This window comes from Humulus lupulus, chromosome 1 (genome assembly GCF_963169125.1).
Source record: "Humulus lupulus chromosome 1, drHumLupu1.1, whole genome shotgun sequence".
Taxonomy (NCBI): domain Eukaryota; kingdom Viridiplantae; phylum Streptophyta; class Magnoliopsida; order Rosales; family Cannabaceae; genus Humulus; species Humulus lupulus.
In genome coordinates, this window is record NC_084793.1 from 161990558 (window position 1) to 162134736 (window position 144179).

Below are 144179 nucleotides of genomic sequence, written 5' to 3' on the forward strand. Positions count from 1 at the left end.
ATGTGCGAGCAAATTTATGGTGGTAGAAAAGGAAGAACCCCGTGTTGTTCTGATTGAGGTTGGATTTGAGATCGAACAGATAGTTGATCTCATGCGGGGTAGGCACAGGCCATTTTTTGTGGTTGTATAAGATATAGAGTGTTGAAAGTACTCTATATCCATTGGATGTTATTTGGAAAGGGGCGACCTCGAAATAATTGGCCACCCCTCAGAAAAAGTCGTGCAAGGGCAAGATTGCCCTTGCTTCTATGTGATATCTCGACCAGGTGCTGTAGGCGCCTCCAGGCACGTTTGCCCTCTAGTCAGGTGTAGATTTATATAAAGTAATCCCAGGAAGACCGTACTTCTTGGGATATTTTTCCACCATCTTGGTCGATATGACGCTAGGAGGAGCAATGTACCAGTCTACCTTTGCTCGAGGGCCATCACGGGGACGAGCTTTGGACTGAATATCTGGTGGTGAAAAGTTAAAGGTTGAGGATTGCTTGAAGGACCCTCGGCGTTGGTTGCAGGCTGGTTGGAAGGTGAATCTGTGGTTATCTTTTTTCTACGAGCAATGTATTTGACACGACCCGTGTTTGATTGGTTCTGCGGTGGATTGTGAGAAGGACTAGTCGTAGGGTTTGGGTGTGAAGACGAAGGATCAGGAAAGGGCAAAGAAGGCGGTTCTTGATCCTCAAATAACAAAGCGAGAAGATCGTCGTCTATTGATCTCTCACCCCCCTAGGGATCATGCATGAATATCTGAGAAGAGCAAAGGGGAAGTGAGAATCTACGACCAATAGACAGAAGAAAGAGAAAAGCAAGGATAACATTTCTCGTGTATAAAAGTTGAGCTTTTATATGACCAGCAGCATCTTGATAAAAACACAATAAACATGTGAGCAGATTGGAAAAGCATATCAAAAAGTGAATGTGAAAAGCTTTTCGGAAAAAAAATTCAACTCTGAAAACAGGCGGGAAAAACTCAGTTTTTTCGAAATACTCATGTTGACCCTTGTTTTGGTCAACTGACACGGAATCAAAACGCTTGATGTGGATAGATGTGTTGGAATGAATATAATGACAAAAACAGTAAAGAACACACGAAATTATAGTGGTTCGGCCCCAGGAAATGGTAATGACCTACGTCCACTTAAGCTATTATTGATATGAGACCTCAAATGAGTGATCAAAGAACTAGGGTTCTCTAAGTTTCACAAACCTGAAAGAGGTAAACAATACAATCGTAATATAATAGCTCTAATTCTCTCGTAAGTGTATAACTTCAATTAACAAAAAGCCAAAAGTCCCTTCTTTGAGCTATCTTTCTCTATTTATAGGCTCAAGGAGGATTACATGAATTTGTTACAGATATTCTCTCCTAATTAATCGGATAATCAGGAATCATTGGAGATAATCTCGGAATTGATTATGATTTCCACAAGATCATCTTGAAATATGCGGAGTGTACGACCATGCTGGTCGTAAGGAAAACTCAACTGCCACGCCAAGAGGATCTTACTAGTCGATGGTCGAATAGAACTCTGCCAGGTGTCAGCCACGTGTTTAAAAATGCTTGCCACGTCACCCGTGCCTGTTTTTTGGATAACAACTCAAAATCGAATTTTCACTTCGATTTTGGGCCTGAAATCGGTGTACCTATACCCCACATTGATTTTTAAGCATTGTCTAGTATTTTATATTGCCTAAAATCCCTATTATAGCATACTTATTCTATGTATGTTTGGCTAAACCCAGTTACCCAAGAAATTTCTCAAGAACAGTAGAAACCCAGTTACGGAAACTCGTGAATCAAGACCAGAATACACGAAAATTTCTAAAAAAATAAGAGGATGGATTCAAAAGCTTACTTGGAGTATGAATTGTAGGAGAAATCACGAAAGTTTGGCTCGGAGTTGCTCGAAGACATCTCGAATCGCACTAAAGTATCTAGGTTTTCTTGAAGAATTTTATGAGTTCTTGAAGAGAGAGAGAGAAGGTTCGGGTAAAAAAAATGAAAAAGGTGAATGGGCTTATATTTATACTGCTCGAGCAGTAATAGAAGGTAATGATGGGAGTAGGGTTTCAATGCGTGGGGAATCGCAATAACCGTCAAAACATTTCTGGGAAACTGTAAAGGTCATGATCACTTGCCTTTTCGACAAAGTAAGTACTGACAGATGTGACAGGTCAGAGGGATTGCTGGTCGAGTAAGTTTATTAAATGTTGACCGCATTAAAATAAACTTGGGGAGCAAGTGTTTACCCTGAAAAATACTTATTTGCTGACGTGGCACAATCGGTGTGCACATGGATAGCACATGATTGATTAGTGATGGCACTCTGGTTGACTAATGACCAGAATAGAAATTGCTCGATGGATTCAAGAAAGATGCTAAATAGTACGACAGAAGATGTGCTGACATATGCGACCAGGTCTGATCGTAGTAATGAACCAGAGTTCAAATACAGTTATAAGCCAGATATTACTAAGATATTTGTCCCTATTTATATGTAAAGATTATGATTTCTGTTATTATTAAAATGCATTTGTAACAAAGTTTAAACATGGCCCATCGGCCCATATGTGAATCTTTGAACCTATAAATAAGATTCATTGGACTCATTTGAGGAGAGGGAATAATTTGTATTCAGAGAGAATTAGTGTTTTTTATACACAACTTTTGTATCCTTTTTTGGAGCTTGTGAAACTCAGTGAACCCTAGTTTGCTGATCGCAGGTTTCAAAGTACATCAATAAAAACACTAAGTGGTCATAGATCATTACCAATATCTAGGGCCGAACCACTATAAATCTATGTGTTGTTTAGTTCTTGCATTCAGCTTATAAATCTTTATCGTTTTGGTGACTCCGTGTCATTGGCTAAATTATCAGTCAACAAATTCCTTAACACAAAAACACCATTATAAACAACCCTTAAGAATCTATCATCATGAATACAAACATCCATCCATCCATTCAAACATATATCACATATAATATAAAAATGCAAATAGTCCCACACAACAATTAATAATATGCAGAGATTAATGACCCGCTCTGGTACTAATTGTTGGAAAAATAATAAGAGTGCACAGCGAAATGGGCGTGGTGGGCCCAATGTATAAAACACAAAATTTTCCATCTCTCATATAAACAGTTTATATGTTCAAGAAAACATCCAGACAGAAACATTAATATACAATATTATTAATCATGCAACATGTATATAAATATACACATATTTATATATATCATATACATATATACACAAATATTCAAGAACAAAAGTATTTACCTCTTGAAGCCTATCAATTGTCCTTGAGTCTTTTCGTATATATATATATATATATCGATCTTCCTATCCAACACTTTGAGTACTCAAACCACGATCTTCTGGAGTGTTATCTACACCTCAAGTTGTGTGTGGGCACATAAAGAACATGAGTTTATAATTTAGGAATCACAAGTATATCTCAACACATGAGAACTTAGATTATGAATTGAGAAGGGTTAGAATAAAAGAAGAAAAAGATGGCAATTTCTTGTTTGTCAAAAAATCTGAAACTTTTTTGAATTCTCATTGACTTGTATGTTTTCTTCTTGTTATTCTATAACATATATATAGAGATTATGTATATTACCTTATTATTCCTAATGATAATAATAATAATAATATAATATCATAATGATGATAGGAATTGATTTAGGTAAATATCTAACCTACCAAATTTGAAAATATCTATTTTTAAATTATTAATTAATTAAATAAATAAAATAAAAACAACACTGATACATTATTCGTGTACTGTTACATGCATGGCACAGTCCTTGAACTGTGTCATGCGTGAATACAATATTCCCTTTTCAGGGATATTACATTTTTCTTTTATTTATTTATTTAATTAAAATCAATCATTCCACAAAATATGATATTATTTTTTAAGGAAAATATCACAACCATATTTCAAAATTCAAAATTCAAATTGATGATTATCATTATCATCATCTATTTAAAATTCAATAAATCAAAAACTATTTTGACTTACCAATTTTTTTCTCCCACTCAAATAAAATAATTAATTTCAAAATTTAATTAATTAATTTATATATATTTCGAAATTATATATATTTAAATTAATAAACATATTTTTAAAAATTTAATAATTAATTCAAAATTAATTATTCAACCTCAATTATCATATAATTGTATATTTAACGTGAAGAATAACATTCTTCTCAAATTTCCAAATTATAGTTTTACCATTATATCAACTCTTACCTTAATATGATATTGATAGAGCCACCATGGGGGACCTACGGACCTATAATATCAAGCTCTAATAAATATTATATTATTAATTAAAGCTCTTTAATTAAATAATCATATTTATTAATCTCATGATTACTCAACTATAAATATGAGATTGAACTCTTGATAATTATAGACATATATTTACAGAGTACTTTATTACAGAATAAAGTGTCCATTGATATAATCATTACATACAACGTTAAACCTCTATTTATGGTTCATAATTAAAAGAGAATAAAATTACTGTTTTACCCTTTTAACTATATCTTGTTCCAAGAGTACCATTGACTTTACAAGTGAATTGTGCACAACAAGTTTGCGACGTGAGCGCTCATAACCTTTTCAATTCCAAAATTCAACCCAATAGGGAGCCATTATTCAATCTATAAGAAGGTATAAATTCCATATATGTTAAACTATGTCCCCAGCCAAATATATCATTAAGTCCCCAAAAAAATTGTTCTTAGCCTGATCATTCTGACAAACCTTTACGCATGAATCAAAGGATTAGATGACATATATAGGAGTTTATAGTAACCTCAGAATTAAGATCATCGTGTATATGATCATCGTTTGATATGTTTGATTAATACTATGAAACAATGTTTAAACAACTATTAAGAAATCACATTTGGTCCAGTTCTATATATCACTATACATAAAGTACCTTCACTAAAGTGTCCTACTACACTAGTGACCCGAATCTTGGTCACTTGTATTCATAATACTAGTGAACCGTACTAGCAGTAATTAATCTAAAGATTCCATAACTTTATTTTACTGCGAATGTTTTAAGTTTATTATCTTAATCTCGACCCTCTCGTACCAATATGAGATTATGACCACATAGATAAACTTTGGAATTTTCTGATATTTACTTAATATTATCAACATAATATCAGATTTAGTCTATATATAATAATTCAATTCAATTATTTATTTCATTTAAAATATTTGTCAAATACAATTAATTTAAGGTCATTATTCCCAACACTCTATACCCCTACGCTTAAGACCAGCGTAGTTCCTCTATCTATTCTGGAAGCGAGCATCCGAGCTCTAATCTTATCAATAACCCCATTGATCTTTTAAATCATTTTAGGACCCAGATAATCTCTCTCACCCATTTTATCCCAATATAGGATGATATACACTTCCTACTCTGCAACATTCCATATTGAGCCATTCCAATCATCACTGTTTCTTTTACATACAACTCTACATGTTGATCCACAACCATTAAGACTGAATCACACTGACCCTCTATCCTGAGAAGTTCAACTATGAAGTGCATAATAATGTCCTCCTTTTTCACTCAGGCATACCCAAAGGCCATAATAGCCCTGCTAACTTCTGGTGCTCAACTTTCACCTATTGATTTTCTAGGCACTTAGCCACCTAGTCAATCACATCTTTCGTCCTCCCAAGCCACCGATACAAGGTCTTTAAATCCTATTACACCCTTGTAGTGATTGGATGCAATGAAATGGTATGACATTCACCCAGTATTTCCTGTCCAATACTCACATCTATCGGAACACAGATTCGACCTTCATATCTCAATAAACACCTCTCTAAAACTGTATAGTCCTTAGCCACTCCAGCTAGAAAGTTCACTTCCTATTTCCTCAACTAAGGATCACTTAACTAACTTTCTCTCATCCCCTCCAAACAACACACTAGGATAACATTGGCTAACTGAACTATCTCCAACTTAATTCATGCTAAGATCATCTCATCTACTAATTCTCTGGATATCTATTTTAACCAATTAACCGTCCCGGACCTCTTCGGCTTAGAGCATCTACCACTACCTTGGCTTTCCCAAATGATAGAAAATTCACAGTCATAATCCTTCACCAATTCTAACTAAACCCTCTATCTCACATTCAGATTCCTCTGAGCAAGGATATACTTTAAGCTTTCATAACCCGTGTAATCTCACGCTTCCCCTCCATGCAAATACCATTACTGCTAGCCCCCAAAGTCAAATACAAGGTATTGCTGGTCATATTCTTTCAACTATCATGACGCATAGGTAGTCACCCCTCTTGTAACGCCCTGGATAACCAAGACCGTTACACTGTGTGTTTAAAGTAGTGCAAGACTTGCTAATCAAGTCATTTAAACAAAGTGTGAATTCAATGTCATCAACAGATTAGGAATCAAAGATTTTGGTCACAAACAGGCTATTTTCATTAAAAATGATAGTTTAATACGTGGAAACTCAAAACAGGATTTAGACGTCTTAGTTACAACAAATTCCAAGAGTTACAAATAATTCAAGCCACTCTAATGGCAAAATATACATTTTAGGTTTCCGTCCCTGTACAATTCCTCGATCGTGGCGGCCGAGCAGCTGACAATGTACACCTCGCCCCCAGAGCTCTCCAACTCATGGTTGATTCAACCTACCCTTGCCTTTACTTGCACCACGTAGCACCCGTGAGCCGAGGCCCAGCAAGAAAGCATGATAACATAGCAAGATCAACATCATTTATCAAATATTTCGCAATGCGCAACCAGGAGTTCAACATTTCATAACATTTATCCATTCGGTGATATCACACAACAGACTAACAGTTTGTCATCCAGACAGCCAACAAATCACGTTCATAACACAATATTCACGATCATAATCAAATGATACTCAGGGTCAGCGCCCTTAGTCGCACCCTCTATTTAATACACTGTCTTCGGTTCTCTTGGGCCGCCCCCAGTGTAATACTCACTGACTCCAGCCAGCTTAACCGAACTCAGTGATAGATAAGCTGCCTCAGCTACCAGTGGCCGAGCCGCGCCCTGTGCGCAAATATTGATTCCGACACTCTTAGGCCGGTTATCGCATGTCCCACGGCATAATAATACCATCTCATGACATGATATACAAGTGTAGGGAGCTCTTAGTCCCATCGTGTCCACATGGTTAATCACATTCACATAACAATGCATACAAACATAGGGAACACTTAGTCCCAGCCTAGCCACATAATCAGGTGCAGCTTTCTTACCTTTGGCTTTCAAACGAGCTAGTTATAAGCGATGCTCCTTGAGCGCGATCCGATCCCCGAGCCCTAGCTTAGCACCTAGTCACAACCAAGATAAAGGATACCATTAACAATCTTAAATGAGCTTCTAAACCAAGTTCTAGTCCTCGGAACATTGAACTTCACCAAATATGGTAAAAGACTCAACCCCGAGCACCCTAGGTTAAATTCCCAAGCCTAAATTCTCAAAATCCCAAAATCCCTTAAGCGCCGCGGCATGGGCCATCCATGCCGCGGCATGGCCCCTGACAGAACCCTCCATGGGCACAAAAACAGGTAAGGGCCGCAGCATTGCTTGGACCATGCCGCGACCCGCCCTCCTTCCTCAGCATGCAACAACCTCGAAGGGCCGCGGCTCACCAAGAACCATGCCGCGGCCCGACCCTTCGAACCCAGAAAAATCCACCATTTTCAATCTCTAAACCTCATCTTAAGCCATCTCAAAGCCCCCAACTCAAAACCAATTAATAACAACATCATTAGAATAATTTAAACAACGCAATCCAACCAGAAATCCAGCCTAACACTCACCAAAATCCCAATTCCAATTTATGAGATTTCAAACCCACAAACTCAAAACCAGCCATGGTATTTCTAGAATTCAACCATCAAACTTTAAATTGAAACTTACCTTAGCTGTAGTATCACCTCTCCACAAGTTTCCCTGACCTAGCTTCAAAGTTCCAGCCTCAAATTCCACCCTAAATGCCAAAACCACAAATATTCAAAACTCAGCCATTTTTCTTAAAGTTCCTAACCACAGAACAAAAATCAATGCTTACCTTGGCTCTAATTCAGTCCTTGATTAGTTCTTGAGCTAATCCTCTAGCTTATCCCCTTCAATTCCCAGAGATTAGCTGGTTTCCCTTTACAAAATCAGAGTTTTTCTTCTTTAAGAGGGAGAGGAAAGAGAGAGAAGGGAGAGAAGGCTGAAAGGTCAGTTTACATTTTCTATCTAGTATTTTCTAAGTCTTTCCAAGTATATCCTTAGGTTGTTAGACTAATCCCAAAGCTTGGGGTACCGAAAACGTCCCCGAGGGCAAAATAGTAAAATTCCCCAGTACTCCCGCCTAAACATTCTAACCTCAAATATATCTCCATATATTTATTTTCATCACCCGATATTCCAAATCACTACACGATACCTAAAGTACCCCTGACTTGCCCAAAGTCAAGCATTAAGCCCCGTTGTGACTTTCCTGCTATCTAGCTCCCTAGGATCGCCCCAAGTCACCGGCTGCATATTTATCCACATACTAATGTGGTTCTCACATATTTCACATATATATATATATATACCTATCCACATAATAATGTGGTCTCAACAATTTATCACACACAATTACGTTTATGCCCTAACGGGCCAAAATTATGATTAAGCCCTTACCAGTCGAACAGGGCCCGCATGCTCACCCAATACTCATAAACATGCATTCTCACACTATTGATTCACATAACCTCCAATTTTGCCCTCCCGACACACTAATCAAGGTCCTTAAACCTTATTAGTAATTTTGGGTCGTTACACCTCTAGTTTGCATAAGGACACAACCTAACCCCTATCTTGACACATCACAATAAACCACAAACTAAGCTTAATTTGATGGGAGATCCAACACCAGAGCAATAATCAATCATCGCTTCCACTCTTAGAAGTTGTTCTCGTATCTATCCAACCATAAAAACTTCAAATTCTTGCGAGTCAACTCTGTCAATCATGTAGCAATTCTTAAGAACCATTCTGTTGGGGCTATTCTGTACAATACCTCGAATATCGATTCTATCCTGGCGTCAGTCCCATAGCTGACTCATTCTCCCAACGCGATAGCAATCCTAGTATATTCTTAGAAAACCCATATGAAGTCTCACTAGCCAATCCAGTCCTCTCTGATCTATTTGATACAATCTTGGTGGTATCCACCACAATAGCTAGGAATCCCGTGAACACTAACGGATCCTTTCTTTCGAATTCAAAGGTCACCACATTTCCTTACAGTCTATGATTGCCCCACAGTAGGCTGGTCAGTCCATGCCCCGCATCATGTCAAGATCTTCCATGACCAGCCCAACCAAATCCACTGATAACCCTCTACTAGTAATAATCCAATTCATCTCTTGGAAACTACAAATTTCCAATGGGCAACGGGGTCCCAAACCCCCATAATGTGATAATCACATAATCTGCACAATCTATCTATGCCTCTACTAGATATAATGAAATACATAATACCAAAACCAACCAGTATAGTATAAGAAGAATCACACTAGAAGGCTAACCTGTTACCACTGAGGGACTAGTTTCACCCTCTGGTCGCGTCAGGGAGAACACTCGAGCTGGAGTCATGTTGTCAGCGCTCTTTGATTCTTCCTTCTTCAGTCTTGGGCAATTCTTCCTGCGATGCCCAACCACCCCACATAACAAGCATGCCCTCGCTCGACATTCTCCGAGATGACGCCTCTTGCACCGAGCGCACTCTGGATAAATCTTCCACTGCTTGCCCCCGTCCTGACGGTTACTCTGAGCACCATGGCACCCCTTCTCTGGTTCAGGGGTGCTAAATAATTTTGTAATTTTTCTTTTCTGATTACTGGGGCCTTAACCCCAATCTGACCAAATAATCGGATGTGCCCCTGTTTGAGCCTCGCGCCCCACGACACTCTCCCTCCATATCTCATTTCCTGTGCCCTCTACAGTAAGGGCCATCCCTACCACCTAAGCATAGGTAGAGATCTCATGCCTGGGGCGATTCTAACACCCTGAGCTATTCCAAAATTTAGTCCTCGAACAAATCACTCTTTCCGAGCTACATCTATCGACACCAAGTCAAAAGCGAATTGGGCCAACCCATCAAATTTATGGACATCTCTGTCACTGTCAGGTTGCCTTGAACCAGGTTCACGAATTCATTCGTCTTCACAGTCCTAATTGCATCATTGTAATATCTCTCATTGAACAATTATTTGAATTCTACCCAGCCCATCGTAAACATTCTGGGTTTGGGATACCACTCCCCACTAAGTCCGAGCATCATACCGTAACATGTACGTGGCACAGATCACTCTGTCGTTGCCTAACACTCCCATATAATCGAGGATGGAGCTAATCATGCTCATCCATTGTTCCCCCCTGAATGGATTCAGGCCTCCCTTAAAAGCTGGATGGTAATGTTTCTGGATCTCTCATACAGTAGTTCCCTTCTGTTCTCAACCCCAGGTTGAGCCAATGCCGGTGCCACCTCGGGCAGTACTAATGAAGCAGCATTCCCTAGCAAAACCTACTGCCTCAACCATCTAATCTCTTCCCCTTGCCTCTGCAATACTACTTGCATATATGAAAATACTTCTTGCCAATTCCAAGGGGTAGGGTGAGGGTTCTGGCCCTAATTATCATTCCCTGCCTCTATATAAATGCCGCTTGGTCCCACTGACTGCCTTGGGTACATAAATTTTGAGTTTGTCTGCAGTCAATGACTTAACCTATCAAACATGATAATCATATCCAGGAGCCACTCCATAAGCAAAACCAAATAGCACAACATTCACATACAATAATAATGTTATAGCACATGCACATACTACTCATGCATCAATATATAAGCCCTGCTCTTAACAATATAATTACCATGCTCTCTATTCTAGCATGCAGATAAGGCACATATATGTCAATTAAGCAGTTAAACACATAACCACATCAATGATTAACAAACCCTGAGTCGAGCTTAACTTTAGCGGCAGGTGTACATGCCCAGCCAGTCTTTAGGAACTCTTAAACCTAGACTGCCCTGATACCAAGTTGTAACACCCTACTAATTAGGACTGTTACACTTTGCACTTTAAATGGTGCTTAACTCGCTAAACGAGTAATTTGGATTGAAATCATGTAATTAAAACTAACCCAAAGATTAGGTATTAAAAATTTTGGTCAACAACTACCATTTCGTTAAAAGGTTTAGATTCATACAAGGGATATCAAAAGGGTTTATAAACTGACACATGAATAACATAAACACCAAAAGTCAGCCTAGGCAGCAAAATTCTGGGTTCAACCTGAGTTCCAGCTAGTGGTCTCAACTGTGGCAGTCGAGCATGCCACATATGTACACTCCTCCCCTAAAGCTCTCCAACTCAGAGCTGGTCCAGCGATTCCTTGCCCTTACCTGCACTAAACACATGCTTCACAATTATCCAATACATTTAAATTTTAAACATGTTCCATAGTTTACGAAGATGTTCATATAATCAATTAGACGAATTAGGAAGACAGTCCTGCCGAACAACCCTACTGAGCTAAATGCGCACACGAGCATTCCGCTCACGGTTCATGCCAAAAAAGTGGGGACTATACCCTCCAAAGCAAACTCACCTTCATGGCCTACAATCCACACGCTTTGCCGGTCAGCCCCATGCTCAATGCGATGGCTGTCTGATCCCACGTTCAACATGTTGGTCAGAAATCAGTTATATCATACATTCACTGATAGCTCAAGGCTAATGAGCATATCGAATTTAACGTAAACAAGCGACCATAGAGCCAAACCGAGGCCCCCTTGCCTTATTCCCTTCTTAGCTAGCTTTAGAGTTAGTCAAGCGTACCTCGCGCTTTATATTTCAGGTGATCGTGGGGTCGTACAAGTGTATATCACGCTCCTGGGTTGGCCTACCCACAATGACCTGCATTCAACACACTATTTTCATCCTCAACTTATAAACCGAGCTTCATATTCCACATAAGCGACTATAAAGTCACACAGGAGTCCATTGTCCTAGGACATGGGATTATAGAGTCACCCCAGGGCCTATTACCCTATCCACTGTATAACCAGCCTTAGAGTTGGCCCAACGTACCTGGCGCTTTGATTTCCAAACGACCATAGGGTCGGTCAAGTGTATATCATGCTCTTGGTTAGGCCTAACCATATCGACTTGCGCTCAGTGTGCTATTGCTGCCATTGACTTATAAGTCAATCCTTTCAACCAGCACTCAGCGCGCCATTACCGTCCTTGACTTATAAGTCAAGCATTTCAACTAGCACTCAACGTGCTATTGGCGTCCTTGACATATAAGTCAAGCTTTTAACCAGCACTCAGAGCGATATTGCCCTCCTTGACTTATAAGTCAAGCCTTTTAACGAGCGCTCAGCGCGCTATTGCTGAGCGCTGGTTAAAAGACTTGCTTATTAGCACTGATTTTTCTTGTGAATGCAAGGGAAATGCTTATTAGCGATGTTATATGTGTATGTAGGTCAGGAAATGCTTATTAGCACTGTTAATACTGGTAAATGTTAAATAAATGCTTATTAGCATCGCTATTTGTCTATAAATGCTAGAAAATGCTTATTAGAATTTTTATTTGGTTATGAATATCAGGAAGTGCTTATTAGCACCATGTTTGAGTATGAATATGAACGGACATGCTTATTAGCATCATTCTTGAGTGAGAATGCTTGTTTTATTTGGTCTTGGACCGTAGGGCAGCAAGAGGTATAGTTATTACTACCAACTGGTTGAATTGATTACTGCAACAAGGTACAAGCTTGGAAGTATGCTTCTAGGGCAGTCAGATCTGCAAGCCAGCCAAGGAATTCAGGCCAAGAATGATAATCAGGGTCAGATCCCTTTGCCAGCTCCTGAGAACTGGCAACAAGTGTTTGCTGATATGAAAGCCAGATTACAGAGGCAGGAAGAAGAGAACGACCTCTTGAGACAGCAACATGTTCCTACAGGGGACATTAAGCCAGAGGTGCCACCTGTGTTGGTGCCGATAGTAGCACAGCCATCAAAGGCTGGGAACATCTCTGTGAAAGGTTCAGGAAGCAGCACCCTCAAGTATTTAAGGGCAGCACAGATCCGGCTAAGGCCGAGCAGTAGATGAGCATGACTATCGCTATCCTGGATTTCATGAGGGTAGTTGGTAATGAAAGGGTGGCCTATACCACATACATGTTTCAGGAAGATGCCTGAATTTGGTGGGAAGTGATATCCCAGACTAGGAACATCCATACCCTAGATTGGGAAGAGTTCAAAACTCTGTTCAATGAGAAGTATTATAATGATGCAGTTAGGGCTGCAAAGGCAGAAGAGTTCAGTAAGGTGTTACAGGGAAACATGTCAGTGTCAGAGTAAGCACTAAGATTTGACAGACTAGCCAAGTTTGCTACAAAATTGGTACCCACTGATGGGACAAGGAAGGAAAGGTCCCTTTAGGGGATACAACCTATGATAGACCGAGATGTTCGCATTACCACTGTGCCTAGAGTGACAACATATGCATAGATAGTAGAGAAAGCCCTTACTGCAGAGGGTGCAGAGAACAAGACCTGGTGCGAGAACGCGGCCAAGAGGGACACCAGGAGGATGGGGCCTCCATTTATGGGTTCAGGTAGGGGTGGAGGCCCCAGTGATCAGAAAAGGAAGGCTCTAGATGCCTTTTCAACTCCAGGCCCTGATAGGAGACCACGTGGTATATAGATAGGCCGCCAGGGCGACAGTGAGGGCAAGAGGACTTACCCAGAGTGTGCCAGGTGTAGGAGGCATCAAGTGGGAGAGTGGTGGGCAAAGGCTTGGTTCTTGTGTGGGATCGTGGGACACTCAAAGAAGGATTGCCTTAGAGCAAGAAAGGAAGAACCAAGGAAGGTGGGCAGCTCGACTCTAGCTCGAGTGTTTACACTAACACAGGCAGAGGCTAGTCCCTCAGTAGTGACAAGTCAGCTTTCTAGTGCTGGAACCTCTTATATCGTTTTGATTAATTCTAGTGCTACACCCTCTTTTGTTTCTAGTAGGATAATTGATAGAGTGTGTAGGCCATGTGATTATTATGTTGTGGGATTCGGGACCTTATTTCCCACCGGGGAGTTAGTAGTTTCTAGGAGATGGGTCAGATCATTACCAGTGACAGTGGATGATAGAGAGTTGTTAGTTGACTGGATAGAGTTGGTTATGACCGACTTTGACATGATTTTGGGCACGGGCTGGTTAGTAAAGTATAGGGCAACCAAAGACTGCAAGAAAAAGATGGTAACCTTTGAGCCTGAGGGTGAGGACCCCTTTGTATTTGTTGGCACTATGCATGGACCCCATGTACCAATGATATCAACATTGAAGACTAGAGGCCTACTACAAGGTGGTTGCATAGGATTCCTAGCCAGTGTGGTAGATACCACTCAGGTCGTGCCAGTGGGACCAGAAGAGACTAGATTGGTCTGTGAGTTCCTGAATGTATTTCCAGAGGATTTACCTGTGTTGCCGCCACACAGAGAGATAGAGTTTGTGATTGAACTGTCACAAGGGACAGAGCCATTGTTTAGGGCACCATACAGAATGGCCCCAACAGAGTTGAAAGAATTGAAGGTACAGTTGCAGGAGTTGTTAGACTTGGGTTTTATCAAACCCAGTTTCTTGCCATGGGGCATACCAGTTCTATTTGTAAAGAAGAAGGAAGGTTCTCTGAGAATGTGTATTAATTACAAGGAAGTAAGCAAGTTAACAATTAAGAATAAGTATCCTCTGCCAAGGATATATGACCTGTTTGATCAGTTGCAAGGTAAGACGATATTCTCAAAGATAGATCTTCGATCTGGATATCACCAGCTGAGGATCAAGGAGAGAGATATATCGTAGACTGCTTTTCGTACTAGATACGAGCATTATGAGTTTCTAGTCATGCCATTTGGTTTGACTAATGCCCCAGCCGCTTTTATGGATCTGATGAACAAGGTGTTCAAAGATTATCTGGATCAATTTGTGATCATCTTCATCGATGACATTCTGGTTTATTCTCAATCAAAGGCAGGTTTGTTCTACAGAGGTTGAGGGAACACAAACTGTATGTGAAGTTCAAGAAATGTGAGTTATGGTTATCGCATGTGACTTTGCTTAGTCACATTGTTAGTAAAGATGGGATCAAGGTAGACCCAGCTAAGATTGAGGAAGTCAGAGATTGGCCAAGGCCAAGGAATGCCTCAGAGATTAGGAGTTTCCTTGGATTGACTGGTTATTACAGGCATTTTGTGGATGTGTTCTTAAGGATTTCTACCCCACTGGCGGAATTGACATGCAAGAACCAGAAGTTTGCATGGTTAGATAGGTGTGAGAACAACTTCCAGGAGTTGAAGCAGCGGTTGATTACAGCTCCAGTACTGAGCCTTCTGATAGATCAGGAGAAGTTTGTAGTGTACTGTGATGCCTCGAGACAGGGTTTGGGTTGTATTCTTATGCAGGCAGGGAAGGCAATTGCCTGTGCATCACATCGGTTGAAGTAATATGAGCAGAGGTATCCCACTCAAGATCTAGAGTTGGTAGCAATGGTCTTTGCATTAAAGGTATGAAGACATTACCTTTATGGGGGAGAAGTGTGAGATATACACTGACCATAAGAGCTTGAAGTATTTCTACACACAGATGGATTTGAACACGAGACAGAGGCATTATCTGGAGTTGGTGAAGGATTATGACTATGAAATCTTGTATCGGCCAGGAAAAGCCAACATGATGGCAGATTCCTTAAATCGAAAAGGTCTGAAGTAATTATAGAGTGCGAGACAAATATCCAAGGAATTGGCAGAGGATATGACCAGAGTTGGAATAGAGTTTGTGGTTGGTCAATTATCTAACATAACACTACAGTCTACTCTTTTGGAGAGGATAAAGGAAAGTTAATTGAGTGATCCACAACTGATGAGGATTAGAGGGGACGTCCTAGCTGGAGTGGCTAGGGAATACACAATGTCAGATATTGGCTTGCTGTGATACAAGGGTCAGATCTGTATTCCGATTGACACTGTTATCAGACGGGAGATTTTGGATGAGTCTCATACTGCCCCTTACTCTTTGTATCCAGGCACCACGAATATGTATCAAGATCTGTGGATTTTATATTGGTAGCCTAAGATGAAGAGGGATGTAACCGAGTATGTGGCTAAGTGCCTGACATGTCAGCAGGTCAAGGCTGAGCATCAGAGACCAACATGGCTATTACAGCCTCTGAATATCCCAGAGTGGAAATGGGTGTCAAGGATTGAAGTGTGATTTTAATGAGTCTTTAAGCTAGGTTTTGTTGGGTTATACTGCTGAGTGCATGTTAGGATGTTTGTGATAGTTAAATTGTGTTATTGGGATAGTTTTGGGTTCAATTGAGTGAGGTTTGGCTGCTGGAAATGATGAATTTTCTGGGTTTGAAGGGGTCGGGCCGCGACCCTGTTCTTGGTGTGCCGTGGCCCTCTAGAACAAGTGGGAGCTGAAGAGAAGGGCGGGCCGCGGCATGGGGAGTGCTCAGCCGCGACCCGTGTCTACTATTTAGGGAGGCTGGGCCTCTGGTTGGAGGCGGGCCACGACTCTTAGGGGCATTTTTGGCTTTGAGGAGGTTTTAGGTGTGAGAACCTAACCTAGGGTTCTCATGATCGATTCCACTACCGTGTTTGGTGGAATTCGATCTTCCGAAGGCTAGAACTTGGACCGAAAACCTTTATTCATTTATTATTGATGGAATCCCTTATCTTGGTTGTGACTAGGTGTATGCTAGGGCTCGGAAAAGGGATCGTGCTCAAGGGTCATTTCTCGTAATCAGAACGCTTGGAATTAAAGGTAAGAAAACTGCACCCGGTTGTGTGACTATGATGGGACTAAGGGTTCCCAATACTTGTATGCTTTATTGTACGATGGTATTATGCGATGTGAATATGAAATAAACGGCCTAAGAGTGTCAGAATTAATATTGGCGCACAGGACGCGGCTCAGCCACTAGTAGCTGAGGACAGCTTAATATTTACTAAGCTCGGTTTAAGCGGACCAGAGTCAGTGGGGTAAACAGAGGGTGCAACCTAAGGGCGTCGACCCTGGCTATTGTATGACTTGGTTATTAATGTTGATTGATGAATTTGGTATGCTGAATGTCTGATTATGTGGATGCTATGGATTGCTGAGTATATGGTTATGCTTTATGAGTTATCTGATTATTGTCATTGATCATACTGTGATATTATGGTTTTCCTGTTGGGCCTTGACTCACGGGTGCTACGTGGTGCAGGTAAAGGCAAGGGCAAGCTTGATCAGCTCTGATTTGGAGAACTCTAGAGGCGGAATGTACATAGTCAGCTGCTCGGCGCCACAGTCGAGGGAGGGACAGGAACAGGAGAACCTTAAATGTCTGTTTTGCCCTTATATACCTTGCAATTTTGTAAACTGTCCTTTAAACTCTATTTCTTTTGGGATCCCATGTACGAAATGTTTATTTAAATGAAATGTATTTTTTATGACTAGAATCTTTTAACCCTATTTCAGTTATGGTTTTAGTGACACGTTTCTAACTAAATGACTTGATTAGCAAGTCTTGCACCTTTATAAACACACAATGTAACAGTCTTGGCTACCCAGGGCGTTACATCCACATTATAATGTCGTCTCAACAATTTACCACAAATAATCACATTTTTGCCCTCAACGGGCCAAAATTACAAATATGCCCTTATAATCTAAATAGGGCCCACATGCATATTAATACTCATAAACATGCATTTCACATATCCATATAATCATATAAGCATGCTTTTCACATAATCATGCATTTAATCTTTTAAATCACACATAAACTAATTATGCCCTCCCAGCATGCTAATCAACGCCCTTAAACCTTAATAGTGATTTTGGGTCGTTACATTTGTTGTCTAATTTTCCTAAAGTGTCCATAATTTATGTTTGTTTTATGAGAACTTGGTGGAAATGACCTATTTTTATGATGCATTTTGCATTATGACCTACTTAACATCGCTTTTAGTTAAATGACCTCTTTTATTAATGAAACTTTGTTATTACCCTTTTTGCCTTTAGAATAATATAATATTAAATTATAACAAAAAAAACCCTAAAACTATCTTCTTCTTTCTCACTTATCTCACCCACCCATCCACAGCCACCCTCCCCTATCCCGCCGCCGCCACCACCACCACATGGGATAGTCGCCGGGGACCACTGCCCTTCACAGCTGCCACCACACCTCTCCACAAATCTGGCCAACAAGGTTAGTTTATATGAGTTTTTATTAAAAATAAGATTTGATTTTGTTTTTGTAGATTAAAAGTGTAAAATGATTTCTTTAGTAGATTGAAAGTATTAGTAAGGAATTGAGTTTATTTCAGGAGTTTTATGGAGCTTATAAAGCTTGCAAATCTGAAAATTTTAATGGAAGTTTAAGCCATTTTTGGGGATAGAGAAACCCATAATTTTTCGACAACCTGTCTAATTTTTTGACAGGTTGTCTGATATTTTAGACCACATGTCGAATTTTCAGATAACATGTCATTTATTTCAATTTGTCAAAAAAATGAAAATCAAGTTGAAAATCTAGAAATTTGACAACCTGTCTAAAAATTAGACAATTTGTCTGATAATTCGACAACCCGCCTAAAATTCGATAGGTGGTTGAAAATATACGACGATCTGTCTAAAAATTAGACTACTTGTCTAAATTTGACAGATGGTCTAAAATTTAGACAGGTGGTCGAAAAAATATGACCATTGGTTTGAAATTTAGACAACTAGTCTAAAATATCAGACTCATTGTCAAAAAATTAGACAAGCTGTCAAAAAATTATGGGTTTCTCTATCTCGAAAATGACTAAAACTATTATTAAAATTTTCAGATTTTCAAGCTTTAACCTCCATAAAACTCTAGAAATAAACCTAAATCCTTACTTATACGTTCAATATACTAAAACAATCATTTTACATTTTAAATATACAAAAACAATATCAAAAATATCATTTTTCATAAAATATATAAACCAACATTTTGAATGGGTGGCGCCCAGATTTGTGGAGAGACAGTGGCAGCCGATGATGAGCAGTGTTCGCCGACGGTGGCGGCGGCAATGGGCAGTGGTCGCTGGTGGTGGTGGTGGCGGCGGCGGGATGAGAGTGGGTGATTGTGGGTGGATGGGTGAGAGAAAGAAGATGATAACTATTAGAATTTTTGTTTTAATTTATTATTATTTTATTTTAAGGGTAAAATGGGTAATACAAAAAATTTATTAATAAAAGATGTCATTTAGCTAAAAATTATTAAAACTAGACCAAAATACAAATTGGACTATAAAAAGATGCTATTTTGCCAATGACCCTTGTTTTATACATATATTAGTTGCGACTTTGGATGAAAACCTTATATACCTACAATGCTTTTCATTTCTTTTCTTCTCCTTGTTACACTATTATTATAATTTTTAATGAAATATTCCTTACTAAAAAATACTCAGCCCCTTCCACCTATTTTATATTTTCGATTTCGAACGGAAAATATAAATAAGGATATATATTTTTTTGGATCCTGGGTTTTGTCTTGTTACCTGTTTGGACCTTTTATTTTGACAAATTATTTTTTGGACCCTATGTTTTGTAAAATGGTTAAAATAGAACCTTAAACTCAATTTTGATGAAGAAAAAATTGAATATAATAATATAATTTTTAAGCAAAATGATTTTATTTTTGTTCTAAAATGTTAGTTTAGTAAATTATTTATGATTTTAATTGAGAAATCATTAACTAAAATCAGATTTATGGTACTATTTTAAACATTTTACAAAACATAAAGTCTAAAAATTAATTTGTAAGCCTACTTACAAACAAATAATGGGAAAAAAGAGAGGGCAAAAAGTTATTAACCCTCTAAATAATTATAAATAAAAAAAAAAGAAAACTAAAACAGTTTCCCGATCAAAACACAAGCTTCGGTCTCTCAAACACAAAGCCCCAAGCGCCAATTCGTGCGATTGAAAGATTGCCCACGGAACTCTTACTCCTGAAATCTGAATCGGAATGAATTAGCAGTGAGTTTTGAGTGATTCTCGAAGAAGCCATGTGGTTTTTTTCTGGGAGATCCAGGAATCGTTTCTCCTTAGACAACTTAAGGTGAATATGTTAATATTTTGCACATTTCAAATTCGATTTTTTTTTTCGTGACACTTTACGAAGCCAATTTCATTACTCAGTTCTATTAATGTCTTTGAATTTGATCTTCAAATATTTGTTGGAGTTAAGAGAAAAAGAATTTTCAATTATTCTATTTATTTTTGGATTAAGGGTATACTTCTAATTAGCTTGATTCTGACTTAGTTGATATACATTTGGATTTTAAGTAAAGGGTGTGAGATTCTGTTTAGTTGGTGGAAGAAAAGTAGTTAGAAATGTCAGTTTGAATTTGGTTACATATCACATAAAATTGGTAAGAACTTCACTTGTGATCTATACATCAATATGTTTGGAAAATTCTCTGTACGACCGTTCAAAATAGTTCTTTTTTATAATTTCAGCAAGCTCTAATGCTCTTAGGATACTGCACTGAAGTTATTACTGTTCCATAGGATTGGAGAATTCTGGTTTGAAGCGTGTGGTAGCTTGCAATTTGCCCTAGACTAAACTAGTTGAGACTTACAAGTTGTGGGCGAGTTCTTTAAATGGTTTAACTTTTCGGCTAACTTTTCAATTATATTGAGGGTGAACCTAAAGGGGAAGCTGAGGTTAAAAAAAATGCATCTGCGGATTTATTAATTCCTAGGCTTAGTAAAATAGAGAAAGGGGTTGTGAAACAAGTGGAGAGGTGGTTGGAAGTTTAGAGCATGCTTTTCCTAAATTCTTTGGCGAGATACATTTATAGGGAAAAATATAAAAGCAATGAACTGTAATCTTATTGAGGAGGACAAGCTGTTTTCTGAAATAACAAAAACAACAAGAAATTAGACAGGGGAAGCTGTCAATTTGTTTATTTTGTATTCTTTCCAAGCGAGGCTGCCCACACAATAACCATGTTACACAATTCCCTAACATCGTTGCCTTATCATTGTGGCCATTTAGGGACCTGAATGCAACCTAGTCTGACTGTTGTATTACAAAACTTTGTTTAGTTTTGAATTAGACTTCGCCAGAATTTAAAGATACAGTGCATGAGAAACAAATGATGAATGATCTAGGACACATTTCTTTTGAATTAGAGGATCAATAACAGGGAGATAAAGACATAAATGGTTTCCATCTTTTAAACTTGTCTTAGAGTAGGACTTGTCATCAATGTGGACTTTTTGTTTTTCACATGTGCAAGGTATGCGAACTAGTTAACTTTATTTTCAGAATGATAGCATTTCTGAAATATATCTGGTTTTTGTAAATAGACTTATTTTATTTGAAAGGTTTTATAATGCCATCCTTGGAGATGTGCAATATTAAGCATTTAAACAAAAAAGAAAAAATTCCTCGTGAAGTTTATGCCGGTGCCCCCTTCTTTTTTGTTTTTGTTTTTGTTTTGTTAGGTTTCTAACGTAGTTTTGGAAGTTCAATTCCCTTCATGGTCATTTGCTCTTGTGGTGCTTTGAAATGGACAGATTTTTGTGGATGTGTATAGTGTGTAATATTGATAATTATATATACATATATTTTATATTTAAGTTGTAGTTCTAATGGCAGTTCCGGATATAGGTCTTTAACTGATCAGCTGGTGAAGGTTCAAATTGTTAACGAGGTTAACAAGGTAAAAGAACAAAATATACTTTCCCTCTATCTAATGTGCTTGTTCTCTTTGTTTCTCTTAATGCATCAATTGTTCTTGTATTGTGTGTTTTTGTGAAGGATTTTGTCATTGAAGCAATTAGATCAATTGCCGAGTTGATAACATATGGTGACCAGCATGATGATGGCACCTTTTTCGAGTGAGATAATGAGACTTTGAATTGCTTGTTTCTTGTTGAACATGCTTCACTATGAGCATTTTCATGTAGTCCTTGATGTTTCCAGGCTTTTCATGGAGAAACAAGTTATGGGGGAATTTGTACGTATATTGAAGATTAGTAGGACAATGGCTGTTTCACTCCAGTTGTTGCAGACTGTGAGCATTTTGATTCAGAACCTAGAAAATGAACATGCTCTATGTAAGTTGGTTTTTGAATAAAGATCCTAAAGCTGTAATGTATTTGATTTATATATTTATTTAGCATAATGCGAACTTGATCTTGATGGTCTCCTCCATCTTAATACTTTGCAGATTATTTGTTCAGCAATGAATATATGAACTACTTAATAACATATTCATTCGACTTTCGAAACCATGACCTATTATCTTACTACATATCATTCCTAAGGTTTGTTGCTAGCTACTTTAGTTGGTTCTGTTGTTACCTTCTACAAATATACTTCTGAATGTATTTTATTAACCATGGTGTAAATTTCATTTCTGTGGTCTGTGAAGAGCAATAAGTCGAAAGCTAGACAAGAATACAATTTCGCTGCTTGTAAAGACTGAAAATGTAAGTTTTCTGAGATCTCGGCTTCTTTTCTTCCTACATAATTACAAATATAAGAATTCTTATATGGAGTTGCTTTGAAAGGATTTGCTTGCATCTGAAAAAGTTGTTTTCAATTAAGGAGGATGTAAATTGGAACTGTCGCAGGTGCAAGGTTGTAGGGTGAATGGTTACCCAAATGTTTTATTTTTTTTGAAAAAGAGACAAAAGTCACAGACTCACATGTCCATGAGTAACCTCCTCCAGTAATAATACAAGTTGTGGTGCTTTGTTTCAAAAAATAAAATAAAAAGAGTAACCTCCTCCAATGTTTTTGAGTGGCAGTCTGGCAGATTACTCCAATTTTTTTTTTCTTGACATTTAAATTTCCGACCTTATTAAAATGGTGCAGCCGTACCCTCAGACTTCCTCACTGCCTGTGTCAATGGAACTTGTAGGACACATAACTGATGGTCAACATGTTTACCATTGTAGCAACCTCCATAGGAAAAACTTTCTTTCTCATTGATGCATGCTTCTTCTCCACACCTTGGTAGGTTTGGGTCAGAGGCATTCTAGCAACAAAGGGTCATTGGGTTTTTTGAATTTTTAATGTTAAGAAATGTAAGTTGGGACATTGAGAAGAAGCAGCGGGTGTTTCTCAAGTGCATTATAGTTTTTCCAGAAAGTCAGGAGGCAAATTATGGCCTACTTCTTGTGTTAGTCTCTCTACAAAGAGACTCATAATGTTATGATAAGGTTGTGCAAAGAACAGTAGCCAAACATAGAGAAAAAATGGAAGAAATAGAGAGTTGTATTGATAATCCAAGAATTTGAGAGCCTGTCTCCTACACAAAGCAATACAAATAATTGCGGCCAAAACTTCCCGGCTATATACTACTTTCCCTACCCTCTTAACAGAAAACGTCCATAATCTCATGCTGGAAGATTACCAGAATATTCTTTAAGTGAGCCAATCATTGTTCCCACCTTAGCCACATATTGTGGTGATTCATACTGTGTTGACGTGACAGTTAGCTCCTTTTTATACTTCCTCCTAGCATAAGTAAAGAGTATCTGTGGCCTATCAGGTTTCTAGAGTCGATTGTTACCTTTGAGTGCTAGTCCATTCAATTGTTTGAAACTATTGAGTTTTGTTCCATGTTATGGAGGGCGATTCTCTAGGTGCCTGCCTTTTGTTCTTTGATGACAGGGTGACATTCTTTGCCTTTATTGTTGGTTATCATTCAAAGTGAACCTTACTTAGATAGTGTATTGTAGTAGCGCTATTTAGGTTCTTGAAATGAGTTTGATAACCCTTTTCATTTTTTATTAATATAATATGAATACCAAATAGGTACTTAGGCCTTGAATAACCGGTGGAAATTATACTATATTAGAATAAGAACAGGAAAGTACAAATTTAAGAAGCAAATTGTTGTGTAAAATCGATACGCAAGTGCACGTAATCGTAACAAGTAATAATGAGTAAGTAAGATCGTTCCCACGAGGACTGTATACTAAGTACCAAAACTTAGTTCCTATTTCTATTTGGCTTACGATAAATAAGTCTCAAGAATTAACTAAAATTGTAAAACAAAATTCTAAAATTAACTTCAATAACTGAAAATAAATAACGTTAAGGAAATTCAATAGATTAAAAACTAGGGCAATTAATTTCATCAACCATCCTCTTTAATTCTCCTTAACACAAATCGTACTATTCAATTTCTCTCTTGTGATAGTAGGTCAACAATAATAACTTATATTCATACTAGGATATATAAGTCTCAATCTTATGCAAATTTTCTACATTTCTGTGATAAATAAACATAAGATAGGCATTAAGATTAACAACCCTAAAATTACACAGATCACACAGGTACTCTCGTCCTAATATGAAATCTATGTTTATTCAATTACAGCATATTCAATTCTCACTTCTCAGATTTCGAATCACAATCATATATTTCATGTTAATGGTGATCAATCATTCACAAGCATTAGGTTCGAATTGAATAAATCCCAAGATAAAATTGAAATCATAAAACTTGCATTAATTTAAAATAAAGGTTCAGGAGAATCCATTAACACCCTAGAAAACTAGTTTAGTTCATGATCAAATTTATAATAACCATAGAAGAAATAAAAAGCATCCAAAATACAGAAATTCAAAGTAGAAAAGAAGAAAACTGTAATGAATTCTTCTTAATCCACTTGCAATCCTCCACAATGTGCCTTCAGCCGTCTCCTAGGGTTAATCTCCTCTTAAAAACGTCCTTAAGAAAGCTTTTATAATCCCTAATTAATTATGTGCGAAAGGACAAAATTGCCCTTGAAAAATGCCCTAACTTCGGCTTCCGTACGGACTGGCGCCGCGGCTCCATGTGATAGAGCCGCAGCTCTAGTGCATTTCGCGATCCGGAATTCCTCTCTGACTTCTTGTAGCGCCGCAGCTCTACTTGATAGAGCCGCAACTCTAATTCAGATTTTAATAGAGCCTCAGCTCTATCTGATAGAGCTGCAGCTCTAATGCTGACAGAATTTTTTTCTCTTCTCTGTAACTCTTAGGGCTGCGGCTCTACACCATAGAGCTGCGGCTCTAATTCCAACTTTTCACCAAATCATCAATTTGACCCCCGGTTTCGCCTAGTTTCCATTCCTTAGACCGTTTAACACCGTTTCTTCAAGAATTAAGCGCTTTTCCTCCAATTTCAAACTATTTCCTTCATAACCACACTTAATCCTGAAAACACAAAACCAAATTAAAGATTAAAATTGCATCTTAAAACACGCCATAAAAACATACCAAAACTAGTCCTAACACAAATTAAACAAGAAACAATTAATTTTTGAGTACTTGGACAATATGAGGCCAACAACATATTCATTTGTCAACTTTGGGAGTATCATGTTAGGGCTTGGGCCAGCTGGTGGGCTGTCCTACAATAATGTTTTCCTAGTGTGGGTGCGCTTTTTACGGGAGGTTCTTTGTATATTTTTGATCTCTTTGTTCCTTTATGTATATAGGATGAAGTTGTTTCTTTTCCTTTATATGTTGAGGCAATACGATTTGCCTTCCATGAGGAGAGCATGATCCGGACGGCAGTACGTAATTTGACACTTAATATATATATTGGTGAGTTTCAATTGTTCCCTCTTTTGTTATCTTCTCTCTCTCTCTATTATCTTTTTCTTTTTCCTCTCAAAGTGAAACTATCTTTGGTCGAATGTATTTTGATTTGTGATATGATTTTGACATTTTCAGTTGGAGATGATTGTGTAAATAGATACGTCACAAGTGCTCCGCATAAGGATTATTTTTTAAATCTGGTTACATTTTTACAGAAGCAGTGCATTGATTTGAACCAATTGGTCTCTGATGCTCTGAAGTAAGATTTGGAGTTTCTGATTTTGAATGGGGGAGTAATATTTTATATTTACTCTAAAATGTTTATTTATATATTTTTTCTTTCGAGACAGAAGTCCTGCTCAAGAGATAAACTCATCAATTTTTGCCGCTGTAGATGAAATTGAAGATTCTCTCTACTATTTTAGTGATGTTATGTCTGCTGGAATTCCTGATGTTGGGAGGTTAATGACAGACAATCTTTTGCAGCTTTTGATTTTTCCAATTCTAGTTCCTTCACTAACGATAAAAGCTGTGAATGTATGAATTCCAAGTTCTCTTTTCTTTTTATTTTTTCCTAAGGATGTTTATTTAATTATTCATAGGCAACGTAATATTATTTAACCTTTGCAAGTTTGTCAAACCAGGATATGAAAAGTGGTATAGTCACTTCTCTGTATTTACTATGTTGCATCTTGCGCATTGTCAAAACCAAAGATTTGGCAAATGTTATTGCTGCCGCTCTCCTCTGTCCTTTAGAAGCTTTCATATCACAATCTCTAGCTAAACCGAATGGATATATGTCTGCTCATGAGTTTTCACATGAAATCAAGGTGGATGCCGGTAGCCCAAAATTTGATGATACACACTCATCTGGGACTTCCCAAACTCACCCAGTAGATTTTGTGGAAAATGGTTGTGATTATTCACGTTTGGCATTGAGGTAACATATATTACAGCTAACTTCAGTTTCCTTACTTTTGTCACGTTGTATGATCTGCTAAATTGGATTGTTTCCACACACACACATATGTTCTGGCAAGAAGGATGTTACAAAAGGGTTAGATCGAGTTAGGCAGAATTAAAAGGAAATGCAGGGAAACCTCCCGGACTGATACCAACCCAAACCCCAACTCAATTACAGCAAAGCAGGAATCTCATAAAAAATCAAAGCAAGAACTTAACATTTCCACATTGTTAATTCCAGAAAACAAAGTAGAGTCTGGAATTTTCTGTTGGACGGTTTTGCCTTCTCTCAATGTAGAGTCTGGCTGTTTCTTTTCTGTTTGCTAACAGTTAACAAAATTGTTTTACTTTTTTCCTGTTGTTGTTTTAATTTTTTGGGTTGCACGTTCCTGCACCCTACTCCACTCTTTGTATTATTCCTCTTATATTAAATAATACAAGTAGTGCTGTTTTGTTTTAAAAAAAAACATTTCCACATTGTCAGTTTCTACTATTATGCCATATTTTTCTTATACTCTCTCTCTCTCTCTGTGAAGAAATTTAAAATCTTTTTGAATATTTTTATTTTTCACCATCACTAGGCTGAAGAAAACGGACAGGTTATATGGAGTTCACAGAGATGTGAAAACTCTATAAATTAGTACAAACAATCCCTAAAATCAGGGAATATATACAAAAATTACAGCTAATGAGGTATTGGATACAACTAAACCAAATCTCTTATCTAAATAAGGTGATACCTAAAATATAATATCACGTAATCAGAAAAATAAATTCCTAAAAATTAGGTACAAATTTGAATTCCACGTCTCTCTCTCTCCTCTACAATCTTACTGGAAAGGCTTGGTACTTTCACCGCAACCCCACTGGTTACGGCCAGAAAAAAACACCATAACCCCACTGGTTATAAGCAGAAAATACACCATAATCCCACTGGTTATGGGGATAAATGTTTTTCTTTTAGAATAGAGCATAAAGTTTTTTTTCTGTCCTTAGTAGAGAATGGGGAAGAAATCAGGATTTCTGAAAGAACAAGACTTTCAGCCTCAGGAAACGAACTGGTGGTCTTTTTACAGGCAGCGCATTGGCTGATAGAGTCTTAGGATCTTGGATTGTTCTTCAGACTTCAAAGTTTAAAAGTGGTTCAGGAACAATGCCTATGCTCAGATATTATAGGTTTTCGAAAATAGAAGGTGAGTTTTCCTGAGTCTCAAAGATATTAGATGGAGGTACGAGGTACTTGATTGTACCTCCTAAAGCGAATGTGTATCTTTGTCAGGTTTTGTGGAAAGGGGTGAAGTTTACAATGTGATGCTGAGAAGAAGACCGTATATATCTGTATCCCGGGGATGGTGTGTCCTTTGTGAAAGAGATAATGAGTTGGTGGATCATCTCTTCTGCAGTGCTCAGTTTCATGGCAGATTTGGTATAGAATCCTTAAGGAGCTCAGGTTATTTTTGTGTATTAGAGCTCAGTGCTCGGAGTGTGGTTATTTCATATCAATGGCAGCCAAATTAAATAGAAGCTATGGAAAAGTTTCATGGCAGATTTGGTATAGAATCCTTATGTAGCTCAGGTTATTTCATATCAATGGAAGCAAAGTTAAATAGAAGCTATGGAAAATGGTAGTAGCTGCTGTTTTTTGGGTATTAGAGCTGGAACAGAATAGAACGATTTTTGATAATGAGGAAACTTAAAATAGAGAGGCTGTGGGATTATGTCAAGCAAAAATTTGCATTATGAGATTGGAATTTTGTAAACATTCCTTTCTCGGCATGATTGTGAGATTAGAATTTTGTATTGTAATGTTATTCTAATTTTTTGTTTTCTGGTCTGTTCAGATGGGTTTTCCCATCTTCCCTTGTATTTTTGTATTTCACAGCAATAATACAAGAAGTTTTGTTTAAAAAAAAAGAACAAAAAGCAAGCAGAATTCTTAAACTCTTTGATTTTCAGCCAAATTAACACCCAAAATTGACTTTTTTTCCAGATTTTATTGTTTTGAAGATTTTAAATTTTTAAAAAATTATTGGATTTCTTCTACTGAAACAGCCTGATAGATAGCTAGCAAAGAAGAATTTCTCAACAACTGCCTTTTTCATTATCAATCAGCCCCCACCATATTCTGAACAATACTGCAGTGATTAAAAAAAGATGGGTCAATATGGTCCTTAGAATTCTTTTACATGTAACACCATCCTAGAGAAATAACTTGATCAAGTCTTATCCTTTATAGCATTTTGGGAGCAATTAATTTTGACAATGCTGCCAAAAAACTACCCAAATACTTTGTTTGACTATAATTGAACAGAAGACTTCAACACTGTTCTCCATATCTTTAAATATTCTTTTGTTTCTTTCAAGCCATAAAGCCTGGCAACAAGCCATTACAGCTACCTTCCAAAAAATTTGCTTTGGCCACCTATTTCCATTGTCAATAAATCTGTTAAGTGATGGGTTGGTATACAGCACTGTAAACTGAATTCTCTTAGCAGCTAGAAGCAAAAAGCCATCGAGAACCTTCAATGAAATAGATAGTCATTTTTTTCTTTTCAAACAAAACATTTAACTTGTATTGATGTTGATTAAAAGCACGAGAAAAGTGGATGAAGACAGCCACAAACACACAGACTCAAGATGGTCATTTGTTTCTTCACATTGCTTGCACAACATACACCAACCTGGTGCTGTGGATCAATAGGGTCTTGTCCTCTGTAATACTTCATGAACTATAAGATGCCTCAAGGATAGAAGCCATACAAAAACTGACTTTTGTTGGGACTGGACTTTTTTCACAAAGTTTTGGCCAACAAAGAACTCTGAATATTCTCATCTAAAATCAGCTTCTGAAAGGCTGGTTTACAAGAGAATATTTCTGTGAAGTCTTCCAATCTGTCCAGTAGCTTTATTATTTCTGGACATCTCTGTCATTTAAAATTTGAGTAAATTAAAAGTCCCACTTCAAGCTGTTGCCCTGATTTGCAAGGAAAATCTGTGATATTACCATTTTTAGAGGATGTTCTTGCTAGTCCCCAAACTTTGTTCTCATTGCAGTAATCTTTCATTTCTGTTTCTTTGGAAGGCCTAACTAGCCCCTCTGCCATAACACAAGGATACTGTAGATTTGTGTGAATAATACTTCTAATCTTATTTTATTGATGAATAGTATGGCCTATATATATAGGCTGAATACAAAGAGCTAGACAAAAAAATACAACCTAAACATAGCTGTCAATTACAACCTAACTTGGCTGTAAATTACAACCAAAAAATAGCTGTACAAAATGTATTTACAAAGATATTTCTACACTCCCCCTCAAGCTGAGTTGTATATGTTATACAAACCCAGCTTGGAATTAAATTCTTCAAAACTTGTTCTTGGTAGTGCTTTTGTTAGAATGTCGGCAATTTGTTTCTTTGTAGGAATGTAGTTGAGCTCAATGATCTTTGAATTCACCTTCTCAGAAATGAAGTGTCTGTCTATTTCAACATGTTTAGTTCTATTGTGGTGAACTGAATTTTTAGCAATACTAATTTCTGCTTGACTATCACTGTACATTTTAAAAGACTTAGGAGAGTCGAACCTCAATTCATTCATGAGTCTTTTGATCCACATCCCTTCACAAATATCCAAGGCTAAAGCACGATATTCTGACTCTGCACTACTCTTTGAGACCACAAACTGCTTTTTACTACGCCAAGTAACTAAATTACCCCATACATAGGTGCAATAACCACTAGTTGATCGTCTGTCAGTCAGCTCTCCAGCCCAACTAGAGTCTGTGTAAACTTCCAAGTCTCGGTTGTTGTGTTTTTTGAAGTGCAAACCAAGACCTGGTGTCATTTTCAAATATCTTAGAATACGATACACTGCTTCCAAGTGCTCCTCACAAGGACTGTGCATATGTTGACTAACAACGCTGGCAGGGAAGGCGATATCAGGTCTGGTATGAGAGAGATAGATTAGCTTTCCTACTAATCTTTGATAGCTCCCCCTCTCTACTGGAGTTGAATCCTCTCTTCGATTAACTTTCAAGTTTGGATCCATGGGAATGTCAATCGGCTTGCTCCCAATCATTCCAGTTTCCTTTAGAAGATCTAGGATATACTTTCGCTGAGATATAACAATTCCTTCTTTCGATCGAGCTACTTCCATACCAAGAAAGTATTTGAGGGTTCCTAGATCTTTGATTTCAAATTTAGAGGCAAGCAGTCTTTTGAGATCTGAAATTTCTCCTAAGTCATCTCCAGTTAAGATTATGTCATCCACATAGACAATGAGAATTGCTAGCTTCCTAGTTGAAGAGAACTTGAAAAATAGAGTATGATCAGCCTGACTTTGAGTATATCCATGTTTGACAACTAACTTTGCAAATTTGTCAAACCATGCTCGAGGTGACTGTTTCAAGCCATAAAGAGATTTGAGAAGTTTGCACACTACTTGACCACTGGAGTGTTTCTTCATATCTAGTGGAATTTCCATATAGAATTCTTCTTCGAGATCCCCATTCAAAAAAGCATTCTTCACATCCAACTGATATAAAGGCTACTCACAATTTACAGCAAGTGATGATAAAACTCTTATTGTATTAAGTTTGGCGACAGGGGCAAAGGTCTCCTGATAGTCAACACCATATGATTGAGTGAATCCCTTGGCAACTAATCGAGCCTTGAATCTGTTGATACTCCCATCTGAATTATATTTGACGGTGAAAATCCACTTGCAACCAACTGTCTGTTTTCCTTGAGGTAACTCAGTGAGAACCCAAGTACCATTTTTCTCAAGAGCATTCATTTCTTCATCGACTGCAGTCTTCCATTTTGGATCTTTCAAGGCTTCATAAATGTCTGTGGGAATCTGAATAAGATCAAGAGAAGAGACAAAAGCTCGGTACATAGGTGTTAGTTTCCCATAAGCAACATACTTTTCAATGGGGTGATTGGTACAAGTTCTAACACCCTTTCGATGAGCAATAGGTAGGTCGAGATCATCAATAGTAGGAGAAACTAACTCATGAACCACATAATCCTTACCTTCATGATTTTCGAGGTTGAGAGGGCTTTGATGAGTGTTTGAGCAGTTCTTGTCTTGCATGTTGACCTCTATATTTCCAACTTTTCTCCTACTATAAACACGAAGTTCTTTGTTACCTATATCAAATTGTGCTTGAGTTTGAGGTGGTGGTAAAGTTGAAGGAGTGTTTGGGTTTTCTGAGGAGAAAGGTGAGAGCGGATTGACTATAGAGAAGGACGGGTTGGGTGTGTTTTCTAGACTGATATCTGGTTGGATAGGAAAAGTGGGTAAGGAAGGACCAGTTGATTGATCTGGTTGGATAGGCAAAGAGGGCAAAGACTGAGCACTTTGATGTTTGTGTGTCACAACATTGGGTTGAGGAAATGCAGCTTGATGATCCTGAAGAGTTTCCCGAAGCTGATATTCCCGAGAATGCTCCCCTGAATACCAGATTTGGGAAAGAAAGATTGATGTTCAAAAAAGGTGACATCCATAGTGTTATAGATCCTTTTTGTAATTGGGGAGTAACCCTTTTTGAGTGTTGGAGTACCCGATGAAGAGACACTTGTGAGACTTTGGATCAAGTTTGGTTCGTTTGTGATCATAAATATGGACAAAAGCCGTACATCCGAAGACTTTAAATGGAAGATCGGAGGAGAAAGCTGAGATATGAGGGAATGTGGCAAGTAACAGATTTCTGGGTGCTTTGAATTGTAGTACACGGCTAGGCATACGATTGATGAGATAGGTGGCTGTAAGTAAGGTTTCCCCCCAAAACTGTTTAGGAACATGATTTGAAAACATGATGGATCTAGAAACTTCAAGAAGATGTCTGTTTTTTCGCTCAGCCACTCCATTTTGTTGCGGAGTATCAACACATGAACTAATGTGAACAATACTTTGATCTAACAAGTATGGACCAAGAATGGAGTTAAAATATTCCTTTCCATTATCAGTTTTCAGGATTTGGATTTTTCGGCGAAATTGATTTTTAATCATGGAATGAAATTTTTTAAAAATAGAAGCAGTATCAGATTTTTCTTTCATAAGGAATGTCCATGTTGTCCTAGTATGATCATCAATAAAGGATACAAACCATCTAGATCCATTAATATTAGTTACTCGTGAGGGTCCCCAAATATCACTATGTATCATTGAAAATGGTTGTGAAGGTTTGTAAGGAAGACTGGGATAAGAGTTTCGAGTATGCTTAGCAAGTTGGCATACTTCACAATGAAAGAATTTTGGTCTTTTGTGGACAAATAATTGAGGAAATAGTTTTTCAAGATAACCAAAATTTGGATGTCCTAGTCGAAAATGCCACAACATAACACGATTTTCATTCGAAACAGACACAGAATTGGAAATAGAATCTAAATTGGAATGATTACCACAACTGGATTTGTGAACTTGTTTACTTTTAGGAGAATCCTTGAGAATATAGAGCCCATCATGCATTTCAGCATTGCCAATCACCTTCTCCGGGCCCTCAATTTGAAATTCACAAAGATTTGGATAGAATTTAGTTACACAATTCAGATCTCGAGTAAGTTTGCTTATTGAAAGAAGATTGCAATTTAGTTTAGGGACAAATAGAACAGATGAAAGGCGAAGCTCATCTGATAAAGTTACTGAGCCGGTCCCTATCACTTTTGAGAGAGAACCATCGGCAATTCTGACGGTGTGGGATTCAGCACATGATTTGAAGGTGCTAAAGACTTGTAAATCACCCGTCATGTGGACGGAAGCCCCTGAATCAACAATCCAAGTACCTTTGTTGGAGGTTGCAGTAAATGTGTGAGACGTAGAACCTTGATGACACATTATGCTGACATTTGCCTCGGTTGAAGATGGATTTGGCTGCTGCATACACTGCCCAAGAGGTGTTGGAGTTGTATTGATATTGTCCTTTGAGAAGTGGCTAACATCCAAGTCTTGAAAATAGAGGACTTTATGAGAAGAATTGGTGACAAGAGCAGCTGATTGAGGAGTGGGTTTGGCTGATTGGAGAAGTTGAGGAGAAGCCATTGATTTGAGAAGGTGATATGTTTGAGATTGGCTGTAACAGCCATTGATAAGAACAGGGAAATGCAGCAAGGAGTGCTGAGGAAGACGTTGTTGGAAAAAGCTCGCCGTCGGGGTGCTGCACGCGCCTACACGCGCCACGCGTGTGGGAGATGGGGCCGGAGATGGAGGCGGCGTGTGAGGCTCACGCGCGGCTCTGCTGGGTGCCGAACTTCAGGGTTTGGTCGACCGGAGGTGCAGGAAGCTTCCTGTGAAGGAGGTGAGAGTAGAAGATTGCCCTAAAATAATTTTCTAAGGTTGAGCTAAAAAGTGCAAAACCCTAATTTTTTTACTGAAAAGGGCAGAAAAGATTGGAAAAAGTTTTCAATTTTTAGACTACTAATGACTCTGATACTATGTAGATTTGTGTGAATGATACTTCTAATCTTATTTTATTGATGAATAGTATGGCCTATATATAGGCTGAATACAAAGAGTTAGACAAAAAAATACAACCTAAACATAGCTGTCAATTACAACCTAACTTAGCTGTAAATTACAACCTAAAAATAGCTGTACAAAATGTATTTACAAAGATATTTCTACAGATACATTTCCAGTCGAGCCTTTCTACTCTCTAACTGTGGTGTGTGAAAAGTACAAATTATTGAAAAAGTTCACCTCCTCTGTTATTATAGCGTCATATATCGTTTAGGCTTTTGATTCACATATAGTCAATATCTTTTTTTGATTTTTCGAGTGAGTAGGAGGTTGGAAAGGAAGAAGCTCATATGTCACTGCTGCCTTCATGTTGCACTTTGCGCCAGAAAAATGCAGAAACAATGGACTAATTCTTGGTTAGGGTTTATTATCTTGGCTTCTCATTGATGTATATTGCAATGGGTTATAGCAGGAAGGGTAGTGGGTTGGGTTGTTGTTTCTGTAATTATATAGGTACTTCAATTAAGGTTTTGGGTAGGTGTACTGTAGTGGTAATTCTATAGTTTTAGAGAATAATTGTGATATATTATTCCTTGAATAGCCGACTGACATTATTTATATGTACAAAGAGGTAACAACTCAGAAATATGCAAGCCATAAAAATAGGACCTAACTAACAACTTATCCTAGAATTTAGATAACAAACTATGACTGGTTATGACTCTATTTTACACATTAATTTACACTCCCCCTCAAGTTGGCGTATGTATATCAAACATACGCAACTTGCGTACAAGAAATTCAAAATGTTGGTTTAAATAAACCTTACGTCAAGATATCTGCAGTCTGATCTTCGAACTTCACAAATGGGATACAAATTACTCCTATTTCCAAGCTTTCTTTTATGAAGTGTCGGTCAACCTCTAAATGCTTGGTTCTGTTGTATAGGATTATGTGCAATACTTATAGCAGCCTTGTTGTCACAATACAACTTCATAGGTAGACTAACTTGTAGTTTCAGCTCCTTAAGAACTCTTTTTATCCACAGAATCTCACACTTTTTGGCCATAGCCTTGTATTCGGCCTTAGCACTACTCTTTTCAACTACACTTTGTTTTTTGCTTCTCCAAGTCACCAAATTACCCCCATACATATGTGCCATATCCTGAAGTAGATTTTATGTCAGTGATAGAGCCTACCCAATTTGCATCAGTAAATGCTTCAACACTTGTGCTTTCCCCCTTTTTGAACAGGAGACCTTTACTCGGATTACTCTTTAGATATCTCAGAATACGATAAGCAACTTCAAGATGTTCTTTACAAGGACGATGCATAAATTGACTCACCATACTTACTGCAAATGCAATATCAGGACGAGTGTGAGATAGATAAATAAGCCTTCCAACTAAACGTTGGTACTGTTGCGCATCTACTAATTTGCCTTGTTGAACATCACCAAGCTTCTTGTTTGGATCGATAGGAGTATCTATAAGACAACCTTCACTCATTCCCGTGTCTTCCAAAAGATTAAGAATATATTTCCGTTGAGAAATAACAATTCCTTGTTTAGATTGTGCAACTTCCATACCTAAGAAAGGGATAATTGCGGCATAAGTACCCAATGTTTGGGTTTTGTACACGGCATAGACCCAATGTTTATTTTTAGTGGCAAAAGTACCCAAAGTCAGTAAAAATGTAATTCCGTCAGCCTCCTCCGTTAGGTTCCGTTTCGTGATGACTGGACCAACATGTGTCACTTCGTGATTGGTCCAACTCAATAATATATTAGAGATATTTGCGGCATAAGTACCCAATGTTTGGGTTTTGTACGCGGCATAAGTACCAAATGTTTTAAAAATAATTATGATTTGGACCAATAAAAACATGATATGTGTCTGCCTAACGGAGGAGACTGACGGAATTACAGTTTTATTAACTTTGGGTACTTTTGCCACTAAAAATAAACATTGGGTCTATGCCGCGTACAAAACCCAAACATTGGGTACTTATGCCACAATTATCCCATGTTTTAAATAATGAAAATTTGCATGTCCAAGTCTAAAATGCAATAAATAAATCTAATCATCTGTAAAATCAGATGTAACTTGCAGACAATAACTTTGTCGAGACTCTTTATTCGTGAATGTTCCCTCATCTAGAATGTAAAGACTACCACTCTCCCTAGCACTGCCAATCATCGTCCCTAAGGCTTGATTATGAAATAGACAATAAGAGGAAAATATTGTGCAGTACAATTTAGAGTAGAGGTTAGTTTACTAATGGAGATAAGATTGCAAGACAATTTAGGAACATGAAGCACATTAGACAAGGTTAGAGTATTGGACAGTTCTACGTCTCCTATACCAGCAATAGCAGAAAAAGATCCGTCTGCTGTACAAATTTTTTTATTCATTGCACAAGGCTTATATGAAAAGAAAAAACTAGAGCAGTTAGTCATATGATCGGATGCTTCTAAATCTATAATCCAGGTAGTCTTAGGCTGAATAGAAACAAAAGAGGACAGAGAATTAGAATTACCATATTACATGAGAGAGCATGATGGCTTATCAGAATGTAATAATTTCAACAGTTGCTCTACTTGTTCCTTTGTGAATGGAGACTGCCCAGAATTGATGTTCGGCTCTGAAGAAGAATCAGCCACATATTGTAAAGCTCTTTCTGGTCGGGTTGGCTTTCCACTCGGCAACTTTCCATGTATTTTTCAGCATGTCTCTTGTGTGTGCCAATGTCTTTTGCAGAAATCACACCATGGTTTCTTTTTCTTGTCACTGTTAGAATCGTTTCTTGTGACAAACTAAGCCGAGGTGTCATTACTTGAAACAGAGGCTGGGTCATGGCTGGTCATTACCTTTCTGCGACTTTCGTCTACCTGGATCTCAGAGAACACTTCATGAATTGAAGGTAAGGGTTGGCGGCTAAGAGTTCTGCTTTTAACATCATCCATGTTCTGATTAATCCTAGCAAGAAGTGTGGATTTATTTCAGTAATTAGGAAGTTGACCACAGCTGTATATAGGAATCAATTTGGTATTAATACCAAATATTTTGTATATTTATTCTTTCTAAAATTAGGGGATTTTAATGGTGTACTTTCTAGAATTAGCTATTTATATTTATTAAGTCAGATTCTAGGTTGTATATATGTTCCCTCTCTTTGAGATAATAAGACACAGAAAAATATTCAAATTTTCACATGGTATCAGAGCAAGGTTCCGCTGCCTAGCTCTCCAAATTTTTTTTTTTCCTCTTCTCTGTGTGTCCATCTCTGTCCTTTTCTGACTACCATGGCTGCCGAAAAAGACAGCTCCTTCTTAGAGGTAACCTCCAAGACCTCACCAGATCAGCCCCTCTCTACTCCAACTCCCTCGCACAGCAATGAAGCTATCTCACAGCAATCCTCCACTCCGTTGACTGCCACTCATGGTACTGAAATGTTGGCAGAACGAGGTAATAAATCAGTAGCTTATTTTGTCAATAAAAGAACTACTAAATCTTGGATTCTTGATTCCGGGGCTTCAGATCACATGACAGGAGATGCATCAAATTTTTCTGAGTTTCACATGAGTACAGGAAATCATACTGTCAAAATTGCTGATGGTACACTCTCTAAAGTTGAGGGTTTGGGTTCAGTCATCATTAATAAGGACCTAACCCTCACTTCTGTACTCTATGTACCGAAATTGGATTGTAATTTACTTTCTATTAGTAAATTTACTCGTGACCACCATTGTGTGACTAAATTTTTCTCAAATCTTTGTGTGTTTCAGGACTTGGATTTGGGGAAGAGGATTGGCAGTGCTGAGATGTGTTCTGGTCTTTATGTTCTAAGGAATGAAACTCAATCTACTAGCACAGCCCAAAAGTTTAGTTTGCTTTCTTTGAATAATCAATCCATTTCTTGTTCTAATAACGATAGTGATATTATGCTATGGCACTATCGTCTTGGTCATCCAAATTTTTTGTATTTGTCAAAAATGTTTCCCTCTTTATTTATTAATAAAAATCCAAACTCTTTTTGCTGTGAAATTTGTCAGTTTGCAAAACACACTCGCAATAGTTATTCTAGATCAACATATAAACCATCCAAACCTTTTTCATTAATTCATAGTGATGTTTGAGGGCCTTCGCGGGTCAACACTATATTGGGAAAAAGATGGTTTGTATCTTTTATAGATGATCACACGAGATTAACTTGGGTGTTTCTCATGAAAAATAAAACAGAAGTGAGTGAAATATTTCAGCGCTTTCATTCTATGATTCAAACACAATTTCACACAAAGATTCAAATTCTCAAAACTGACAATGCCAAAGACTTCTTTAATTCTGTTCTTGGTCCTTATTTGATACAACAAGACATCATTCACCTAAGTTCTTGTGTTGATACTCCTCAGCAAAATGGAATTGCTGAACGCAAAAATCGACATCTCCTTGAAGTTGCTCGGTCTCTCATGTTTGGGACTCATGTTCCCAAATTCTTTTGGGGTGATGCCATTCTTATTGCTGCATACCTCATCAATCGGATGCCATCCAAGGTGCTAAAATTTCAAACTCCTTGTCAAACTCTTTTGCAACTATTCCCTCATACTCGGTTCATTGGCTTTGTTGACCCTAAAATCTTTGGATGCACTGTTTTTGTCCATCTCTATTCACAACATCGTAGTAAGTTAGATCCTAAGTCTATCAAATGTATCTTTATTGGTTATTCCTCCCATCAAAAGGGTTATAAGTGTTATTCTCCTACTACTCGAAAAACTTATAACTCTATGGATGTAACCTTTTTTGAAAAACATGCTTACTACAAATCTGAGATTCAGGGAGAGAATGTAAATGAATCTCATCTTTGGGAGAGTATTCCAGGTACCCATACTGACATTATTCTGGGTACTCATACTCATACTCCGCCTCTCGATCAATTTTCCAATCTAGTCAAGGACACTTCTTCGACTTCTTCAGTCATGGAAAATCAAGGTCCATCTAGTTCTTCCCAAGTCATAGAAAATCAAGATCCACCTATGACTATTGAGCCTCAACAACAAGAACCTAAAGAGATCCGTGTCTACCAAAGAAGGAAAAATTCTGACAAAGAATTAAAAGATCGAACACATCTTGAGTGCCACCATGAATCAGAACTGGATCCACATCCTCCAGAAATACATTCAGGTTTGAGTAATCCTAGTCATGATAATGTTATTCATATAAATGATGATCTGCCTATTGCTTTAAGAAAAGGTGTTCGAGCTTGTACTCAACATCCTATTGGCAACTTTGTGTCCTACAAAATCTTATCTCCATCCTATCAGACATTTGTTTCTACTCTTGACAGTGTACAGATTCCCCATACAATTCAAGAGGCGCTGATTGATCCTAGTTGGAAAAAGGCTGTACAAGATGAGATCAACGCCCTGGTGAAGAATGGTACTTGGGAAATCACAAAATTGCCAATTGGGAAGAGACCCGTGGGATGCAAGTGGGTATTCACTATTAAGCATAAAGCAGATGGTAGCATTGAGAGGTTTAAAGCTCGCTTGGTTGCCAAGGGTTTCACTCAGTCTTATGGGATAGATTATCAAGAGACCTTTGCACCCGTTGCTAAACTCAACACCATTCGTGTTCTTCTCTCTCTTGCTGCAAACCAGGACTGGCCATTGCACCAACTAGATGTTAAGAATGCTTTCTTGAATGGAGATCTTGAAGAAGAAGTCTATATGGATATTCCACCTGGTTTTGAGAATTCATCCAACCAGGATAAAGTATGTAGACTCAAAAAATCTGTATATGGCCTTAAGCAATCTCCACGAGCATGGTTTGGAAAATTCACTAAGTCAATCATTCAGAATGGCTATACTCAATGTCAGACAGATCACACATTGTTTGTCAAAATCAACTCAGATGAAAGGATAGCTATCCTAATTGTTTATGTTGATGATATAATATTAACAGGCGATTACAAGGAGGAACTAGTAAGGTTGAAAAGTTTCTTATCAAAGGAGTTTGAGATTAAAGATCTAGGGTATCTCAGATATTTTCTTGGCATGGAAATTGCACGATCAAGACATGGCATTTTTGTTTCTCAACGTAAGTATGTTCTAGACTTACTCAAAGAAACAAGAATGCTTGGGTGTAAACCAGCCTCAACTCCAATGGAGTCGAACAAGAAAATTGGCTCGGGGACAAATCAGACCCCTGTGGACAGGGGGAGATATCAAAGGCTAGTTGGACGCCTTATTTATTTATCTCACACTAGACCTGACATTGGTTTTCCTGTTAGTGTGGTGAGTCAATACATGAATAATCCAACAGAGGAACACATGGAAGCGGTTACAAGAATCCTAAGATACCTCAAGATGACTCCAGGAAAAGGTCTGCTATTCAAGAAGAATGAAAATAGGGAAATCAGAGTGTACACTGATGCAGACTGGGCAGGAGATATAACAGACAGAAGGAGTACTTCAGGTTACTGTTCTTATGTTTGGGGTAATCTAGTAACATGGAGAAGTAAGAAACAGACAGTTGTTTCCAGAAGCTCAGCTGAAGTTGAGTTTAGAGCTCTAGCTCTCGGTATTTGTGAGGGAATTTGGCTGAAAAAGTTACTTGGTGAACTGGGAGCATTTACAGAAGAGTCTATCCAAATGCTTTGTGATAATCAAGCTGCCATCAGTATAGCAAAAAATCCTGTTCATCATGACAGGACTAAACATATTGAGATAGATAGACACTTCATCACTGAGAAGATTGAGAATGCTATTGTTCAAGCTATTTATACTCCATCAAGATTTCAAACAGCCGACATCCTCACTAAAGCTCTCCCAAGAACCAGTTTTGAAGATTTAATTTGCAAGCTTGGGATGTTTGATATACACAACCCAGCTTGAGGGGGAGTGTGGATTTATTTCAGTAATTAGGAAGTTGATCACAACTGTATATAGGAATCAATTTGGTATTAATACCAAATATTTTGTATATTTATTCTTTCTAAAATTAGGGGATTTTAATGGTGTACTTTCTAGAATTAGCTATTTATATTTATTAGGTCAGATTCTAGATTGTATATATATTCCCTCTCTTTGAGATAATAAGACACAGAAAAATATTCAAATTTTCACTAGAAGCATGAAAACCCTAACATTTTCCTCTCATTTCTTGTGCTGGCGCAGATCTGCTTGACTTTCCCAACATTATCATTGTACTGATCCAGCTCTTGCCACCGTGCCACCATCTCATTATAGTAGCTTGTGACATCACGCTGTCCTTATTTGGATTGGCATAGTCGAGTCTTTATCTCAAAAATCTGAGAAAAATTCTTTAGGTTAGAATAAGTATCACGAATAGAATCCCATACCTCCTTAGCTGTCTTCATAAACATGAGGTTTTGCAATGGAGGCTTCCATGGAGTTTAGCAGCCATGCCATGACAAGGGAGTTCTTTGACCGCCACTTTCCATATCCTTCATCTTCTGCTTTTGGCTGCTCCTTTTTGCCAGTTAGAACACCCAATTTTCCACAACCATCAATCGCAAGCTTCACGGACTGAGACCATTCGAAGTAGTTCTGTCCATTTAATCTATGCACTGTGATTTGCATAGATGGATGTACAATATCAATGGTAGAGGTCTGTGAACTAGGTGCGGCAGTGGTATTTTTTTGGATTATGATTGGGCCGGAGTTGTCGGCCATTGGGAAAAAAGAAGAGGAAGTTGAAAAAGAAAAAATTAAGGAAAGAAAGGGTGTCTAGGCTATCTCTGATAACATGCAGTTTTAGAGAATAATCGAGATATATTATTCCTTGAATAACCGACTGGCATTTATAAATACAAAGAGGTAACAACTCAGAAATATACAAGCCATACAAAATAGGACCTAACTAACAACTTATCCTAGAATTTAGATAACAAACTGACTGATTATAACTCTATTTTACACTTTAATTTACAAATTCTTTAGGACATCTGGTCGGAAAAATTCTCAATTTCAAATATTTTCAGGTGTTTGTATCATATTGTAATCTTGTTTTATGTTTTTTGATGTATTTGGAGTACATGTATCACAAGGATACAATAACTGTTCGTTTTTTCTCTTCCCTTTCCCCCTTGTCATTTTTCTTTATGGGGGTCTTGTTCTCACTATAATGAGGTAATAATTTTTTTTATATTTATTCTATTAATGGAATTTGTGATACATGTAGGGAGACTTTGCTTTACTATGTAACTTGTGGGGATGATGTACAAGTTTTGGGTTCTTTGTGTGTGCTGGCTACGTTGTTGCAGACAAAAGGTATAATTGTAGTATGGGACATCTTATAATTATGGTAATTAGGGGTTTTTGATAATCAAGTTATTTCAAATCTTAGCTTTCATGATTATTGTAATTATTACATATCCTATACAATTAGTTGTCCACTAATGCTACATTCAACTTTCTTTGCCACTGTTTGTTTTTATAAACATTGCTGTATGTAATTATTTTCTCATTTAACTTTGATTAATGCAGAGTTAGATGAATCAATGCTAGATGCTCTTGGAATTCTTCCACAACGCAAACAACATAAACGACTCTTGTTGGTATGTCATGACTCATGAAACATCCTCCACTATGTTTTAATGATTAGCAAACAAAAGGTTGGTTGGGAATTATATGATATGCTTTAGATCTGTATCGCAATCTATGGCATGACATTTATTTTACGGTAGAAGATAGAAATAAGGTATAGGGAACAAAGATGAGATAGGGGCATTGGGGTTGGGGTTGGGGTTGGGGTGGGTAAGTGGGGGAATCTGCTATTGAATTTCCTTCTTAGGAAAATCCTGAACAAAGTGTTTTGAGTGACAACCATGGCCTCACTGATTATGGTGGTGAAAAACTCCATGACCCCACTAGTTATGGACAAAGTAGGAATTGATATTGGAGCTTTAGAACCAGACATAAGTTTTTTATGTTAACTTTTTCCAAGGATGGTGGTTTCAGTTAGAATTGCTGATAGGATAAGGTTGGTGGGATTCAAAGTTTTAGTCACAGTGAATGTTGCTTTTTTTTTTTTACTTTGAGTCCTTTGGGACTTTGTGCAAAACTGGTAAGAGTTTGAATTTCAAGAAATAGGGAGATGGGTATGTCGATTGAAGGCTTCCTAAATAACAAGGGTAAGTTCTTGATGACTTCTATATTAAGGAATAACATGGTTAGGAATGTCATTGTTCCTTGTGAGGATAACTTCATGGGGTGGAGAAAATTGGAAAACTGTCTAGAGGGAAGAAGAGGATGCAGGTAAGGGTGTTGTATAGTCGAAACTTTGTTCTAGAGTGTGGAAAGAGGTCTTGGGCTAGCATGGTTAAAATGGAAGGTCAAGATAACCAGACTAGTATCAAGGGACAAAGAATGGGATTTCCTACTTGCTGAAAATAAGGGTTTTAAATGAAGGAATGAATTCCATGATCGGTGTAACAAGGAATGAGGCTTCTTAGATTTCAGGAATGGGTGTAACAAGGAATGATTCTAGCTGTATTGTTGTTCAAGGAGAATAGTGATATTTCTTGGAATGCCATTTATTATGGTCTGAAGAATATGTTGAAAAGGAAGTTTGAAGTTGGCCCTCTGTATGATGATCGAGCTTTGATATGGTCTGTTGGTGAAGAAGAAAGATTTAGGTTGGTTTACACAAGCCATTTGAAGAAGAAAGATTTAGGTTGGTTTACACAAGCCATTTGAAGCTCCAAACTGTTACAACAATTTCTTTTTCTCCTAGTTGGAAGAACCAGGTTGAAAGCGAAAGGATTGAGTGTAGGAAAAGTTGGATTGGGGTAGAAGGATTACCTCTAAATGTATGGAACAACCACAAAGAGAAATTATGTAACTCATGCTAGATTGAGGTTGAAACGAGACGAGCAAGGTTTCATAGCGGAGATAATTTCTATGCTGTATGAAGGAGCTTTTATCGAGTTCAGATTCTTTAAATTAAATGATAGAAGTAATAGACTCCATGGAGTTTGTGGGAACCTTATGGTATAGAGGTAGCATTTTGGAGAAAGAGCTTCAAGGGACTCATGACTCTTTAGTCAAAATATAGGAAGACGATGAAGAGGCACATGCTGGCAAGTAGAAGCTGACATGGCAGAGGGCTCGTTCTTACTGGTATAGTTGATATGGTCATAGTGGAGGGAGTGAGAACAAACCTTCCAATAATGAAGATGAGTGGATCATTGAATGGAGTAGGGAGCATTTTCCAAAGAGGGTGATTCCTTTGATACACGAGGAGAATACGACTAGTCTTCAGAGAATTTTTAGGTGACTTTACGGGAGTAAGGTTTTTAAACAACTACTATAGGGTTATTACGTGCATACTATAGGTGTCAAGAAATATAAGAAAGTAGCAGAGTTGGAGGTTTCTTTTTACTTGGGCTGCTTGGAGTGGGCCTTGAAGAAAGTGGGAGTTAGGTTCTTGGCCTGTTTATGATATGGGTTGTGGTGTTTTCAAAATTGGCTTTCAGACAATGAAAATGTTTCTGATCATGGACCACAGGGTGTAGATTTTAAATAGAATTACAAGTCCCAAAATACTTCAACAATTTTCAAAGGTGGAGTGTAGTCCAGTGGGGTTTGCATGCATGTTTTCAAAAGGAATTATTAAGAAAAATCTTAGCCAAGGAGAGAGTATATTAATCAGGTGGTCAAGTTTTGGGTGGATTACACCGTCCAAAACATAACGAATAATTCTTTGATATTGATTTAAGAAATTGAGGATGAAGATTTGGAGTATGGTATATTGGAGATACATGTTCTTAAAGTCTACACAAGAAAGAAGAATACGAAGAGTTATGTCATCACTGCCATGGCAGATGTGGCAATGGAGAAAAACTTGGAGGACCTAGATCGTTGTGAGGAACCTCAAGAATTTCCCTCATTGGATGTAAGTTTTGAAAGTTGTACCTGTGAAGAAGATTATGATGATTCTATAGTTTCAGATGGTGAGACTAAAGAAGACATTTTGGTCAATATCAGAGATTTAGGGCAGACAAGGGTAGGCATAAAACACTTTGGTGGAAGAAACAAAGCTCCTTGATGGAGAAAGCGGTCTTGACTTCATTTCCATTTTTGAGGAAGAAGCGGATTTAAATAAGATAGATAACATATCGAAAAGTGTGGTGCGAATTGGCTTAATCTATTTAAGTCAATGAGTGACCTGGGTATTAAGGTGATTTTGAATAGGGATGGTGTTATTAATTTGTCTACTAGGTCATGGAAGAAGAATAGGGAGTTAAAATTTTTGACCTTCAGCGTAAATTATGATAAAGATTTGAGTAAGAAAGGGGAGTTGAAGACAATAATGAAGATATTGACGTGGAATGTGTGGGGCAGTGGGTTCGTGGAAAAAAGGAGGGCCATTAAAGCAACAATATGCAAGATTAATCCAGATTTGATTGTTCTTCAAGAAGTGAAAAAGGAGTGTAGATAAGAGATTTGTAGGTAGTATTTGGAGGTCTTGTTTTAAAGCATGAACTTTGCTTCCAGCTGTTGGGAGATCAGGAGGATGTCTTGTGGTTTGGGATTCTAGAAGAATTACAATTCTTGATTCTCTAATCAGGGAATTTACTGTGTTAGTACTCATCCAGGTGGAAGGCTAGGATCCATGGTGGTTTTCAAGAAGGGTGTATGGCCTGAGTAAAAACAGTGGAAGGTCAGATTTTTGGAATGAGTTGTCTAGTAGGAAAGGATCCATGGTGGTTTTCAAGAAGGGTGTATGGCCTAATATGATCAGTGGAAGGTCAGATTTTCGGAATGAGCTGTCTAGTCTAAGTTAATGTGGTTAGAAGGGTGCAAGAGAAAATTAATAGGAGCTCCAATACTATGAACTCCAATAAAATATTCTGCTGTTTCTTTCCAGCCTCGTAGCCCCAAAAATGGCCAATATTGCTGCTGTACTCAAGGTTGAAGCATGTATATCTCTTCTCAGCTTACAAGTCAACAACTGGGGTACAGAATTGTGGCATTCGCTAGAATATACTAAGTTCCTAAAAATAGTTTAGCTCACAACTTTAATACTAGTGAACATTCCATGAATAAATGGGTTATTGATTCCCCAATTGCTCTACAGAAAACACACCACCCTGGAGATATGGCTTGGTAGGGGTGTTTTTCTGTATATTTTCATGTACATTCAATCTTCCCACAGCAAGAAGCCACCCAAAACTTAGTTTTTAAGGGACATTGCTTTTCCATATAACCTTTGCTCATAGTTTATTACTTGTGTATTTTAGTTCAAAAGTTCTTTTGAAGGACTGATCAATGATTTATAGTCTTTGAGATAAGATCGGGTCATGTGTAGCTATTGGGCTGTATAATGTAAATGAATTCAAAGAATCCATTCTCTAGTTTTATAAGGGATATTGAACTGTATTTTGTAATTGCTCTATTGGTTTTTCTGTGTTTTCTTTGTGACGCTGGTGGTTTTTCTCCGCCCTCTTGTATTTGAAGGCAGTTTTGTTTTAAAAAAAAATTGTAATTTTAGATTGAATATCAAAATGTTATTTTAGTTATAGACCAAATTAGTTGTTATTTTAGTGCTGAAGTTGTTTGTATCTAATATCTATTGGATGACATATATTGTGTTATTTTCATATTTTCAGGAAGCTTTGGTGGGTGAAGGCCCAAGTGAAGAGCAGCTTTTCTCTTTGGAAAGTAATTCAATGAGAGAAAGTATTGGTAGTGAGCTAGATCGGTATCTACTAAAGCTTAAGGTATAGTTTATTTTCCGTCCTCTTTTGGACCAGTTCTTACAAGACAGGAAATATGATCTTTGTTTTTCTTTCTTTTTTAATTTATAATATTGTTTGCTATATGAGAAGGTTGATCTGAGGTAGATGTTGAAGTGAAGAATAGGTTTAATAAAGAAATGGCGAAGATTTTTTTTTAATAGTCCTTGATTTGTTGCTGAGCATTGTTTAATTTTATGTGCTTCTGCTCTTTTCTGTGTCTAACAGGAGAAGTATGGAGTGGAGTGTTCTTTTCGGGATGTCGTTGCAAGTCCTCATGTACACAGGTTTCAGGTATTCTATATGTTTAATGTGGAGTTCTGCTAAATCTGATTGCTTTTCTCTCACTCTTAAGATATTAACTTTGGCTTTTATTATTAAATCTTAAGAAGGATTAAAATCTAAAATATCGAGGACAGAGAGTCCAACAAAACCACTAAGAGGCCGTTTAGTATGATGAGTTCACAAATTTTATATTATTGAGAAAATTGAAGAGAGTGATCTGATAGTCTGAAAATTTACATCACTGTGTTTAGTTTTGTACTGGAATCTTATTTATGATTCATGGGAAAACAATTAATAGTGTTTGGTTGTGCATAGGAATCAGTCAATTTTTCATATTTTCATAAAATTAAAATATAATAAATATATTTTTAACAAAATAATATATAATATAATCATAACTATCAAATGACATTTTAAAAAAAAAAAGATTATCAAATTCTCTTAGATTGTAATTTATAAACTCATGAAATAAATTTTAACAAAATTTAAAAATAAGGTTATTAAATACTAGAATGAAGTATAGTTTTAAACAACACAACAATAATCTTATTTTATTTTTTAATAGTATTTTATTTGTTATTTTAAACTACACCAATGATATAAAAGCTTTATATATCAATTTCTTTAAATAAACCAACATTATTTATCATTTTATAAGTTGTATATATTTGTTTTTATATTATAAGTTTCAAAAATAAAATTGGTCATTTACTAAAAAAATTATTAATTTAAGATTTTTTTTTATTTTTTAAAAATGATAATAATTTTAGAGTGTTTCACCATCTTGGGCATCTGAAAACTATTTGTACAAGTGAGTTTCACTTGAACCCAGAATCAAAAAAGTTAAACTCCCTGCAGTTCAGTTTCCCGGGTTGAAAATATTCAAACCCAGTACCAAATATGAGAAAGTGTTCAGATTCCCATTTCCGTCTTCAGATTTCTGCATACCAAACAACTCCTAAATGAAAATAACTAATATAACAATTTCTTACTACTAAAGAACAAAACAAAAAGGAAAAAAGAACAATACAAAAGAAGCCTGAATCCTCAACAAATCGGAAATTTAAAGCGTTTAATTTTTTTTCTCGGTCATACAACCATAAACCTCCTCATAATCCCATTTATCCCACACATTTTATAGACATTCAAAGACAGCCTGAAGTTCTCTTAATCTTTCCAGCCTTTTTGCACGACGAACTTACACACATTATTGCTGCAATTGATAGCAAGTTGGACTTTTATTTTAAATAAGAATTGTTGTCTATTCAGAAGTCGGAAGAAATTCACATTCCTCTGGAAATGCCCAAACCAGACCAAATTCTCTATGTGGACTGAACCATAATCTGGTTGAAATGCAATTATAAGTGGTCAGCTAATTCATGGTTAGTTCTGCATAGCACACACCATCCTGAAGAAACATTCAAACAGATAGAAGGGTACTCTTTTCTTTATATGTAATGAGTATTCCTGCTTTGGAAGAACATGTAACCAACTAAATATGAAAAAGGGCTTTTCAAGTAATAGCAGAAAGGCTAAAACAAGGATTGTTCAGATATCAATGGTATTATTGAGGGAGTTATATGTTGCCTGGATCTCTACAAAATTGAAAGCCCAAGAATGGGTCTTCCATCACAGGAACATGAGCTATATGATTAGAAGAAGTACAGTACAAAACTGAGAGTAAATCTGACTAGATGCATTTTCCTATTTGCCTTGTCATATTTCAATGGAAGTTTCTGTTTCTTATTATTATAGAAAAAAAAAACAGGTGAATTTCTATAAAGTGAAAGACTTTAGACCTATAAGTTTGGTGACAGGCCTTTACAAGATTATCTCTAAGGTGTTATCCTTGAGGCTAAAGGAACTGTTACGTGAGACAATTGCAAAAGCAAAGGATCTCCAAGTATTAGATGTTGTTCTAGCTGTTAATGATGTTGTGGAAGATTTTAGGCAGCAGGAGGGAGTTTTATTTAAAGTGAACTTTGGAAAAAGCATATGATCTAGTGCTGCTCTAGTGCTTGAATCCCCTTAGACTCAAAACTTGGTGCCACTGGGAGGTCTCCTGCTGCCAGGGCCCACAAATTAAAGAGAAGAAAAAATGAAAAAGCATATGATCTAGTGTATGGAAAAGAACTTGGGAAGAAATTAAAGTGTAGATTTGTGTGAATAATACTTCTAATCTTATTTTATTGATGAATAGTATGGCCTATATATAGGCTGAATACAAAGAGCTAGACAAAAAATACAACCTAAACATAGCTGTCAATTACAACCTAACTTAGCTGTAAATTACAACCTAAAATTAGCTGTACAAAATGTATTTACAAAGATATTTCTACACTCCCTCTCAAGGTGAGTTGTATACGTTATACAAACCCAGCTTGGAATTAAATTCTTCAAAACTTGTTCTTGGTAGTGCTTTTGTAAGAATGTCGGCAATTTGTTTCGATGTAGGAATGTAGTTGAGCTCAATGATCTTTGAATTCACCTTCTCAGAAATGAAGTGTCTGTCTATTTTAACATGTTTAGTTCTATCATGGTGAACCGGATTTTTAGCAATACTAATTGCTGCTTGACTATCACTGTACATTTTAAAAGACTTAGGAGAGTCGAACCTCAATTCATTCATGAGTCTTTTGATCCACATCCCTTCACAAATACCCAAGGCTAAAGCACGATATTCTGACTCTGCACTACTCCTTGAGACCACAGACTGCTTTTTACTACGCCAAGTAACTAAATTACCCCATACATAGGTGTAATAACCACTAATTGATCGTCTGTCAGTCAGCTCTCCAGCCCAACTAGAGTCTGTGTAAACTTCCAAGTCTCGGTTGTTGTGTTTTTTGAAGTGCAAACCAAGACCTGGTGTCATTTTCAAATATCTTAGAATATTTTACACTGCTTCCAAGTGCTCCTCACAAGGACTGTGCATATGTTGACTAACAACGCTGACAGGGACGGCGATATCAGGTCTGGTATGAGAGAGATAGATTAGCTTTCCTACTAATCTTTGATAGCTCCCCCTCTCTACTGGAGTTGAATCCTCTCTTCGATTAACTTTCAAGTTTGGATCCATGGGAATGCCAACCGGCTTGCTCCCAATCATTCCAGTTTCCTTTAGAAGATCTAGGATATACTTTCGCTGAGATATAACAATTCCTTCTTTCGATCGAGCTACTTCCATACCAAGAAAGTATTTGAGGGTTCCTAGATCTTTGATTTCAAATTTAGAGGCAAGCAGTCTTTTGAGATCTGAAATTTCTCCTAAGTCATCTCCAGTTAAGATTATGTCATCCACATAGACAATGAGAATTGCTAGCTTCCTAGTTGAAGAGAACTTGAAAAATAGAGTATGATCAGCCTGACTTTGAGTATATCCATGTTTGACAACTAACTTTGCAAATTTGTCAAACCATGCTCGAGGTGACTGTTTCAAGCCATAAAGAGATTTGAGAAGTTTGCACACTACTCGACCACTGGAGTGTTTCTTCATATCTAGTGGAATTTCCATATAGACTTCTTCTTCGAGATCCCTATTCAAAAAAGCATTCTTCACATCCAACTGATATAAAGGCCACTCACAATTTACAGCAAGTGATGATAAAACTCTTACTGTATTAAGTTTGGCGACAGGAGCAAAGGTCTCCTGATAGTCAACACCATATGATTGAGTGAATCCCTTGACAACTAATCGAGCCTTGAATCTGTTGATACTCCCATCAGAATTATATTTGACGGTGAAAATCCACTTTCAACCAAATGTCTGTTTTCCTTGAGGTAACTCAGTGAGAACCCAAGTACCATTTCTCTCAAGAGCATTCATTTCTTCATCGACTGCAGTCTTCCATTTTGGATCTTTCAAGGCTTCATAAATGTCTGTGGGAATCTGAATAAGATCAAGAGAAGAGACAAAAGCTCGGTACATAGGTGTTAGTTTCCCATAAGCAACATACTTTTCAATGGGGTGATTGGTACAAGTTCTAACACCCTTTCGATGAGCAATAGGTAGGTCGAGATCATCAATAGTAGGAGAAACTAACTCATGAACCACATAATCCTTACCTTCATGATTTTCGAGGTTGAGAGGGCTTTGATGAGTGTTTGAGCAGTTCTTGTCTTGCATGTTGACTTTTATATTTCCAACTTTTCTCCTACTATAAACATGAAGTTCTTTGTTACCTATATCAAATTGTGCTTGAGTTTGAGGTGGTGGTAAAGTTGAAGGAGTGTTTGGGTTTTCTGAGGAGAAATGTGAGAGTGGATTGACTATAGAGAAGGACGGGTTGGGTGTGTTTTCTGGACTGATATCTGGTCGAATAGGAAAAGTGGGTAAGGAAGGACCAGTTGATTGATCTGGTTGGATAGGCAAAGAGGGCAAAGTCTGTGTCACAACATTAGGTTGAGGAAATGCAGCTTGATGATCCTGAAGAGTTTCCCAAAGCTGATATTCCTGAGAATGCTCCCCCTGAATACCAGATTTGGGAAAAAAAGATTGATGTTCAAAAAAGGTGACATCCATAGTGTTATAGATCCTTTTTGTAATTGGGGAGTAACCCTTTTTGAGTGTTGGAGTACCCGATGAAGAGACACTTGTGAGACTTTGGATCAAGTTTGGTTCGTTTGTGATCATAAATATGGACAAAAGCCGTACATCCGAAGACTTTAAATGGAAGATCGGAGGAGAAAGCTGAGATATGAGGGAATGTGGCAAGTAACAGATTTCTGGGTGCTTTGAATTGTAGTACACGGCTAGGCATACGATTGATGAGATAGGTGGCTGTAAGTAAGGTTTCCCCCCAAAACTGTTTAGGAACATGATTTGAAAACATGATGGATCTAGAAACTTCAAGAAGATGTCTGTTTTTTCGCTCAGCCACTCCATTTTGTTGCGGAGTATCAACACATGAACTAATGTGAACAATACCTTGATCTAACAAGTATGGACCAAGAATGGAGTTAAAATATTCCTTTCCATTATCAGTTTTCAGGATTTGGATTTTTCGGCGAAATTGATTTTTAATCATGGAATGAATTTTTAAAAAATAGAAGCAGTATCAGATTTTTCTTTCATGAGGAATGTCCATGTTGTCCTAGTATGATCATCAATAAAGGATGCAAACCATCTAGATCCATTAATATTAGTTACTTGTGAGGGTCCCCAAATATCGCTATGTATCATCGAAAAAGGTTGTGAAGGTTTGTAAGGAAGACTGGGATAAGAGTTTCGAGTATGCTTAGCAAGTTGACGTACTTCACAATGAAAGAATTTTGGTCTTTTGTGGACAAATAACTGAGGAAATAGTTTTTCAAGATAAATAAAATTTGGATGTCCTAGTCGAAAATGCCACAACATAACACGATTTTCATTCGAAACAGACACAAAATTGGAAACAGAATCTAAATTGGAATGAGATAGAGGGGTGTCTGTCTTTGGTTTCTTATTCTATTTTCACTAATGGAACATTGAGGGTAAAATTTAGGGGCTCAAGGGGTAAAAGGGTAGGTGATCCTTTGTCATCTTTTTTATTTACCCTTGTGGTGGCCATTATGGGAAGTCTTGTGGAAAAGGCAAAGGAGTCAGATTTGTTACATGGATGTAGAGTGGGGAGAGAGAAGATCGAAATAACTCACTTGCAATTTGCGAATGATTCTCTCTCTCTCTCTCTCTCAAAGAGGAGTGTATAGAGAACGTAGTGAAGATACTACAAGGCTTTTGCACTCTTTCGGGTCATTATATAATTATTGAAAGAAATAATGAAAGAATTGGTAAAATGTTTTATTCCTTGAATGAGAAAAGTCTAGTACAGTGGTATATAAAGACCTGATACGTGTGACCACAAGGACACATGTCCACTACTAAGCGAATACAACCATAATAGAAAAAACAAAATACAAAAATGAATTAATATTCTAGCACTCATCGTTTAACATTCCCCCACAAACTCATTGGGCGAGGCAGTATAGTGAGTTTGGTGCAAAGCTCTTGAAACCGATTGGTGACCAATGACTTGGTAAGACAATCGACAAGTTGATCGGCAGAAGAGGTAAAAGAAAGAAGAAGAGCTTTTCTAGCGACACGTTCCCGAACAAAATGATAATCAAGTTCAACATGCTTGGTTCATGCATGAAGAACTGGAGTAGAAGCCAAATGTAGAGCTAATATTGTCACAATACAGAACAGGGGGATGAGACAGTGACAAGCCAATTTCAACTAAAAGAGATTCAATCCAGGATACTTTAACAGCTCCATTGGCCAAAGCAACAACTTTTTGTTTGGAAGATGACCATGAAATCAAATTATCACCATGGAAAGTGCAATATGCGCTAGTGCTCCGACGATCATCAGGACAAGATGCCCAATCCGCATCAGTATAAGCATGAAGTGTATGATCTGGATTGGGTTGAAGAAATAAGGCAAGATGACCAGTACCTTTGATGTAAAAAACTTGGATGCCCAAGTCGACAGTGCTATAACATAATTGTTTTTGAAACAGAGTTTGAAACAAAAGATGAACTTGAACAAGAATTAGAAACAGAACTTGAACCCAAATGTAGCAGAGAAGAGAGCTCCTTAACTGGATGTTGTCTTTCAAACAAATGAAATCCGTTACGAATCATAGCACTGCCAATCATCTTCCTCGATGATAGATCCTGAAATTGGCAAGAATTGGACACGAATTTAGCGAAGCAATGATTATCATTGGTTAATTTGTGGACAGAGATTAAATTGCATTGCAAAGAAGGAACATAAAGTACTGATTTAAGAATGAGATCAATAGATAAGTTAATAGTGTATGAGGTGAAAATCTCATGTATAGTTCTGGAATAGCGATGGGAACAGTGATGGTATCATCGACTATAATTATCTAATAGCTTATTCCAACAATAGGAGAATGGGTGTCGTTTGCAATTGTGAGACTAGATTTAGTGGAACAGAGAAAATAAGTATCAAACAAATGTGGTAAACTTGTCATGTGATCAGTGGCGCTTGAATCGATGATTCATGGTGTGTTGGAGGTAGAAGAAAAATTACCAGTGTGCAACAGAGGCACTATGAGTCTCAGGACCGGAATTGGGGTTCATGAATGATTTACTCAAAAGAGTGTATAGGTGGGCAAGTTGTTCCTTACTGAATGAAGGGGTAGCAGTAATATTTTGATCAATGGTACTTTCGGTCTGAGTTTGGTAGGCCTTTTTCTCATTTTGGCGCGCGAGGGGTCCAGTTAGGTGGTTTACCATGGATTACCCAACAAGTGGATCGAGTATGACCGTGACGTTGGCAGTGATCACACCAAGGCCGATCAGCCTTACGATTAGGTCGAGAGTCAGGAGTGGATCTGTCATGTGGTGGGGGGTCGGATTTTGAAACGAGAGCCGAACTTTCAATGGGTTGTAGGGCAGGAGTAGTGAGCATGACTCGACGACGCGCTTCTTCACATCTAACCTCAGAGAATGCTTCTTCAGTGTCAGGAAATAGGACACGACCCACCAGACGACCTCCAACTTCATCAAGATTACTGTTTAACCCCGTAAGAAATTCAAAAACTCGTTCTTTCTCTAACTGCTGCTGTTGGATTGTAGTACAGTTAGCACATAGTGGTGTGGTATCCAGATACAAATTGAGCCCCTGCCACAAGTCTTGTAAATGGGAAAAATATTGGATAACAGTTTGATTACCTTGATTGATTTCTTGAAGCTTGGTACGGATTTTGAAAATCTGAGAAGCGTTACCAAGGTCAGAATACATTTTCCGGACAGCGTCCCACACCTCTTTAGCAGTCTTAAAGAATAGATATCTGCGGCTGATTTTTGAGTCCATTGAATCAATTTACCACACAAGTATAATAGAATTTTCAGCTTGCCATACCTTGTATGTAGGATCATTGGAAAGAGGTGCAGGGAGATCACCAGTAATGTATCCAAGTTTACCATCACCACAAATGACAAGTTTGACAGATTGGATCCATTGCAAATAATTTTTTCCATCAAGTTTATGGGCTGTAATATTAAGTGAACCACTGTCCAGGCTATAAAGAGAGCCCATAGACTCACTGGGCTGAGTGTGGGCTCAGTTAGGGTTAGGCCCAATAGTTTGAAAGGTAACTTGATCATTGGTAGACATCTCGTGAGATATGCGGTTGGGGAAGGAGAGCTGTCCGAGAGCTGACTGGAGATCGTGACTGGAGAACCGTTGAGAACTTAAGAGAACCGCTGAAGATCGTGATTGGAGAAGTCGCCGACGTTTGTGCGACTGGAGATGGCCTGACGGAGAGGACTAGCTGAGAGCTTCTAAGAATTGCTTGGGGTTGTGCGACTGGAGACGACGTCGGAGTGGGGTGACAGGGGTCGGGTTGGGATGGCCAAGGACTTGTCGAGGGTGCGTCGTGGCTGGCCGAGGGCCCCTACGGTTGGGCTGGCCGTTGGGTTTTGCGTGCACTCGAGTGACTGGACGTCGGACTGGTTCTTGCCGAGACTAGTGATTGAGACAGAGCTTTGCCAGAAAAAATGGCCGATGCTGGAATGAACAAAGAGGATCGGAGAGGGAGCCTTGGTGCTCTGATACCATGTTTAAGATGGTGAGAAATAACCACCTTTGTATTTAATTTTTCTGATACACAATATACAACCTAGTGCTAGAAATATATATAGGCTATACAACTACCTTGATCTCAGAATAGGAAACGATTCCTATATCCTAGGGAACCCAAAAGATAAAACATTAATGCCTTATTTTTCTAACTGTCAACAAATTTCGAGGAAGGTGGGAAAATAAATGAGAGGAAGGAACAAATTTTTGACTAGCAATAGGAGTTGATGGTGATGTAGCTGGAGTAGGATTGGGGGAAGGCAGAGGGAGGCGAGGAAGAAGAAATAGAAGAAAGAGTTGGAGGAAAAGGAGAGAGAGGTGACTATACACGGGGAGCAGGTGGGATGAAGGGAAGAGAAGTAATAACAATGTTTTGAGGCTGAGGTGGATGCTTGGGAGAGTAAGAAGCAAAGGGAAAATTACGTTCATCAAAGACCACATGACAAGTGATGTATAAACGACTAGTGAGAATGTGGAAGCAAAGATAACCCTTGTGGTGACCACTATAGCCAAGAAAAACACATGAATGTGCATGGAACTCAAGTATATGAGTGTTGTAGGGGCGCAAAAAGGGGAAACATTCACAGTCAATGACTCGAAGATGAGAATATTGAGTGGAATTATTATAAAGAACAAAGCAAGGGCTGCAAAAATTAAGGACACGAGTGGGGAGGCGATTGATGAGGTAGACAGCGGTAGTGAAGGCATAGGGCCAATAGTGAAGTGGCATGGAGGCATGGGCTAACAAAGCAAGGCCTGTTTCGACAAAATGTCAATTTTTGCGTTTGACTCTCCCTTTTTGCTGAGGAGTGTGAGGACAAGAAAGTTCATGAACGATGCCATGTTCATGTTGGGCAAACAAAAGGAGTAAGAGGGCATAATTTGCCACCCCAATCAGTGCAAACACGCTTAATAGACGTCTCAAATTGAGTGGAGACCATGGATTGAAAAGTGAGAAAGGCTTTGAAAGCCTCATCCTTAGAATGGAGTAAGTATTACTATGTAAAACGAGAATAATCATCAACAAACAAGATCAAATATTTAACACCAGTTATTGAAGAAATAGGGGAAGGACCCCATAGATCACTATGTATTAGTTCAAAAGGCTTAGTAGCTCGAGATACAAATAATGGCAATGAGAGTTTGTGAGACTTTGCTTGTTGACAATTAGACAACACAGCTGGTAATATCATGAGCAAGATGGACCAAGCGAGAATGCCAAAGGTTGGGATTAGACTTGGAAGTGAAGAAAAGCTAAAAAAGAGTGACGTATGTGGAGGATGGACCTAAGATTTTGTAAATTCCATGATCAAGTAGACTTGTGAGGAGGATTTGCTTAATGATCTGGTGCTTCACATAAAAACAGTGAGGATGAAATTCAATAAAGGCAGTGATAGACTTGAGAGAGGTGTAGGACAGAATGATAAGCAGGTAAATGAGCATAACCAATGTGAGAGATAGTAGCACTCTTACCATTTCCAACGGTGATCTGATCAGGCCCTATGAAAGGTTGAGCACCTTCAAGCAAATTTAAGTCAAGGGTAAAGTGGTGAGATGCTCCAGAGTCCATATACCAGGTGGGGTTTGAGTAACTCAGAGGAGTTGGGGAGGGAGCAGGAGACCTAGAAGTGTGTTGGGGAAGAAAAGCATTGAAAGGTTTCTGGATGGGAGGTGGAGGTTTATATTGAAGATTTTGGCGTGGTAGCAGATGTTGGCAGTATGGCCCGACTTAAGGAAAATTTGGCATCGGGGTCGATTCGGATGTTGACGAGTGGGAGATGGAAAAGAAGAGGAAGAGGAAGAGGACCGGGGAGGGGTGATTTGTGGGTGGGAGTTTGAAAGTGGGGGAGAACGGGATTGAGGTTTAGTGGTAAGCCCAGAATGGGGTGTGAAAGCATTTTTGTGTTTGGATTAAGAGTGGGTTGGAGACATATTGGTGAAGTTGGCTTGAAGGGAGCTGATAGTGTTGGCAGCTGTTTGACGATGCAAACGAGCATCATAGGTGAGCAAGAAGTGGGGTTGTTGGAATGAGTTTGAAGAGAGGTCACATAGGCGTTGTATTCAAGACCCAAGCTGTTAAGAAAATACATGAGCTGTTCTGTGGAAGAAACAGGGTCACCAGCTGAAGCAAGAGCGTTGCAAAGACTGCGAAATTTCTAAATATAGGCAAAGGCAGAGAGACCACTCTTCCTTGTAGTTTGCAGCTGGGTACGGAGTTCCGACAGGCGAGAGAAGGAAGCAGCGATGTAGATCTGGTCAAGTGCTTGCCAAATATCAAGGGTCGTTTGGTAACCCACGATTTGCCCCAACATAGGCTCACTGATGGAGGCATAGATCCAGCTCATGATAAGCCTGTTATATCGTTGCCATGACTGATATGCTAGATTTGTTGGATCAGATGGGTTGGTAGTGTTACGAACAGGGCAATTTTCATTGATAAAATCTTCCAAACCATTTGCAATGATAATGTTGAGCATCTGATTTTGCCAAACCACAAAGTTGTTTTCATCAAGCTTAACAACAATGGGTTGATTTACAGAAGGTAAAGTGGGAAAGGAGGAAGAGGAGGAAAAGGGTAGTAGCAGGGGCAGTGAAAGAAGAAACGGGAGTAGGGGGTGGTGCAGGGGATGTCGCTGGTGGGGGAACAGGGGTAGGTGGTGTGGAGGCATTTGAGCTGATGTCAGAGGCCATTAGAGTTGTAAATGCACTGATACCATGAAAGAAATAATGAAGGAATTAGTAAATGTTTTATTCCTTGAATGAGGAAAGTCTAGTACAGTGGTATATAAAGATCTGATACTTGTGACCACAAGGACACGTGTCCACCACTAAGCGAATACAACCATAATAGGAAAAACAAAATACAAAAATGAATTAATATTCTGATACTCATCATTTAACAATTATGAATAAAAGTAACTTGTTGGGGCTGAATGTAGATGAGGTGTGGCTGCTTTCAAAGGCAAATAATATAGGTTGTGCAATGGGGAATTGGCCTTTGAAATATTTAAGGATGTTGTTGGGAGATGATCCAAAGAAAGTTTTTGGGAGCCCATAGTTATTAGGAAGGTTTCTAAAAGACTTAAATGCTTACTTGTCTAGAGGAGATAGGCTAACTTTGATACAGTCTGTGCTATCTTCTTTACCAATTTATTACCTTTCATTATTTAAAGCTCCTATTTCAGTGGTGGAGATAATGGAAAGGTTAATGAGAAACATTTTTTTTTGGGACGGGATCATGGAGGAGGAGATCAAGAGTAAAGGAGGTTTAGAAATTGGGAATTTGTTACTAAGGAATAAAGCGCTATTAACGAAATGGTTATGGAGGTTTCTAGAAAAGGATTCATTATGGCACAAGGTGATTAAGAGCAAATTTGGGTTACAAAGGAATAAGTGGGACACCAATTTGGGCAATAATAAGTCAGTAATAATAAATAAGACTTATAGAAGTCCTTGGAAGGGTTTAGCTTCTTGCTATGAGGAGTTTTTGACCTTGGTGGAATTTAAAGTGGGCAATGGTAGGAAACTTAAGGTTTTGGGAAGATGTATGGGCTGATTGGGAACCTCTAGCAACAATATATCCAAGTCTATTCGGAGTTGGCTCAAAAAGCAACATTATATTTCAGATTTTTAGGAAATAGAAGGTGAAGATGTTAGCTGGACTTTTCATCATTTTAGGAATTTAAATGACAGGGAGTTTCTGGAGTATATTCAATTAATAGAGGTTGGAGGGAAGGAGTTTGTGTATATTCAATTTTGGAGGGAAGATTGTTCAAGGATTTTTTCCTGCAAATCAGCCTTCCAAATTCTTTTAACTGTCGTGGAAGATGAAACACCCATGTGGGCTTCCTCTCTGTGGAAAATTCTTTTACCTCCCAAAAGTGAAAGTGTTTTCATGGCAGGTTTTGTCAGGTAGGGTGAGTGTTAACGAGTTGAAAAGCAGACCCTATATGTCCTTGTCCCCGAGTTGGTGTGCCCTTTGTAAAAAAGATAATGAATTAGTGGATCATCCTTTTCTGCATTGTTCGGTCTCACTGCAGATTTGGTTTAGGCTCTTGAAATAATTAGGTTATCTTGGCATGTTCCAGCTAAATGTTCGGAGGTGCTGTAACAAAATAGAAGAATCTTTGAAGAGGGAAGTGTTGAAGGAAGGTTGTGGGATAGTGTTAAACAGAAAGATGCATTATGGATGCACAGTGATAATTTTTTTTTTCACACTCTTCTTTCGGTCTGGCTGTGAGATTGGAGTTTCTTATTGTAACTTTTGTTTTTGGGCTGTATAAATGGGTTTCCCCATCTTTTGTATTTTTACCCTAATTAATACAAGTAGTTTTGTTTCAAAAAAAAGAAAGAAGAAATTAACATCCCCACGAAACATTGTCCCCAAACCAATCTGAGTACCATTCCTATTTTGTCAGTCAAACATGGCTTGATTTGTTGTTATGACTTTCTAATTTCGGTATTCCATGTACTAGAGTTTCAAAATATCATAAATCTAATGCTTTCTTTCTTTCCCCGTACATTGTATATTGACTTTTGCTGTGGTGTACGTGTAATGATCAATATAAGTAAAAATTATTTGTACTTTGAAAGTTTGAATTTTTAATTTTACATTGTGGTCATGTTTAGGTACTTGATGCATTGGTCAGTCTATTTTGTCGTTCAAATATATCTGCAGAGACATTGTGGGAGGGTGGTTGGCTTTTGCGCCAGCTACTTTCATACAGTGAAGCAGAATTCAAAAGTGACCACCTCAAGTTGTTGAATGTAAGTTATTCTTTTTCGATAAAGTACTATTTGAATTAGCATGGTGTTTTCTTTGTTTGTATTAATGTTTTCTCATCTTTGCTGTTTAGGTTCCTTTTAATTTTTCTATTATATGCTGATTTTAATGTTCATTGGTAGTAGCAGATCTTTTTAGAATGTTGAAGCAATTTTGCTGTTATTATGGGATAACCTAATGTTTATTGGTACTAGGCTTAAAATCTAAATCACAACCATATAAAATATAAACTATAATTCTTTAAAATCTAAATCACGATTCTTTAAAATTTAAACCACTAGGTCTTTAAATTTTAAACCACAAGGCTTAAAATTTAAACCACAATGTATAAAAATTTAAATTATGACTATTTAAAATTTAAACCATAAGGTTTAAAAGTTAAACTATGATGCTTAAAATTTAAACCACAAGGTTTAAAATTTAAACCATGACCATATAAAATACAAATCATGATCCTTTATAATTTAAACTACAATGTTAAAATTTAAACCACTAGGTTTAAATTCTAAATCATGTCTCTTTAAAATGCAAACCTCAAGGCTTCAATTCTAAATCACAATTCTTTAAAATTTAAAACACAAAGCTTAAAATTTAAACCATAAGGCTTAAAGTTTAAACCACTACTATTTAAAATTTAATCTACAATGCTTAAAATTTAAACTACTTATTTTCAAAATTTAAATCACAAGGTTTAAAATTCAATCCACGACTCTTTAAAATTTAACCACAAGGCGTAAAATTTAAATTACAAATCTTTAAATCAAAAGTCTTAAAATTTAAACCACAAGACTTAAAAGTTAAACCACTAGACTTAAAATCTAAACTACGACCATATAAAATATAAACTATGATTTTTTAAAATCTAAACCGTAATGCTTAAAATTTAAACTACTAGGCTTAAAGTTTAAATTATGCCCCTTTAAAATGTAAATGTCAAGACTTAAAATCTAAACCATAATTCTTTAAAATTTAAATCACAAGGCTTAAAATTTAAACCACGATTTTTAAAAATTTAAACTTCTCTTTAAAATTTAAACCACAAGGCTTAAAATTTAAACTACGACTCTTTAAAATTTAAATAGTAAGACTTTTTAAAATTTAAATTATGACTTTTTAAAATTTAAACCACTAGGCTTAAAATCTGCTAAACCACGACCATGAAGTCAATTTATTTTAGATATCTTATCACCTTATATTAATATTGATAAGATAATGTATTAAGAAAATCTTAAAAAGTAATAAATTTTAATGAAACTAATGCATACTTGAGCTTTGTCATTGTGTTCTCCACCAAAGCATAATTGAATAAAATGCTAACATTCCAGCCCCATTATTTAAAGTCAGACCATTAAAACAAGGCCAGAACTAAAGTTGATCTAAGCTTGTTTTCACTTAATAAAATAAGCTATAAGAAAATCTGATCAATCATATATATGTATATAAATATTCTATGCATTTATATATAATAACCAAAAATGAAATTATAAAAACATCATGGTAAAATAATACATAATAATCAAACAAGCAAAAACATGAAGTTTAGTTGAGGGGTTTCATCAAACTTATGGAGTGCATGAAAATCGTTCAAGTGTACACATAGTCACGAATAATGAATCATCCCAACTACACTAAACGAGCATGCAAAATTGTGAAAATGGTAATTAAAAAGAATTAATACTCATCAACCAGTGGGGAGAAAAAATAAAAAATGAAGAACATGTTGCAAGAATAGTAGGAAGAGAACATAGATGTGCATGGGTTGCTTTTGAATAGAATCACTGGTGTGGTAGAAGATATAATCGGAGTTGCCAAAATGGTATAGGATATCGTGCGGAGTCGCTGGAGTGGTAGAGGATCATTGGAGTTGCCGGAGTGCTTTGAGCTGTGAATGTTTGAGGTGAGAAAGAGAGTTGAACGTGTATTTTTTTAGGAGGTTATAATAGGTATATTGATTGGAATATTGGGTATTAATATTAGAGTTTAAAATAGTGGGTGAAAATAAAAGGGGTTAACTATAAATGGGTACTACGTGTAATTTTACAAAAAAAAAAAATCAAAGAATGCCAAAAGATTTCACAATGTCTCAATTGTCTTGAAAACTGCCACAGAAAATCCATCAGGACCCGGGGCCTTAGACCCATCACAATCAAACACTGATTGCCTTATCACCTCCTTAGTGAAAGGTCTCTCAATGAGAGAGGCCAAGAAAGAAGGAATAGGCTCCCAAGAGATTCTATCCATTCTATAGACCGAAGAATACTACGAAGAGTAAAAGCCCTCTTCGATATCAGCATCTTTTTCAAGGATAGTGCCATCCTCTAACTCAATCCTAGAAATAAAATTCCTTGCTTTATGAGCACTAAGAATACTATGAAAAAGCTCGGAATTAGAGCCCATTGACATTTCAACTTAAGCCAAACACCTCTCTCCACTTTAAAAACAATCTGCTGCCACTCTTTCTTGATCTTACACCATTCCAACTGATGATGCTCGTTCCACAAGCCCCCCTCCTTAAGGAATGAGGGCACGTGGGTTTTTTTAAGTTTTTGTATTCGATACACGTGTCATTGCTCCTTTTTCCTATCGACAAATCTGCCAGTATTCCATTAAAAAATTTCTTTAAAGAATAACAATAATCACGAGATTCTATCTCTTTAGATCCGTGAAATGATCCCTGAGAATTTGGACCCAATTCACGCTTAGATTGTGCCTTCTTCCTTCCACCACTGTCCACCATAACTTGCATCACTGCCTTGGCTTTGCAGAACCGTCCATCGCCCATGCTTCGCCTGTCGGCCCCACTGCCCTTGCTCCGCCTGTCGGCCCCACCGCCCTTGCTCCGCCTGTCGGCCCCACTTTATTGAATGGATTCGTAACTTCTTTACACAACTAGAACTTACTTTTGCGTCTAGAGACCCTTTTTTCCCTGGCCTGACAACGAAACAACCTCAGATATAAAAACTCACCATCATACGACAACAAAATACAGTTTGGAATGAAACCATCCTTTTTCACTACAACTTTGATTTTAGCAAAACTATGCTTTCTTTCTAGCTTGTTCTTGTATACTTTCACTAACCCTCCACAAAGAGCCGATAACTTTAAATATATGGGAATTCCATATGTTCAAAGGGATTCCTTCAATACCAATCCAATCGTTGATGCATGACATTTTCCTATCCCAACTTTGATTCCCCCAATTCCATTTAACGAAGGAGACATGTGACTGCTGGGATAGCCACCGAGTCGATAGAAGTCAAGTTCTCCTGATCTTTCTCATTGGCACACCAAATAATTACTTTATCGTCAGAAAAACTAGAAAACCGTAGTTTTTTCCCTAACTCTTGCTATATCCCGACTTGAACAACTATCCAAGGGAGTTGACAATCCTTCCTGAGCATCAAAAGAGTGTACCTTCAATTATTGACTGTATTCTCAGTCATGGTATCCACTTCATTTCCTCCTGAAGCTGCCTCATTCTGAGTTTCCAATCTCCAAGTTCCATTGAACAATGGAGGCCCAAGAGACCTCATTGTCCACCTTCCTTCCAGCCACCGTTGGTGGGATAAAACCTTCTTCCCAGCAAGTTGATTTAGACATCCTGCCAAATCCTTCCATCCCTTGGCTTGTCCCTCCTTGGGAACTATAATTAACTTAAAATCGCTATATCTCAAGGCCGTTAATTTCATAAAAACGCCTCAACTGTTCTGAAAACATTCCAAAATCAGCCTTAAGGAATTGTTCTTAAAGGTCCTTCTGTGGTTCATATTTGATTTTCTGGAGATCGAACCAACCATTCCACCTCTTCTAGTAGCCAAATTGCTGCATCTAGAGAGATAGCAATCTCATATCCTGATAACCTCATTCTTTCGCATATACGAATTGATCCTCCATCCCTGGAAAGAGTCAACATGAACACCTTGTGTATAGTTCTAAAACTCCAATACCGATAGCTAATATCAGAGTTGACATAGAACGAATCAGACTTTTGTCCAAATCCAGTGGGGAGATGGACATGTTTCTTCCCATAACCAGTGGGGTTATGGTGTACTCTCGACCTAGACATCTCTTTTTGTTGTTAAAGCTTTTGTAAGCTGGTCTCATCAGCTGCACATAGCCATGCTGTGGTTGACTGCTTAGAGATAATTTAGAAGGCTCTAGTTCTATGAACAATGACATGCCCGACTTGCATATTAATTCTTCGAAGCATTCTTTGGATAAGCCGTTGGTTAACAAATCAACGGTTTGTTGTTTGCTTGGTACATATACAACATATAATTCCTTGCCTTCAATATTTTCTTTAATGAAGTACCGATGCACTTCCACATGCTTGGTTCTATTGTGATGGACTGGATTATGTGCTATGTTTATGGCTGACTTATTATCACAGAATATTCTCAAAGGCTTGGTACTTGTTTAAGCTCTCCAAGAACACACTTAATCCAAATTAATTTACACTTCTTGAGCAAGAGCTCTAAGTTCAACTTCTACACTACTCCTGGCAACATCTGGTTGATTCTTGCTCCTCCAAGTAACTAGGTTTCCTCGTACTTTGGTGCAATACCCCATCGTTGATGTTTTATCTTCTATTGAATCTGCTTATTCTGCATTTGTAAAGGCTTCTATCCCACTTTCTTCATTCTTTTAAAACAACAACTCATTTCCTAGTGCCCTCTTGAGGTACCTTAGTATCCTATATACTGCTTCTAAGTGCTTCTAGAGGGTAGTGCATGTATTGGCTGGCCAAACTCTCAGCAAAGGAAATATCTGGTCTTATGTGATAAGTAAATTAACTTTCTCACCAATCATTGATACATCCCTTTATTACTTTTTTATACTTCACTCTTGGTTCAATAGGTGTTGCTATTGATTTACACCCAAGCATTATGGTTTCTTTGAACAAGTCAAGGACATATTTGCATTGAGCGATCGAGGTTCCATGTTTTGTCCTTGCAATCTCCATTCCCAAAAAATTCCTCAATTGGCCGAGGTCCTTCACTTCAAATTCTTGAGCAAGCTATCCTTTAAGTCTCTCTACATCATTTATATCATCACTAGTCAAAAACTTATTGTCAACATAGACAACAAGAATGACTATCTAACTGTGTGCATAATGTATAAACAATAGAGTATGATTTGACTGACCTTACTTATATTCCATATCTTTTTATCACTTGGTTAAATCTCTCAAACCATGCTCGCGGAGATTGCTTTAAGCCATAGAGAGATTTCTTCAAGTGACACACTGTCCCTCTTCCATAACTTCCTTCAAAACCAGGAAGAATCTTCATGTGTACTTCTTCTAAGTTGCCATATAATAATGCATTTTTTATATGTAGTTGCTGCAAAGGCCAATTATGATTAACAATTGTTGATAAAATTCTCATCGTATTCAACTTTACTATTGGTGCAAATGTCTTTATATAATCTACTCCACATGTCTATGTGAAACCTCTTGCAACGAGCCTTGCTTTATATCGATCAATAGTGCCATCAACTTTATATTTCACAGTAAACACCCATTTGTACCCTACTACATGTTTGTTGTTCGGCTGACCAACTATTCCTCACATTTCATTTTTTTTTTCCAATTCCCTTATTTCCTCATCAATGACACTTTTCCAATTCCCCTATTTCCTCATCAACAACACTTTTCCAATTGGAACTTAAGAGAGCGTCATCTATGTTCCTAGAAATGGTTATGTCTTCTAGTTTGGTAGCAAAGGCTTTAAACTTGGGTGTGAGTTTGATATAGCACATGTACTTGGACATTGGATGTAAAGTACAACTCCGAACCCTTTTCTGTTTGGCAATAGGTAGATTTGGCTTTATCACACTAGTACACTCGAGGTTAGAAAATGAATAAGATAAGATAGGCCCAGAAGGTGTACTTACTGTGGAATTTGTCGTCGATTCATACTCGTGAGGTATAGGAATTGTAGTAGGCTGTACTATTTGATGTTTTTGAGGTCGCCTAGAGTAAACCAACATGTCTTTGGATTGGTTTATCCTTTGATGTATCCATTTCTAGAGTATTTTGTGGAGTTGTGACAGTCAAAGGTTCGGTGGACTGAGCAAATATCTGGAGGAGATAATGGTAAACTTGTTTCCCAAAAACAAGCACCACTTACATTCCCCCCTTGAAGCTAAGTGTTGGGATAGAAAGATTGTGTCATTGAATGTAACATCTAAAGTAACATGCGCAAAGTAAGAGGATTATAACATTTGTAATCTTTCTTAGTGGATGAGTAACCTAGAAAGGCACATTTAGAAGATCTAGGATTGATTTTGGTGCGATTAGGTCCCAAGGGATGGACAACCAAATGTTTTGAGGGGAATTTGAGACATGAGATGAATGTTAGGATAGGCTTTCATAAGTATGGAAATGGGAGTTTGATATTGTAGAACTCGTGAAGGCTTCTTATTGATTAAATAAGCTACAGTTAAGATGGCCTCTCCCCAGAATTGTTTTGGAACAGATTTAGTGAACATAAGGGCTAGTAGACGACGGTTCTTGCTTTCTGCAATCCCATTTTGCTGGGGAGTGCCTGCGCAAAAGCTTTTGTGAATGATACCATGAGCGATTAGATAATCTTCAAGAATACAATTAAAATACTTAGTGCCATTGTCAATATGTAGAGATTGAAGATTAGCACGAAATTGATGTTTTATCATGGAGTAAAAATTTAGAAATGTGGCTACAGCATTTGATTTAACGTTAAGGAGAAAGACCCAACTTAAACGTGTATGATCATCAATAAATGTAATGACCCATCGAGTATCAAAAATATTTGGAACTCGGGATGGACCCCATAGCCTTACCTCTTCAATGTTTATACTTTTGGAGTGAGTCCCACTAGATAGATTAGATCCTTAAGAAGGTCATGAAGAGCCTGTGGTCTAGGTTGCATTGGGTAATATGAAAGGTAAATAGCATGGTTCGAGTAAGCAGTGAAAGCATTCCACCGAGAAGTGGACCACGAAATGTGAGCCACATGATATGAATCCTCGTGTTGTTCACTATGAATGAGTGTAAATGGATGGGATGATTTATAAGGGCGTGAATGGAAAATAGTGTGTATTTTTTACAAATTGACAGACATTACATTGAAATTGGCTCAAGTTTTATAGTTTGACAAAATATTGGCTCAAGTTCTTATTTTGAAATATCTGAGGAAATAAATGTTTTAGGTATTAAAAACTAGGATGGCCAAGCCTATAGTGACACCGCATAATATGATCGTAACTAGCAACATTATGACCAAAAAATCAAACATTTATTAACTTGAGCTGGGGGTGAATCAACATTGAGATAGTACAGCCCACTACATTCCTTTGCACTCCCAATTGTCTTCCCCGAGGACAATTCTTGAAAATCATCGTGATGAAGTGAGAATTTTGCGATACAATTGTGAGTTTGCTGATAGAGAGGAGATTGCAAGACAGTTTGGAACACGGACATTTTTTAGGGAAAGCGATGGAGACAAATAAGCAGATCCCCATCAACTATTTTCATTTTAAGATTACCTGGACATGGACTATAGGTAGAGAATTGATGGGCTTGACCAGTCATATGGTCGGAAGCAATGAAATCAAGAATCAAGGGAGTTTTTTGAACTGATAAAGCAGTAGAGATACTTGTAAAGGAAGAGGACGATGGGGTATTTTTTATATTTAGAACAATAGGACTGAGGAGTTGATGCAGTAGAGCAATCTGGTCAGCAGTAAATGGGAAGGAGTTTGTGTGAGCAACAGTCAAAGCTCGGCCCTCAAAAATATATTCAACAACATTCCGAAGTCGCCAATCCTGCGATGCATCTAAAGAGTGTTTGGGAGTGGAAGAAATGGCAAAAGTTTTAGAAGAAATATTGGATATAGGGGGAGTTTCCATGGTCGACTGTCAATGGTAGAGGAAAAAAAAAAACTTACAAACTTAGTTCACAGAGAGAGGCTCTGATACCATGTGGAAAAATATGAGTTTACGATCTGTGATGATATTTATTACTGAAGGAATAGCCTTTAAATAGGCTGAGTACAAATCGTAAAATATAAATTACATGTAATTGTATAAGCTGTAAACTAGCCAGCCTAGGTCAATCCTAACTAATAAGGAAACTAACAAACATTAGGCATTTATAAAATTAAATGAAAATGATTTGATTTCCCTTATTAGAATGATACCGAATATCTTCAACAATAACCACATAATCTTCCTAGAAAATGTCATATGTAACATAAGAAAATAAACTGAAACTATTATTCTAGAATTCCTACACTTACCCTCAAATTGGTGCATAGATGTCAATGCAATATTGAGAGAGAAAAATAATATTATTATTGCTTGTATATTTCACTTACATCGTACGAATATTTATAGACTAAGATCTGAGCTTATTCTTAGGTGTTTACACAGAATCTCAACACCCTTGATAAATAGGAACATTTAAATTAGAATATACTTTTTCTTATTCAATCTCAATACAAACATTTAAATTTAAATTCAAATTAATTTTAAATGAATGAATATCTTGCAACATCCCCCCTCAAGCTGGTTTGTATAATCACACAACCGCAGCTTGTCCATAAGAAATTCGAACACCACCCTAGACTGCTCCTTAGTGAAGATATCAACTACTTGTTTTGTTGGAATGTACGGCATGCAAACAACTCCACTTTCCAGCTTCTTGATAAAGTGTATCAATTTTAATATGCTTAGTCCTATCATGCTGTACTGGGGTATTTGCAATACTGATTAAAGCCTCGATATCAACCTTATACTTCATTGAAAATACTCATTTACAACCAACATGGGACTCTCCCTTTTGATAACTCACTTATCTCCCAATTCTGATTCTTCTCAAGAGCTTTCATCTCATCCAAGATAGCTTCTCTCCACATAGGAACTTAAAAAAGCATCCTGCACATTTAGGAATCTTCATTAGACGACACATGAGAAGAAAAGGAAGTGAAGGATGATGAGAGATTTTCAAAAAATACAAACTGAGACATAGCAGTGTGGGTGGGTGGAGGTTTCAATGTTGTGAAACACATGAAAAATTTAACAGTAACACAAACACAAGGGCCAGGGATGGTGATGGCAACTTGAAATTTCATTTCCAAAATTGAGAAAGATTATGGAACCATTTTAGAATTGGAAATTGAAATAGAAATGAGGTTGTTGGTGTCTATAAATCATTATATTGATTGGCTCAAGGGAACTTTGTGGCTTTTGAAGGGTTTGGTGAAGCAGAATCTTCCATAGTACAGTTCTGCAGATGGAAAGACCTTTTGAAGAGGAAGTGATTAAAAAGGCTGTTTTGGAGTATGATGGAGACAAAGCTCCAGGACTTGATGGCTATACGATGGCAGTTTATAAGGAGAATTGGGAGGTATTTAAAGAGGGTTTGTTGAAAGTTTTTGCTGAGTTTGAAGAAAACAGTGATTAATTGAGTTACTAGTGAAACATATATTTGCCTCATTCCTATTTAGGCTAATAAGTTCGGTCACTAGTGGGGGTGATGGCTACTTGGTGGACAATCTGGTTAGAAAGGAACAAGAGAATCTTCAAAGGAGTCAAAGGCGACGAAGATCAGCTTTGGGAGAGTCAAATGTTGGGTGTTTATTTGGCTAGTTAATGTTCGGGAGTTTAAAGATGTACCATTCTTTGATCTAAGGAGAGATGGGCATAACCTATTGAAATTTTGTTATGTTTTTCATGTAGGATCTTTTCCTACTTTGTGCTTGGAAGTCCTCTCTAATTAATACAAGCTTAAGGTTTTGTTTTGTTTTTTTTTTTTAAAGTTTGGTCACAAGCCTCTATAAGATCATTGCAAAGGCTCTCTCTATGAGGTTAAGAGAGGTGTTGGAGGAGACAGTTTCAGAAACTCAAAGCGCTTTTGTGGCAGGGAGAAAAGTCTTGGGATTGGCAATTTAAAGAAAAGGAACAAAGCATTCCTCATGAAATGGCTTTGGCGGTTTCCAAAAGAGAAGCAATCGCCGTGGTATAAGATTATTAATAGCAAATATAGAATGGAGGTGAATGGGTGGGATACTAAAGTAGGGAAGAGCATGTCCTTGAGATGTCCTTGCAAAGGCATTGCTTGTATTTATGATAAATTCATGTAGTTGGTCAAGTTTTAGGGGATTTAAGAATTTATGGTTCTGGGAAGATATATGGCTTGTTGAGTTCTCTTTTAAAGATCTAATCCCCACTCTTGCTAGGTTATCATAAGGACAAATAGTTGTATAAATGGTTTTTAATGTGGCGATGATGGACATGAAAGTAACTAGAATTTTTACATTTGATAGATTCTACTAAAAGTCTTTGAGATGGGAATTCTGTTTTGCATCTCTTTTATATATTTGTATGGATTGTCTTTTGTTGCAATCATTCCTATCTCCCCTATGGTTGCTAATTTTTCCTAGTAGTATTATAAACGATTGGAACTTTAAGTTTCTTCAAAAACACAAAGATTATAACTTCCTCCTTTCCTTTCTTTTCTTTCAAACGAAAGGAAGTCCTGATTTTTTTATTGAATTTTCTTAAATTTTGAAATTTACTTTTATACATTAATTGTATTTTTTTTTACCTTGTTGACTACTTGGTAGTTTTTATTTTTGCTCTCATGGTTTACTTGGAGAGCTTCAGTCAAATTTTGAGCTCACAAAAGTCAACATGAATGATGCACAGAAACTAGATAAGCCTAAGTAACAATATCCCCGTCTTCATGCCCTGTAAAAAGTGATTAAGACTATCTGGTTCATGTATTTCTTTATTCTAAGTTGGCATGGAATCGTGGTATTTTGTTGCTTAAGAACTACATCTTTTACTGGTAATTACAACTACAAGAAACTGTTTAAATCTGTTGGGAGCTCAATTTAAATCTTTTGGTACTTTGGAATCTAGGTGTTTTGTGTTAGACCCCAATTAGGTTGACTTATTCCAGGCGACCCAAGGATAATAACAATAGCTGAGATTTTGATTCTATTAATGGCTGAGGTGTCATGATTTTAAATGAGCTGTCATTTAGTCCTATTTCTATTGGGTCTAGGGAGCAATTGTATATCCTATAAATACTTTGTCTAGATCAATTGTTTAGGTATCGATCATTTTTCTGCAATTGTTTGAGTAAAATACTCAAGTAGATACCCAAGCATCTCGAATAGATGGGAACAATTGTAATAGAATTTGTCCCAATATCAATAAGATAGCTTTCTCAAATTCTTTCAAGAACTGAGTTTGTAGTTTAGGCTATCAAGTGGTATTAGAGCGAGGAAACAGTCGACACCAAAATTGGGGCTGTGCGTGAGGAGATGAAGCAGTTCAAGGAAGAAATCATGGCTGCTATAGGGCAATTACTCTAGAATCAAGAAGAGACCAGCCGAAACACCAAGAACGACACACCTTCACCAAGATCACCATCAAATTTCGGCAAAGTTATTCTCAGCCCTAGAATTGAAGTCACGCTGACGACAGAATTGGAAGCTTCTAGTTCCAGCCATGAATATTGGAGGTACTCTGAAATGCTGACCTTTGATGGGACCAATCCAGATGGGTGGTTGTTGAGGGCAGACAAGTACTTTGTCCTTCGACGATACAACAATGAGGAAAAAGTTGATGTTGCCACAATTAATTTTGAGAGCAACACCTTACGGTGGTATCAATGGGAGAATCGGTGTCGACTAATCGTGTTGTGGGATGATATGAAGCACCTCATTCTCAACGAATTCAGAATTATAAGGAAAGGGTCGTTACATGAGCAATTTTTTGAGCACTAGCAAGAGGGAGCAATGGAATAGTATTGCCATAAATTCATTGAACTACTTGCTCCACTTGACGGAATCACAGATGTGGTTGCTTGAGTGGTCTCAAACAAAATATCAGGGAAGAATTGTGGTGCTTTGAACCTGATACACTAAATAAAGCCATGGATTTCGCACTCAAAATTGAGTCCAAGACCCAATCTTTATTCGGTTTCAAGACTAGTAAGGGATATTCAAAGTCCACTGATGGCGGAGATTGTAATGGAGCAGGGACTATGATCTCGGACCACAAGACAATTGGATGGTACTGACGGTTGACGGATTGTGAGATACAAGAAAAGAGGAGTAAAGGCATTTGTTATCGCCATGATAACAAATGGGCTTGGGGCCACTGATGTAAGGAGAAAGAGTTGAGTGTTCTTGCGACTTATGATGAGGAAGAAGACAAAGGCCCTGAGGAAGGAAGTGAACCAGCACAAGAAGAGTTCTTGGAATTGGAGAGTGCTGAGATTAAGGAAAATGTAGAAGTAATAGTATCACTAAACTCAATGACAGGGCTGACTGCACCAAAAACAATGAAAATTAAAGGGGCTGTGGGAGAGCTTCTTGTGGTAGTACTCATCGATTCCAGGGCAACATATAATTTTATTTCAAAAAAATTGGACCAAATCAAGCTGCCCATTACCAAGACATGCATATACGGGGTGACTCTTGGGTCCGGGGAGACGATCAAAGGAGAGTGTGCAATGGGGTTGTGTTGGAACTACAAGGGCTCACCATAATGGAGGAATTCTTGCCTTTTGGTTTGAGCAGTTCAGATGTAATATTGGGTGTGCAGTGGCTGGCTAGTCTCGGTATGACACATATAAATTGGAATCTGTAGGTCCTCAAATTCCAGAATGGGGACCAAACAATCACACTAAAGGAGATCATTCTTTGGGAAAAAGCTTGGTATCACTCAAGGCCATGATGAGAGCTTTCAAGAAGGAAAAAACAGGAATTTTGATAGAACTTAATCAGGTTTTTTTGTTCAGTTCAGAGCCAGTCAGAGAACTAGCTTATCTTAAGGATATCTTGGAAGAGTATGGGCCAGTTTTCCTGTCACCCGTGGGCCTACCACCTTAAGGAACAGGAGCATGCTATCGTCCTCAAGGAGGGGACGTCCCCCGTAAGTGTATGACCTTATAGGTACCCCTAATTTCAGAAAACAGAAATTGAAAAGCTGATTGCTGAAATGTTGAAAGCAGGGATCATTCAAGTCAGTCATAGTCCTTTCTATAGCCCCGTGTTGCTGGTAAAGAAGAAGGATGGGTCGTGGAGGTTTTGCGTGGATTACAGGGCACTCAATAGGGTACAGTACTTGACAAATACCCAATACCAATTATCGATGAGTTACTGGATGAGCTTCATGGTGCTCAAGTTTTTTCAAAACTGGACCTAAGATCAGGATACACCAAATCTGAGTGAAAGCTGAGGATGTGCATAAAACAGCGTTTCACATGCATGACGACCATTATGAATTTTTGGTGATGCCCTTTGGTCTTACAAACGCCCCAACAACATTTCAGTCTCCAATGAATGACCTTTTCTGACCCTTCTTGAGAAGATTTGTCCTTGTATTTTTTGATGACATCCTAGTATATAGCAAAGACGAAGCAACCCACTAGGTGGTTTTACAAACACTCCAGCAACACAAGCTCTATGCTAACAGAAAAAAAATGTGAATTTGGCCAACAAAAGCTGGTGTATTTGGGACATTATCTCTGGACAAGGAGTACATGCTCACCCTAGCAAGATTGAAGCAATGGTCAGCTAGGCAGTACCACGCAACCTTAAGGAGCTACGAGGTTTCCTAGGATTAGGCTGACTATGCACAAATTGTGTGGCCTTTAATAGAGCAGCTCAAGAAGGAAAATTTTCGGTGGAACGAGGCGGCGGAGGAAGCTTTTCAAAATTTGAAACAAGCAATGATCACAGTACCAGTCTTGGCAATGCCGGATTTTTCTCAGCCTTTCATTGTGGAAACAGATTCTTTGTTTATGGTCTTGGCGTGGTACTGATGCAATGATGTAGACCAGTAGCCTACTACAGCCACATACTAGGGCCCCGAGGTCGAGTAAAATCCATCCGTGAAAAAGAATTAATGGCGATTGTCTTTGCGGTTAATGAATGGCAATCGTACTTTCTTGGGAGAAGATTTATAGTGCGGATTGATCAACAAAGTTTGAAGTTCCAACTGGAACAGCGAGCACTGGCTAATGAATATCAGCGATGGATAGCAAAGTTGATTTCACAACACTCCTATGGGAGGCCATTCAGGCGAAATGAAGACATATCAGCGATTGAAAGCGGAGGTATATTGGGTCGGAATGAGGAAGGACATTCTGCAGTATGTACGCCAATGCACAGTCTGCTAACAACACAAATATTCAGCTACCACTCCAGCAGGTTTGTTACAACCCATTGTCCTACCTGCCTAAGTATGTGATGAATTATCCATGGACTTTGTAGAAGGTCTACCTAGATCGGAAGGGAGGGATACTGTTATGGTGGTGGTAGATAGACTCAGTAAGTATGCCCATTTTATTTTTACAGTCGCTATTGTTGCTCATGTATTCTTAAATGAAGTGGTGAAGCTACACGAAATTTCCCAATCTATTATCTCAGACAAAGATAGAATCTTCACCAGTAATTTTTGGAATGAACTGTTCAAACTTCAAGGGACAACACTCAAGAAAAGCACGGCCTATCACCCATAAATCGATGGGCAAACAGAGGTAGTTAATAGAACACTGGAAACTTACCTCAGGTGCTTTTGCTAATGATAAGCCTGGGCAGTGGTCAAGGTGGCTAGTGTGGGCAGAGTATTGGTACAACACATCCACACATGAAGCAACCAAATGTACTCCCTTTAAGGCGCAATATGGCAGGGATCCTCCTTCCCTACTCAGATATCCTCGTAATTCTTCTACTGTTTCAACAGCAGATGCCTTGTTGGAGGATCGGGATGCAATATTGGATGATCTAAGGATGCACTTCCTTTGAGCTCAACAACGAGGAATACAAGGTGGGAGACCTGGTCTACCTTAAGCTACGTCCTTACAGACAACAGTCTCTAGCTAAAAGACGATTTGAAAGGTTGGCTGCCAAGTATTATGGCCCTTTTAAGGTGCTTGGTCGCATTGGGGCAGTGGCTTATAAATTGGAACTTCCCACTACAGCCGCACTTCATCCCGTTTTCCATGTCTCCCAACTCAATAAGACTCATGATTCTGCTTTAACTTCACCAGTCATTCCTCCCCAGCTATCTCCGGATTTAGAATTGATAGTAGAACCAGAATCTGTGCTGAATGTGAGACAAAAGACGACTGACAGCACCAGCCAGATGGAAGACACTGCCTGAGGGAAGACTTGAGATGATCCACACACAGTTTCCAGAGTTTCACCTTGAGGACAAGGTGAATGTGTGGACCCGGGGTAATGTTAGACCCCCAGTTAGGCTGACTTATTCCAGGCGACCCAAGGATAATAACAATAGCTGAGATTTTGATTGTATTAATGACTGAGATGTCATGATTCTAAATGATCTGTCATTTAGTCTTATTTCTTTTGGGTTGTCGCTAGGGAGCAATTGTATATCCTATAAATACTTTGTCTAGATCAATTGTTTAGGTATAGATCATTTTTCTGTAATTGTTTGAGTAAAATACTCAGGGAGATACCCAAGCATCTTGAATAGCTTTGAACAATTGTAACAGAATTTTCCCTAATATCAATATGATAGCCTTTTCAAATTCTTTCAAGAACTGAGTTAGGCTATCATTTTGGCATAGTGGCATCTGATTGATTATTTAATTATTCAGTTTCTTAAATTCTTACTGAATAAACTTACTTTTTGTATGTACTACTTATTACTTATAAGCTCATGAATTTTCTCTGTGTATATTCTTTTGTAAAAGCAGGAGTCATACAAACACTGTGCTGCTGCTCTGCTGCAGGAGGTTAGAGGAGTTTGGCCGGATCTACTATTAACAGTCCTCTGTGATGAATGGAAAAAGTGCAAAAGAGGTATTTACTCTTAAGTGGTTTGTCGTCCTTATTTGTTAACTGTTTACTGATGTTCTGTTATGATTTTTTTAAGCAATTGAGGCTTCTTCCCCTCGGAAACAGCCCAAGTTCATTCTCTTGTCATCACAGAAGTCTTCTACTGAAGGTCCTGGTGAGTGCTGTTGCAACTTCTTATTTACTGGTTTGAAAGGAAAAACTATCAGGTTGTCTTTCTGTTTTACTTTCATTTCTCTTAGAAAAAGGCTGGTGGGTAGTGTTTTTTAAGTTACAAGTTTATGAGTGAGAGAAAGACAAGTAGTTTCATTAGCAGAGTTGGAATTGATGTGTGGATGGTTTCTCAGGCGAATCCTCAGTTTCTGCTGGAGAAAAAATGTGTGAGCTGGTGAAGGTTTGTACTATAGTTTATCTTTATTGTTTTGGGTAGCTTAACAAAACGTAGTTAGGCTAGTTGGCATGGTAGCACTTAATCTCTCATGGTGTTTTTTTTTAGGTATTTGTACTTCTATACCAACTTCAAACATTTTCTCTTGGTAAAGCTTTGCCAGATCAGCCTCCCATCAATCCTCCAGTTCATGTTTATGAAAATGTTCGAGCAAAAACTTCTGGTATAGATTCTTTGGGTCCAAAGCCAGGGTCTGAGTTAAGACTTGGTCAGTTTTCTATATAGCTTGTAATTTACCGAAGTTATATTTACTATTGGGCTATAATGATTGTGAATCTCTACCTCACCACTTTTTTCTTTAATTATATCTAGTATGCTGTGTTTGATTATGTGCTACATGTTGTGAATTATTGCCAAATAACTCGATGCTCTGCTGTTTGCAGTTGATGCTGTGCCTTGTCGAATTGCATTCGAGAGAGGTAAAGAACGCCATTTTTTCTTTTTACCAATCTCGTGGGGAATGTCTGGGTGGGTGGTTTTAGCAGAAGAATTGCCCCTGAAGCGAAATTATGGAGTTGTTCGCATAGCTGCACCTTTGGCTGGCTCAAATGTATGTACAGCTATAATGTATCCTTCGTGATAACCAGTCATTTTGGTTTATTAATATTAAGAATGTGCAGGTTTTCAATAAGTTTCCTATAATTTATTTTCAAAGTAATTTTTCTATTTTTTGATCTATTTGCATTTCTTTGTCTACTTTCCTCACACGCTTACTAAAACCATTCATTCAATTAAATATTTTTTATTGTAGTTACTTTTGACACTCAATTACTTCATAAAGTATCTTTTGGTGTCACCCATACCCTTTCTTTCTTTATTTCTGGCTACTTTTATTCATACCTCTATTCTCACAACTTGTCTTCTATACCGCTAAGATCTCTTTAATTGTTATCATTTTCTTTAGTTAATTGTTGTTGATGCATTTATATGCATTTGTAACTTGTTAAGAATCATATAGTAGTAAAAGTTGAAAAAAATGCATTCCATTCTTTTGATTACAATCTTTTGAATGATCCATCACATTTTTTAAATCAGGGCTATTTTTATAAAATGTAATAGAGTAGCCATTTAAAAAAAAAGTAGTACTAAAATATAATTTCAAGCAAATACTGTATAGTAATAAACAAATTTGAGTAAATAAGAATGTGCCAATAGATGCCTCCTTTTGGTAATTCTTAGTTCTCTAATGCTATGTTTTTGAGGCATTTAGGGAGACTGATATATACTTGTGTGTTTGTATCTGCAGCCAAGAATTGACAGTAAACATTCAAGATGGTTACACTTACGGATTCGTCCATCCACTTTACCATTGGCGGACCTTTCAAAATCTGAGGTGAGTGGACAAGCCAAGACAAGGGCTTTAGTTGACGGGAGATGGACTTTAGCCTTTAAAGACGAGGAATCATGTAAGTGTGCATTGTCTATGATTATTGAGGAGATAAGTGTGCAAGTTGAGGAGGTAGAGAGAAGACTAAAACCTTTGCTAGACATTAAAACTAATAGTGTACATATTTCAAATCAACCCGAGTCGGAGTCTTCATATACAACACCTTCCAATTCATTGTAAGTGCTAAAAGAATAAAAAATAGTGTGCTATGCTAGTGGGGTGACGATAGTGTATTATGTGCAGTCACCCTTCTGTATATTGTTCAGTCCATCTTAGTTGAGTAGATTAGCATGTCAGCTATTTATTTCCATTCTTTGTATACTAGATTTCCTTTCCTTGGCCTGATTTATACAAGTTTGATCAGTTTTTCTCACATTCTTTAATAGGTGTAACCCTAGGCTTTTTCGTCCCTGGTTTATAAGATGTGACAATGTTGTATATTTGAGCTGATTTCATGGTAAAAGAAAGCCTTGGTGCATCATTTTTGTCAATCTGTGGGAGTGTAGTCTTCAATTTTATTATTTTATTCTTTAAAATTTTTATTTTATGAGAAAGAAACACATTTTTGTGGTTTAAAAATGTTATGTTTTCGTATTTTTGGTTAAAGAGTCGTTTTGGTCTTTGCGGTCGTTAACTCAAATTTATGTTAGTTTGGAGGCTATAAACTGAATCACTATCGGGAATCATGCCCATGTACACGATTTCATCATTTACTTTTTTTTTTTTCACTGACTAGTTAGTTATAAAACGATTCAAGTTTTCGTTGATGTTACTGTTTGAGATGATATGTAAACAAAAGACAGCAATAAAAGCTTGAGATATAGCAGTAAATACGGGGCTGGGTTGTTTGGCATGAGCACAATAGGACATGAAAAAAAATATGGGTCTAGACCGCACAACTTGATGTTGTGTATTCGCACAACACGAAAAAAAATATAGGCTTAAGCATGACACTACTGTCAAGCTTGAAGGCACAACACAAGCACAAACGAAACTAGTCCATAGAACACGTGAAAATGTTTAAATTAAGTTTGATGATTTGACATTAATAATAACAATAATAAATATTTATTCGTCAATTAGATATAAATTTAAATCAATAAAAGTTTAATATAACTTTGAGTATTTATAATCTTATAATAAAAAATAATTGAATAATATAAAATTAAAACTATATTAATTTATTTTAAGATTTGAGGTAAAAATTTGAGTATTTATTAGTAAGTATTTAAATTCTAATAACTTTAATAATTATTATTTTTAATATAATTGTGTGTATTAGTAAGTACCTTAAATTGTGTTTTGCAAGCAACAATTTTAGCTGTTTTTGGGATCATAGTGTATTGACGAGGATAAGAAAGAATATTTTTAGATTATAGCCCACTACTTACGATTTTGGGTTTTATTTTGGTGTTTTAATGGACTTAAAATTATAATAAGTCAGAAATATTATTTTATTCTTAAAATATGTTAATTGATTAGTGGTATACCTTAGTAAAAAACAAAATATTAAAATAGGCAGAAGTCATAATTTGTTTAAAATATTGCAGGAAGGAAAATAGATTTGAAACAAATTTTAAAATAGAATGCAAAGGATGTATATCTATAGTTAAGAACATTCCTTTTTAGTGAAGGCAAAGTAAAAGAGTGGGAAATTTCATGCTTTATGCATGATAATGCACACTAATTGTAAAAGATAAATTTAACTATTTATGCATAATAGTGTGTATAATTACTAAATAATACGAGCATTAATTAATTTTTCAAATTGGTGCTAAACTTTCACCAAGTACCAAAAATACCCCTCTCATTTGTTCCCACCCAAAATTTTTCCTACACAAACTCTCACTCTCTCACACTTTCTCTCTCTATCTGTTGCTCTAAATCCTCGAAACCCAAACCCAAACCGAAGCAAACCCCAAAAAGCAAAGGGAACCAACAACGTCGATCTCACCCTCTCTCTTTCTCTTCTCCAAAGTCGGCCACCCAGAACTCGTCGAACCTATCGAGCCAACGACGACAACGAAGCTCGAGTCCCATGGCGTCGGACCCGTCAATCAAACCCATATTCTCAGTAAGGTAAATTCTTGAACCCTCGTGATGATTATTGTTGTTTTGATCCCTTTGAATCTGGTGCTTTGGAATGGGTATGGCAGTTCTTAGGTTTGGGTTTTTCTGTGGTTTTTTTTGGGTTTGAATGGTTCGATGGTGGATCGATAGGGGCTCGATGGATTGTGGTATTAGATTAAAATGGCTCTATGGATTTGTGGTATTAGATTAAAAGGGCTCGATAGGTTCGATAATGGTTCGATAGTAAGCTCGATGGATGTGTGTATTAGATTAAAAGGGCTCGATAGGTTCGATAATGGTTCGATATTAGGCTCGATGGTTATTTATGTAGACAGATTTTGCTTAGCTCGATAGGCTCAACACTGGCTCGATAGTCTTCATAGTTTTATGTTGTTGACACTGCTCGATAGGCTCGATAGTTTCTCGATAGTGGCTCGATATGGTATTTTGCAGCTTGATAGAGCTCGATGACAACTTATTTCATTTTTTTGATGAATTTTTTTTGAATTTTTTCCTGATTCTGTTTTCTTACCATTTTTTTTCATGTTGCAGATGCTTAAGTTGCTTGTTCCGTTTAGTGTTCACTTTCGGGGTAGTAGCACTTTAAATCACATTAAGACTAGGTTTGTGGAACTCGGGCTGATAGAAAGGGCTAGGGAATCCCATTTCAAGCAATTCTTTTTGGCTTCAAAGTTTAATTTCTCCGGAGTTTTGGTGCATCAACTTCTGTTGAGGAAAATCGCCAGCAACAACGAAGATGAGGTGCATTTCTTCTTGGGGTCGAAGTCTTGTAGATTCGACATGGGAGAGTTTGCCCTGGTGAGGGGGTTGAATTTCAGTACCTTCCCGTCACCAAAATAGTTGGAAGAGCGTAATCTGAGCAACCGGTTGATAAATGAGTATTTCAATGATGCTGAGAAAGTAAAGCTCTCACAAGTGGACCATGCTTTCAAGACTTGTATTGTTGTGGAAGATGTGTACAAGCTTGGTCTATGTTTGTTGGTTGAAGGTGTTCTGAATGCCATAGAAGGCAAGTTGCACATATGGCGAGATATTCTCAAGATGGTTAAGGACGCCGACTACTTCTTCAGCTATCTATGAGGGAAGTACTCTTACAAGAGGCTATTAAAGTCTTGTAAGAAGGATATGGTGAAGCAAAAGACCAACTATGAAAACAAGAAGGATGCCAAGGTGCATCAAGAGTCCAAGTACAGTATGTATGGTTATGCCTCGACCTTACATTACTGGGCATATGAGGCTATCCAATAGCTTGCGACAGAGTTTGTTGTAAGCTCGGGAAACATGGTCCCGAGGATGCTTAGTTGGTCGCATCAGAGGAATAAAGATTTCACCAAGTCCATCATCTCACTGATGTTATCGAAGAAGAATGTAAGTTATATCTGATTGACATTAAACGATTATTTTTTATCTATATGCTTATCTTTTATGATTATTTGAGTTAACCAAATGTTTGATGTTGTTTGCAATTGATCGTCCTTCCGATGTTGAAGCCTCAACCAGCAGAAAAAAACTATTATTTGTCGTTGACAGTGGGAGATCTTCCCCTTTATCCCGGGCTTGGCCAGAATCCCTCGGAGGCTGATGAGGAGGAGGATGCGAATTTTGAGAAAGTCGTGGAGATAGTTTCTCAGGCAGCCGAGGCAGCCAAGATATTTGATGATGCTGCCCCGGAGGAGGAAGAGGTTGCAGGTCCCACCCCTCCTGTTGCCCCAGTCTCAGCCTTAGCCCTAACCTCAGCCTCAGCCCCAACCCCAACCCCTGAGCTCGCCGACTTGATTGAGCGGTTGGACAGAGTCGAGGGTCGACATGAGACCCTCCTGAAGAACCAGTCAATAATCCTGGACGCAGTCAGTTAGATCCTGACGTTTATTAAGGAGAAACCGAGGGGCTCTAAGGAAGATTCAGACTCAGAGTCACTGGATATACCTCTGGACTATGTTGATGATCCAACCACGCCTCCTACCATCATTGAGACACCTGATGCTGCGACTCCGGGAGTCGTTATTGTCAACCCTGAGGATGTTGCTGGGGTTCGGTTTCAGAGGAATAGACGCCAAAGACGCAAGCCAGATTGGTTTGAGGACTACATCGATCACACGAGGAAAAGACCTCGCACTGATGCAGCTGCACCAGAAGAGGAGGCTACACAGGTGCTGGACCCTCTCAAGAAGCTAGATCGCAAACAGTATAGGACAGTGTCCAAGTGACTGCTTGGAGACATCCCCAACAAGACCCCGAGTGATGTAAAGACTGGGAATCACGGTCCAACGTGGTTTCTGATGTGGAAGACACCCTAGTCGTGGCTCAATGATGGGGTAAGCCATTTATACCTAATGACTCGATAGTGGTAGAAATTATGTTTTGTTTTCAATTTTACAAGTTCAGTTTTTATTGACTCGATACGAGCTCGATGGGGGGTTGCCTGGATCGATATGAGCTCGATAGGCTACACAAGTTCTGTTGTTACTGTTTGAGATTAGCTCGATGTGAGCTCGATGGAGCTCGATAGTAGATTGATAAAGGTGTTGAACTAGGGCTGTTGTTTATTGTTTGAGATTAGCTCGATATGAGCTCGATGAGAGCTCGATAGGCTACACAAGTTCTGTTGTTTACTGTTTGAGATTAGCTCGATGTGAGCTCGATGGAGCTTGATAGTAGATTGATAGGGGTGTTGTTTACCGTATGAGAATAGCTCGATATGAGCTCGATGGGGCTCGATATGGACTCGATGAACTCAATTTTTGTTCGATATAAGCTCGATAGTGCTTGATGAGAACTCAATTTATTTGTTTATGCATAATTTTTTAGCCATTTATGATGGTCTTTGCTAACTTTTTATATCGTACTCTCTTTGTAGCATATTGATGCGACAGAACACATGCTTAGTATGCGTCACAAGTATTTTACCAATACATATCGACATAATGTAGTTGTGATTAACATTTATTTCTCAAAAGTGATACCTGCCCGATATGATCAGTACAAGAAAATTGCCGACAAAACAAAGTTCACGTGGGATTCTGACGTTATGTCCATGTTGACCGGCATTGAGCAGCAGTTTCTGGCATCTTTGGGAGGAGTTGAGGATGTATATTAGTGCCAAAACTATGAATAGCAACATTGGTTTGCCATTGAGGCTTCTATTTCTAGTTGGACTCTCACTGTTTATGATTCAGACAACTCGGTGATTAGTGATACAAAGTTGGAGGAAATTATGAATCTATGGTGCTTTTTTCTTCCTTCTCTATTGATGTAGAGTAAATTGTTCACTGATAGCTTGATGTTGAAGATTCCTACAGCAGGAAAGAGGCTGCATCAGTTCACATGGCGTCGCAAACAGAAACACGAGCTCACTCAATCAAAGAGAAGGTAACAAACATCATCTTCATACTATATTTTTTTCTAACTAAAATTATAGTATTGTATACTTAATGTTTACATTTTTTTACAGTGAGGATTGTGGTGTGTATGCTGTCAAGCATATTGAGCATCTCATGGCCGACCTTCCATTGGAAATCATCTGGGATGAAAATATAGAGGTGTTTAGGAACAAGTGGACCACAGACTTGTGGTATCAAAATTTGTTACCTTGATGATTGTATATATACAAGGTCTTTACATGTACAGTTTTTTGTTCACATTTTTTTATAACTTTCATAGGCTATTATCGAGCTATATCGAACATTATCGAACTAATATCAAGCTATATCGAACTGTTATCAAACTAATATCGAGCTTCAATCAAGCAATATCATTTTCATATCCATTATATAGCGAATTCTATGGAACTAATATCGAGCCATATCGAACTACTATCGAGTTATATCGAACTACTATCGAACCATTATCGAGCTACGATTTGAAGTCAGTTTGGAAGCTAACATACATATTATTGAGTTCATATCGAGCTATTATCGAGCTCACGTCGAGGTAAAATCAAGCTCATCGAGTTTAGATCGAGCTTAACATAAATTTTAAGAAAAATCAAATAAAAAGAAGGGAAAACAAGCTAGGTTATTAATACAACAAGTCCAAATGGGAAAAAAGATTATAGCCTAGCTTTGCATGTAGCATTGTTGTAGCCAAGACCACTAAACATGCTACACTTGCGCTTTTTGCGAATGATTTCGCCATTCGATGGATAGCAGTTTGTCTTCCTTCTTCCCACCTTTTTCTTCTTCGGTCGACCAACTGGTTGTTTTTCAATGGGAACCCTAACTTGCATTTTCTCTATGTTCTCGGGAACTTCCCAATCATCCTCGTTGCCAGTTGGGTAAATTGTTTCTTTGTAAGACTCCCTCGATATCTCAGTAGTGTAATATGGGGAACACTGAGTAAATGTTGACACCGCGCAGGATGGCCCCAGCCACACCATGAACACAAAGGTAGCCCATTATTTGAAACTGGCCACAGGAGCATGATTTGGTCATCAAATTCACCTCACCATCACCTTCTGGGTCTACCACATGAAATTCGAACTGTCCAAGATGATGGACTTTCAAGTACCTTGCATCATTCGCAATGCCTGAGACATCTTTCTCATATATTGTTGCTAATTTGGATGTGCACTTCTCTACCTCCTCACGACTCACAGCAAACCATGACTGAATTGTGAAACGAATGAATTCCACAAAAGTAGTGACTGGGAAGGTTCTTGCGTCTCTGGTTTTATTGTTGAAACTTTCAGCGTAGTTTTCTTGTCATTACATTGTATCGATTCCCAGGAAAGTAAGCACGAGTCCGCTTATCGAAGCCAATATCGTCGAGATATTGAGCTATGATGAGATCCATTTGCTTTATATTGTTGAAGAACCTGTGAAATTTTGACTTCCGAAATGCATATGCCGCATTCCACACCTCCTTGTGACAGTGATTAGTCTTGAACTTAGAGATTACATTCATACTTATGTGATGGTAGCATGCACCGTGGTAGGCATCAGGGAAGACTAACTCAAGAGCATGAATAATGCTAGCATGCCTGTCTGATACAAAAACCAGATTATCAACAACTCCAATGACTTCCTTTAATTTCATCATGAAATACTTCCAAGAAGCATGATTCTCACTATCAACAATCGCGAACGCAATTGGATAAATGTGGTTATTCGCATCCAATGCTACAACACACAACATGTGGCCACCATACCTTGACTTCAAGAAAGTGCCGTCCACACATATAATAGGACGACATGATGTAAATCCCCTTCTACAAACTCCAAGTGAGAAGAAACAGTAAAGAAAGCGACCGTCATTTGTGACAAAATCAGTTATTGTACCTGGATTCTTTTGCTGCAGCATGTACAAGTAAGAAGGTAACTTGGAGTAGGATTCTTCAGGTGTCCCCTTGACATAATCGAGTGCCTTCTCTCTGCATCTCCAAGCCTTCATATAACTCATATCGATCCCAAAATTATTCTTCATATCCTCCTTTATGCTGTTTGCTGGGTAGCTAGTACCATCAGTAGCATATTTGTTCTTGATAAGGTGCCCAATGACCCAAGGTGCTGCTTGACGGTGGTCTTTCTGTTGCAATTCTAGTGAGCAAGTATGCCCATTATTATAAACAGTGATCTCAAACATCTCCAATCGCGCTACTTTTTTCCCTCTTATTCTCCAACCATAATCAGGATCCTTGCAGGTGATGTACAACTGATAAGGTCATTTTTGTATTAATATTTGTTAAGTTTTTCTATGCTTGGATGGTGTTATGATAGCATTTTTAGTAGTTTTAACTTAGTTTCGTGATTCTACAATATATTTTCTACATTGCATTTTATGATGATAAATCTGACATTTTGATGGCAAGTGTAGTTTATGAATCATAGGTTAAAAAAGACTCGCTGAGATAAGGTTAAACTGAAGTTTTTGAAGCATTCTAGGCTTTCGGAATTGAAATATTGAAGTGGCGGCAGCGTACAAGCTTTCTAAGGTTGAGAAATGAATAAATTGAACATAGGCCGCGGCTAATAAAATTCAGGCCGCGACACTTTAAATGGAATTGGCGTTTCAGATTTTTTTGTTCCCCACAGGCCGCTGCCTACTGTGAAGAAAAGTGAGTTGGGCCACTGCCTAGTTTTTTCAGGCCGCTGCCTGCGTGACCAATTTCTGCACAGATTTTGTTCTAGGCCGCGACACGCATTTTCCAGGCCGCGACTTACGACGTTGTTTTCAAAATTTTAATTACTTTTTAATTAGAATTTAATTGAGACTATAAAATATTATTAGGGTTAATTTTAGATTAGGTTTTTTATTACGGTTTAGGAGAGAAAAAGACTCGGAAAAGGCTGGAGAGAAGACTACAAGACTACATTACTTTTGTTCATCAATCTAGTATTTTTTCTTTCCTTAATCTCTTTAATCTTAATTATAATTATGTTTGTGATTATGATTACTATTATGGAGTAGTTTGTTTTTAGGTTAAGGGTTAATTCAAAACCCAAGACATGAATTCTTGATTATTGATAATGAGTATTAATCTTTAATTTCTCTCAATATTAAATTGTTTCTATTTTTCCAATTGAATGCTATGAATTTTGTGATTTCTATTAAAGTTTTACATTATTCAATTGTCATCTTAGAATTACTACTCACCTAATAGTTTAGGATTCTAAGTGTATGTGATAAATTGCAATTGATAGTGATGTCAAAAGAATTGTTGATTGTGATGAAAAATAGAACCTAGGTTAAATGAATTATATGCTTCATTAATTTATTACCTAGATTAAATTGTTTCCACAGGGCTTAATGCTTTATCTAAGTTAAATAGATTGTATGTTTCATAGATTTTGTAATGCCCCAAAATCCATAGTGCGGTTTAATGGCTGGATTAGTATGCCGGGAGGGCCATAATTGTTTTATTATGCCATTAAATGATTATATCCATGTTTATATGAATTATATTATAATATGATGTTAAATGCATGCATGTGGGTCCACATTTGATTATTAGGGCATTTTGGTAATATGCTCGTTGAGGGCATATTTGTATATTTTAGTGCATGTTGTGATTTATGGATGAGATCCCATCATTATGTGGATATATTCAAGCTATTCGGCATGAGACAGTCTTAGATTGCAAGTTAGCGGTTTTGTCATAACGGGGTCAATTATTGGGATAGTGGATAATGAGAATGTTTATTTGATGATATATTGGGAGTTATTGAGATCATGAGGAAATTCTGGGAGTTTTGACTATTTTGTCCCAGGGGTGTTTTTGGGACCCCGAGCATTAGGATTTATTTGAGGTTACTTAAGCCTGAAGTAGTCTATCAGAAAGAACCTTACGTTAAAAACACCTTTTTCTCTCTCCCGTTATCCTTTGTGACTATTTGTGGCAATTTCGAAGAGAATATGAGTTCTAATAGTCGAAATCAAGCGAGGATTAAGGCATAGCGATCCTAGGAAAGATTAGAAGCTTCTTGACCAAAGGATTTGACGAGAAACAACCCAATCAAAGGTGACCGTTAAGGAACTAAAGACAGATCGTTCTCAAGGGTCGTTCTTTTACTAATTCTTGCTCGAATCAGAGATAAGAAAACTGTACCCTATATGTGACATGGATGGTTATTCATGAGGCATGTTGAATGTTTAAATATGGACATGGGTTGAATATAGAATGCTTAGCAAATCTTGCTCACCTGTGTATGGCACTGACTGAATAGTCAGAATTGGCAATGGTGTCAGTATCAATTGTGAAGCTGTGACTCATTAGTCAAGTTCGGCAGTGGTATTGAGCACTGGTCACCTGGTATTGACTCATAAGTCAAGAACGGTCTTAGCATGTTAATGCAGGTCGACAAAGATTAGATCTAATCGACATCTGCATTGAAGGACTCGAATGAGCATTAATGTTGGACCGACCTCAAGTTCGATGAATACCATAAGCCAAAGGCTAGTCATTTAGAGCCAGGGCCAGCGAGCCTTGGTGACTGTTTAGTCACATGGCTATGGGTGTTGAGCCCCGTAGTGAATTACCCATCCGTCACTCATCTGTTAAGCTAGAGACTTACCCAACAATCTCTCATTTGTTTAAGTTAGTGACTTATCCATCAGTCACTCATTGGTTTAAGCTAGTGACTTGGTCGTCAGTCACTCATTATGGTTTACCAGAACCTTTAGTGTGAAATCACTCATCTGATTAAGAGCTATAAGCTCCTTCATGGTTAATGTAACAACAAAGTGATATTCACTCATCTGTTCAGGGCTATAAGCTCTATATATTATCATGATCATTAGTTGATACTATATACTTGCATTATTGTGTTTGCTTGCTGGACTTTGGCTCATGGGTGCTATATGGTGCAAGTAAAAGGAGAGAAAAGCTCACCCAACCTTGAGTGGAGAGCTTAGGTGGTGCTGTGTACATATGTGGCCGCTTGACCACCACGACCAAAGAGATCTCAGGGGAACTAGGGGGTTTACCCTATTTTTGCCGCTTAGATCGGTGGGTTGTAAATTTCAAATTGTAATGACCATTTTGCATTGTAAATAACTTGTAAACATTTTTATGGGCCCATGAACAATTTTATGTTTTAAAGAAAATAAATCCTTTCCTTTTGATTGGTTTTCCACCCTAACCTATTAATAAGACCTAGAAGCACATTTTTAACCAAAGAACTCGATTAGCGAGTTAAATTCATGGTTCAAAGTTCACGGTAACGGTCTTGGAGTAACCAAGGTGTTACAACTTGGTATCAGAGCGTGCCAAGGTTTAGGGTTCCTGTAGACTGGCTGGGCATGTACACTCACCACTAAAGACAAGCTTGACTCATGGTTTGGTAACTATTTATGTAGTTATATGTATAACTGCTTAAATATAGTATAAATGCTTTACCTGTTTACATGAGATACCATGTTAAACCTGTGCCCTGAATATTGCATCTTCAGCAACCGTGTGCTAAATAGTAATGAAATTGTTGGAACATACTCATTAGTATTGTTGATTGTAAACTATTATCTTATACATGCTAAATGTTAAATGCTATAATCATGTATCCATTTATATATTTGTATAACTGTGGAATTTGGTGATTATCTGTTGATCTTGGACCATGAGGCGGCAGGAGGTTTTGTTATTACTGCTTAACTGGCCGCATTGATTTTTTCAGCAAGGTTTAAGTTGATAAGAATGAATCCAAGATAGACAGATACATCAACTGGCCAGAATGATCAAGACCAGAATAATAATAATCAGGGTCAAGAGAATGGCCATGGTCAGATTCCACAGCCAGCTCCTACGAACTGGCAGCAGTTGTTTAATGAGCTGTAGGCTACAGTGTTGAGGCAGGGAGAACAACTTCGCCTCCTGAGACAATAGCAAGCTCCTGCAATGGCCAGTGTATCTAAAGCACCTCCTGTGTCGGTGTAAGCAGCTGAGCAGCTGCCTGAGGTAGGTAACAAATGGGAGCCTCATTATGAAAGGTTCAGAAAGCAGCAACCTCCAGTTTTTGAAGGCAGTGCAAATCTTGCCAAAGCAGAGCAGTGGATGAGCATGATTACCACCATCCTGGACTTTATGAGGGTGACTGGTAATGAGAGGGTGGCTTGTGGCACGTATATGTTTCGGGATGATGCCCGAGTTTGGTGGGAGGTTATAACCCAGACCATAAACGTTAATGCCCTAAGTTGGGAAGAGTTTCAGACTCTATTCAACAAGAAGTATTACAATGATTCCATCAGGGCGGCAAAAGATGAGGAATTTATTAGATTGCTTCAGGGGAGTTTGTCATTGACTGAGTATGCCCTGAAGTTTGATCGACTGGCAAAGTTTGCATGGAGCTGGTGCCCACTGATGGGACCAGGAGGGAGAGATTTCTCCAGGGGCTACAACCTAGGTTAGCCTGTGTAACGACCCAACTATTCTAGACCTTGGACCATTAATAACTACTATACTTAATCATAAGAAAACGTACATATCAAAACATCACAACTTTATTTAAAACTGTAAAGCAAATGTTGAATACATAAAAATGCGTTTAGGATATGGGATCCCATTGTTTTAAAAATAAAAACATAACATGATCTAAATAAATCAATTACAAAACTAAGTGCGGAAAAATACATAGGAATATGATTTAAAGACTTAAAGACTTCATCCTTTAATCGAACGCTCAGTCCATCGATTCCGTCCTGCCTCAATACACAACCCCCAAGCTGCCAAGAACCTTTCCGCCGCCATAGCTAATTTCCTGCACATATAAACATAAAGGAATGAGCGTAATGCCCAGCAAGGAAAATCTAACAATATAAATCATATACATAAAATTCATATCATACGCTAAAAACATGTCATAAACATATATCATAAGCGTATCATAAACATATGTCATATATACTATAATGCTACAATTTCCATCATACTACTTGGGGCTTGTTAACTAATCAAGTCATATGCCCATTAGATTTGTGGGGCTTGCTAGCTAAGCAAGTCATATGCCCATAAATTTATTGGGGCTTGTTAGCTATACAAGTCATATGCCCAAGGCTATAAACATACATAATATAACATTTCATAACACAACATATCATAAGATAACATATAACATATAAAATCCTATCTTATTTTCCTTACCAATATACCGGGATATGAGAACAGAATCGGGGCTTTGGAACACTCCTAAAAACCATCATAGAAAGGTGACTATACTAAAGAAAAGAGATGAAATGAACGAACTATACCATCGAAAAGATACTTACCAAGAATCTTATGTTCAAGATCTTAGATTCCTAACCAAGAATAAAGAATAGAGTTAGGATTTTGAGTAGAAAAACTATAAGAATAACACAGAAAGGAACTAGAAGAAGGAATACCTCGAATGCTTCTATAACCGAACTACACCTCGAACCGAAATATGCTATGAACCTTACTTCCCAAGTGTTTATTAAGCTTATAAGGATAAAGCTTATAACCCCAATCTAAGTGTTTATCACTCTAAAATAACCTAGCAGCTTGTAGACTCTGAACTTAGCTTGATGAATGAATAAATGGCTGGGTACTAGGTCCTATTTATAGAGTTCAAGAATGAAAAGATCTTCATTTAACTTGAATAAAATAATGGCTTTTTTAATTAAAAAATATTTGAATAATCATTCAGTAGAGGCTGAAGACTTGGTCAGAAAGATGCTGGACTTATCAAGAGGTTAAAGAATAAATTAAGCTCGGTTTCAAAAGCATTCAAACATCATGCACATGAGCAGATATATTGCCCCTAGTAGGTGATAAATCGCCTGGGCTAATATGCCCGAGGCTCGTCGAGGTGACCGTGCGAAGTTACGTGTTTTTCGTATCCCCGTATGGCGATATATCGCCCCCTAGTGCTGCGATATATCGACATACGCTGAAATATTATACACGTAATTGCACATTTTCAGCCTAATTTGAATTGAGTAAACAGCCTTGACTAAGTCCTCTAACGATTTCAAAGCTGCTAGCACACCTTAGGATATTCAAATAGTACTCTTAATAAGTTTATTCAACAAAATACTTAATTATTCATTAAACATACATATGACAAGTGTCATTTACTTATTGGGTTTATCTAAACCTTATATTATAATAAATATCACCTTCATAATTAGTCATATTAATTAAACCTTAGGTTATAACTAATATTCTTAAACTATAGGTTAAACTTATAAAATCTACAAGTGTTACTATGAGTGTCCAACTAAATCCCGGTCTGAACCAAAATCCACAGTCATAAAAATACTACAAGTATTACTATTGCTACTACTATCTAACTAGCTAAGTAAGGTTCTGGGACTCTACAATTCTCCCCTACTAAAAAGAATTTCATCCTCGAAATTTACTTACCAAATAACTCTGGATACCGGCCTTGCATGTCCTCTTCCCACTCCCACGTTGCCTCTTGTTCAGAACTATTACTCTATAGGACTTTGACTATAGGAATGCTCTTGGACCATAACTGCTTCACCCCCTATCCAGGATGCTAACTGGTCGTTCCTCGTAACTCAAGTATTTCTGGAGTGCTATCGTATCGTACTTGAGGACGTGAGATGGGTCTGACACATACTTGCATAACATTGAGATGTGGAACATGTTGTGACTATCAGCTAGGGCTGGCAGTAGGGCTAATCTATACGCAGCAGCTCCCACTTTGTCCAATATCTTAAAAGGACCTATAAATCGGGGACTAAGCTTGCCTTTCTTCCCAAATCGCTTTACACCTTTCATAGGAGATATCTTCAAGAAGACTTAATCTCTGACTTTGAATTCCACATCGCGTCGCTTGGCATCCGTATAGCTTTTCTGACGGCTTTGAGCAGCAAGCATACGCTGTCTAATGAGCGCTACTACTTCTTGAGCTTGTCTAACAGGTTCGGGACCTAGAAGCTGCCTTTCTCCTACCTCGTCCTAGTGCAACGGTGATCTGCACCTTCTTCCATATAGCAACTCATAAGGTGCCATCCCGATCGTTGACTGGTAGCTATTGTTGTAAGGGAACTCTATTAGCGACATATACTTATTCCACGATCCTCCGAAATCAAGTACACAAGCGCGTAGCATATCCTCTAAAATCCAAATCGTACGCTCAGACTGCCCATCTGTCTGAGGATGAAAAGATGTACTAAGACTTAACTTAGTACCCATAGCTTGCTGTAAACTTCCCCAAAATCTCGATGTAAACACCGATCCTCTATCCGACACTATTGTCTTGGGGATTCCATGCAACCGTACTATCTCTTGGACATAGATGTCTGCATATTGGTCTGCCGTGTATGAAGTCTTAACAGGCAGGAAATGAGCCGACTTGGTTAGTCTATCTATTACTATCCAAGCGGAATCCTGCTGCTTATTGGTTCGTGGCAAACCCGTCACAAAGTCCATAGCTATATTGTCCCACTTTCATTCTGGTACTCTAAGCGGTTGCAATAAGCCTGCAGGCCCCTGATGTTTTGCTTTCACTTGCTGGCATACTAGACACTTAGACACAAACTCTGCTATGTCCTTCTTCATCCCTGGCCACCAATAGATTGCCTTGACGTCATGTGTCATCTTGGTCGACCCTGGGTGAACTGAGTACGGGGTACTGTGTGCTTATTCTAGAATCGTCCTCTTAATCCTTTGATCATTTGGCACGCATACCCGATCCTTATATCTCAATAAACCTTGACTAGGTATTGAGAAATCTGTGGTCTTGATTTCTCTGACTGCATCCATGTGTGTCGCTAGTGTGTCGTCATGTTCTTGCCCAATCCGTATATCTTCTAGCAGATTTGACTAGATAGACAAGTTAGCCAGCTTGCCGACAACTACTTCTATTTTAGCATTGATCAACTCTTGCTGCAGTGGCTTTCCTAGTCCGGCTAATGCTGCTAAACTTCCATAACTTTTCCTACTTAGCGCATCGGCAACTACGTTTGCCTTCCCCGGGTGGTATAAGATTTCACAGTTGTAATCCTTCACTAATTCTAACCACCTGCGCTGCCTCATGTTGAACTCCTTCTGAGTAAAGAAGTACTTTAAACTTTGTGGTCCGTATAAATCTCGCACCGTTATCCGTAAAGATAATGGCGCCAAATTTTCAACGCAAAGACCACCGCTGCCAACTCCATATCATGCGTTGGATAGCGTTGCTCGTACTCCTTCAGCTGCCGTGAGGCGTAGGCTATCACATTGTCATTCTGCATCAGCACGCAACCCAACCCTTGCTTTGACGCATCGCAGTAGACTACAAACTTATCGTTGGGTGTCGATACACAGAGTATTGGTGCTGAGCAAAGCTTATCCTTAAGCAACTGGAAACTTTCTTCGCATCTATCATTCCAGTTGAATCTTTGTTGTTTCCGGGTCAGGTTGGTGAGCGTAGTGGCTATCTTAGAATAGCCCTCTACGAACCTCCTATAATAACCTGCTAACCCCAGAAAGCTTCTTACTTCAGATGCTTTCTTTGGTCTTGGCCAATCCTTCATGGCCTCTACCTTTGATGGGTCTACTGCAACTCCGTCTTTTGATATAACGTGCCCGAGGAACGCCACTTGCGAAAGCCAAAACTCACATTTCTTGAACTTTGCGTAGAGTTGATGCTCCTTCAGTCGTGACAGAATCAACCTCAAATGTTCCTCGTGCTCTACTTCATTCTTAGAGTATACTAAGATGTCGTCAATGAACACTACTATGAATTTATCTAAGTAGTCCTTGAAGACCCTATTCATCAAGTCCATAAACGCGTCTGGTGCGTTGGTAAGACCAAAAGACAACTAAGAACTCGTAATGTCTATAATGAGTTCTAAAGGCTGTCTTAGGAATATCTTCTCCCTTTACCTTGAGCTGATGATACCCGGACCATAAATCAATCTTTGAGAATACAGTCGTGCCTCAGAGTTGATCAAACAAGTCGTCGATCTGGGGTAGCGGGTACTTATTCTTAATCGTTACCTTGTTCAGCTCGCGATAGTCTATACACATCGGCATGCTTCCGTCCTTTTTCTTCACGAATAGCACCGGCGCTCCCCATGGTGAATGGCTCGGCCTAACAAAACCCAAGTCTAGGAGTTCTTGTAGCTGCGTCTTTAACTCCTTGAGTTCTGTAGGTGCCATCCAGTATGGTGCCTTGGAAATAGGCTCGGTGCCCGGTACTCATTCTATCATGAAGTCAATTTCTCGAGTCGGCGGCAATCCTGGCAAGTCATTGGGAAATACCTCTGGGAATTGTCTTACAATACGGACGTCTCCAACCTTAAGCGGTGATTCCTTTACCACATCTGTAATGTTGGCTAAAAATGCTTGACACCCTTTTTCCATCATTCTTTGAGCTTTGAGAGATGATACTAATGGGGTGCGTAATCCTGAAGCTTGTCCCATGAAGCATAGTTTCTGGCCGTCAGGAGTCTCGAACATCACCTTATTGCGTTTGCAGTCGATGGTTGCGCCATGCCGTGCTAGCTAGCCCATGCCTAGTATCACGTCGAAATCCTTGATCTCCAGTTTTATCAGGTCTCCTTCTAGTTCTACATCCTCAATCTTGATCGGTATTTATTTAAAACTTTATTTAAAACTTTAAAGCAAATGTTGAATACATAAAAATGCGTTTAGGATATGGGATCCCATTGTTTTAAAAATAAAAACATAACATGATCTAAATAAATCAATTACAAAACTAAGTGCAGAAAAATACATAGGAATATGATTTAAAGACTTAAAGACTTCATCCTCTAATCGAACGCTCAGTCCATCGATTCCGTCCTGCCTCAATACACAACCCCCAAGCTGCCAAGAACCTTTTCGCTGCCATAGCTATTTTCCTGCACATATAAACATAAAGGAATGAGCGTAATGCCCAGCAAGGAAAATCTAACAACATAAATCATATACATAAAATTCATATCATACGCTAAAAACATGTCATAAACATATACCATAAGCGTATCATAAACATATGTCATATATACTATAATGCTACAATTGCCATCATACTACTTGGGGCTTGTTAACTAATCAAGTCATATGCCCATTAGATTTGTGGGGCTTGCTAGCTAAGCAAGTCATATGCCCATAAATTTATTGGGGCTTGTTAGCTATACAAGTCATATGCCCAAGGCTATAAACATACATAATATAACATTTCATAACACAACATATCATAAGATAACATATAACATATAAAATCCTATCTTATTTTCCTTACCAATATACCGGGATATGAGAACAGAATCGGGACTTTGGAACACTCCTAAAAACCATCATAGAAAGGTGACTATACTAAAGAAAAGTGATGAAATGAACGAACTATACCATCGAAAAGATACTTACCAAGAATCTTACGTTCAAGATCTTAGATTCCTAACCAAGAATCTTACGTTCAAGATCTTAGATTCCTAACCAAGAATAAAGAATAGAGTTAGGATTTTGAGTAGAAAAACTATAAGAATAACACAGAAAGGAACTAGAAGAAGGAATACCTCGAATGCTTCTATAACCGAACTACACCTTGAACCGAAATATTCTATGAACCTTACTTCCCGAGTGTTTATTAAGCTTATAAGGATAAAGCTTATAACCCCAATCCAAGTGTTTATCACTCTAAAATAACCTAGCAGCTTGTAGACTCTGAACTTAGCTTGATGAATGAATAAATGGCTGGGTACTAGGTCCTATTTATAGAGTTCAAGAATGAAAAGATCTTCATTTAACTTGAATAAAATAATGGCTTTTTAATTGAAAAATATTTGAATAATCATTCAGCAGAGGCTGAAGACTCGGTCAGAAAGATGCTGGACTTATCAAGAGGTTAAAGAATAAATTAAGCTCGGTTTCAAAAGCATTCAAAAATCATGCACATGAGCCGATATATTGCCCCTAGTAGGTGATATATCGCCTGGGCTAATATGACCGAGGCTCTTTGAGGTGACCGTGCAAAGTTACGTGTTTTTCGTATCCCCGTATGGCGATATATCGCCCCCTAGTGCTGCAATATATCGACATACGCTGAAATATTATACACGTAATTGCACATTTTCAGCCTAATTTGAATTGAGTAAACATCCTTGACTAAGTCCTCTAAAGATTTCAAAGCTGCTAGCAGACCCTAGGATATTCAAATATTACTCTTAATGGTTCTTTGAGAATGTGTATTGATTACAGAGAACTGAATAAGCTAACAATCAAGAACAAGTATCCTTTGCCAAGGATAGATGATCTGTTTGACTAGTTGCAAGGTAAGAATGTATTCTCAAAGATCGACCTTCGTTCTGGTTATCATTAGTTGAGGGTCAAGGAGGGAGACATACCAAAGACTGCTTTTCGTACCAGGTATGGGCATTATGAGTTTTTAGTCATGTCTTTTGGATTGACTAATGCCCTTGCTGCTTTTATGGATCTGATGAACAGAGTGTTAAAGGATTATCTTGACCAGTTTGTGATCGTTTTCATTGATGATATCTTGGTATATTCTCAGTCTGAGTTAGAGCATGAGCATCATTTGAGGTTGGTTCTACAGAGACCGAGGGAACACAGATTGTTTGCAAAGTTCAAGAAATGTGAGTTCTGGTTATCTCAGGTATCATATCTTGGGCACATTGTCAGTAAGGAAGGGATTAAGGTAGATCCAGCAAAGATTGAAGCAGTTAGAGATTGGCCAAGGCCAAAGAATGCTTCTGAGGTTAGAAGTTTCCTTTGGCTGGCAGGTTATTACAGGCATTTCGTGGAAGGGTTCTCAAAGATTGCTACTACATTGATTGAGCTGACGCGCAAGAATCAGAAATTTGTGTGGTCAGACAAGTGTGAGAACAACTTCCAGGAGCTGAAGCAGAGATTGATTACAGCTCTGGTTCTGATTCTTCCAACAGACCAGCAGAAATTTGTGATTTATTGCGATGCTTCGCATCAAGGTTTGTGCTATGTTCTGATGCAGTCATAGAGGGTAATTGCTTATGCCTCACGCCAGTTGAAAGAGTATGAAAAGAGATATCCCACTCACGATTTAGAGTTGGTGGCTATGGTCTTTGCTTTAAAGATATGGAGGCATTATCTTTATGGGGACAAGTGTGAGGTTTATATGGACCACAAGAGCCAGAAATACTTCTTCACCCAGAAAGATTTGAATATGAGACAAAGGCATTGGCTGGAGTTAGTAAAAGATTATGATTGTGAGATTTTGTATCATCCAGGAAAAGCCAATGTGGTAGCTGATGCCTTAAATTGGAAGGGTTCGGGGCAGATTTATAGTTCGAGGCAGATAGCTAGAGAGTTAGCAGATGACATGACCAGAGCTGGTATAGAGTTGCTGGTGGGCCAGTTGGCCAATATTACGCTACAGTCTACACTATTGGAAAGAATCAAGGAGGGTCAGTTGAGTGATCCACAGCTGATCAAGATCATAGAGAATGTTTTGGCTGGAGCATCCAAAGATTATACAGTGTCTGATTTAGGCTTGCTGCGTTACAAGGATCGGATATGTGTTCCGTTAGACACTGCTATGAGGCGAGAGATTCTGGATGAATCTCATACCACACCTTACTCTTTGCATCCAGGCACCACAAAGATGTATCAGGATGTGAGATCATTGTATTGGTGGCCGGGGATGAAGAGAGATGTAGTGGAATATGTGGCTAAGTGCTTAACATGTCAAAGTTGAGAATCAGAGGCCGGCAGGGTTATTGCAGCCTCTGGATATCCCAGAGTGGAAGTGGGAGGACATCACGATGGATTTCGTGGTGGGATTACCCAGGACTGTTGGTCAGCGTGATTCTATTTGGGTGATAGTGGATCGCTATACCAAGTCAACTCACTTCTTGCCAGTGAGGACTACTTATACAGTTGATCAGTATGCAGATCTCTATGTGAGAGAGATCGTGCGCCTCCATGGAGTGCCGAGGTCGATTGTGTCAGATCGGGACCGCACTTTTACTTCCAAGTTCTAGGGGAGTTTACAGAAGGCCATGGGAACATAGTTGAAGTTCAATACTGGTTATCATCCTCAGACAGATGGGAAATCTGAGAGGACGATCCAGATATTGGAAGACATGCTGCGGGCATGTGTGCTGGACTTTGGTGGATCTTGGAATAAGTATCTACCTTTGATAGAGTTTTCCTACAACAAAAGTTATCAGTCTACCATTGGGATTGCACCTTATGAGATGCTATATGGTAGGAAGTGTAGATCTCTCATTCATTGGGATGAGACAGGTGAAAGGAGATACTTAGGTCTTGAGGCAGTTCAGAGGACCAGTGAGGCCACTGAGAAGATTAGAGCTCGGATGCTCGCTTCTCAGAGTAGACAGAAAAGTTATGTAGATCCCAAGCGCAGGAACGTGGAGTTCCAAGTGGGAGACTATGTCTTCCTTAGGGTCTCGCCATGGAAAGGGGTGAGGAGATTTGGGAAGAAGGGCAAGCTGAGCCCTAGATTTGTAGGTCCATTTGAGATCTTGGAGAGGATTGGTTATGTAATGCCCCGAATTCTCCGATATGGTTTAATGGCGGGATTAGCAGGCCGGGAGGGCCATATCTGTTTAATTATGCCATTAAATGATATTATGCATGTATATGTGAATTATATTATAATATGATGTTAAATGCATGCATGTGGGTCCACATTTTAATTACAGGGGTGTGATGGTAATTTGGCCCGTTGAGGGTATAACTGTATAATTGTATGCATGTCGATGATATGTGTTGAGACCACATTATAATGTGGGTTTGTTCGAGCTATTCGGCATGAGACGATCTTAGAATATTGATTAGCGGTTTAGTCACAACAGGTTAAAGTGCGAGGCTCGGGTTGAGTCTCGGGGTGATTTTATTGATTAGAGCGTTACCGGGTATTAAAGGGTAATGGGATGTGAATTATTGGTGTTTGAGAATATTGAGAATAGTGGGAATTGGAGAGCGTTAATTATGATTAACGAGATAGGAGGAAAATACCAAATATGCCCTTGGGAGCCTTTAGAAACTATTAATTGACCTAGGGGTAAAATGGACATTTCACCCCTAGGATAGATATATTCACTGATGGCTGAAAGAAGATAGTAAAAACAGAGCAAGACTTTGATTTCTCCCGTACCTCTTCTCTTCACCTTTCTTTGTGATTTTTGAACCAATCTTGAGGATTCAAGCTTGGGAAGCCAGCCTTGGGAGTTTGGGAGTATGTTCCTCCATTGAATAGCATCATAAGGTGAGCTTTGGGTAAGTTTCTAACCATAGAATTCTCTGGTTTGCCCTGTTTTGGTTTTGTTTTGCAGCTGAGATTTCTAGGGTGAATTCTTGGTGTTGTTGGGAGTTTTGGCTAGGGTTCCTATGCTTGTGATGTTTCGGGTGTGTTAGGATGGTTTTTGGGTTCATTTGGAATCAAGAATGGGATTTGGAAGCTTGGGAATCAGGTTAGAATCGAAGGAGTTAAAGAAGGTCAGTTCAGGGAGGTGCTAGTTTGGAGGTAGCGCTATAGCGCCCACCCTAGGGCGCTACAGCGCTCTTCAGGAGGCTTTTTGGCATGTTGGTGGTTCTGAGTATAGCGCTGGGGCGCTAGGGGTTGAGTGCTGCAGCGCTACCCTGTTCCTTCTAAGTCCCGTTTTGAGTGTTTTTAAGGGTTTTTGACTTGGGGTTTCAATCATTAAGGCCCGGGATTAAATCTACTCATCGTGTGGGCATGTTTCGAGGTCCTGAGAGTGGTGCTTAGGTTAAGACCCTATTCATGTGGATTCTCATTAATGGAGGTTATAATTGGTTGTGATTAGGTAACTGCTAAGGAACTAAAAGATCGATCATTGTCAGGGGTCGTCCTTATTATACTTCTCGCTCGAACCTGAGGTAAGAAAACTGCACCCTGTATATATATGACATGCGTGTTGGCTATTGAGGCATGTTGAGTGATAAATGTGGACATGGATTGCATATTAAATGCTAGTGAATGTTGATTACTTGTATATGTACTGACTAGTCAGGGACACTGACCTAAAGAGTCAGAAATGGCATAGCGTCAAGAACGTCGAGCCAAATGAAGATTAGATCTAATCGATATTAGTGTTGAATGGCTCTAAGGCATTAACACTGGATCGACCCTAAGGTCGATGAACTTATAAGCGCTTGGCTAGTCTGAGACTAGTTATTCAGAGCCAGGGCATACGGCTTCGGGGACTGTTTGTCACATGGCTAGGGAACGCTGTTCTAGGGTTATGACTCTAAGGTCATGAGGAAGGTTATGTCGGTGACTATTCACCATACACCTATCCTGTTCAAATTTATGAAAGGTTCACCTATCAGTTAAGCCCGAGTGACCCTATCGTCACATGGCTAGAGGGGGCTGTACCCACTTTTGTGACTTTTGCGACTGTCGCCTATTTGTTTGGACTATTGGTCCTGAATGATTATTACGGTCATTGTTGATATTATATCATATCTTATTATGCTTTTCTTGCTGGGCCTTGGCTCATGGGTGTTATGTGGTGCAGGTAAAGGGAAAGAAAAGCTCACCCGGCCTTGAGTGGAGAGCTTAGGTGGTAATGTGTACATATGCGGCCGCTTGACCACCACGGCCAAGGTGTTCTCAGAGGGACTAGGAGGTTTACCCTATTTTTGCCGCTTAGGTCGGCGAGATTGTAAATTTTAAACAATAGTGACTATTTTGTACTGAGAACAACTTGTAATGTTTTAATTAGCTCTGCAGAGCAGTTTGTAATGAAGATATCCATTCCTTTTTATTAGTTTTCCACCTTAACCTGTTAATCACATTTAGAGCACGTTTTTAACCAAAGGACTCAGGTAGCGGGTCAAATTTCCGGTTCACCGATCACCGTAACTGTTCTGGGGTAACCAGGGCGTTACAGGTTAGGTGGCTTACAGGTTGGCCTTACCTCCAACATTGTCAACTGTGCATAATGTGTTTCACATTTCAGCTCTTCGAAAGTATGTATTTGATGTGACACATGTTTTGAGCTATGAAGATCTGGAGCTTGAGGCAGATCTCTTCTTTGAAGAGCAGCCAGTCCAGATACTTGAAAGAAAGGACAAGGTCCTCAGAAATAAGACGATACCTTTGGTTAAGGTATTGTGGAGGAATAACAAGGTCGAGGAAGCAACCTGGGAGCTGGAGTCAGATATGCAGAGTCAGTATCCCGAGCTGTTCAGGTAAATTTCGAGGATGAAATTTCTGTAAGGAGGGGATAGTTGTAATGCCCCAAAATCCCTAATGCATTTTAATGGCTAGATTAGTAGGCCGGGAGGGCCATAATTGTTTTATTATGCCATTAAATGATTATATGCATGTTTGTGTGAATTATATTATAATATGATGTTAAATGCATGCATGTGGGTCCACATTTGATTATTAGGGAATTTTGGTAATTTGGCCCGTTGAGGGCATATTTGTATATTTTGGTGCATGTTGTGATTTCTGGATGCGATCCCATCATTATGTGGATATATTCGAGCTATTCGGCATGATGCGGTCTTAGATTGCAAGTTAGCGGTTTTGTCATAACGGGGTCAATTATTGGGATAGTGGATAATGAGAATGTTTATTTGATGATATCTTGGGAGTTATTGTGATCATGAGGAAATTTTGGGAGTTTTGACTATTTTTTCCCCGGGGGTGTTTTTGGGACCCCGAGCATTAGGATTTATTTGAGGTTACTTAAGTCTGAAGTAGTCTGTCAGAAAGAACCTTACGTTAAAAACACCTTTTTCTCTCTCCCGTTATCCTTTGTGACTATTTGTGGCAATTTCGAAGAGAACTTGAGTTCTAGGAGTCAGAATCAAGCGAGGATCAAGGCATAGCAATCCCAAGAAAGATTAGAAGCTTCTGGACTGAAGGATTTGACGAGAAACAACCCAATCAAAGGTGACCGCTAAGGAACTAAAGACAAATCGTTCTCAAGGGTTGTTCTTTTACTAATTCTCGCTCGAATCAGAGGTAAGAAAACTGCACCCCATATGTGACATGCATGGTTATTCATGAGGCATGTTGAATGTTTAAATGTGGACATGGGTTGAATATTGAATGGTTAGCAAATCTTGCTCACTTGTGTATGGCACTGACTGAATAGTAAGAATTAGCAATAGTGTCAGTATCAACTGTGAAGCTGTGACTCATTAGTCAAGTTCGGCAGTGGTACTGAGCACTGGTCACCTGGTATTGACTCATAAGTCAAGAACGGTCTTAGCATGTTAACGCACGCTGAAAAAGATTATATCTAATCGACATTTGCATTGAATGACTCAAATGAGCATTAATGCCGGACCGACCTCAAGTTCGATGAATACTATAAGCGTTTGTCTAGCCAAAGGCTAGTCATTTAGAGCCAGGGCCAGTGAGCCCCGATGACTATTTAGTCACATGGCTATGGGTGTCGAGCCCCGTAGTGACTTACCCATCAGTCACTCATCTGTTAAGCTAGAGACTTACCCAACAGTCTCTCATTTGTTTAAGTTAGTGACTTACCCATCAGTCACTCATTGGTTTAAGCTAGTGACTTGCTCGTCAGTCACTCATTATGGTTTACCAGAACCTCAAGTGTTAAATCACTCATCTGATTAAGAGCCATAAGCTCCTTCATTGTTAATGTAAACCACAAAGTGATATTTACTCATCTGTTCAGGGCTATAAGCTCTATATGATTATCATGATCATCAAGTGATATTAGATACTTGCATTATTGTGTTTGCTTGCTGGGCTTTGGCTCATGGGTGCTATGTGGTGTAGGTAAAAGGAAAGAAAAGCTCACCCAACCTTGAGTGGAGAGCTTAGGTGGTGCTGTGTACATATGTGGCAGCTTGACCACCACGGCTAAAGAGGTCTCAGGGGAACTAGGGGGTTTACCCTATTTTTGCCGCTTAGATCGGCGGGTTGTACTGTAATGACCATTTTGCATTGTAAATAACTTGTAAACATTTTTATGGGCCCATGAACAGTTTTATGTTTTAAAGAAAATATATCCTTTCCTTTTGATTGGTTTTCCACCCTAACCTATTAATAACACCTAGAAGCACGTTTTTAACCAAAGAACTTGATTAACGAGTTAAATTCACGGTTCAAAGTTCACCGTAACGGTCTTGGAGTTACCAGGCAGTTATAGAGTTATTGCTTAGTTAAAGGAGTTAATTATTGAGCGCTTCGCCTTGATTACTTATAATAGGGAGACTGGAATACTTGACTGCTTCAGTGTTATCTGCGGGGTTAATAGTTTAATTGAGAAATTGGAACAATATTTATTATTAGTGATTAGGAATGATTGTTGAGGGTGGAGATTAGCCTTTAACTGTTTCTTAATATCGTAATATCAATCTTTATTTGCTTTCTAGTTTATGTTATTTAATTTTAAGTTCAAAATCAAAATCCCTTTCTTTATTAGTTTTTATCTTTTGATTAATAAATTGAATAGTAGTCCTAGTGGGTTTGACCCTTATTTATCACTATACTGAAATAGTTGGTATAAGGAACTAATAAAATCAATAATTAAATTTGATACGGCATACGACAACCATCAACAACACATCAGTACCAGACTTCTTAACCATAAACTCAAAATTATTCTTCATTGCGAAGAGAGCCGCTTTGGTTTTCAATTCCATCTTGTTCTCAAAAGTCTTCCCAAGGTGTAGTTCTCCCAATAGTACACCGGATGAGGGTTATTCAGAATGACTAGAAGCCATGATATCTTCTTTTGTAAACATGGGAGTACTCCATTTTCTGTGATCTTTTGTTGAACATATTGGAGCGTTATCTGTATTGTTATATTCTGTTCTGTTGACGGTGAGAACTCGTCAACTAAGTTGAGTTGGAAGAAATTATCAAGTTAGGATCGTCAATAAAAAAGCTATAGAAATCAAAGCAATAACTCAAGAATTATGACAGAATAACAATGGAGAAATCAATCAATCTTTCATTAACTCTCAAGCCTTTGCTACAGTAAAACCTCCAACCCCTTTTCAGGTGGTGTTAGAGTTCCTTTTATAGTAGGCTCTAATGGCCCTTGGTACATGGTGGTCCAGGAGACCAAGGGGTACATAAGTACTATGTCAGGGGAGTGGCTTCAGAGGTTGTGGTCGTACATCCAGTACAGGAGCAGGTGTCAGGAGGATGTCTCCACTACTTGTCAATACCCATGCTAGAGGAGTGGTGGCAGACGTAGTGGTGCAGGTGGTAGTGGTGTCGACTCTGACTCCCGGCCATAGACGTACGGGCTCTAACTCCTATCCTTGCATTCCCACTCCTGACGTTCCCACTACTTGTCTGGTAGGGGTACCATATCCGTACTCTGACTTCTTTAGGTTTGCAGGTACATTCTATATTCATGCGTGTACCTTGCCACTTGTGAGTATTCTCACATCCAAGGACATGGACGCGAGACCATGGGGCTGAGGCCATGGGCACGAGGCCACGGGGCCGAGGGCATGGGCGCAAGGCCATGGGCATGAGGCCATGGGGCCGAGACCATGGGGGCGAGGCCATGGGGCCGAGACCATGGGGGCGAGGCCATGGGGCCGAAGGCATGGGTGCAAGGCCATGGGGATGAGGCCATGGGGCGCGAGGCCATGAGGCCGAAACCATGGGGGTGAGGCCACGGGGCCGATGCCATGGGGGCGAGGCCATGGGGCTGAGACCATGGGGGCGAGGCCATGGGGCCGAAGGCATGGGCGCAAGGCCATGGGGATGAGGCCATGGGGCCGAGACCATGGGGGCGAGGCCACGGGGCCGATGCCATGGGGGCGAGGACATGGGGCCGAGACCATGGGGGCGGGGCCATGGGGCCGAAGGCATGGGTGCAAGGCCATGGGGATGAGGCCATGGGGCCGAGACCATGGGGGCGAGGCCACGGGGCTGAGGGCGTGGGCGCAAGGCCATGGGCATGAGGCCATGGGGCCGAGACCATGGGGGCGAGGCCATGGGGCGCGAGGCCATGGGCACGGGGCCATGGGGCCGAGGCCATATGCGCGGAGGCACGGGGCCGAGGCCATGGGGCCGAGGCCATGGGGGAAGGGCAGCCTTGCGTAGCGAGGCCCCTTAGGTCCTTCTGGGCACTTTCGCTAAGGGCTCCTGTGAGACATGGGTCTCGTGTCGGACAAGATATTAGGCTGCTTTGCTTGCTCGAGGCTAATTGAGGGAAACTGTTGACTATGGCTCTGGTCCATTTTTTGGCATTCACATGTTCCACTAGGATGACTAGAGCTGGTGTCAGGTGTTCGACGTCCTTGACTTGGTGGGTTCGCCCGTGCAATAGGACGTATTGGATGTTCTCGTGCTTGTTCTACTTGCAAATCATCGGACATGTCAATCGGCACTTCTGCACTATAATATGCCTCTAAATTGTATCCTAAGTCCTCATTATGTTCAGCTACTGGATCATCATTCACATAGGGGTTGTACTCATACTGGTTTTCCCTCAAGTCACCAATACGACATCCTAAAGTACTGGCTGCTCCCTCAGGTCCGGGAGTGGAATATGGATCTGCAATGACAATATTTTTAATAGGAGTGACACACAAGGCTAACCCTTATTTAGATATTACTCCTAAGAATTCATGAACACCAATATCACTTTCAACATGAACGGGTGTAAACGGTTGGTCACCGCATGTGTAAGGAACCTCTAATTTCAACCCATACATCTATTTATCAACTTTAAGTTCCTTGTGCAATATGTCAAGAAGTTGCAAGTACGTTACAGTATCCTCCATCGGTATCACCATGCATTGAGGGTCCTTGAAAATCCACTTATTCCCTTGTAATTCCCAAACACCATTGTAGGATACAAAAACGTAGACAATGGAACCTGTGTTGGAAAAAAAAAACATTGAAATTGTCAAGAAAACTGTAAATTTTTTAGAAATTCATGAAAAAAGAACATTCTCGAGCTATAATCGAACGCTATCGAGTTACCATCGAGCCCATAGTCGAGCTTTTATCGAGTTAGTATTGAGCTAAAATTTCTTAAACGAAACATAACACCTAACCAAAACCTTCATCGAACCCTATCGAGCTCCTATCGAGCACATATCAAGAAAACAAATACACTAAATATTCTAGGGTCCAATCAAACCCTTATCTAGTTGTCATCGAGCACAATGGAGCAACAAAACCTAAAACTATCGAGCTATAATCGAACTATATCGAGCAGCATCGAGCTCATAAAAGAACCTTCTCCTACATACCATCGAGCCCCTATCGAACCGTTATCGAGCTCCTATCAAGCAAGAAAATTGCAAAAAAACCCAGAAAAATGCAGATCGCGGAATCTCTCTAAAAAAACCCCAAAAAACACCCCAATATAGGCTCAGATCTGTTCAAAATAGCCAAAAAAATGTAAACAAATAATACCCAACACATAAAATGAACAATGTTATTACCCATGGTTTTTCTCCTCCAAAAACCCTCAAAATGGATGTTGCCTTTGATATTGGTGACTTCACAGAGACAATGGAGATGACTTACAATGATTTCGACAAGAAAATCATACAAATCTGTAGGTTATAGGGAGGATTTTGTGAGAATGAAAGAGGGAGAGGGAGAGAGAGGAAGAAAATGTTTTAGGATTCTTGATATAATGGGAGGGGTATTTTGGGTATGGGAGAGAACAATAAATTTTTATGTGAAAGTAATTACTAATAACATCGATGAATCATATTTATTTATGTCAAACATTTAATAACATAAGTTATATACTGAAAATTCATAAATTAACAATTGTGTAAGATTAAATCACCCACGGTAAAACAACTATACAATAATGAGCATCATTCTAACTATTGGACAAATACTCTTGGAAAATTTCATGTACTATGCATGTTAATATACCTTAATCAAAATTTATGCCTAAATTAAGGCTCATCCCAAAAGTATGACATTTTATAAAATTTATACTACATTGATCTTTTCATAAACAACTCACCTCTCTCTCTCTCTCTCTATCTCTCTACTAAGATCAATGGCACCACCACCATCTCCCTACGGCTGCAGAGCGCCACTTCTCCACATAGCCACAACCATTAGCATCATCCTCACCATTGACGCTGCCGCCACCTACCACCATTGAAGTACCATAATGAAGTTCTTTCTCCATTTTTTTTTTAAGTTTTAATGATGAAAAATTCAATCTAAAACTTAAACCCAAGAAAATATTGTCTTTAAGACACTATATATGGATTTCAAACACTTATGTACAAGATTTTTTGGTTTTGTTTGCATTTTTTTTCATATCTAAACCTCTAAAAGTTGCAGAAAATGATGTCTAGAGATGCATTTGCAATGGTGCATTGAAAACAAGATTTTAGCAAAAAATGATGCTTGTGAGATGCTTTACGATCCATTTGCAATGCAGTTGCAATGGTGCCTTCAAAACATAGTTATTAGGGCCAAAAACGATGCATATGCAATGGTACCTTGAAAATAGGGTTTTTAAGGCCAAAAATGATGTCTAACGATGCATATACGATGGTGCTTTGAAAACATGGGTTTTAGGCCAAAAACGATGCATACACGATGCATTTGCGATGGTACCTTGAAAACATAATTTTTTAAAGAAAAAAACGATGCCTAGCGATGCATATACGATGCAGCTTCAATGGTGCTTCAATCCAAAGGATGGTCCTGAGTAGAGATTAGAAGGAGAAAGGATAGAGAGAAACAATTTTTGAGTGAGAAAAAGAGCTTCAATGGTGAAGTAGTGGTCGTGGTGGTGGTAGTGGTGATGGTGGTGGTGTCGTCGTAGTAGAGAGGGAGAGCTTGAGAGATAGGTTGAGAGAGCGTGAGAGAAAGGTGGAGAGAGAGAAAAGATTTAATGAGAGGGGAATTATAGATTTTTTTTTTAGAAAAGCCTATTTTTGAGATGCCACATAATTTATCATATTTTACAAGGAAAATTTCACTATTCATACCTAATAATGCCTAATATTACCAAAAAATCCTAGCACTCCAAAGGCCCCTTTGGTTAGATACTCTAAAATCCAAAATACTTATTTTTTTCAAAGAAATTACTTATCGTTATTGGTTTGTCTTACATGTATCTTATTTGACCTAATGAATATATTAGATCTAATGGTGATACTTTCAGCTTTGAGGACTTCACAGATAAGTTTTAGCTTCTTCATTAAAAAAATTATTTCGAAAGATGTTTCTTTCAATATCAAAATTTTCATATCATTAATATTATCATTAAGATTTTATACTAATATACTTTTATTTATTTATTTTGTAGGTATTTTTTAGTCTAATAAGTGAAAGTTATTGTCGGAGTTCTTTTGGTGGGACGAAATCAAGCTCAAGCTATATGAGTTCTTTTATGATATTCAAGTTATATTGTCTAAATTCTCAGGGCATCTCTTTCTCATGTTTGGTTGTAAATTATATATTGCGACCCATGGATTGACTTATCATGCCTTTAGACTAGACGATGAACATTATTGGATGAAAGAAATATCTCTTTCGAGTTGCAATATCTATGCTCAGTTACAATCTTGATCTATTATAGTATCTTCTAACAAAAAAAAAAGTGTATAATGTATTGTTGAAAAATATATAACAATAACTGAAACTGTAAATTATAAAGAAATGTATTTAACTTAGTAGTTAACCCATTAATTGTTAAAAAGGAGGTGGATGTCTTAATCCTTATGTCACTTTTTACTAGCAATAACAATATGAGCCATAATACGGGCTTAAATGTGGGCCAAAATAAGAAAAATAGGCATACCTGGGCTCGGCCCGACACTACGCTACCTACATTTGTACATAGGTCAACCCAAATTTTCCAGACACAAAAATAGGGGCTTGGAGCAATACCTTTAATGATGTCTCAAACTAAGTAAATGTCATTATTTTTAATTTTGTAGGAAAATAGTCCAACTACAATTTCCTCATATCACATATTAAGTCTCTTAATTCAGTTTTAAATTCTTATATAATGATTTAGGGTGTAATTATTTACTTCAAAAAAATAAAAAAGATTTTTATTTACTATTTTTTTTATTTTCCTTTATTTCCATATATTTGTTTGTAGTATTGAAAAATATGAATATTTAGAGATTAGGCACACTATTCTTTATCAATTAACTTTTATTTATTATAATCAATTTTGAGTTGCTTCATTATTTAGACTTTTTGATAAAGATGTTAAAGAGCATCATGTATGTCTATATATATACAAAGATAATATATATATATATATTACTGCTAAAAATACATATATTTGGAAAACTTTGAAATAATGGAATAAAAAACTATATACCATAATTGTTTACCCATTTTTTCGTCATCTTACAATGAGTAATAAATGAAGAGTTGTTTTGTGTGTAAAATCCAAAGTGAAATCTCTGCTGTGAATAGTGAACCAAAGAAAGAGAAATAAATGTACGGCAGTCAGAACTGCTTCAGCCAAAAATTGACTAGGGACAGAAGCGAAGAGCAAGAGAGAGCGAGCTGTCTCCAATATATGGCGATGCGTTCGCTCGGCAACTCCATTCTGCTGAGGAGTGTGGGGGCAGGATTGTTAGGAAAGCGCTTTGTAAGTGAAGTGAGTTGAAGCAAGCAGAGTTCGGAAGGCAGTGGAGATATATTCCCCCCCAGAATTAGAATGTTGTAATAAATGAAAGAGACATACGTTTATAGTGGCTCGGCCCAAAAAGATGACCTATGTCCACTTTAGTCAGTAATATTGATGATGAACTTTGAACCCTTAAGATTAGTTACACTTAGTATGATCTTGTTCTTGGGGGCAGTTACAACATTGGAGAGTAGGAGATCTCTCTAAAATGAACAGGTACTAATTTTTTTCCCGACCCTTGTTACATTTTGATTTGCAGTATTTATAGTCGTGGAAATGGGAAGAGCTGACAGTAGCAAGTTGTTTCCCGATCAGGCTAATTTTTGGGACACTCGGATGAAAACAGGTTTTTGTCTCACCAAACAAGGTAATTGTCCTGTTTATGAAGAAGTTGGGGGCACACTCTAGTGCGCAAGAAGGCTCGGGTGACAAGGGTCGCTGGCGATTTGCTAGGGCCGCCTGCAACGGGAGACTGGCAAGGACCCTTTTTCTCTTGCCATTGGCGACAACCTGGTCATCTGAAGAACGCTTGACTTCGCGCAATGGGAGAAGTAGACTTTTGTTGGTGAGGTCCATTTTTCGCCTAAGTGTTAAGAGAATGATGAGGGTCACTTGGGGAATGATGGAGACTGTAGTGCCTTTCCACTTCACTACTTGTTTTGACACATCATTAGCTTTGCGGGCTGCCATGCGGTAATGCTAAAATTTGGGTATAACATTTTCCCCCCAATCAGGCTCCATGCTTGCATGGGGCTGACTTGAATAAGCTAGGGGCGGTTTGCTCGCTCTTGTTTGTTACTTTGCTGTCTCTGGGTTCTTTTCGGCTTAGACTCCCTTAGCTGGGGAAGTCGTCGAGCAGGACGAAGTGGAATTGGAACTCTTCGTCGAGCTACCGACCTCACCCATAGCCGGTAGGTAGCCCTCCTAGCGAGTCTCCCGACTTAGGCTCCTTGTGATGAGGAAGCCATCGAGCAGAAGGGACGGAGCTAAGGCCCTTTGGACGACCACCGACATTGTCTATTACTGGGAGGAGATCTTTCGATCATGGGGAAAGGAGGTTTGCCTTCTGAGTGACTTAGCTTCACGTGGGGGTGTGAGCCTCGCTGGTGGCTTGAGCATAGCTCGATGGTATGGTGAGTTTCCAGAGCAGAGGTAACTCTCCACTCTTGCCAGTCCCTTAGCCTGGCAACTACACTGAGGCCACTTTAAGGTGACTCCCCAATTATGAAGCCACTCAGGGAACAACTTGCCCTCACCGCATGTTCGGACTTCACTGGTCTTCGCATCGGGGTGATCACCCATCCTTGAGACTTGCTCATCACTGATAGCCCTTCATTTTGGGACTTGGCTCCTCTTCCATCTTCATTTTTTGCCTCGCATCCGTTTCCCAACTATTATTTGTATGGAGAGTTGTCAATGAGACATAATGCTTGAAGTTGATGTTGGGGTTTTATGCCCATATTAAAACCCAATTTCTTTCTAATCTCATTTTATTATCAATAAAAGAATAGAAATCATTTTTCACTTGGTCAATCACTTTGCTCACATGTTTTATTTTCATGATTATTTGTTTAATATATACTTTCATTAAATCCCCAGCATATAGCTAATCATATTTATAGTGATGTATCACAGTGGAATATAAATATGATTATATGTTCAAAAATAAGTTAGTCCTAAGATTAGTAAGTGCACAGGATTTACACTGACATGCCAATCTACGATATGGTCTACTTACACATTATAGTGTTATGTTCTTTCTAGAACATTAACAAAGTATATAACATCAGATGTATTTGTTACATCAAACTGGATAGATATTGACTTTAGATAGATAAGTAAATGTACTGTTATTATCTAATATAGTCATATCATAAAGTTGACCATAAGTCAATTCAATCTCAATTCTGAATGGTCAGTATTCTAACTGATTGTATTATTCAAGTCCTTTGATTTGTTCGTTACCAGCTTACTGTAGCTTCCCAAATTTGCTAATAAGGCTTAGTGCCTTGATTAATGTGCCATGAGGGGAATAATTAATTTAATTATGTTAATATGTAAATTAAATGATTATGTGATTAAAAATACATGTTTAGGTGAATTAAATATGCATGTGGGCCTAATTTGGTTATTAGGGTCATATTTGTAATTTTAGCTCGTTGAGGGTATAAATGCAATATATATGTGTGTTGTGCTCGATACCACATGATTGTGGTGATTTATTTTCAATGTGCGATCTGAGACGGTCCTAGAGAGCAGAATAGCTAAATAGTCACGACGGGGTCGAATACCCGCCTCAAGCCAAGCCTAGGGGTATTTTGGGAACATAGTTGGTGTTTAGAATTTACCGGGTAACGGGTAGTGATTTAGTGATTTTTTTAAATATGTTAGGATTAAGTGGAGATTTATAGGAACACTCAAGGATTTAGCGGGATGTGGAAAATCACGGGATTGCCATTGATGGCATTAAAGGATTAGGGATAGACTTAAGGGCATTTTAGGCATTGTTGGACTTAGGCAGTTGAAGATAAGTTAGACCAATACTCTAGAATTACTTAGAAGAAAACAGAACCACCTCAGCCTTTCCACTTTCTCTCTCTCAACTTTCTCTCCCTCTCTTGGTGACTTAGAGAACTTTGGGTAGAATTGAAGGGAATACTCAGAATTAGAGGCTGGAAGTTTTGGAATTTGTAGCTAGAAGTATTGGAGAGTAGCTTGGGTAAAATTATAAATGAGGTAAGGGTTTAAACTTGATTTGTTTTCTATTTAATTCTGCTAGAACTGAAAGCTTTCATGGGAGTTGGATTTTAGTTTGGTTTTGAGTGATTGGTGAGGATATTGAATTATTCATGGATAGTTGTGATGTTTAGGCTGCGTGGATGAAGATTCTAGACTTGATTCTACATTTAAATGATGTTTGGGGTGTCAATTAGTGAGTTAGGCTTGGGAAAAACACAGTATAAAAGCTTGGTTTCTAGGTTTTGGGGCTCGCGCCGCAGCCTTGTTTATCAGGCGTCGCAGCTCGCTTGAACTTCGAGGCTTGGGAGCCTTAGATTTTTGCCATGGCGCATGTTCCCAAAATGTGAGAACTATGCTCTCTGACTTGAGCACGCCGCGACCCTTAAGGGCTAGGCCATGGCTCAAATGAGAATTTTTGGCTATTTGAGGGTTTTAGGCTTGGGAACCGAAATGTTAAGGCTCAGGAAAAATTATATTACCCGGTTTAGTAGAATTCGAGGTCCCAGAGGCTAGTATTTTAATCCGAAGTTCTAAATTGATTAGAGATTGATGGATATCTATTTATTATGGCGTTGTGACTAGGTTTTTACGTCAAATCTCGGGTTAGGGGATTGTTCTCGGGATCGCATTAACTTGTCAGCTCGGGACACAGGTAAGCAAACGGTTTGTGCCCATAGAGCAGGGCATGACCCTATTATTTGTATTTCAAGGCATGACCCTATTAATTGTGTTTAATGTATGTGTGAATATCTGTGCATGCTATGCTGTGTTATGCATGCTTATGAATGAACGAAGAAGGCCGGGAACAACGAAGGCCAGGAACAACGAAGGCCGGGAACAATGAAGGCCGAGAACGGCAAGAAGCAAGGTACAACAAGGGCCAAAATCGGTGTTAAGCACACTGAGTGCAGGCTGCTAGGGCGAGACCCTCCAAGGGTGCTGTATTCACCCGCTCGGTGAAGACTGCGAACCCAGGGCCTGGTAAAGCACCTGGGTCGGCGTAGGCCGCTTTGTGTTTAGTCTGTTGACTATTTATGTTGTTTATTATTGGATTGAATTGTGCTTTGTATGTGTTGAGTTTTCTTGTTGGGCTTCGGCTCATGGGTGCTCTATGGTGCAAGTAAGGGCAAGGGAAAGGTTGACCAACCATGAGTTGGAGAGCATGGAGCGGCGTGTACATGTTTGGCCTACCTGGGTGCCATGGCCAGGGTTATTTTGGGAAAAATATGTTGTAATGATTTGCTTTGTCACTTAGGTCGATTGTATTCATATTTTGAGTAGTAAAACATTTTCAAACAGTATTTTGGGATCCCAAATGTATAATTTTTATGATTTTAGTGAATGTCCAAATCTTTATATCCAATGTTGTAAAATGAGTCTTTATTCAAATTTAATCACACTTTTTAACCTAAAACCTCGATTAATGAGCTAATGGCACATTTATAAATCATATGGTATCGACTCTAAGGGAGTAGGGCGTTACACTTACCCTACGGACTAGCCCATACTTACATCTTGGGGACTTGGTAGTATAATTGAGTGGGAGTGTTAATTATAGATATGAACATCTATAACTTATAGCACAAAGTGAAATGACGATCACCTTATAGCTTGGTTCAATGAGTTAAATGATTGAGTACTCATTTTTGTGATTAAAGTTCACAGAAATATCATTTACAAGGAGCTTAGTGGTATTTAAGGATAAAATACAATGAGGGGTAAAACGCTAATTTGTACCCGACTCAGTTGTCGAACATCTAAATAGGATTGAATGAAAAATTATGGTTGTAACAATGGATAACGTATTTACTTTAAGTGTAAAGCATTCTATGAGTTCATGAGGGCAATTCCGAGTCTTTAGTGGAGTCACGAGGAATTAATAAGGTAGTGAAATTATTCGACAATAATTTTACGGTAACTTATTGGAGCTTGAATTCATGAGTCCATGGTCCCCACAATGCCTTTGATTAAATCATCTAGATAGTCTTGATTTAGTTATCAATTAGGATTGTCAAAATTGTTGTGTCAATTTCGGACAATTTTACTAAGATGTGCAATTTAGAGAAGAAAAGAGAAATTTGAGCCAATTTATTAATTATGACAAATTGATGTCAAATTGATAAATAATATTAAATCAAGGTTAAAATTATAATGAGTTAATTTGAATAAATGATTTAATTAATTAATTATTATTTAAATATAATTATAATGATATATTATATTTATTTAATTAATTAATAATGATTTTGTTTTATTATATAATTATAGAAAATAATAGTATTTGAATTTAAAGATATTTATGCTTTGAATTTAAAAATGGGAAAATGCCACGGCTTGGCAAAATATCTAATATTCAGCAATATAGGAAATTTTAAGCTATTATTTTAATTATTTAATTTAATTAAATTAGCCATAAAATGTTGCTATAAATAAAGACTTAAGTCTAGGGTTTTATGATCTGAAAGAAGTGAAAAAACAAAAACATAGACTCAAGAGACCTATTGTAGCCGCTTATATTCTCTCTTCTTCTCTATAATTTTCCTATCTCATGTGTTGAGAATTGCCCACTCTAGTCTAGGTGATCGAAGGTAATTGTGTAGTTTGAAGATCCAGTTCACTCTCTTGTCATTACTCTACGACAGAAAGGAAAAAGAGTTAGAGAGAGTGAAGGAAGGAGTCTCAATATCCGTTGCATAAAAGTAAGATTATTAAACTCTGTTATTTGATTTACTTAATGAAATTCATTAAAAACATGTTTCTAGGTTGTTTTATATGTTAATTTTTTTAATATATGAAACACACATGAAAATATTTAAGATCTTGTAAAATGTATTCCCAACAATTGGCCTGAGAGCCTTGGTAATCAATATTTTCATGCATGAATATTTTTAATGAATTTTAAGATATGTTTAGCATAATTGATTGGATTTTGTTTTAGTATGAATCAAATTGTGTTTATGTGTATTTGTTGCAATTTTTGTTTATTTTAGGATTGAAAAACTACAGTGAATTTTAATTTTTTTTTGGGACTGATTGGGAAGTTTGTGTGCTAGGCACATAGTAAAAAGTCGCCGGGGATGCCGGGGCCGTACAACGGCCTCGTGCGGGGCCCGCAACGAGCTTTTTTCACCAAATTATTTTTTGTCAAAAATATCTTATTTTTAAATTATTATCTTTCTATTAATTTATTTTGTTAAATTATTTCAAATTATCAAAATATCTTCTTTTATAACCATCTTCATAAAAATTGATTATTTTTATTCAAAAATTAGATATTGATTTTTAAAGTTATGGTAAATATCTAAGATATCTTGGTTGATTTTGAAAATATATATTTTGTAAAAAGGAATAAGATAATTGTGTTGAGTTTGAAAATATATATTTTAAAGATATTTTGGTTATAATATCTTAATATCTATTAGATTTTTATGCGGTTATTCTATAAAATCAAATACCCCATAGATATTAAATTTAATTTTATTAATTTAATATATTTCCTAAAATAACATAGTTGAGTTAATTGTTGATAAATAAAATCTAAATTAACTTAGTTAATTGTTGATGGATTTTATTTAAATTTACTTAATTATTATTCCAAAATTGTAATTAATTATGAATTTTGTGTATATAAATTCGAGATTAATTAATTATGGTATTTTTGCAAATGTGATTAATTGTGACATTTTTGCATAAACACATAGATATTGCTCATTTAGTAACATGATTATGAAATTCAATTCTGTGACATATCTCTGAATTATATGTCTTTTTTGTAATTGGGCTTAGATGCATATAGTGACCCATATGTTTGGATATATATGTGGTTTTGGTTGCCAAATAAAATATTCATAAAATTATAAGTTTATTTGAGCCCATTAGAAAATGTAAAGTTTAAATTAATCTCTTGTGGGTGATTCCACTTGTGAATGCCCATTTGATTTGCATGATTATAGTGGGCCTAGTCAATAGATAACAATTAACAAAACGAAAGTTTCAATTCCTGTCTGTTGGGCTTTGTGTGGAAGTTAGGGGGCCATAGTAAATTGTATGATATACTAAACCTAGCCCTCCTCCATGCAAACTCAATTGTTAAGGCCCATTTACTTGAGTTGGACTCAATTGTCTTAGGTTTATTTTTCTAGATAGTTGAACCTAATAATTGATTAGCAACAAATAAATTCTAATTTAATTGAATTTGTTTCAATGTGACACTTTAGAATTAATAGAAAATTATAGGACTTTGATTTTAAAAATTAGTTTACAAATTAATTTTTTGAAGAACCTTAGTCATTAATTTTCGAAATAATGATAATAAAAATCCTTAACTTAATTATATAATGAGCTTGTTTTAAGAATTATATTCGATCTCCACCATTAGTTTAACAAGGTTAATAACTTAATGGGGCCTCGAGATGTTTTGATTCGTCCCCCTACGGAATGTGTTCATTAGTTATTTTGACAATGTTAGATTTTGAAAGATAAATAATTATAGGTCAAATTCTAATAGACTCACCCCAACAGTGACTCCTAGGACTAAATATATGATTATTGAAACAGTGGGTCTAGCTCATAAAATAAGAAATTTTGTTTTCTTATTTTGATCGAATAGTAGGTTGTTAATAATATTGTCCATTATTAAATGAGTTTACAACTCTATTTCACTAATTGCATTTTTTTACTCTCGCCAACTAGGACAAGGATATCATAGATTAGTTAAAAACCTAGAGATATGATTGTTTCTGGTATTGCTCCTCATTTTTTGCATATATTTGGTATATGTTGTGCTTTCTTAAAATTTGTGTGAATAGAAGTTTTATTGAGAAAAAGTGATTGATTTATAATTTGTAGTTTTAATTATGGCTGTGTCTACTCCCATCCTTTCTTAATTATCAATGGAGAAACTCATTGGAGAAAACTTCCTTAAGTTGAAGCAAAATATCAACATTGTGTTGATTGGTGACAGCTCCAAGTTCATCGTGACTGGGGAATCATTGGAAGTTCCAGCTGAAGGAGCTAACAAGTCTGTAAGAGACAAATACGAGCGTTGGCAGGTGGCTAATAACAAGGCATGATAAAACATGTTGACTAGTATGGTCGACACTGTCAAGACAAAGATGGATAATGTCGAGACGACCTACGAAATCATGGATCAACTCCAAGACATGTTTGGGGCAAAGTCTGTGCAAACTCATTTTGAGGCCACTAAGAAATATGCCAATGCTCAGATGGCTCCGTCTCAGCACGTTCATAATCACCTAATCAAGATGAAGAACTACTTTCAGGAAGCCAAACTGCATGGAGCTACAATAAATGAGAGACTCAAGTCGGCTTAATCCTCAACAATCTCTCTCCAACTTTCCTAACGTTCACCACCAACTATATGATGAATAAAATTAATTATGGTCTAACGTAGCTTATGAACGAGCTTCAGACATTCGAGTCTATCATGGGTGGACCGAGTAAAGGAGGGGAAAATAAGACTATTGGTGATGTTGCTGGTCTAGCTAAGGCTGAAGCTAACCTAACTTCATCTTTTAGAGCTGGAAACAAGAAGAAGGGTGGACATAACACCAACCCAAAGCCTACAAAGGCTGCAAATATGAGTGCACAAACAGATGCACATACGCCTAAGGGCAAGAAAAAGAAGAACAAGAAAGGTAAAGGAAAATGCTTTCACTGCAATGAGAAGGGGCATTGGAAACATGATTGCCCTAAGTTTCTAGCAGGGAAAAACAAAGGTAATGATTATAGTTCATTTATCTTAGAAATATGTGTTTTAGAGAATGATAAACCTATTTGGATTATCGATTCTAGAACTACTAACCATGTTTGTAATTCTTTAAATCTTCTTGAATCGTCGGAGGAGGTGGACGAAGGGGGCTTAATGCTTAGAGTTTGGAACAGAGAATTTTTTGTGGTACAAGCTAGAGGAAGAACTCATCTGAAGTTCATAAATAAATATTTAATTTTAAATGAGGTATTTTTTACTCCAGATTTTAGTAGAAATTTAATTTCAGTTTCCATGTTGCAATCACAATAATTTGTTATGACTTTTGCATGTTCGAATATATCTATTTCTTTCAATAGATCACAATTGTGTATTTCATGTTTGGGAAACATGCTTTATATTATGCGACCTGATGAACCCCTTACATTATTGAATTATTCAAAGTAGCTAAACCTAGGACCAATAAACATCAAAAGACCGACAACGATAACATGATGTATTTATGGCATTTGAGACTAGATCACATTGACTATGATAGGATTCAAGGACTTAAAAAGGACATGCCTATGAGGGAACTCATCTTAGGTGAATTACCTGTCTATGAATCATGTCTAGAAGGCAAATTTACCTAGCGTCCATTCTCTGCAAATGATGATAGGGCCAAAGAACCACTTGGAATTGTACATTCAAATGTCTGTGGACCTCTGAATGTGAAATTCAGGGGTGGTTTTGAGTATTTCATCACTTTTATTGATGATTACTCTATATACTCATGTCTTTACCTAATGTATAGGAAATAAGAAACATTTTCAAAGTTTCAGGAATTCGTAGCTATGGCTCAGAACCAATTAGGTAAAACGTTAAAGATCTTAAGATCTGATAGGGGTGGAGCATATTTTGATATACATTTCCAAGATTATTTAATTGAACTTGGGATTTTATCTCAACTTACTGCCCCGGGTACTCCGCAACAAAATGATGTAACGGAACACCGGAACAGAACTTTATTGGAAATGGTTTGATGAATGCTTAGTTACTTAACTCTGCCAACTTCATTCTGGGGCCATGCAATTGAAACTGTGCATGACATTCTAAATGTTGTATCGTCCAAATCAATCCCCCAAACGCCTTTAGAATGCTGGAATGGTCATGAACCCAATTTACGCCATTATAGAATCTGGGGGGTGTCCTACTATAATGTTCCAAATTTACTATTAAGGTTGAGTGCCTTAATTTCTGTGCCAGGAGGGAATAATCAAAGTTATATGTTGAACTGTTTGAGTATATGTATGATTATGTGGTATAAGTGATTTATATGGTAATGTGGATAGTTATGCATGTTTATGTGTATTAAATATGCATGTGAGCCCATTTTCGTAAATTGGAGCATATTTGTAATTTTTGACCTGTTGATGGTATATTTGCATTATGTATGTGTTATGAGTGAGACCCTAGTGTTATGAGGGTATATTTGAGATGTGTGGTCTAAGGCGATCCTAGTCAGTGGATTAGCGAAATAGTCATAATGGGGTCAAATACTCGACTCGGTGTGAGCCTAGGGGTATTTTGGGGAAACCTGGTGAGTATTCGGGATTTATCGGGTAACAAGTAGTTATTTGGCTATTTTGGGTAAGTCAGGATTAATCGGGGGTTATAGTGCAATTTGAGGATTAGCGAGAAATGTAGCAAATGACGGTATTGCCCTCAGGGGTGTTAAAGAGCAAGATTTGACCTAGGGGCACCTTGTTCATTTTGGTGCCAATACATAGACTTGGTTTGGGGATCTAGACTTCAGTAGAAGCTCGGGAAAGGAAAGACAGAAGGAAAACACTCCCTCCCACTCTCTCTCTCTCTCTCTTTAAACCTTGGGAAGCTTTTGACACTATGAAGAATTTTCTTAGGAATTGAAGAGGGTGGAGGCTAGGATTACTGGGGTTCAGTTTAGAGGTCGAATCACTACTGAGAAAAGATTTACAATCTAATTTTTTCTTTGTGAATTTTTGTAATTTAGTTAGGTTTTGGTTGAGTTTAGTTCTAGCTTGGGTTTAGAATTGGATTAAGGATTTGATTTGGATTTCAGGTTGTTTGTACTATTTAGGGTGTGTTATTGAGAGTCCTAGACTCAATTCTGGCTATAGTGTATGTTTAAACTGAATTCTGGTGATTTTAGCTCGGGTAAAACGCAGGAGAAGTGTTGGAAAATTTGGGTTCGCAGGGTCGCGCTGCGGCGTTGTTCTTGAGCGACGCGGCCCCGCAACGCGTGTGTAACGTCCCAAATATGCTAATAAGGCTTAGTGCCTTTATTAGCGTGTCGGGAGGGAAATAATTGATTTAATTGTGTTATTACATGGATTAAATGATTATAGGATTAGAAATGCATGTTTGGGTTAATTAAATATGCATGTGGGCCCGTTTTGTTAATAGGGCATTATTGTAATTTTGGCCCATTGAGGGCATAAATATAAATTATGTGTGTGTTATGACTGAGACCACAATATTGTTGAGATATATTTGTGATGTGTGATCCGAGACGGTTCTAGGGAGCGGAATAGCGGAATAGTCACAACGGGGTCGAATACCCGACTCGAGGTGAGCCTAGGGGTGTTTTGGGGATATAGTATGTGTTCGGGATTACCAGGTAGTGGGTAGTGATTTAGCGGTTATTTGGGGATGTCACATAGGGATTTATAGGACTATTCAAGCAATTAGTGGGAATGGGCAAAAAAAGATTTTGCCCTTGGTGGTGTTGGAAAGGCTAAGGATAAGTTAGGGGCATTATGGTCTGTTGTATCAAGAGATAGGCTCAACCTTAGGAACACTATGGAAGGAACCAAAATTAGAAGAAAAACATAACTCTCTCCCTCTCTCAAAAACTTCTCTCTCTCTCTCTCTCTCTCTAAAAGCTTGGAAGTTTTGCTGAATTTTGAGGAGATTTGGCTGAGGATTTGAGGAAGCTTGAAGCTTGAGGTGTTTGGAATTAGCTCAGGGTTGGAATTTCAGTGGAGGTAAGGATTCTGTTCTTATTTTGATAGTGTTTCTACTGTGGTTAGAAGTTTTTCTTGAGGTTCAAACTTAGGATCTGATTCTGAGCTTTGAATGAGTTTATGAGATAAGTTTTGGGTATTAATAATGCTGATGTGTTTTCATATGAATTCTGGACATAATTCTAGGTTTAAGGTTTGATTTAGGTTGACTTTAGAGGGTTGCCTCGTAGAAATGCATGGGAGTATTTGGGTTTTGGGCTCGAGTCGTGGCCTGTTCTTCAGGTGCCGCCACCCGTGTGTACGAAGAGGCTGGGAGCGTCTAAAATTTTACCCAGGTGCTGTGGCGTAGGCAGGGCGCGGCGTGGCTCGTGTTCCACAGAAGAGAGCCCCAAGGCTCTTTGACTTGTAGTGCGCTGTGACTCTTAGGGGTTGGGCTAGGCTCAAATTAAGGAAAATGACTAAATCAGGGTTTTAAACCTAGGAACCCAAATCTAAGGGCTCGGGAAGGATCCTACTACCTGGTTTAGTGGGATTTGAGGTCCCGGAGGGTAGAAAACTATTTTGAAGTTCTTAATTGGCTTAGGTCTTGATGGATGTTATTATTATTGTGTTGTGACTAGGTTTACTGCTAAGGCTCGAGTTTAGGGGATCGAGCTCGGGATCACACTAAACAATCACCTCGGCACATAGGTAAGAAAATTGTTTGTGCCCATAGAGCAAGGCATGGCTCGATTATTTTTTTTTAATGTGTGTGTGAATATTTGTAGTTGTTGTGCTATGTTTTGTATGATTATGATTGAACGACGAAGGCTGGGAATGACGAAGATCGTGAACGGCGAAGGTCAGGTAAGACAAAGGCCGGGATCGACATTAAGCATGCTGAATGTAGGTCGCTAGGGAAAGACCCTCTAAGGGTGCTGTACTCACCCGCTCGGTGAAGGCCGTGAACCTTGTGCCTGGTAAAGCATCTAGGTCGGTATAGGCCGTTATGTGAATAGTATGATATCTGTTTAAGGTCGTGTATTTATTTGATTGAACTGTCATATGCTATGTATGGAGTTTTCTTGGTGGGCCTTTGCTCACGGATGCTCTATGGTGTAGGTAAGGGCAAAGGAAAGGCCGACCAACCATGAGTTGGAGAGCGTGGAGAGGCGTGTACATGTTTGGCCTACCTGGTCTCCACGGTGAAGATTGTTTGAGAGACATATTTTAGATACTTAATTTTGTCGCTTAGGTCAATTGTAAAGTAACTTTTGAATTGTAAATATATTTTAAAACAGTGTTTTGGGAATCCAGTGTATCGCTTTTATGAATTTAATGGACGTCCAACCCTTATATACTTAATTTTCACTAAATGAATCTTTATTTCGATTTAATCACACTTTTCGATTTAAAACCTCGATTAACGAGCTAATGACACATTTTAAAATCACATGGTAATGACTTTAAGGTAGTAGGGCATTACAACATGTTTAGGGAAATGCTTAGGAATGCTCTCTGACTTGTGGAGGGTCATGACGCCCAGAGGAGGGCCGCAGATCAAATAGAAAATAGTGGCCAATTAGCGGTTTTGGGCTCGGGAACTCAAACTTAGGGGCTCAGGAAGGATCCTACTACCTGATTTAGTAGAATTCGAGGTCCTGGAGGCTAGTATATTATTATGAAGGCTTTTAATTGACATAGATTGTGATGTCTATTTATTATTACATCGTGACTAGGTTTTAGTGCTAAGGCAAGGGGTTAGGGATCGTGCTCGGGATCGCCTGGTACTGTTAGCTCGGGACGCAGATAAGAAAACTGTTTGTGCCCTTAGAGCAGGGCATGGCCCGATTATCTGTTTTTAGTATTATGTATGAATGTTTATAATTGTTATGTCGTGTATATGTGTTGTGACTGATCGACAAAGGATGGGATCGGAGAAGGCAGGGATTGGCAAAGGTCGGGAACAACAATAAGCATGCTGAATGCAGGTCACCATGGCATGGACATCTAGGGTGTTGTACTCATCCGTTCGGTGAAAAACGTGAGTCTAGAGCCTGGCAACGCACCTTGATCAGCTTAGGCCGCTATGTGAATTGTCTGTTGTATATGTTTAAGTTATGCATTTACTGAAATGAATTGTTATATGTTATGTTTGTGGAGTTTTCTTGCTGGGCCTTGGTTCATGGGTGCTATATGGTGCAGTAAAGGGCAGGGAAAAGGCCGACCAAGCATGACTTGGAGGGCATGGAGCGGCACGTACATGTTTGGCCTACCTGGCCACCACGACTGGGGTAGTTTTGAGGAACGAGTTATAACTGTTTGATTTTGTTGCCTAGGTCGACTGTAAAGTAATTTTTGAGTTGTAAATATGTTTTAAACTATATTTTGGGATCCCAATGTAACACTTTTATGATTTAAATGAATGTCCAAACTTTTATACTGAATTCTTATTTAAATGAGTTTTTACTTTAACTTAATCACACGTTTGGTCAAATACTTCGATTAGCGAGTTAATGGCACATTTTAAAATCACATGGTAATGACTCTAGGGTAGTAGGGCGTCACAACTTGGTATCAGAGCGTGCCAAGGTTTATGGTTCCTGGAGATTGGCCGAACATGTACGCTCGGTGCCAGAGACAAGCTCGACTCAGAGTTTGTCACTATTAAGTCAAATATTGTCTAATTGCTTATCTAAATTACCCTGTTGCCTGATAAACATGTATAGAGCATGAAAATTATAGACTTGTGTCTTGGTATGCTAATTTTATTTGGCTATTGTGTTGTTTGGCCCTGCTCGTGGAGTAGCTTTGGATATGATTATCAAACCTGATAGGTTAAGCTAGTGACTGTAGATAGATTTAGAAGCTATGGATCCAAGGTATTCAATTGGACCATGCATTGTTATATGAGGGTTGTAGATGATAGTCGAGCTAGAACCCTCCGTCTGCTCCGGGAATTGGCATCAAATGTTTGCTGGCATGGAAGAAAGACTACAAAATTAGGAGGAGGAAATTAGGTGGTTGAGACAGTGGATCCCGTCAGAGAATGTTGCCCCGTACATTTGGACAGCAATGGCACCAGTTTCGATTCAACTTGAAGGTGGAAATAGATGGGAATTACTATAAGGAAGATTCCAGAAGCATTATCCTCCAGTTTTGAGGGAGGCTTGGACCCATTTAGAGCTGAACAGTGGATGGGCATGATTAGCTCCATCATTGACTATATCATTGAGTTTCTGGTCATATCATTTGGTTTGACCAATGCCCCAGCAGCCTTCATGGACCTAATGAACAAGGTGTTCAAGGACTTCTTGGATTAGTTCGTCATTGTCTTCATCGACGACATTTTGGTGTATTCTAGTTCAGAGACAGGGCACGAGTTTCATCTCTAATAGGTTCTACAGAGATTGAGAGAGCACCAGTTGTATGCGAAGTTTAAGAAGTGTGAGTTTTGGCTACTAGAAGTGACATTCCTTGGACATATTGTTGGTGCAGATGGGATTAAGGTGGATCCATCTAGGGTGGAGGCGGTTAGAGATTGGCCAAGGCCAAGGAATACCTCGCAGGTTCGAAGTTTCCTCGAGTTGGCAGGTTACTACAGACAGTTTGTGGAAGGCTTCTCGAAGATAGCGACACCGATGACAAAATTAACACGGAAGAATCTGAAGTTCATCTGGTCAGACAAATGTGAGAACAACTTTCAAGAGTTGAAGCGGGGACTTATTACTTCACCTGTTTTGAGTCTTCCTTTGGACGAAGGAAAGTTTGTTGTTTATTGCGATGTGTCAAGGCTGGGTTTGGGCTGTGTGTTGAAGCAAAATGAGAAGGTTATAGCTTATGCGTCACGACAACTGAAGGAGTATGAGCAACGATACCCTACCCATGATTTGGAGTTAGCAGCAGTGGTATTCGCACTGAAAGTTTGGCGGCACTACTTGTATGGGGAGAAGTGCGAGATATACATTGATCACAAGAGTTTGAAGTACTTCTTCACACAGAAGGACCTGAACATGAGGTAGAGACGTTGGCTAGAGTTGGTAAAAGACTATGACTGTGATATTCTTTACCATCTGGGGAAAGCCAACGTAGTGATGGATGCGTTGAGCCAGAGGGGCCCAGGACAGTTATATAGTTCTACCAAGATTTCAAGAGAGTTAGCTGATGAGATGACCAGAGCAGGGATATAATTGGTGGTGGGCCGGTTGGCCAACATTACTCTACAGTCGACGCTGCTAGAGTGGATTAAGGAAGAACAGTTGGTAGATGCTCAGTTACAGGAGGTTAGAGAGAATGTCTTAGCGGGAGTACCTAAGGACTATTCTATTTCTGAGGGTTGTTTACTACGATATCAGGAGCGAATTTGTGTTCAAGCTCATGTGGGGATCAGACGGGAGATATTGGATGAGTCACATACTACACTGTACTCACTTCATCCGGGTACCACGAAGATGTATCAGGTTCTACGGACGTTATATTGGTGGCCCAGGATGAAGAAGGATGTAGTGGAGTACGTGACCAGATGTCTAACCTGTCAGGAAGTGAAGGCTGAGCATCAGTGACGAGCAGGGATGCTTCAACCTTTGGGTATTCCTGAGTGGAAATGGAAGGATATTACGATCGATTTTGTTGGAGGTTTACCCAGGAAAGTAGGGCTTCATGACTCGGTGTGGGTGATGGTGGACAGAAACACCAAGTCAACTCATTTTCTTCCAGTGAAGTCGACGTATACAGTGGATCAGTACGCAGAGTTATACGTGAGGGAGATCGTACGTCTCCATGGGGTTCCTAAGTCTATAGTGTCAGACCGAGATCCTATCTTTACATCCAAGTTTTGGGGTAGTTTACGGAAAGCTATGGGAACTCAGCTGAAGTTCAGCACGATCTTTCATCCTTAGACTGATGGACAGTCTGAGAGGAAGATTCAGGTATTGGAGGATATGCTTCGAGCATGCGTGATCGATTTTGAAGGATCTTGGAGTAAGTATCTCCCGTTGATTGAGTTTTCATATAACAACAGTTATCAATCAACGATTGGAGTGGCTCCATATGAGATGTTATATGGGAGGAGATGTAGATCACCCATTTCATTGGGATGAAATGGGTGAGAGGAAGTATTTGGGGCCGGACATGGTTCAGAAGACAAATGAAGCTACTGAAAAGATTCGAGCTAGGATGCTCGCCTCACAAAGCAGACAGAAAAGCTACGCTGATCCCAAGCGTAGAGATGTGGAGTTTCAGGTTGGGGACCATGTTTTTCTTTGAGTTTCACCACTGCAAGGGGTGAGGAGATTTGGGAAGAAGGGCAAGCTGAGCCCTAGATTCATTGGACCTTTTGGGATCTTGGAAAGGATCAGTCAGGTGGCTTACAGGTTAGCTTTGCCACCGTTACTGCCAGGAGTTCATGACGTATTCCATGTTTTTTGCTCTAGAAGTATGTCTCAGATACGACACATGTGTTGAAGTATGAAGACTTGGAATTACAGACAAATTTATCTTATGAGGAACGATTGGTTCAAATTTTGGATAGGAAGGATAAAGTACTACGGAACAAAACGATTCCTCTGGTTAAAATATTATGGAGGAATAGTAGGGTCGAGGAGGCGGCCTGGGAGCTTGAGTCAGCGATGTGGGATCAGTATCCTGAGTTATTCTGGTAAATTTCCAGGACAAAATTCTCATTAGGAGGGGATAGTTGTAACGACCCAAAATCACTAATAAGGCTTAATGGCCTTGATTAGTGTGCCGTGAGGGCATAACTGGATTATGTGTGATTTAAATGATTAAATGCATGATTATGTGAAAAAGCATGCTTATATGATTATATGAATATATGAGATGCATGATTTTTAGTATTAGTATGCATGAAGGCCTTGTTTAGGTTATAAGGTTATATTCGTAATTTTGGCCCATTGAGGGCATAAATGTAAATATTTGTGATAAATTGTTGAGACCACATTATTATGTGGATATATCTGCAGCTTGCGACTCAAGGCGATCCTAGTGAGCGGTTTAGCAGAAAAGTCACGGCGGGAATTTATACCTGGCTCGGGGAAGCCTGGGGTATTTCTGGGAATCTGGGAAATATATTGGAGATTATTTGATATTGAGGAAAGTAATTGGTGATTAGTTAGGTGTCAGATTTAAGCAGTACTTATTAGGGACACTCGAAGAATTAGTGGGAATTGGGAATAATGACCAAATGCCCTTAGAAGGACTTAAAGGTTTAGTTATAATTGGGAGGGCAATATAGTCATTTGACTTTAAAGGAATAAGTTATATTCAACTTTTAGGACTTAGTGGAATTGTTAGAAAGAAGTAGAGACTGAAAGAAGAAAGAAAGAAGAGAAAACAGAACACTTAGACTTACTCTCTTCTCCTCCAATCGGTTTGGTCATCTTTCACCACCTCTTGAGGAATTTCGAAGAATTAAATCAGGAAAACTTGGGCTGGTGCTTGGGGCTAGAGACCTTGGTGAAGCTAGAGGTTTTAGCAGGGATTTGTCACTTAATTAAGGTAAGGTCTCAAGGTTTTGTTGAGTTTTCTAAACTGTGTTAGAAATGATTTCTGAAACTTGATTTTGATGGAAGTTAGGAGAATTAAGCTTTGGGAATTAAGGAGTTAAAAGATGGAAAGGTTTGGAAGATAACCTAAAGTTGATTTCCCCATCAAAGGTAAGAAACTTTTGAGTTTGATCAACTTGGTTGCTAGGTTAGTTTTGAGTTTCTAGTTGAGTTCTTGAATTCTAAGTTCAATGCTTACTTTCTTTGTTTTATGATGCATGTTGTTAGAATTGAGGTTGTTGGGTCATGTGTGGTGAGATGTAGATGACGATGGGCTAAAATTGGTGCATGGTTGAGGTTTGAAGGGGTTCTATATAGGTTTGGCTTGGGGAAAATCGAAGGAGAAAAACCAGAGTGCTGAAGTGTTGTAACTAGCACTGTAGCGCTAGCCTTTGGGTGCTACAACGCTAGGCTTGGCTGATTTGGACGTTTTTGCTTCTGTTTGTAGCGCTATAACGCCCACTTTAGGGCGTTGTAGCGCCACCCTATTTCCAGAAAGGGATTTTAGGGTTATTTCTTAGGGTTTTTGCCTGGGGGCTCGGGGTTTGATTCCACCACCCTGTTTGGTGGAATTAGGGGTTCCCGAGGGCTCGGGATTAGTCCCGAGGCTAGATTTTGGAATTTAAGTTTAGTGATGATTCTAATTTATGGCTGTGACTAGGTGTACGCTAGGGCTCGAACGGGATCGTGCTTGAGGGTCGGTTTCGCTAATCAAGCTATCGGAATCTAAAGGTAAGAAAACTGCACCTGGTTATGTGATTATGTTGGGACTAAGAACTCCCTATATTTGTATGATGTCATAGATGGTATTATGCCATGGGGACATATGATAACCGACCTACGAGTGCCAGAATCAATATTTGAGCACAGGGCGCAGCTCGGCCACTGGTAGCTGAGGACAACTTAATATTCACTGAGCTCGGTTTAAGCGGGCCGGAGTCAGTGGGATAAATAGGGGATGCCACCTAAGGGCGTCGACTCTGATTAATATATGAATTGATTATTAACGTTAATTGATGAACTTGGTATGCTGAATGCCTGATTATGTAACTATTATGGATTGTTGAGCATGTGGTTATGCGTTAAGAGTTGTCTGATTGTTGATATGTAAATTGATTGCTTAATGATTATGCTCTGTTATCTGGTTTCGTGCTGGGACTTGGCTCACGGGTGCTACGTGGTGCAGGTAAAGGCAATGGCAAAGTGGACCAGTCCTGAGTTGGAGAGCTTTGGGGCTGAATGTACATAGTCAGCTGATTGGCCGCCACGGCCGAGGAGTGATACAGGACGGGAGAAGCATAAATGTCTGTTTTGCCCTTAGAGTGGCCAATACATGTTTATAACCTGGAACTTTTGTAAACTGTCTTTTGAACTCTGTTTCTTTTGGGATCCCATGTACAAAATTTTTAATTATATGAAATGTAACTTTTGTAACTAAAATCTTTTAACCCTAGTTCCATTATATTTTTTAGTAACACGTTTCTAATTCAATGACTTGATTAGCAAGTTTTGCATCTTTATAAACACACAGTGTAACGGTCTTGGCTACCCAGGGCGTTACAACCACACAGTGTAACGATCTTGGCTAACCAGGGCGTTACAAAATCACTCTATTTTCGACAGCTAAATAAAAAGCTAGAATTGATTATTGGTACTTAATTGATAGTCTTTGTGAGAACGATTCTTATTTACTAGCTATATTACTTGAATCGATTGTGTATACTTGCGCATTATATTTTCGCTATCAAGCTTTGGGCGCTTAATAACTCTGTTCTTATTATCAATTTTTTCTTTATCAATTTGAATCATTTTATAAAATATAGAATCCAAAGAGTAATTTATCGAAATAGGTATAAAACAAAAAGTAATATAGAGTCTAAAGAATAATTTATCAAAATACATAATCCAAATATATAATAAAATAAAATACATAGTCCAAATAGGTATAAGTCATATAATAATAATAAAGAAAACGTGGTTCTAGTAGTGAAGGAGTGTCCTTAATCGAATTTGGATGGACAAATTTGATGGATTCACGATAAACTTTTCTGTTGAAACAGAAAGAATATTTTGTTTCATTTCCATTTTTCATGTCAAATAAAAATTAAAAATTACTTTCTATTTAGTGCCATAATTGGTGCTTCTTTCCGAGCAATAAGTATCAAAAGCGAGGGGCCCGTTACACTACAAAGATGGCCTAACATGAGAGAAAATGAGGCTTGTAATCATGAGGCCTAACGTCAGTTGCTTCTCTTTTAAAAGATTATAATATTAACAATTTGGCAATCTTTATCAGATATGGAGTAAGGTACAGCGCCAAGCAAAAGACACTTAATTAGCAAATTCAGCCAAAAAAAAAAAACTTTGAAGCATGTTTAGAGATTTGTTTATTCATTTGGTGGGTGTATTATTATTTTAGCTGACTCGGGTTTGATTTTTTTCTTATAAAAAAATTAATTTTTGGGTAACATATAATCATTTATTATTTATCTTCGGAAAATCGGTTGGAATTGTTTATAGATGTCCTAAATAAATGTGTTTGTATGGTCAATAGGTCCACTAATTAAAATGGGCCCGTGTGTATTTTTATTTTGAAAATCAAAGGCAATGAAGTATATGCATTATTCCTCTATCATAGACCGATCTTTTCCTCCATAAGGTGGACTTGAGAGCTTTAATAAAGCATAGTGCCGAGTGTAAAGACTTAAATATCATATCCTTTGCTCATAAAGAATTAAATTATGATAGTGTTCTATCGTAGTAAGACTGGCCCTACATACGCCGTTCGATGTAATCATATGGTTTTGTTATAATTAACCCTTTTAGGTCAAAGTAATGATATACATATATATATATATATATATATACACACACATAATATTTGTATCATAAAGGACAATTAATTGGCTTGTAGTGGAGAGAAGGTATTTTTTCCTTCTCTTTCTCCTTCCAATTTGTTTATTTTTATATAAATTGAGATTAATCCCAATGAACTATTTATGATTGCTCTTCTTTCTTGGTTATGATGACCAATACATAATACATATAAAAGGTCATTAATTGCACTTAAAAGAGTACTATATGGACGAACCAGCTTTTTCTAGTTCAGGGGAAGTTCTAGCATACTTTAAAAAAGAAATATTGTAATGTAATGATGTTATAAAGACATGATAATAAGAGACATGTGTGCTCCCAATCCAATGGATTATTAAGATATATAGGTGATAATCCAATGGATTACATGTGTGCTCTCTATTCTCTACTACAAATATTCTATCCTTCCTTTAATGTATCAAATTAACTTGTATTATAATTTGAAAGGAATATATATGAGTAACTTTAATATTTTTGGTATATAAATCAGCTGCCACTCTATTTTTTTTACATGATCATATATAAAGTAGCTATAGGGACCTCTCACACATTTTCAAGAAATTCTGAATAATTTAGCATGTCGAAATCATAATTTAAATAACTTATTGCACATGTAATTGTTTTGATATTTATATGTGAGTGCAACATACTGTTTGAATCTTTATTTCCACATCTTAAGTTATTCAAAATCTCATGAAAATTTGTAAGAGCTCCCCAACAACTACATCATACACCGTCATGTAAAACAAAAAAAATTACAATTATCCATCTACCAAAAATATTAAAAGTACCTATATATATAATATATATATATATATATATATTTATGGGTAAGTCCGGAATGATTACGTCCAAAATATACTAATCAATGATTATATTAATTTTAGCCATTTAATTGATATTGAATGATTGTGAATAATCAACTAAAAATATTTAATGAGTAACATGTAACCTAATACTATTTATTATTAGTTTAAAATTTTTGTTCCTTATAAAACACTAACTAATATTTATTTTATTTTAAAAATAAATTTAATTATAATTAGCAATTAGTAAAAAAAATTTAATTAAAATATAAGAAAGGGTTTTTTTAGCAATTAAAATTTGTATATTTTTTTTTACTTAAGTTCCCAATATTAATTTTTTAGCATTTAAATCACTTAAAATTTTGTCTTCCAATAAATAAAAAAGTTAAAAAAAATTAACAATATTAGTCTCAATTTTTCATGCTATGGTAGGTTCCTATGTGCTCAGACTTTTTTATCAATGTGCAACCACCTTAACAAAGTATTCCAAATTGTAACATTAGGTTGAATCCATTCTTTGTTGTCATCTTTAGCCTCGTGATCGATTCCATAACTATCCTTCATGTCAGGGATATCATCTTGACATTCGTCATCAACTAAGCTCGAAAAATTCATAACAAATTCATCATCTTCAAACAAATTTATTATGTCTTTCTCATTTTCTCCTTCCTTCATTTGAATTAGAAAGAAAAGAACCTTACTTTTTCTGTTCAGGGGGATGAAAGACAAAGAAATGGATCAGAGAAAAGAAATGGGAGGGGACGACCCGCCAAATTCACATCAGAAATCGACAACATGTCGATGTGGAAGAAGAGCCACTGTAAATGAATGAGGACAATAAGCGGTGGGAATAAACAAATAACTATCAAATTATGTTTGTTTATTTTTATCTTTTATTATTTTACTTTTTTCTGTCATTCATGGTTATTTTTTTATTAAAAAAGTTTAAGGCAGAAAAATAACGACCATGACTTTTAAGATTGATAAGTAAAATATAGTAACAAACTTGAATAAAACATATTAGGCTAGGGTCTCGATCAACATATATGCACTATGTATTAAATGAATAATTTAAGTAATACAAATTAATTACATATTATATATAGGTTAGTATGGGTGACAGACTTTAATATACAATACAATTTTAGGAAACAATAGAATAATAAATAATAACCCATTAACCTCTTATAGCAGGTCACTACTCCTCTATATATACATATAAATGGAATATATATATATATATATATAAATTGTAAATCCTAAAATTGGCATATTTTATAGAAATATCTTTTTAATTAAAAGATCAATTTCTTTTTCCCTTTATTGTGATTTTCGAAAATTCACTTTCCCTTTTTGTGAATTTCGGATTATATTAGCTTTATATTGTCTCAATTTGATTATAAAAGGAAGTTATATCTTGCAAATATTCAGTATTTACCCAAAGTCATTTCTGGAATATTTGATTGTATATTTTCGTGCAGCTCAAGAATTGACATTCAGGAAACTGAATCTTTAATGACATTAATTGTTCTTTCCTTTTTGAGCATGTTTTTTATCTGACACATGTCTGAGCTGTCCCCACCAAAATCGTTTCTATCGGATCAACATCTTCTAAAAAAGGCAACTCTTCATCAATCAAGAATATCTTCAATTATTCTTGCCTTTATTAGGATATTCTTTCTCAGCCTTTATGAGCACGAAAAATGACTATATAAATAGGGCTCTAAAAACAGTGAGAAAAGTGAACTCTTAGATGCGAAATTTGTGAGTGTATTATAATATTTGTGAGAGTTCCTTATTTGTATTCAAGATCATAGTATTCACGTGATCTTGTAGAAATATGTGTGTTTAGATTTTGTGGTGAGTTTATACCACGTTCATGAGTGAATACACATTGTAATTTGAACACAACTTTTATAGTCTTCGGGAGAAGATTTTTACAAGCCTTGCGTCGGGAGGATGCAAGCACTCGCTGGCCATTGAAGGGAGTCCAAGTGGTTGAGCGTTTCAATCAAGATCAGATTAGTGAAGAGAAGTACAACAAAGTTGGGGCAAATCTCAAGAGGGAGTCTTTTTTTGTTTAAGTCAATATTTTGTACTTGCGATTCTTTATTAATTGGTTTTAATTCTCTGGGCGTGGCCCCAAGGAGTAGGTTATCCGAAAGGGTTTCTGAACCTTGTAAAAATTCGTTGTGTTCTTTATTGTTTTGCACTGTCTTTTTATTGTGTTCATTCTCTATCGTGACAAGTTCGGATTCTGTCCCGACAGAACTGCAATCTGTTTAAACAGTTAATTACCATTCACACTTTAATTAATTCACATGGTTTAATTAATTTGCTAATTACTAAAAATGGAATTTCAATTGGTATCAGAGTGAGTCACTCATTTCTGAATGTGATCTGTGTTTATTCCGTTTGTTGTTCTTGTTCTTGCAATGTCTTTTTTTACAAAAGTAGGGTCCATAACTCGCCCCCCATTATTCAATGATTCGAACTATCCATATTGGAAAGTTAGAATGAGAGCCTTCATCAAATCTCAAGATGAAAAGGCTTGGAGAGCTGTTTTAAGTGGTTGGACTCCTCCAGCAGAAAGCGATGATGTAACTAAGGTAAAATCTAAACTTGATTGGACTGATGCTGAAGATAAACTATCCAGTTACAATAATAAAGCATTACATTTTATTTTTAACGGTGTTGGTGAATGTTACATTAAATTGATTTCTTCATGTATTTCGGCCAAAGATGCTTGGCAAATCCTTCAAACTCAATTTGAAGGAACTGTTGATGTCAAGCGTTCTAGGCTTATTATGCTCACAACAAAATTTGAAAATGAGTGAAAATGAAACCCTCACTGAATTCTATGAGAAATGGTCAGATATTGCTAACGAATATTTTGCTCTTGGTGAAAAACTTGAAGAGAATGTTTTGGTTCGAAAAATTGTTAGAGTTCTCCCTGACAGGTTTCAGACGAAGCTAACTGCAATTGAAGAAGCAAAAGACCTGGACAAAATAAAAGTAGAAGAATTGATGGGTTCACTGCGAACTTTTGAACTAAACCAACAAATTAGACAAAAAGGTAAGACAGAAGAAATCAAGGAGAAATCTATTGCCTTGAAATCTTCTAAAGAAAAGAAGGAAAGTTTGGATGATGAGATGACTCTGTTGACAAAAAATTTCCAAAAATACATAAATAAATTGGGAAACAAAAAGGCCATATCCAAAAACCCAAAAGGTAATTTTTCTAAACCCTTTGAGACTAATAAAAAGGGTATTCAGTGCAGGGAATGTGAAGGATTTGGACACATTCAATCTAAGTGTGCAAATACCTTAAAGAAAAAGAAAGTCATGACAGCCATGTGGAGTGATCAAGACTCTGAACAGAGTGATGAGAAGGAAAATAGTGTTGCCTTAACCTCTGTTCACAAAGGTATGGTTTTCTCTTCAGTTAATTACAAGGATGTGTTATGCCTTAATAATTATGTTCAGAATAATGAGGATTCTGACATTGATTATGATGATTCTGACTTAGATGAGGAGTCATTGAAAGAGTCTTATAAAATAATGTATGATCAATGGCTGAAAGTGTGCTCTGAGAATCGTCTAATACCTAGCAATAATAAAAAATTTGTTGAAAAAATTGAAGAACTTGAGATGATTATTGCTTCCAAAAATGATGAAATTAATTCTTTGAGTAAAGAAATTGATCTTTTGCAAAAAAGTGCCAAAATTCTTAATCCTAGATCTAGAATATTGGATGATATTCTTTCTGCAGGAAAAAAGACTGGTGATTATAGTTGTAACGTCCTGGTTAGCCAAGACCGCTACACTGCGTACTTATAAAGGTGTAAGACTTGCTAATCAAGTCATTAATTTAAAAACGTGTCACTAATCATGTACGAGCTAGGGTTAAAAACGTTTTGGTCTCAAAAGTTTCATTTTATATAATTAAGCAGTTATGTACACGGGATCCCAAAAGAAACAGAGTTTAAAAGTTGGATTACAGACTCCCAAAATAATACAAACAGCTGTCAGCCATACTAAGGCAAAATGGACAATCTCTGGGTCTCGCGTTCCTGCCTAAGCCTCAACCGTGGCGGCTGAGCAACTGGCCATGTACATTCCGCTCGCAGAGCTCTCCAAATCAAGGCTGATCAAGTTTTCCCTTGCCTTTACCTGCACCACGTACCACCCGTGAGCCAAGGCCCAGGAAGAAAACTTAATATGCAACACAGACAATAATAACAGATAGTAAATTCACTAAGCATGAACTTTCACCAAATAATCCTCTCTAATCATTCAGCATATATTCAGAATCATGGATGCAATCAATCACTTATAACACTCATATCACATAATAATCAGGGCCGACAACTTAGGCCGCACCCCCTGTTTACCCCACTGACTCCGGTCCGCTTAAACCGAGCTCAGTGCATATTATGCTGTCCTTGGCTACCAGTGGCCAAGCCACGCCCTGTGCGCTAGTGTAACGCTTGGCACCCTTAGGTCGTTGGTTCACTAATTAGCTTGCATGGCATAATACCATCTATTCAAGCATACACAATAGGGAACCCTTAGTCCCATAACATATATTCAACTAGGTGCAGTTTTCTTACCTTTAATCTTTGTGGTTACTGATTATGAGCAACGCTCCTCAAGCACGATCCGTTCCTGAGCCTTAGCTTTTATCACCTAGCCACAACCAAGGTGAAGGATACCATTAACAAACTTAAATGAGCTTCTAGACAAAGTTCTAATCTCCGGAACATTGAACTTCACCAAACATGGTAAAAGATTCAATCCCGAGCACCCTAGGTTAAATTCCCAAGCCTAGAATCTCAAAATCCCAAAATCCCTTAAGGGCCGCGGCATTAGCCATCCATGCAATGGCATGGCCCCAACCAGAGGCCTCCCAAAGCACAAAAATAGGCAAGAGCTGCGGCCCTACTTAGACCATGCCGCGGCCCGCCCTCCTTCCTTAGCACCCATCAGCTTCGAAGGGCCACGGCTCACCAAGAACTATGCCGTGGCCCGACCCCTTCGAGCCCAGAAAAACCTCCATTTTTTACTCCCAAACCTCATGCAAACTCTCCCAAAACAACCCCAATTCCACAACTTAATTATCCAAAAACTTCCCACAAGATTCCAACAACACAACCCAGCTGAAAACTAGACTAGAAACCCATCAAAAACCCACTTCAATCACTGAAACTTTAACTCAAGAACTCAAAACCCAGCCATGAAAAACTCGAATTTAAGCCTCTAAATCATGAATTATAACTTACCTCTTCAGCTGAACTCCTTTTCTAAGCAGAATCCCTGTTAATTCCCAAGTTTCCCAGCTCCAATTCAACCTTAACATCAATATCACAATCATCTCATTACTCAGTCAAAAACTCAAAGTTTCTAACTTCAAAACATAGTTTAATTCTTACCTTAGCCCTGATTAAATGTTCCTTGGACAATCCTTGAGTTAAGCCTCTAAATCCCCACCGCAATTCTCTGAAATTCCCAGCTTGATTCACTAAATTTTCAGTGGTTTCCTCTTTGTGTTTTTCCTTGAAAGAGAGAGTAAAGAGAAGAGCTGAGAAAGATAAGTCGGTCTAATATTTGTTCTACTATTTTCCTTTAATTTTAACCTATCCTTATCCTGTTAAGCCAATCCCGAGGCTCGGGGTACCAGAAACGTCCCCAAGGGCAAAACGGTAAAATTCCCCAATATTCCCGCCTAGACTTCCTAACCTCAAATATATCTCCATATATTTATTTTCATAACCCGGTAATCTAAATAACCACCCGATTCCTGAAATACCCCTTGACTTGTCCAAAGTCAACTATTAAACCCCATTGTGACTTTTCCTGCTATCTAGCCCTAGGATCGCCTCGAGTTGTGCTCTGTACATTTACCCACATAATAATGTGGTTCTCATAAGTAACATTTAATCACATTTATATTCATATAATCATACAAGCATGCTTATCATGTAATCATGCATTAAATCAACAAATTCACACATAAACCAATTATGCCCTCCCGGCACACTAATCAAGGCCCTTAAGCCATATTAGTGATTTTGGGTCGTTACAATAGTGGATTAGGATCTAATGGATCTGAATCCTCAAGAAAAACGGTTTTTGTAAAATCTATGAATTATCCGACTGTTGTGCCAACTAACCATTTTGCAGGAACAAGTCACTCTGCTGAGAGCACAACGTTGTCTTCTGTTCCAACAGATCTACAACTAAAGAAAATTTCTCCAAAAAGAAACATTAGACAATTTGTACCATTTTGTCATTTTTGTGGGATGAAGGGACACACAAGACCTAAGTGTTTTTCTATGTTAAATTTGTTTGAAAAGAATTATGTTAAACACTTTGGTAGTATGAATCAATTCTTGACCAAAAGAAATTCAAAATAAAAAACAATATGGGTCAAGAAAGTTAACTCTGTTTGCTTGGATACCTTTACCTGTCATAAAATGCATGCATCTAGTTCATGGTACTTTGATAGTGGTTGTTCAAGACATATGACAGGTAATGCCAACATACTTACCAACTTCAAATCCTTGAAGTGTGGAGTAGTAACATTTGGGGATGGAAGGACAGGAAATATTTTTGGTAAAGGTACTCTAAACATTGAAGGGTTATTGAAACTGAAAAATGTGCTTCTTGTTGATGGGCTGAAAGCCAACTTAATTAGCATAAGTCAAATTTGTGACCAAGGTTTTCTAGTTAATTTTTCGCATGATGAGTGTAATGTTATAAATCAAAGTGATGATATTGTTCTCAAAGGTTCTCATTCTTTGGATAATTGTTACATACTCACACAAAAATTCACATGTCATGCGTCTTCATCAAGTTTTAATATTACTGACTTGTGGCATGAAAAACTTGGACATATAAATTTCAAAAACTTGAAAAAGATTGCTAATGCAGGTCTCATCCGTGGTATACCCAAGCTGGATAAAGAATCACTTGGTAAGTGTGAATCATATCAATTGGGAAAACAGTTGAAAATTTCCCACAAAGCATTATCTGATATTAATACTTCAAATGTGTTAGAATTATTGCATATGGATCTCATGGGTCCTATACAAGTTGAAAGTATTAATGGTAAAAGATACATTTTTGTATGTGTGGATGATTTTTCTAGATTTACTTGGGTAGATTTCTTAAGAGAAAAATCAGATACATTTGAAGCATTTCAAACACTATGTACAAGACTTAGAGTTGAAAAAAATTGTAACATTGGAAAGATGGTAAGAATACGAAGTGATCATGATAAGGAGTTTGAAAATTCTGTTTATGATGAATATTGTAAATCTTTTGGAATTTTGCATGAATTTTCTGCTCCCAAAACCCCTGAACAAAATGGGGTAGTAGAATGGAAAAATCGTACTTTGTAGGAAATGGCCAGAGTTATGCTAAATAGCAAAAAACTCACAAAGAAATTGTGGGCTGAAGCAGTTAGTACAGCTTGTTACACAATTAATCGTGTTTTTCTGCGTCCAGGTACAAATAAAAATTCTTATGAAATTTGGAAAGGTAGAAAACCCAATGTCAATTATTTTCATGTATTTGGTTGTCTGTGTTATATTCTTAGAGATCATGAGAATCTGGGCAAATTTGATGCCAAAAGCGATGTGGGAGTTTTTCTTAGATATTCCACCAATAGTAGGGCTTATCGTGTTTATAACATGAGAACCCAAACTATTATGGAATCAGCTAATGTGGTTGTAGATGATTTAAAAGATTATTCTGAGTACTCCCATGAGGAAGAAATTGACAGGCTCATTGATGTTCAACATCATAAAGAAATGGCAGATCTGACAGCACAACCTTCGGAGGCGACAACATCCACTGCTGATGTATCAAACGCTGATTCTGTCGAAACAACAACTGGGCAAACAGAGAAGGAAAATCCAGTTATTTCCTCTGACTCTGTTCAAAGAGAACCATCAACCAGAGTAAAAAAGAATCACCCTTCTGATCTTATTTCGGGAAATCTTGAAGAGAGTATGGTCACTCGAAAGAGGTATGTAAATTTGGTTCAATTTGTTTGTTTTACTTCTACTTTGGAAACAAAAAATGTGAAGGAAGCCTTAAATGATGAATCATGGATCAATGCTATGCAAGAAGAGCTAGATCAATTCACAAGGAATGAGGTATGAATCCTTGCCCCTATACCGAGTCATACTAATGTTATAGGTACAAAGTGGATATTTAAAAATAAAATTGATGAATTTGGGACTATAATAAGAAATAAAGCTAGACTAGTTGCACATGGGTACACTCAAGTTGAAGGAATTGATTTTGATGAGACATTTTCCCTTGTTGCAAGACTTGAATCCATAAGATTATTACTAGCTCTTTCATGTGTTCTTGGTTTTAAATTGTTCCAAATGGATGTAAAATCCGCCTTTTTAAATGGTTTTTTAAATGAAGAAGCTTATGTGGAGCAACCCAAAGGGTTTGAGGATCCATGCAATCCTAATCATGTTTTTAAATTGCAAAAAGCTTTGTATGGGCTGAAACAAGCCCCACAGGCTTGGTATGAGAGACTGACTCATTTTTTGGTCTCAAAGGGGTACAAGAGAGGGGGAGTAGACAAAACACTTTTGATAAAAAATGTTGATGAAAATATTATGATAGCACAAATCTATGTTGATGATATAGTGTTTGGTTCTACTAATGATTCTCTAGTGCAGGAATTTGTGAAACAAATGCAGAAAGAGTTTGAGATGAGCATGGTAGGAGAACTCAATTTTTTCTTAAGACATCAAGTGAAGCAGAAAGATGAGGGAATTTTCATTTCACAAAGCAAGTATGCAAGAAGTCTAGTGAAAATATTTGGACTCGATGCAACTAAACTGGCTAAAACTCCAATGGGTACTACGGTCAAATTATCTAAAGATGAGAATGGGAAGAAAGTTGATCCAACTCTTTACAGGAGTATGATTGGGAGTCTCCTATACTTAACTGCAAGTCGCCCTGACATCAGTTACAGTGCCGGAGTGTGCACTCGTTTCCAAGGGAACCCCATGGAGTCTCATGTGACTGCTGTAAAAAGAATTATTCGTTACATCAATAATACTCTTGATTTAGGCATTTGGTACTCCAAAGAAACAAATTCTAACCTTGTGTGTTATAGTGATGCAGATTGGGCAGGAAACACTGATGATTGCAAAAGCACAAGTGGTGGTTGTTTTTACTTAGGAAACAATTTGGTCTCCTGGCATAGTAAAAAACAAAACTCCATCTCCTTGTCAACTGCCGAAGCTGAGTACATTGCTGCTGGAAGTTGTTGTACTCAACTTTTGTGGATGAAACAAATGTTGGTAGACTATGAGTTTGATATTAAAACTTTAACAATTTTTTGTGATAATACAAGTGCTATTAATATTTCCAAAAATCCTGTTCAGCACTCTCGCACCAAACATATTGGCATTTGTCATCATTTTATTAGGGAACTTGTTGAAAACAAAACATTGATTTTCAAATATGTTGAGACTAACAAACAAATTGCAGATATGTTTACTAAAGCTTTAGACACGGTCAGATTCGATTCCCTCAAGAAGTCATTGGGGGTTTGTTTTATTTGAAATTGCCAATAAATTGATTATCTTGCCTTGCATATGTGTTTGTGTAAATCTCTTGTCCTGTTTGGAAGAAATTTGATGAGCATATTTTTTGTATTTTAGAAAATGATCGTTATATGTCCTATACTTTGTTTGGAATAAAAAACCATATTTGAAAAATTATAGACCATTCAATTTATATTTGATCATATCATTATGTTTGTATGAGCATTCCTTAATCCAGTTTCTTTTTCAAGCTCCATTTTGGAAATTAGCTACCTATACTGATGTGTGAATGCCGACAATGAGTAAGTTGGTACCAGGTAATTAGCAATTATATTGGAGGATACTCTACCAGTGTAAAGGGCTACCATCAATATAAGAGTTATAGGCTGCAATTATGGTTACAATTTGAAAAAAGGCTACAATCGCTAAATATGGGCAATGACCCTAGCTTTAAAAGACCAAAAAGAAACCCCAAATTGATTACACATGCACACACACATGCCTGTTGACTAGACTGTGTAAGATGATTGTAAGACTCATACATATAATGAATTGATTCAAATATGTTTTGTGATTGGTATATTCTTCGAGTTATGGTCACCTAGTATTTGAATTATAACTAATTTCTCTAATTTGTGAAAAATATGGTTATCTTGTTTCTTTTGAACAGGACTTGGCATTTACATGGACACATATGGTATGGCAATTTACATTCTATTTTCGACAATTTTTTAATAAAATAAAAAAAAATAACGATAAAATAAAATCTGTTTTGGACCGTGTAATTTTAAAAAAAAAAAGGGTTTGAAAAATTAATTGATGCAATTTATTTGTTTTATCTCAATATATTCTAAAATATTAAAAAAGTTTCCAATTTTGAGGTGTGAAAGAATTTGTTTTAAAAATGAGATATTTTGGCATTTATCACATAAAATATGGTTACCCATTTTTGAACTTGCCTCATTTGTGCACCGAATACTCTATATATTTGGATTCACTTTGGTTGTTTCATACTCAGTGTTTTCTTGTTTGTCTCTCTCACTTATAACCAAAGGGTTTAGGGTTTTTTCTTTGTGTGTTTCACTTGTTTAATTCTTAGCAGCCATGCAGACTCGAGGTCATGGTTCATCTTCAAAATCTGTGAAGTCTCAGCAGGAGACAGTTCCTGAGTCAGTTCCCACTGCCACTCCTTCCGTCCCAGCATCAATCCCTGCTGTCTCACCTCTTACAGGCCGTCGACCTAAAACCACTGCAAGAAAGAAGGTTCTTGCTCTTTTGAGTCCTATAGGATCTACCGTTCTTGGAGCTTCAAGTAAAGGAGTTACTTTTCCCAACTTGGATGCTCAGCCAATCCAAGCCTCGACGGTTCCACTCGCCTCTTCCGAAGGTCAAATAAAAGCCAAACCTGCCTTGGCTACAAGTCATTTCCAATCAATCTCCACTGAATTTTTGTCTGATCCTGCTGATAATGACTCTGAATCGTCGTTTGCTCCTGATGTTTTGACCCCCAAGGGAAAGGGAAAACGCAAGACCAAAGCTGATGGAACAAAGAAAGGCAAGAAGGCCAAAGTGGCTCCAACAAAAGGTACCAGCTCCATCTCTAATTCATCTCCTTTATCCCGATTTAAATTAAAGGCAAAAATCAACCCGCCTCCTTGCACCTCATCGGAGGATGTTTATCCTGAAATGAAAGACTCTCAGCTTGAGTTGGACCCTTCCTTGACCGAGCCAAATCCTGATGTTCCTCTTGATGATTTGGCAGAGGAGATTGAATCTGAAGAAGACCCATCAGAAGCCTCTCCTGTTGCATCTGACCCAAAAGGCACCACACCATTGGAATTTCCCGAATTGTCTTCCAAACTCCCTAAACAAAAAGGTGCTCCTGTCCGTACCTCAGGTTCTTTCAAAGCTCATTCTCTTACTTTCTGTTTTAATGATAATGCGAAGAACATGCAATTTTATGAGCATCATCACTTTATTAGTGTGCGTAATTTCGTTTTTGCTCCTGATCGTGTTTTTGGGGTCTTACTTACCTTAGAGGAAAGGGTTTGGTTGCGTTCCTTGTCTGGGTTTGATGGGTTTGTGCCTCAGGTTGTTGAAGAATTTTATGCAAATTTGAATGATGAATTATTAGACCAGTCTTCTTTTATGTTTCATAAAGTGTATGCTAGGGTGCATTGATATAAGTTTGGTCCTTCTGAAATTGCTAAAGCCATCAATCTCGTTCCTGTTGAGATTGATGATTCTATTGAGTTTGCAAAGGATCAAGTGTTGTCTAAGTTGGCTGGTCAAGCTATGGTGTGGGAACCAAGCACATCTCTACGAGTCTCGGATCTCACTCACTATTATGGTGCTCTTTTCAAATTCTCCATGTTTAATTGAATGCCTACCACTCATTCCTCCACCATCACTCAAGACATGGCTTTTCTATTGTTCAAAATTGGGACTGGAGTCGCCATTGATCTTGCTGCTGTTATTTTTTATCAAATCATGTCCTTGAGTGGTGCCAAACGCAAGGGTCAGCACTTGATGTTTCCACAAGTCATTTACAAACTTTTGGACTCTCAACGTCCTTTGAAGAAGTCCCATGAGACCTTGACTTCTCCTTTGGTG

General features: G+C 37.9%; 1 protein-coding gene and 1 long non-coding RNA gene across 8 annotated transcripts; both read left to right on the forward strand.

Annotated features, from left to right (window-relative positions):
* Positions 1-20021: 20021 nt before the first annotated feature.
* LOC133799875 (protein TRANSPARENT TESTA 9) lies at positions 20022-78724 on the forward strand. Of its 6 annotated transcripts, none has more exons than XM_062237864.1 (21): positions 20023-20241; positions 21790-21853; positions 21952-22031; positions 22117-22250; positions 22364-22460; positions 22568-22625; positions 25632-25740; positions 25870-25993; positions 26085-26271; positions 26379-26674; positions 42358-42446; positions 42663-42733; positions 46790-46900; positions 47144-47209; positions 60420-60557; positions 76299-76404; positions 76478-76555; positions 76746-76792; positions 76895-77054; positions 77230-77396; positions 78093-78724. In XM_062237864.1, the coding sequence occupies exons 1-21, from the start codon at positions 20189-20191 to the stop codon at positions 78411-78413; spliced, it is 2556 nt and encodes an 851-aa protein (XP_062093848.1). In that variant the 5' UTR covers positions 20023-20188; the 3' UTR covers positions 78414-78724. The 6 variants fall into 6 exon arrangements, 5 of the variants coding, with proteins under 5 accessions (XP_062093868.1, XP_062093848.1, XP_062093852.1 ...); XM_062237868.1 differs by having other exon boundaries at positions 21802-21853; XM_062237884.1 differs by lacking the exon at positions 78093-78724 and having other exon boundaries at positions 20022-20241; positions 76941-77054; positions 77230-77368.
* Positions 78725-79553: 829 nt separating this feature from the next.
* Positions 79554-84020, forward strand: LOC133799902 (uncharacterized). Of its 2 annotated transcripts, XR_009876435.1 has the most exons (5): positions 79554-80312; positions 80856-81692; positions 81815-82639; positions 83182-83693; positions 83776-84020. It is a non-coding gene; the product is annotated as an uncharacterized LOC133799902 (long non-coding RNA). The 2 variants fall into 2 exon arrangements; XR_009876434.1 differs by lacking the exon at positions 79554-80312 and having other exon boundaries at positions 80320-81692.
* The last annotated feature ends 60159 nt before the right edge of the window (positions 84021-144179 follow it).

What these genes read in the sequence shown, in the direction of transcription:
- LOC133799875 (XM_062237864.1), top strand. Translation starts at nt 20,189, where the DNA reads ATGTGGTTTTTTTCTGGGAGATCCAGGAATCGTTTCTCCTTAGACAAC. An exon ending in TACGTTGTTGCAGACAAAAG is followed by an intron (nt 42,447 to 42,662) that starts GTATAATTGTAG and finishes TGATTAATGCAG; the next exon opens with AGTTAGATGAATCAATGCTA. An exon ending in CTCATGTACACAGGTTTCAG is followed by an intron (nt 47,210 to 60,419) that starts GTATTCTATATG and finishes GGTCATGTTTAG; the next exon opens with GTACTTGATGCATTGGTCAG.